Here is a 137,179-nt window from a genome sequence, read left to right as displayed (position 1 = left end):
TAACTTTTTCGAGCAATTTCAACAAGTTCAGCATGTGTAAAATCATCACTCAAAAAGAACATTTTCTCTCCTTTGACATTATAAACCACATAATATCACAGATCTTTCATCACCTAGAAACATTAATAAACATGAATGTTTGTAATCTCATAATTATAACTAATTAATTTACGAATTTCATTTAGAAATTTCAATATTGACACATGAATTAACAATTTTTAAAAGTCATTTTAAATATGAGGTAAATACAATGTTAATTAACATTGACGTACAAAACTTCTAAAGAAGTCTCCTGAGACAAGACTTCTTTTTCGAGGAGACTTCTTTAGAAATCTTTGGCTTAAGTTTTTTTTTTTTTTTTGCAATTACAAATTTACGAAGGAAGACTTCTCAAAAAGTCTTCATTTGCAAAATTTTGACTTATTTTTGTATAAAGAAAATTCTCGATTATACCAGAGAAAACTTCTCTAGAAGTTTTTCCTGATGTAGGTTAGTTTTGCAACTGATCAAAGCTTTGTAGAAATTTAACTTTCTAAAGAACACTTGCAGAGAAGTCTTCTCGGAGTAGACTTCTACTATAACTGTCGCATGAAGTCTACATGTAGCCTTTTATAGAAGTCTGATGTCAAAACCAAAGGTTTGACTAAAATCTCGGAATATAATTAAAGAAGATTTCTCGAGAAGTCTTTTAACTAATATTAAATGTTTAATTCCTTATACTAACCTACGCAGACCTCTTGTCAAACTTCAGAGACTTCATGTGACTGTAAGAAGATTTTTCAAGAAGTATTATGGTAGGAGACTTTACTAGAAGTCTATTTTGGAATAGTCAAATCTATGTAAAACTTCGGTCAATTACAAAACTAAACTGCTTATCAGAGAAGACTTCTGTTTATGTGGTCTCACTTTACCACCATCTGAAATGCGTGAAACTTCGATTGGTGGAAGCCAGTCCATGAAAATTCTCCCTTTTCCTATCTCTAGAAGTCTATTCTTATTTTTTTTTTGTTTTTCTGTTGGTTATAGGGTGCAATTTCCCTTAAAAAAACTTTATGCCTACACTTTATGAGAAAATGATTAGACTCATACACAAGGCTGTCAAGAACATAATCTCTTTTCTTATGTACAGACCTGATCACAAATTGGAGAGCTTGTTAAGATGTTGGTTTGCATAATTCTTTCTCTTCTCATTATAGCTTATCGTAGGTTTTTTATATCTCTCAATCTTTTGTAAATGGTTCCCCACTTTTGATTGATCAATAAAATTGAAATTTCATTAAAAAAAGAACTTTATGTCTAAGTTGTTTAACCTATTTAAATATATTGCTAGTATAGTATATTGGCTGGTAAATTAGGGTACTTAGTTGGGTAAAAAAAACTGATTTAGTATAGTTTAATCCAAAATAAAATTAGTCAGTTTTACATATTTAAATTTATTCATAATTATAGAAAGTATGCCACTGAGTAGAAGTCAGATGGTAGATATATATGGTTGGCATTTCACACAAAATGAGAAATACACGGTTAAATCAGGATATCAGATAGAACGAGTTTATTCAGACAAAGAAAAACCACCAATACTGATTGGACCCACAATTGACGTATTAAAAGCTTTCTGCTGGAAAATACAGTGCCTACCAAAAATAAAACATTTCTTATGGCAATTGGTGTCAGGATGTATATCAGTTAGGAAAAATCTGCGAGCGAGAAGGATACAAGGAGACATATGTTGAGCAAGATGCGGAGCCAATGAAGAATCGATAAACCATGTATTTTTTGAGTGTCCTCCAGCACTTCAGGTTTGGACCCTTTCTACGATACCTTCAAATCCATCCATTTTCCCAACAAATTCCCTCTTTACAAACATGGATCATCTCTTTTGATGATTTCTTCCGTAGATGAATTATCATCGGTTTGCATGGATTCTATGGTACATTTGGAAAGGACGGAATAACAAAGTGTTCAGTAATCTGGACATTGATCCCATGGACACACTTAAATTGGCAGAAACAGAATCTACACTTTGGGCTGAGGCACATATATTGGACACACAGACGACAACACCACACATAGAGGCAGCGACCCTACCCTCAATACCAGGAAGATGGTGTTTCACAGGTGGTTCTTGGAAAGATAATGATATTTTCTCTGGACAAGGTTGGTTCAGTACTCTAGCGGATTTTGATGAGTTGATGGGGGCGAGGAATGTTAGGGCTAGTCTCTCCCCTCTTCATGTGGAGATGGAAGCGCTACTATGGACAATGGAATGTATGAGGAACTTACGACAGTTTCAGGTTCTGCAACGGATTGTTCTCAATTGGTGAAGATGGTTTTGGAACCAGAAGAATGACCAGCTTTTGCAAGCTATTTAGAAGATATCAAGACCTTGAAAGGAAGTTTTTTCAGATCAGAGATCATTTATGTACCAAGGACGCAAAACTCAAAGGCGGATAGCCGCCTAGCACGCAGTGTCAGGAAACAATTGTTTTTCGTCGTTCACATAGATGCAGATCTTCCGGTTTGGCTTACAAAGTCAGTATAAGTTTATGACAAAAAAAAATTATTCACATATTTTAAATAACTATAATCATCTAATATAAATATAATATAAAATAAATCATTAATTTAATTAAGTATCTATGGCTAAAATATAACTAAATTTAAATCAAATTGATTTTTTAATTGTATTGAACTGAACAGAAACATATCACTTTTTCTTTGTTAAACAAGATTGTGGAGGTGATTGGTTGCAATGTAGCAAGTGTATTTAGTTTTAATTTTTATCTATGACAAAATTACCAATATGTTTTATCTAATTTTTAAAAACAAAAACTGGCTATAACAACCTTATTTTCTAAAGTATTATTTTATAAGATGTAGAGAAAAAACTATTATTGTACGAATATCAATTAATTTTTATTTTTTTCTCATTAATTCTTACAACTATATTATATACAGTTATATAAAAAAAATTACAGATAAAATTCTACAGTAGTTTTCTTTACATCGCCCAATTTAGTGGTTTTGTCACACAACACAAGTCCACTTTTTTACCACGACTTTGTTAGTGTGCAAACTGTTTTGGTTATTGTGCTTGTGCAACACTCTCATTAAGTTAGATTATATAAGAGCATGGCCAACACTAAGAAACTTAAGTTGTGTATCTAAGCCATTAATTATTATTATATGTTAACTTTATCAACTAATAAAATTTTAATTTAAAAAAAATTATAACCAATGGAAAAATGTCAAGTGAGTAAATGGAGTTCTAAAGGAGGTTCCAAAGGTTCTCAAAAGAAATATTGTTGCTTAGTATTTTCCTTGTTTTTTATAATATAATAATTATTAGATAATCATCTTTATCAACGGAGATACTATAGGAAAATTATCTATTCTATTAAAAGAAAAAATAGAAAAGGAAGAGAAAGAGTAGAACTCATTTCTCAGAAGAGAAACTGTGAAATCCTAGATACCCAAATCCCACTTGTTCACTTATCGCTAGTCAGATTTTCTGAAAATCTCCAAATTTTATTATTTAACTTAAATTATATTAAATCTATTAGTTTTGTATTTTGAGAACTCTAAAATAGTGCTCTAACCATCACCGTCACTGTATAATGTCAATTATCCCTTGTGTTGTAGCCAAACTCAATGTGTACTTTTCACTACAAGAAAACGTAAGTTTAACGAGGATAATTAACGAGGAAAAATAATCCTCGTAAAAGTACGTTGATTTTGCGAGGAAAGTACGTTGAAAAAGAGAAGCATTGTTATTTCGTCGTAAGGTAACGACAAAACAATTTCGTCGTAAAGACGATGTAAATTGACGTGGCTTTTACGAGGAAACACTATTTCCTCGTAAATACCACGTAAACTTCGCGAGTTCTTTACGACGAAATACTTTACGTGTACTTAACGAGGAAATTTTGAATCCACCAACTTGGTAGGTAGCTCACGTTTTTTTTGGCCATCCAATTAATTTTCGTCGTAATTTCACACGAGGCTATACTTTTCACACATATGAGTATGGTAGACAGCGGACGACCAGTAACTATGGAATATGTGTGAAAGGGGAAATAGATTTCTACGGGATCTTGACGGAGATTATTGAAATCGAATTTCCAGGGATATTGAAGCTAAAATGCGTCCTCTTCAAATGTGAATGGTTCGATTCCGTCGTCAATAGAGGTGTTCGGTCTAACAAATTCGGTGTAGTTGATGTCAACGGTGGACGAAGGTACAACAAATTCGAGCCTTTCATCTTAGCTTCACAAGCAGACCAAGTTAGCTTCCTTCCATACCCTCGAATGAGAGATTCGGGTATAAATTGGTTAGCTGTGATCAAAGTTACACCTCGAGGACGAATTATCAGTGGAGAAGAACCACCATTACAAGAAGAACAGATAAATGAAGTCGAGGAACCTGAACAAGAAATTGATGACATCCTTCTCATTGATCCGCATAATCACGAGTACGAAGATCTTACCGACGATGCCACAGACGAAGCTGTTGAAGACGAGTTTAATGAAAATAATGATGTTTCTAGTGATGACGAGAATGTTGATGTATCCGATTGATGTATTTGATTTTATGTAGTTTTTTTTATGAATAAGATAATGTGGGAGTTTGATTTATGAATAAGGTAATGTGAAAGTTTATTTTAATTATGAATAAGGACTTGTGGTTTGGGGTTTGGAATATATTATAAATAGGGTTTGAGGTGAAAGAATAGATTGAGGTTCAAGGGTAGATGGGTTTGGGGTTTGGAATATATGAAGTAGAAGATAAGGAAGATGGGGTTTGGGGTTTCGGAGTTTAGGGATTTATACGTAATACTCGTTAATTCCTCGTAAGCCAAAATCGTCGTAAGGTTGTCGTAAGGCCACGAGGAGTTTACGACGAAATTAAAAAAATAAAGAAAGCGGGACACGCTAATTCCACGCAAGCCAAAATCGTCGTAAGGTTGTCGTAAGGCCACGAGGAGTTTACGACGAAATTAAAAAAAATAAAGAAAGCAGGGCACGCTAATTCCACGTAAGACTCTCTGAGTGAATGAAAATAAGGAATTGTGGTTTGGAATGAAAATAAAGATAGGGTTTGGAATATATGAAGTAGAAGATATGGGGTTTGGGGTTTGGGGTTTCGGGTTTTAGGGATTTAAATGGAATACTCGTTAATTCCTCGTATGCTAACGTCGAACTTACGACGAATTCCTCGTAAATACCACGTAGGACAGATTCGTCGTAAATACCACGTAGGACAGATTCGTCGTAAATACCACGTAGGAGAGATTCGTCGTAAATACCACGTAGGACAGATTCGTCGTAAATACCACGTAGGAGAGATTCGTCGTAAATACCACGTAAAGTAAATGATGAACGCGGCCCACTTTAATTCCACGTAGGACGGAATCGTCGTAAACACCTCGTAACCAAAATCGTCGTAAACACCTCGTACCGTAAAAACTAAAAAAAAAAAAAAAAAAGAAGAAATATACTGGATTTACATGTGGCAAGACTTCCAGCAATTATATTACTTAAGTCTCACCAACATAAATTCCAATATCTTCTTCTCTTCCTTTTTTTTCAAATTTTTATAATTTGAATAGGATTGGATTTGAGAGTATGAAGTGAGATAGGGTGTGATTTGGGAGTTTGGGTGTGGGTTGAGAAGGAGAGTTACGGGTATATTTATAGGGAAGCTTTCCTCGGTAATTCCACGTAAGCAAAATCGTCGTAACGTCCTCGTACCTAAAAAACACGGGCCTTTGTAATTCCTCGTAACTTCCTCGTATAATAAAACGCGGGCCTTTGTAATCTCTCGCTGTTTCGTCGTAAAAAAAACACGGGCCTCTGTAATTTGTCGTAAAATTACGAGGAATTTGCGACGGAATGTAATCTTATATATACACCCCGAGCGCTCACTCTTTCTTTCCTCTCTACTTCCTCTCCACTTCCTCCCTGTTTCGTTGCAATGGTAAGCCTCTCTAATTCCTCTCTAATTTGGTTAGTTTAGGTAGATTAGGTGGTTAGTATAGGGAATTTAGATAAGTTTACGGATCTTATGTTATTTAGTGTTGATTAGGTGGATAATGTTGGAAAATATACTGTTGACGGAAATTTAAAAAATTATATTTTTTTCTCAGGTTCGAAAAGGTAGACTTACTGCCCATTACAGAGAGATGTTCGGTGAGCCAGGTAGTCACCAACCGACGACTCACATGCCGAGGCGGATGTAACGGTGAGGAGTGATGAATTCTACCGGGCGATTAACGACCCTTAGTTCTTTTTAATTTCGGTTCTTGTATTATGAATTCAAAACTTATTTATATATAAAATATTTTGGTTTTGATTTTTTTAGAATTTTAATTTTATTAATAATTTAAATAATTTTTTTAATTATAATTTTTTTTATTTCTGTAAAATAACGAAACGAAGTAATTTCGTAGCTATTTTGTGACTTCTTTACGTGGAAGCTTAACGAGGTTTTTACGAGGAAATGTTTACAAGGAAATGACGTGGAAAATTCACGTGGTCTTTACGAGGAAAGCTATCAAGGTATTTACGTTTACTTTACGAGTATTTACTTTCGAGTTATTTACGTGGCTTTAACGAGGAATGGCTTTCGAGGTATTTACGAGGAAATTTAGCGACGTCCTTACGTGGAAGCTTTACGTGGTCTTTACGACGAAATATTCTTCTTCGCTTTTACGACGAAATTATTTCCTCGCTACGTTACGACGAATTAGCGAGGATATATGCGTTACGACAAACGTATAACGACGAAACGGGTTTCCTCGCTAATTCCTCGTAACACTGCTTTTACGACGAAATCACGAGGAAAACTGCCCTCGTAAAACTTGTGTTTTCTTGTAGTGTTTAGTTACGTGAGCGTAACTCAATACTTATAGTTTACGTGAATATGATCTCTCCTTGTTGAAATTTATGGAGGTGGCGGCAAATCAACAGTTCCAAGAAACAGAAAATTAGAGACATCCACTGATATTATTCCCTCACACTCATCTTTCTTGTACACTATAAATACTTCTAAACCCTACGCTAAACTTTATCATGATCATCATATTAAATACATATAGAGATTTATATATTCGTGCTACGATTACATAAATCATGGTGATTGCTAAGAACCGCACAGAGCACTACGTAGTATTGGTCCTTGTTCTGATAAATATGGTGGGATCAGTGTTACTAGCCACTGAAGGACGACCGGTCAAGTATAGTTCGACAGCTTTGACCCAGTTAAGAGATTCACCTGTGTACAATGGAAGCGTAATGTCTAAGCTTAAACCAGTTGAGTCATCTGCACAAGATGTTTCTTGGCTAGCCACGGTGAAGCAGTCCGGACCAAGCCCAGGGGTTGGTCATCATCGAGCCAAAGGATACAAGACCTTTGGACGAGTCAGAGACGAATCTGGTCCTAGTCCTGGTGTTGGACACTAAAGAACAAGGCCTACAAATTTAAATTATAAGAATATATATGCAGATATAATAACTTTACCATGTTTTAGTAGCCTTTAAGATGTAACCTTCTTCCAATTTTTATGTTTTTCTCCTTTTACTCTTATCTTGTCTCTATTCTCTACGTAATAATCATATAACCAAGCTTTTATTATGTTTTCTACATATTTCCAAACGACAATTTGACAGAGGTATTCAACACAACGATATGCATTGCGATTTGCCTAAGAGAATTCTTCTTTAGTTTCAAGCAAAATGCAAATATTACAATTGAGCAGAAAATGAGATTTTGGCAAAAAAAATGTGATTTTGAGGTTGTGACAGAAAAAAATGTAATTTGACAGTGTCAACAGGAAAGATATATTTGCAATTTAGTGAGAAAATACGATTAGGCAGTTCTGGAAGAAAATATAAATTTGTAGTTTTGGCATGAAAACGAGGGTTTGCAGTTTTTTTAGGAGAAATACAATTTTTGGTCGGAGGAAAAATATGATTATTTAAATTTTGGGGAAAGTGTGATATTTGTGACAGAAAGTGTGATATTTGTGACAGAAAATGTAATTTTATTATTTTGGCGAAAAAATTTATTTATATCATAATTATTTATTTATCTTAAACTTGGATCTAAATATTTTATTTGGACATGAATGAATTTCTCGTTTGTTATTTTTGACAAGTTCATCATTATTCAGATGCACCAATTAGTTTTATCTGAATGATATATAATTTTTGACTAAAATTTTAAAATGTATTTGGTTGAATCATTTGGATGATGTTCATTTTGTGTCAAAGTGAACATCATCAATTCTCATCTTTGTGAATATTCGGATAGATAAACGAACATACCCTAAGCTGAGTGCTAGAAGGATTCAAACTAAAGATGGAGGAAAGCCATTAAATCCGTACGACCACTTGTTGAGACTGGGGGGCCACTACTGGTCAATAACTGCAAGCTTGCAACGTAGTGTGAGCTATCCTTAAATTTGATGTAGGTAAAACTCTTAATTATTTATGTTCCCAAAGATTTGATAATTTCAGGAAGCCAAATACAGTATGTCTAATCCGTAGTATAAGTAAGAAAATGCATGTAATGATGATATTATATGGTCACTGTATATATTAATATCTTGATATTAATACAACCACATGTTACAACCTTTGAGATTAAAGTTCGTAAATCTTGTGAGTTGTAAGAAAAAAACACCAGCAAAGATGGCAAGCAAAATTTGGAAAATGATGGCAAGCAAAATTTGGATTTGAAAAATTTGGAAAATGACACAAATCTTTCCATTGTGGAAAAAGGCAAAAGTTTTAGGCCCTTTAGATTTTAATTAAAAAAATTTAAAAGATTTTCACACTAAAAAAATTGAAGTTTTACATGAAAACAACAGAAATTAAAAATAAGAAAATACAACAATAGAGAAAATTATCAATGGGCTCGAATAAAAATAGTTCGAATGACCTAACTCACAAAAAGCACAGACCAACAACTTCTGAAACCTTAGAGCTCCACTTGAGACAGAACCCATGCACACACCCGCTCGGAACGAGGATCACCAAGGCCACCATGAAGCTAAAAGGACTGGAAACACCAGAAAGATTGGTACAAGAGCACATCTACAGAACATCTACCTGAAAGAACACAAAACAACAAATCGAAACGGAGCACACTATGAATGGGAAGACTCGTCGAGAGGAGGAAGGAGGTGGTGTTGCTGATCCGATCAGAACCTCATGAGGACACAAACAAGGAAAGAGACATGAAGTCCAAGAGGAAGCATAGACCAATATCTCGTCCTCCAAAGAACTGGATGCATGACCGTCGCTGAAGAGCCACCACCTACTTGAAACCAGAAACATCAAGAACAAACGAGCACTGCCTCATGAAACCATCGAGAGGCCCTTTGAAACTCAAAGATGAAGCGCCGGCCAAAAAATAAAAGGGGAGAGACCCCCTTCGCACCGACACCGGTGAGAGCAGCAAACACGTGAGGAATCGAAATTGGAACTGAAAAGTTTTGTGATTTAGAGAGAGGTTGGAGAGAAACTAGAAAAGATAGAATTTTTACTTAATAAAATTTAGGGCCCCTTATTTATTTAATTCATTACTAGTTGAGTGTTATAAATATCTGCATACATATATTTGGAGTTTGATAAGTCTTATAATTTTTTCTTCATTTTAGTTTGGACTCATCTTATAAACTTCAGTTATAAACACATTCATGATATCTTCCATTTTAGTTGTTTGTAAACATACCAGATATTTTTATGAAGAGACCATTTTTAAAAAAAAATGTTGTTGACAAAAACAAAATTCTTAGTTATTGTAAAAAAATTGTTTTAGGACCCTAAAAATTTTCTCGGGGCAGTGAAGTTTTCTCATCTCCATAAAATAGTACGAACAGAATTAACTATTCATATCTTTGTCATAAGATTTTTTTTTTTTGCGTATAGGTTTTGTAGTAAGCTGGAACACTAGTTATTTTGGTTATTTATTTGTGATAACGCAATGGATCATTATACTACTAATTTCACTTTTCTAATAAAAAACAAGTTTACATTTAAGTTTTTATAAATCTATGAATTATTAATCGTTCGTTATAAGTTACAACGTATACTATTCTTCTTCAGAGATATCTAGAACTTAATGTATTCAACCATGTGGTTATCCAATGTTTAATTAAAGTGTACATGTTGTAAAAAGAACCTTTCCATACTCTCTCTCTCTCAGTCTTATCTTTCTTTCGTAGGCGACCATAAGTCTATTCTTCTTTCGCATGTGTCTTCCTTCCATTATATTCTTATATTCCCGGTTTCTTGATTTCATTGTTCTGGTGATGCTATGTTGAGGTAGTTCTTGGTTGTTTTAGCACCGGTGTTTCATTGGTTTTGTGTTGAATCGTTTCACTGGTTCATCCCTTCATTATAAAGCTTACCTAGCTCCAGTTTTTGGAGTGGGCGATTGCCGAGGTTTATGGAGAGTCTGATGCGCCTCTGATCGTAGATCCGAGCCAGAATAATGCAACCATGGTCGAGCTGAATCAAAGTGATCCTTACCTAGCTGAGCTGGATAATCTGAATAATCAAGAAAGCTGGAATGACATTATCCTAGACGAGCCTAGCTGGACTAACACTCACCTGGACGAGCTGAACAAGTTGGTTCGATCTTCTGAGCTGGTTCGACCACCCGAGCTGGTTTGGTCCCCCGATTTCCAACCATTGACCATGATTGTTTCTTATGTTCAAACAAGTGAAGACTCAAGGCCAAAGGTGTTTTATCAGTCCAAAGACGTTCAGGAAAGATTGGGCCTTATTATTTTCACTCCATCAACAAAATAGACTTCTTTGGGCTGAGAAAATGATCCAAACAAATTCACTTTATTTTGGATGAAGCTAAAATTCGACCAGGTCCTATATCAAAATGTTTCTGATCCATTCTCATCAAGAATACCAAAGGGAAGTCAGCAAGAAAGTCTTAGTCGTGCATGGGAAAAAGAATTCCACAAAAATCATTAATTTCGGTCTTTAGTCAAAGTCTTCATTTCTAGTTTTTATGTTTCTTGTTTTTAGCACAATAATTCTTGTTTTCTACAACCTGTAACCTATATAATCAGGCCTAAGAGCCACGAAATAAATCATTCATTTTCCTTTTTTATTTGAATTTATCTCTTTGTTCTTTGCTTAGAACACTTTTCGTTTCTTGGTGAAATTTTCTCAGAGTAAACAAATATTTCTTTTGTTGGACTTGTGCGTCACATAAAGCAACAATCGAAATCTGGTAGTATCAAGAGACTTTCTGCTCCTCTTGTGTCACCATTCAATCCATCAGTTCTCATTCAAAACGTCTGAGTTCATATCCAAGTCCGGCTGAGTGATCATTCCCTAATTTGGGTGTATCAAGTGGTATCAGAGCCACTCAACCAGTACTATCTATTCATTTTCTCATATTCTATTTTCTAAACACTTCTTCTTCTACTCTCTATTTCAAATCTGGGCCACTACCTTATCTATTGTCATCTAAACAAAAAAAGATCGATTAAAAGAAAAGAAACAAAGTTTGATTTTGGCTATGTGGTGGAAGAGAAATTCTGCTGGCTGAGAAGAAATCTAACCTTGGAGTGGTTAACAGGGATTTCACAAATCAAATCTCTTATCTTTCTATTTTTTGTTAATCCCTTGTTACTTGGAGATTCCATTAGGTTACTTTGATTTGTTCTCTTAGAACATTGAGAAAAGACTTTTGAGTGACCACTAAATTTCTGAGAGAAACACTTGTGTGAATGAGATTAAACACTTGAGAGTGTGAAGATTTTTATCTATTAACCTTTTGTGTTGAGTATTTTCAGGGATAAGATGTTTGGTCTTCACATGAAAAATAGCAAAGCAACATCCCAACGACAAGCTATTTTTCAATCTTCATATGAGAAGCCTAACAAGAGGTGCAGAGAGCAGTTTAAACCATCTAGAGATGAAGCTGATCAAAGGAAGCTTTTCCGCCATTTTGATGTGAGTTTTGTTACAACTTTGAGAAGGAAATGATTAAAGGACTTAAGGACGTCAGCAAGAACCAAATGATGAGCACAACCACATGTACACTTGTAGCTGAACAACCAATATTCATAAGTGAAAAATCCAAAGGTAAATCTGAAAACAACCTTGAAGAGCGAAATTTTTTTTCAGATTCTTTACCCATTTTTAATGAATATGATGAAGAGCTGATGGACAGTTTGATGATTTGTGAGGATACTTGTGATCTTCTTTTTCTTGAATCTGATTTGGTGATTAATAATGAACAGACTATTGCAGAACTAACCTTTTTGCAACCGGAGCATTCGAATAGTCTTATTCTATTTTCACAGGATTTTGAGGAAGAGCCATTCGACTACTCACATCAAGAACCGCTTCTTGGCACAAGGAAACCCTTGGAAGACTCAAGGCCAAAGGTGTTTTATCAGTCCAAAGACGTTCATGAAAGATTGGGTCTTATTATTTTCATTGCATCAACAAAACACACTTCTTTGGGCCGAGAAAATGATCCAAACAAATTCAATTTGTTTTGGATGAAGCTAAAATTTGACCATGTCCTATATCAAAATGTTTCAGATCCATACTCATCATGAATACCAAGGGGGAGTCAGCAAGGAAGTCTTGGTCGTGCATGAGAAAAAAAATTCAACAAAAATCATTAATTTCGGTCTTTAGTCAATGTCTTCATTTCTAGTTTCTATGTTTCTTGTTTTTAGCACAATCATTCTTGTTTTCTACAACTTATAACCTATATAATCAGGCATAAGAGTCACGAAATAAATCATTCATTTTCCCCTTTATTTGAGTTTATCTCTTTGTTCTTTTCTTAGAACGCTTTTCGTTTCTTAGTGAGGTTATCTCCGAGCAAACAAATCTTTCTTTTGTTGGACTTGTGAGTCACATCAAGCAACGATCGAAATCTGGTAGTATCAAGAGACTTTCCACCCCTCTTGTGCCACCATTCAATCCATCAGTTCTCATTCAAACCGTCTGAGTTCATATCCAAGTTCGACTGAGTGATCATTCCATAATTTGGGTGTAACAGACTCCATGTGGCCTGAGGGGTATGTCTTTCCTCAGTGGATCAGTTGACATTGTGCATATCCAGTGCCATGGGTAGGGCGACTTGCTTATGGTATTGTTGCCTTGTTATAGCTTGGCAGGTCATGGTGCTTCTACTAGTTTCAACAAGCTGTGGCCGTTCTATGCCCAATTTTTCTGCATCTCTGTTCAAGGGTGAGTGTGGCTTCCTCAGACTTGCTTTTTCTTGACTGGTTCCTGACGTCTTAGAAGATTGTACAAGTGGTTCTGGAGCAATTTTATCAGGTTTATGTTGTATATCCATTCTTCTACTACATTTTGCGTGTTAAAAGCCGGTGACGGTTACAAGAATCGAAGCATTCATCGAGAGCTAGCCATTCCGAAAACAATATAGGGTCCGACTGGTGACCATTCTGGAAACAAGAGGAACGAATAGGAAAGGAATGTAGAAGAATATAATCGCAGGAATGAAAGGGAATGGTTGTTCCATCCCATATTTAACAAGGAATCAATTTGTTCTTTATTTCTCTACAAAAAAAAAATGGTAGGGAATGAGAAGGAAAAAATTTTCCTTATGAATGGTGATTTTTGTAAGGAATGTTAGGAAATACATTTGTTCCTCGTCGTTCCTTGGTCACCATTCATACCCATAATGATTTTCAGCATCCGAGTAAAAGAAGTGAACCTCATGTCGTGGTGGTCATCGCTGAGGGTTGAGAACGATAGTCAATTTCTAAGAAGTTTAAAATTGGATTAACGTGCCGAGTTTAGGCGAAGCCAGTTTAGTCATAAAATGACTTGAAATTTTTTTGTTCAGGTCGATCTTGTAACCGAAACCGAATTCCCAGGTTGATTTTAATATAATTTCTATAAAAAAACATGTGATTGTCCTCTCTCGGCTTTTTAAAGCACACAATACTTCATATGTATATTAAATTTACGATACACTTGAATTAGTACTTTTTTTTTTTTATAATCCAGGTATCCGGACCTCTCAGTTAGTCTGACTATTCTACTGCGTCCAACCGGAACTGACGAGGAAGGTCCTGTAGGCTAAACGGAAACCATGTTAAATCCGCTGTGGCCGGGACTCGAACTCGTGATGACGGGCACCTCAACCGAGGTTCGTTTACCACCAGATCACGAGGCCCGGTTACTTGAATTAGTACTTATATCATCGATTTGCATCTTCGTCTTATATTTGTTAAAGGATGTGCGTCTTCTATTGCTTTATCGATAATTATGGAGTATCGCAATGGCCTTGCATACTTATATCCCATTACATGCCCTAATATATGTGGTTATAATTAGCTGGCAGTTTAAGCAGATTTGGACCATTCCGTAATTGGCTCCAACCTCTTAAAATAGGGTTTTTATTTAGACTTTTGGGTTAAATCAAACTAGTCCCTCTCACATATAGGCACGCCAAAAGCTCTCACATGTGTGTTTTACATTCAATATCGAAAACTTTTTGACCGGAATTTCTTTTCGTATAAAAACGACAACTAGTGTTTCTCGTAGTGGATGATTGATTTAATATCATAGCCTTTGTTTAAACCTATTTTATTGGATTATAATTACAAGATAAACATGCTTACATTTACATGCATGCACAAACCTCGTCTAGTTTCATCTTTATCACATTAAAACTCGAAAAGAAAAATGAAAACCCCAATGTTAAAAAACAAAAGAAACCTTGGAACTCATCCGACAGTGTCAGTAATTGTTAGGAATTTTGGGAATAATTCATATTTTACTTTGGCATATTTTATGTTTTGGTAAGAAAAAATATGAATAAATTAGTAAAAGACACAAAAGAAGAAGAAAGGAGATGAGCTGGGAAGCACGTGTGAAGGAGAGAGAAGCACGTGCAACAAAGACAGTGCAGGGTTGACTGGAGACCGTAGGGTCGCGAGAAGTGGGAGACGCACAGTCTCCTTCACACGCCTTTTACGACACCGTTTCTCATTTATCACAAAACTACAAATACTCCTCATTTGAAATGAGTGAATAAATTCAGTGTAGTTTATAGTTAGAAAAGGATATACCGAAAAGAAATACTATAGAATAAAAGAAATATCAATAATGGTCCAACCTCTTGTGTAATTGTTGCGTACCTATAGCTTGGGACCAAGCTGGACCCAGTTTTAAACGTTCATGTCCTCGCTGTTCATTAAGATTCTTTGACCTTTGTGACTCATCCAAGTCTCCAGTTAACCAATAAAATAAAATCGTTTTGTAATGTTTGGATTTAATTAACATAATGTTACATAATGCTTGACATAATTTGTAAATTAATCAATACAATCAATCGTATTTGTAATTTTTGGAATTATTTGGCGGAATTTCATACTGCTTGGCATGATTGGTGACCCTAATGACTTTATTTAATTTTCTTCATTTCCCCTTTGTCTTATGAAAAAATTATTCTATCATTCTGCCATTTTTGTAGCTCAATTGACTAAAATTTTGTTTGTGTAAAATGAGTTGGTTAATTATTTGGTTATAAAAATGATAAAAACCATACAAACGTCGTGGGAGCTCTACTAGTGTCAGTCCATATCCTCCCCACTTATTCGATTGGTGTATACCATGTAATTTATTAGGAGTTTGATTAGTCAATTAACGTTAGTTATGCAAACAATGGTATGCAAACGGCAGTACTTTGTTTTTTTTTGTTTCATATTCACTCAGATCGTTTTATTGTTGTTGCATATTTACATGTTACAGCCTGAACATCAAGGATCTATATTTTACATTAAAGGACTCGTCACAACTCACAACCAAGCATCTATTTTCCTATAGAAGAAAAAAACAACTTGGCATGATACTCGAATGCATATTATTTAAATGGACCCAGTCCGTTTATAGATCATGTATAACTCTAAACTAAAAGAAGTAAATGTCATTGTGAAAATCATGAATCTTAGATTATATGCGCATTCATAATTTTATAAAAACATATAATCGTTTATATGTGTAAGACAATATTTCGGTTTCAGTAATTTTCTTTAATCAGGAGATGTAGTTAAATTTGTTATATATTTTTAACTACTTTCTGTTTTCTTTTTCCTTTTATCGCAAGAGAGACGGAGAAAGGCAAAATACAATAATCACGAACTTCTTTAGTTGTTCCCATGCAACCAAGCCAAATGACAGGCAGATACTGTTCTTCTCCTCTTCACTCAGTTTAGTTTAGTTTAAATAAATTAATATTTTTTAAAAAATATAATAAAAATACAAAACAAAATAAATAGAAAGAAAACAGACAATAATACGGTCTAAGTCCATGGATCTTATCCCTCATCCCAAATTTATTTGATTTCGATATTATTGTCTAAGAATATTTGTCTTCATTCGATAACTTATTTATCTCAAAGGATTCTGCAAATTCTTGTACTTGCCGACATTACAATTGTGCACAAGCAAATTAAAGTTCCAACACAATTTACTGTCTGGATTTTTGTTCCTATTACAATTATTTATCATGCATATTGTACGAACCAATCATAGATGTGTATATATATATATGTATATATATATACGTATTTGTTCAGGCTTATCTTGATTAGCTTCTAATTAGTCTACAATGTTGTTTTAAGCTATTGTTTATTTGTTATAATGCAGTGACTAGTTCTAGTTAATTGAAAAAAATCTAATTAGATGTCAATATTGTCAAAGTCTAGACAAAAGTAACTTTTGAATTCTTAATTAAGACCTAAAGATTGACCTATCAGAAAATTTACTGTTTAGCAAGAGAAACAGAAACTGTAAGAACTGAAAACAGGATAATAACTTCCTACGGCGACGTAAACAGTCAAAAAGTTTTTCCATAAAAGACAAAACAGTCAAACTATTTATTTGGTCTTGTAATGATCTATTTTGGTTATATGATTACAGGCTTTGATGTAACAGAAGTAAGTGGGAGCTGTCTTGGTGGGTCCCAGGTTCGTTCCCAGTCTTTCGCATTTTAGTTTGACCAAATTTATTGATTTTATAAATAAAACACAACACACGATCGATATTTATTTTCATATACATATGGTAGATAATAATAAATTCGGTGGTTGTGGCTACTGAATACAAGTATACAAATCTTGACCAAGTGAAAATACAAATACAAACACACAATTATGAGTATAGACATCTATATACGAAAATACATTAACGATTTCGTTTTGTAGTATCGTCATATCAAAACCAAAGACATACTTGGATTTAGATGTCTTAAGCTTCACTTCTAAGATTATGTAATCCATCTCTTTTCAAATAAATAGATTTTTTTCACTTTTTATATCTTATTAATAAAATAAATTTAGTTAGTTTTTTTTAAAGTAAAATAGTTACATTATTCTTAATATTAACAATTTTTAATAAATCAATACTAGTTTTAAAAGCTTATGTGTAGAAACCTATATTTATCCATTAACTAATAAATTCAAAAGTTATTTTTTTACATATTAAAATGGATAAGAACAAAAAATTATCTTTACAAAATAAAATTTTAATTTTAACTTTTGGTAACGAAAAATTTTCCAGCATAAAATGACTTGACAAAAAAAAAACAATTTGCGAATTTTCTCAACTTTGTTCATATGTGTGAAAAACAAATCCAGATATTTAAACGTAAGCCTGTGAGTAGGAGTACAAATGAAATAATTTACGGTGGCTAAATGGTTGAAAATTGTTTAACAAACAAATATAAGAATAATGTTTGAACAACTTATAATAATATTATCAATGCAAAATGCTATTGTTTTCTTTTGTCATCGCAAAATGATATTGGTATTAACGAAGAAATAATAAACAACAAAATCTATACTATTAAAAGGGAAGCACTCTTAAAAAATCTACTTATAAAAAGTTGTTGGACTTTTTTTTTTTTTTTGGTTTTCCTTATATATTATATGTTATCCCTATTTAATCTCACTTTGTTATCAGCAAAATAAATATTATTATTTGGGCTTTGAGCGTTTAATTTAAAAATATAATTTAACTGATACAACCCATTCAGAAAATAAAATTATAAATCCAATTAATTTTTGTTACAGAAAAAAAATTAACCAAATTAACTTAGACCCATTTTTTTACAAAATCCCAAATTCTCAAGACCATTTTATACATAAATACATATAAATGTAACATTATTTAAATTGTATGGATTTATAATAATAAAATATCTGTCACAAACTGATTTTTTTTAAAAAAAAATATATAATAGTTTGATAGAAAATTAAAAAAAAAATAATACTTGCTACACTATTTTGGTAGATTGATAATTAATATATTTATAAATAAACTTAACAATATTTGTTAAAAGAAATTTCTTATACAAGTCAAATGTATATTAATATATCAAAAATTTATAACACAAAAAACAAATTATATTTTTCTCAGTGGGTTAATAACGGTCTTTTTGATTTTCAAATACTTTTACTATATTCATTTTATTATATTCTATCTCACTATATATGAGTTACTAGATTTTACGGTTCGACCACAAGTCTGATTCGGATATGAAAACTCAATAAAAACATTGTACCGAACTGAAATAATAATAATAGAACAGCTTTTAAATATTTTAGATATCTAATAATAAATATAAATTCATTTAATATTTGAGTTTATGATCACCAAAAAAATATCCGCGTTTCTTAAGCGCAGGTCAAAATCTAGTAAGTGATTAAGACTTAACAAAAAAATTATTGGTGCGATTCTATTACTCAACAAAATGTAGACAGTAAATACCATTTAACATCTCAACGTATAAAACAAAATGAAACCATAAGATAGATAATATATTCGACACTGCTTATGTTTTAAATGCTGAGATTGTGTTGACAAGAAAAAAAAATACTGAAATTGTTACTTTTAGAATTTTTACACTTTACAAAAAAAATAAACAAAAACGGAATGTTAATATCATTTTTTATTTAGTAAGCTGTAAAATTTTCTTGATTTAACTTAATATGTTTATTCTGTCAAATCGAGCACACAAAAAAAAATTCAACTCTTTTGTATTTAATTTCTGAAATTTCCTTTCATTGATTTATAGATCTTACTTAATATTTATTACATAAAAATAATATAAACATCAATTTTCATAACAAATTATTGTTGTTTAACAACTGGTATCAAAAATGGACAATTATATTGTCTCCATATTTTATGCGAAGTTCATAACATTTTATAAAAACAACTAATTTTATCAAACCGAATAGATAAAATGTTTAAAATTTAAATTCACCAGATGAGAACTAACCAACAAAGTTATAAAAGCCACACGTGTGGCGCATACCCTGCGCAGATAAGGTCTCCTCCTTCCTTCGTCTTCCTTCTCTCAAATTCCAAAAAAAGAAAAACAAATCCTAAAAGCTCAGAAAAAAAACTTCCAAAAATGCCGGGGAATTTAGAACCGTTGGATCTTGGAATCCAAATACCTTACCATTTCAGATGCCCAATCTCATTGGAGCTTATGACCGATCCAGTAACCGTCTCAACCGGTCAAACTTACGACCGCACAAGCATCGAGTCATGGATCGCCACCGGAAACACCAGTTGCCCCGTCACACGCCTCCCTCTCTCCGACTTTACTCTCATCCCTAACCACACTCTCCGCCGTCTAATCCAAGAATGGTGCGTCGCCAACCGCTCCAGCGGCGTCGAACGGATTCCCACGCCGAAACAGCCGGCGGATCCGATATCCGTACGGTCTCTCCTCAGCCAAGCTTCCGCAATTTCGGGAACTCACGTCTCTGTCCGCTCACGCGCCGCCGCGATTCGTCGTCTCAGGGGATTGGCTAGGGATAGCGAGAAGAATCGCGTTTTGATCGCCGGTCACAACGCGAGGGAGATTCTCGTGAGGATTTTGTTCGCTGACGTGGACGTTGGAGTCGAAACGTCGTCGTCCGAGGTTGTTACCGAGTCGCTCGCGCTTCTGGTTATGTTCCATATGACGGAGGGAGAGTGCGAGTCTATCTCCTCGGATCCGGGTCGGGTCGGGTTTATGACCCGGTTACTGTTCGATTCATCGATTGAGAACCGGGTCAACGCCGCGGCGCTGGTAGAGATGGTGTTGACCGGATCCAAATCTACGGATCTGAAAATGATAATCTCCGGGTCGGGTTCGGTATTCGAAGGCGTGATGGATCTTTTGAGAAGTTCGGTTTCTTCGCGGCGAGCTTTGAAGATCGGAATCAAAGCGCTCTTCGCTCTCTGCCTCGTGAAACAAACGCGCCACCTCGCTATCTCCGCCGGAGCCCCGGGGACTTTAATCGACCGTTTAGCGGCGGACTTCGATAGGTGCGATACGGAGAGGGGTTTAGCGACGGTGGAGCTTCTCTGCCGGCTGCCGGAAGGATGCGCGGCGTTCGGAGAGCACGCTTTGACGGTGCCGCTTCTTGTGAAGACGATTTTGAGAGTGTCGGATAGAGCGACGGAGTATGCGGCGGGAGCGTTGTTGGCTCTGTGCACGGCGGAGGAAAGGTGTAGAGACGAGGCTGCGGCGGCGGGATTGGTGACGCAGTTGCTGCTTCTGGTGCAGAGTGATTGTACGGAGAGAGCGAAGAGGAAAGCTCAGATGCTTCTGAAGCTTCTCAGAGATTCATGGCCGGACGATACTCTTGTGAACTCCGACGAGTTCGGTCGTAGCGAAGTGGCGCCGTTTTGATTTTTTCAGTTTTCTTTTCAAACAAGTAATTTATTATTTTTGTTAGAGATTTTAAAGTAGTCTTAATCATGTAATTAATTTTTAAAACATTTTTTGTTTATCAAAAGTTCTTTTTCTTCTTGATTATCTGTCTTTGCAAGTTTTTTAAGTTGGAAAGGTTGTTGAAAAGCAAATGAAAGCTATAAGACGACCAAAAAGAAGTGGAAGTTATAAGTAACCTTTTATATACTAATCTATTTCCATAACGATAAATATTAAAACCAAGATGAAAAGTATGACTGCAACTCGATATCAAATCATAAAAAAAAATTGAATGATACAATTTATACATAAGGCAATGTCTTGATATGAAATCAAATAAAGAAACTTTGATACTTCTTTTTGTCAACCAAATTTCATTTAAATAAGCCCAATGAACTAAAACCCATTTAGAGAGAAGTAGTGTTGATCGAGTCGTGACCATCTCCATGATAGCATCTTGTAGCTCTACAAGACACGCGTCATAACACACTTCCTTTATGCACGAAGCAGCAATCTCGACCGTTGTGAAGCTTTCATCCTATAGGAAAACTATGTAATCGATCATTTGTCTCTATCACCTCTTCACAACAGCAAAAGGGGCTATGCCTCAACAATGGAAGCTTCGGTGCTCCTTAACTCCAACACCAATTAAACATAATCTCTTCTATCATCATTTTTTCTCTTAACCACTTTTCCTTTTCTAGTGATGAGAAGTGAGCCGCCGTCTCAGATAATTTTAATACACAAAATTTGTTTCCGTTGCACTAAAATTGACAGATTGAACAACACAAAATTGACTTTATAATATATAGTAAATTATTTATTGACAAGACACACACGAAATCTGCTCCGATTTTAGTTTGAAAATCATAACAAAATTAGTCAAAACAAAAAAAGATCTGACAAAATGGTCAAGTTGATCATAAGAAGGAAAATTTTACATGAAGCACACAAAAGAATAAAAAAAAAAGAGTATCATTGCTTTGATATATCTTAGTTCTTACTACTTGTTGATATGGTTTTTAGTAGTTTTCTAGGTTTTTGTAGTCTTTTATCTATGTTTTCGGGTATTATAGGTGTTTGGATGTTATTTGAGACTTTGGTGAAGCTTTACATGGATTTCAAGAAATTTTCGCGATAATTTGAAGCAGTAGGAGCAAATGGCAGTTGAGGATCAATTGATTGAGAATCCTAACATTAATGGATCTATCGATCCGTCTAACCCGAACTCGATCAATGGTACTTATGGATCAATCGATCCGCGAGCGAGAAGTGAAGAGATCTATCAGACAAGAACTGAATCGATTGATCTTATTGTTTGATTGATTGATCTGACGCGTATGAGCTAGACTGGAATTTTCCTTTTCCTTTTTCCTGTTTTGGTTTTGTCCTTTTTCCAAAGTAGCCCATTATCTATAAACACCTCTTAAGACAAAAAATAGAGAATTAAGCTTTACTTTTAAGAAAATTATTATGTTTTTTAGTTGAAGGGAGAAGAGATATTATTTTCTGAACCCCAGTTGCTTCTCTGTATCTAATAATGTTATCTAAATTGATTTGTGTTTCTGCTTTCATGTCTGAGATAGTTTCATTATTAGGTTGAAGGGTTGTTGAAGGGATTTAGATTGAATGTTTAGGGTTGATAGATTGGAGAATTTTCATTAGATTTTTTACATGGAATGTTCTTTATGCTTGATTGGGCCAATTAGTTTATTGATCTTAGGTTGATTAGATACATCAAAAGTTGATTTTATTGCCTGAAACAAATCCTTGTGAGCAAGTGTCCTTAACCAATGAGAGTTGATGTTATTGTGCTATGTGAATATATCAAAACTCAAACTTAATACATGTCTAATCTCATAGGCTCAACGAGAGTTAGTTCTCTAGGTTGCTAAACATTGTAATTGGAGACACATGAATGGAAAGATTATACAACTATGTTTTGAGTTCACAAATGGTTCTTTGTTAACTCCTTGCTAGACATTGTAATTGGAGCCACAAGAGTGGAAATATTATACAAATATGTTTTGAGTTCACGAATGATTTTTCGTTAACTTCCTAAAAAAATACTTGCATTAATAATCTGATTTTCTACAAATTACCAGATGCATAGCGCTTTTTTTTATCGTTTACATAATTTTTTTTATCTATTACATTTTTTGTTTAGTTACAAACCCATCTATGTTTCTTTTAGCTTGATTTGAACTGAGAATTGAAGTATGTATCTAGTCATTTAAATTCTCAAACCCATCTATATTTTACTATGCATTTGCAGTTAGTTTATTGGGTTAAATCTCGAGTGATCATGTTTCAACCTTATTTTATAGGTTTTTGAGATTTATTTTTTAAAGACATTTAAATTTGTTCTCTCTTTTTTTGACCTCACTTTCATCGTTTTAGTATCTTGGACACTGAAGTCTGAAGATACGGGTGTTGTTGATGGATCTTTGACTGCAGAAACAAGATCCAAGCCTCCCAGAGAACATGTAAGAAGGACCATTTCTCCATTTCTATGCCTATGTCAAGATTAAATCATGTATCATTCTCTATTTGTGCCTAATATAAAGCAATCTTTTGATATCATATCAAATAAGAAACACTTTAAGAACTTCTAAGGTTTCCTCACACGCTCATCATTCTTTTGAATTGTTTTTTTCCAATTGATATTTTTTTTGAAGTTACATTTGATTTTTCTCTATTTGTAATCAACATCAGAAGAACAATTGTTTTTACGTTTCAAAATTTCATCGACTAAGAGGTTGATTGGTTTCCCCGCTACCACCCGCAAACGCAGCTTTTGCGGTTGGTAGCGGTTGACAGCGTTTCGAAACAATCATACAAACCGCTACAAATCGCTTCAAACCGCTCCGAACCTCTTAAAATCAAAAGCTAGTTCCAGCTAGCGTTTGCGGTTGCGGGCGGTTGCGGGAGGATAATTTTTTTTCTTTTTTTTTAAAAACCATATCAATAAAAAAATAAAAATATTTAATAAATTTTTTAAAATGGAATTATAAAAATACTAAAATATATCTATTATATTTTAATTAATATTATAAAAATTTTAAATAAAAATATATTCTATAATTTTTAAAATTTAAAACTATAACTTTAAAAATATAATTTACATATTTATTATAATATTATGATTTTTGATATTTTTATAATTATATAAAATGTAAATATTGTTAATTTATTATTTAACCGTTGTTGTATTTGGTAGTTAACCAGTCATAAGTATCCCGCAAACGCACCAATTTCTAACCGCAGAACCAGTCGTACAAATCTCTTAAAACCGCTAGAAACTGCAACCACCCGCATCCGCAAACGCCCGCAGCCGCAACCGCAACCGCTGCGTTTGAACCAGTCAGACCCTAACTTGAGAAGTAAAACTGAAAAGAAAAGATAAAAGTTGTTTCGTTAAAGTTAAAAATACATATAAATATGTATAGCTAAATATTATAAAAAGCAAACATATACGTAACTCTAGAGGATTCATCAGTTCCTTGCAAAGTAGCTGTTGGAGCGTTGTTGTCTGAAAGAGGGAAAGAACATCAACCAACACTTCCTGTGGCGAGAAGCTTGCTTTCTGATGCGTTGAGGATTGATCCGACAAACAGAAAAGCTTGGTATTACTTAGGTCTGGTTCATAAGTACGATGAACGTATAGCTGATGCTACTGATTGCTTCCAATCTATGCTTGAAGAATCTGATCCTATTGAAAGCTTCTCAACCAATCTTTAATATCATTCCACAAACTCATTGCTACAAATATTTAAGACTTATTCTTGGGTTCACTCCCTAGGGTGAACCTCTAGGTTCACCAACTAATAGGATTGTTTTATTTTATATTCGAAATCTTTTAAAAAAGGAAACAAAATATTTTCTCAAGCTATAGTTATATTATATTTTTAAAATAAAAAGGTTAAAATAAATAAATTAAAAAGTAGTAATTAAAAAATATATATTTTTAACATTCTCAGCAAAATACTAAACCCTAAATCCTAATCTCTAATCCCTAAACCCTAAATCCTAAACCCTTGAGTAAACCTTAAACCCTTGGATAAATCCTAAACTTCAAATCAAAAACACTAAACACTCAAGGGTTTAGGGTTTTAAGATTTAGTGTTTTTGATTTAGAGTATGAATTATCCAAGGGTTTGGAGTTTGCCCAATGGTTTATAGGGTTTATGATTTAGGGTTTAGGGATTAGGATTTAGGGTATAGTGTTTTGCTGACAACGATAAAAATATATTTTTTTTAAATTTGTTTTTCTCTAACTATTATTTTTTTCTAATTTTTTTAATCTTTTTATTTTAAAAACATAATATTATCTTGACAATATTTTGTTTCCTTTTCTAAAAGATATCGAATTTGAAATAATGAAATCCTATTGGTTGGTGAACCTAAAGGTTCACCCTAGGGGTGGACCCAAGAATAACTCAATATTTAATATTTTCTTTTGTAACTAAATATTTAATATTTATATGTTCATTTTTACATAGCCTTCGTTGCAATAAGAACTAAGAAGCACTACAAGTGGAGAAACTTTAATGTACCCATTTTTGTTAACACTTTTCCGATAAGAAGATTTACAGTCCAATATTGCTTTCCCACCTACCATCGGTCCTCAAACAACAACAGAGGTCCGTGAAAACACATATGTAAAAACTTATTGCTTATGGGTCCAAGGTGTATTTCTTGACATATAATTATACCACACATTAAAACAATGATACTTTAGAAAGACATTTAGAGTTATTTGTCAAAAGACAGAGTTATTAATTATTAGTCATTTACATCCACATTATCACCATTCTCTGGAGAGAACAAAGCTACAGATGCACTGTCTGGCTGATGTACAAGCTGTTGCAAGGCTATATCTAATCATTCACCAATGATGTGCACACCTTTTATCTTGATCTTTTTCCCAGCCGGGTCTATCAGTTACACAGTTTAAGTCGTGATTGGTATGATTTGATTATATTTTTTAAAACCGAATTAACTGATTATTGACTCAAACCGAACTTAGCCGGTAACCATTTAAAAAAAAAATAGATTGAAATTGAACGTAAACTTAAAATTTTGGTTAAGGTCAACAATTTTGGTTTAGTCAGACCTAAAATATGTGATTTTCTTTGGTGAAGAAGTAAAAATTAAAATAATTACTTGTGTAAGTATTTAACGTTTTAAATATTCAGAAATTCAGACAAAGAGAGAGTAGTAAATGAGAGATAATATCCCACAGTGTGAAGCTATTGTTTTAACTTTTAAATAGAAAAAAGAATGTACTGTTCAGACATGTTTAATCATCTACACAGTAACACAGACATGTACTTATGCATGTAAAAACATGAGGTTTTTTTTTTACCTTTTCAATCATCAACTGAAGTTTCATACCTTCAGATATTGGATGTTGAAAATGGGCTTAATCCTTTTTGAAGGCTTAAAAATTAAAATGTATGACAGAATTGTTAATGGCCCAATCTGACATACCGACCTAATCAATTCCAACCTAAAGATATTATTTAGCAAAAAATACAACCATACACATGAAAATAGTTACATTATCTTTCATTTAATTTAATTCAATGACTACCTCCAAAAAAGATGTCCATTGACTTCTCAAAATTCTTATGAGTCTTCTCATCCTCTATGCTTCAAAAATCTCTCTATATATGTAGTCATAAGCTTATCTAAATACTCACCTCATCATTTCTTCAAAACCAATGGCTTCACTTCTCCTTCTCCTTCTTTCACTCTCACTTGTCAGTTTCACTCTACCTACCGGAGACACCCACATCGCCAAGAGAAAATCCTTTGAAATCATCATTGGAGGCGGTGGCAATCCACCGCCGTCACCTTCACCAGAACCGGAACCTGAACCAGAAGATTGCTCTCCTCCACCTCCTCCTCCTCCATGCCCTCCAGCACCACAACTTCCACCGCCGCAGCGGCAACGTGCACCGCCAAAACCGCCGCCAAAGTCGCGGGGGCAGCCACCGTTGCCGCTAGTTGGCTTTGAGAGCCCACTACTAGAGAAAGTGTTCCCAGTCCTCAAAGCTTTCAAGAAACTAGTTACACGCGATCCAATGCTTATTCTTAAGACTTGGGAAGGCACCGACATTTGCAACAAATACAAATACCTCGGACTTGAATGCGCAATCTTCCCGAATACAACTGATAAGGCACTCGCGAGCATCCAGTTTAACGGTTTTAACTTCGGTGGCGATAAACTCGTGTTACATAACTTCCTCGACAAGCTAGACACAGTCACGATCTTTCACGCAAACTCCAACGACTTCTTAGGCTCTGTGCCTGAAGTCACCAACTTAAAATACTTATTCGAGCTCGACCTAAGCAACAACAAACTCACAGGAGACTTCCCAGCTTCTGTCTTGAAAGCCAAAAATCTCACGTTTCTTGATCTCAGGTTCAATACTTTCTCAGGCTGTGTTCCTCCTCAGGTCTTTAATCTTGATCTCGACGTCTTGTTCATCAACAACAACAATCTTGTTCAGACGCTTCCATCCAATCTTGGCTCCATCACTGCTCTTTATCTCACATTCGCCAACAACAGGTTAGCTTTCAGATTTAAGTTTTTAAGTTTCTTTTATTTTGGTAAATAATCCAGTTGAGTTAATTAGTGGGCATGCAAATGATTTAGATAACACCAAAAGAATTTACGATAAATATCACATAAATAACATTAGTTAAAAAAGTAAAATGAATCATTATTTCAAACTCTTGACTTTGACTCTAAAAATTATCTCTAAAATACTAAATATAAACACTGATCAATAAATCCAAACTCAAATTGAATTTTTTTTTTATAATTTAACTAATGTTATATTTTGGTATATTTTGTGTTATTTTAAAAATAAAATATATTTTATTGTTTTCTTTGGATATTTTTATTAATTGTTGTACCGGTTAATTTCAAGATTGTTTTTGTGTCCCTACTTACAGCTACTATAGTCTGTGTTTTGGTAGGTAGCTAAATTATTTATTTTTATCTTTTTTTTGGTGATGTGACTTAGGTTCACGGGTCCAATTCCCGCCAGCATAGGCAACATCAAGTTCCTACAAGAAGTCCTTTTCTTGAATAACAGTCTAACCGGGTGCTTGCCATACCAAATTGGAAAGCTAAACCGAGCCACCGTTTTTGATGTTGGGTTTAACCAGCTAACCGGTCTAATACCATACTCTTTCGGTTGCTTAGCCAAGATGGAACAACTCAATTTAGCCAGAAACAAATTCTATGGAACAATACCAGAGATTGTATGCGAGCTTTCTTCTCTTAAAAACCTTTCTCTCTCTTATAATTACTTCACTCAGGCCGGTCCAAAATGTAGAGAACTCATCAAGAGAAACATTCTCGACGTTCGTATGAACTGTATACTTGATCTTCCAAACCAGAAAATGGCATCGGAATGTTCTACCTTCTTCATGCAGAGACAGACATGTCCTGATCCCAAATCTATGTATCTGATCCCTTGTGGTAAGAATCCAAACGGCGTCAAACTGGATCAAGAACGATTGGAAGCGAAAGAAGCTCAAGCTTCTTCTCCGGTATCGTACGGGGTACTTAACCCGGACGGGGTTCGGAACCGATAACCTTTTCTATATCATGTTATATATGCTTATAATATATGGTTTGATGTATTTGTGGTTTCCAAGTACAAATGAATAAATGCATTGGTTGTGAAGTTACGGATCATCCCCTAAACATTATATGTATCTTTCATCGTTGTTAAGTCCATTTTCATTTCTGTGAATACCACTTCAAACGTTCCTCTATTTTACAACATTTTAAGCATCTTCTGCATTTGTAGTAAACTTTCTTCTTTTAGTGTATTAGATTCTCATTCTTATGAACCATGCAGTATCTCCGTTAACTTATCCACTCCATATATATAAGAACTTTCAGTACTACCAATCAGTTCTATATCTTAGAATGAGGTCCATTATTATACCTTTGTTTTTTTGTTTCCAACATGTAGAATCTAGACAAAATTCTAATTTTCTATCACTTTTTGAAAAAAGAAGCAGCAATGCATGGTGACAAGTTGGCCCACTAATCTCAATATGTAATTGGAGAAAAAAAAGGACAAAGATGATGCATCAATTATCACAAATCCTCTCAACATCTAACATGTATCTATGTTTTTTTTTTTTTTTGAGCTGCGTAAATGGATTTACTGAAGCTGTGTGGTTTCTTTTTGTGTGAAAATGAGATTGCGATGATACTTCTCTAATATTTGGCAACTAGTGTAAAAAGAAACAAGTTGAACCATGTGTTATTATAAAATAAAGGGCACACCACGTTAATTTTTTTTTGTAAATTACCAAAGCCTTTGTTCATGGAAGTTGCCTCCGATGGCTCAGTCTTGCTTACTATCCACACTCTCCATTGGCCTGCAAATTATATTGTTGATTTTCATTAACTGCAGAATTTACACAACATTCAGATTTAAAGAAAAAAACAAATCAAGAAAACGACCTTGCAAGCTGCAAAATTATCGCAACCGCATATCAAATTGCCGTTTGAAACATCAACAGCTTGCGGAGCTCCTCCACCATCACTTCTCTGAATCAGAGACAAACAAAATGTTACTTAGGGAGTTCATCTAGTGGATAAAATCTTAAATTATCTATTATGGATCTGAGGAACATGGGCTCAATTTCCGTTGGGAGGAGTCTATTCTCTTAAAAAGGGCTAATTTAAAATGGTTAAAGAAAAATACTATTATATACTATAAATACCTTGTAGAAATCGACTGCTATGAAGTTAGGCCATCTTTGTCCTGCGGCTTGGTAACATGCCTTGATGGATTCAAGAAGAGGAGCAGAGTTTTGTCTACATGCTACTACCAAGTCCGGAGCATCTGGAAAATGGTTAACAAGTACAAGAGATTTCGATTTATCGCTCATTGGTGCTGATTGAGCTCTGTTAGGACACGCTCCTACCTTCAATCCTCCATTTCCATCTACGAATATTTTTCAAAACATTAAGATAAATATGTTCATACAGTATGTTATGCATTACATATTCATATAGGGACACTCACATTGGTTCTCAACCATGTACTTCCACTGATATGCGATTCCTTCGGTTGCTTCTTTACTTCTATCGGATGTGAAAACTAGCAACCTTTGGTTTTGTTGTATCATGTCGTCAAGCGTTGGCCAGTCCCCTCCAATTTTGGGCATTCTAGTAACTGGAAACATGAACTTTTGTAGCCCTGCCGCATTAAACACTTTTGTGAGGCCCTTGGGAGATTTCACATAGTCTTCTATAATAATCGTTACGACTTCATCCTTGTTATTCTCCAGAAACCCTTGTATCTCCCTTAGAACGTTAACCGCTGGTTGCTGCCATTGTACACACACACAAACAAATCACAAACGTTTTCGTGTAGAATACGTAGAAGAAAATAACGTATACAAACTTACGAAGGCGGTGAAATTAAAACACGTTTCATCGAAAGAGTGACAAAGCCAGATATCGTTTTCAAAGTCGTACATGTCGAGCATAAACCCTCTTACACCGTTCTGCAATAATAATCATCATAACCACATAAACACTGCTTTAGCCAAATCTTAACTACCAGGTCTTCCACACATTTGGATGATTAATAAGAGATTCACACTTTCCAAGAAAATATTTAAAATGGTTTGTTTACTAAAGTTTGAAACTTTGTAATGAATTTGGAGGGAAGGACTCTTACCGCGAGTTGGCTTGTGACCGAATCTTGTTGATTAGTAGGAGCCAAAATTACAGAACCGGTTTTTGACACTTGCCCCAATCTTGCAAACGAGTTGTGTGTTGTTAACCATGCGTACTTGTTGAAAGGCAATCCCTTCTTTACCTTTTTTATATAAACCAATTGATTTTATCAATATTTAAACGATAATTGGGCCATATAAATGATTATACATTGATAAAAGTGAAGTGTAAACCTTTGAGATGGGGTTGATGGGTTGGGTTCGAGAGCATCTGGGTCTCAAATTATTGTTGGCTAGACATGTTTCACAGTGTAATCCAGCGTCACAGTTGTCGTTTAGTATACATGTTTTTCCTTCCTACGATTCACAACCAAATAAATCAAGAAAAAAAAAATTAACGATTATGTTTTTTTCTTTTTCAAAATCCATTTATCAAATTAAGATCATTACACGACCCATTTCTTAGTTCTTGATGATTAGCAACATGGAGACAAAGATCCTCTGTTTCTTTTGTCGGAACAGAGGACATACACAAAGGGAAGTGTTGTAGATTTGATGAGATTTGCTTACCTGGAGAGCAGAGGAAATCTCAAAAAGGAAAGAGGATTGAATCAGGAGAACGATGAGAAGGAAGACCAACCTTTGCAACATTGTTTCCTTTCACAAAAAGAAATGAAAACCTTAAATTAAAAAAGAAGAGGCAAAGTAGCTACTTCTTCACCACTCTAGTGTTCTTTTGCGTGAAGATTCTTATGAATAGCAAGAAACAAATTAATAAAAGTTGAGAGAACAAAAGGGAAGAATAAGCTGAGCATTTTAAGGATAACAAATAGTAAACGGAAGTGCGCGCGTGTGTCGGTGAAAGACTTTATGATAACAAAAGCTGCAAAGGTGGGTGGTTGGTTTGCGTTTTTTTCTTCCATAGCTTCTTTGTTTGATTTATTATTTGTGAAGAAATATATCTCTCATCTCATGTTCCTGTATTTTATGCGCCATATGTATACCACTGGCCTAGAACTCTCCAGCTGGTGCTAACTCTTTTAAAAAAACATTGTGGGTTTCTTCAGTAGGTCTATATTTCCATATTTGGTTATTGAGTATTGTTTATCACAAGAAATAGTCATACTCATACCACACTGATTTGCTCTTAGCATTTAATTGGGACTAATACGTTTTCCTATAATTGGTTTAATCATAAGAGTGATTTTTTTTTTTAATTTCTATTTTTTGAAAAATAAGTTTCTTCTGCACATTTAAGGCTAGCTAATTGGTGTTCAAAAGAAGAAAAAAGGCTAGCTAATTGTTCGGACTTGAGTTTGGGAAGACATATTCGACAAGGCTTCTAACTAATTGAGGATATTACTAATTTGGTTTAGTTATGGTTATGAATAATGAGCAATGTAAGATCAATTATGAAGTTGAAATGGAGATGCTAAAAGAACAGAATAAAACTTTTAAAATAATAATATAAAATAACTTATTGGTTTTTCTTCTTGCAAATTTTGTAAAAAATTACAATAAATATAGTGGGAAGATGTTTTTGTCAAAAAAAAAATGATAATGGGAAGTTAATGAAATGGGGGCTCGTCTTGACGAAATTAAAAGGCAAATGTTTTCTCGATTAGAAAGTTTGCAACGCAACCACATACCTTATGCTGTACTGGCTCCTGATGGACAATTTACAAAACCATATTTCTAGGATAACCATATATACTATATCCCATCTAGAATCTAGATTATCATTTAACCCCTTACAGTGACAATATACAGTATAAAACTTTTAGTATATGGAATTACAGAATGTAAATGCTAAACATAAGAAGGAATGGATGAAATAAATTGAAGGATATGTATGAAAAGTAGAATAAATTATTGATACATTTCTCACTAAGTTGGTAATGAAGTATTGTTCTTTGAATTTTGTTTATTTTTGTATGAAAACGATGGAATATGACTTCAACCAGTATTTATTTATACATATAAAAAGATGCATACAATAAATCAAAAATCTAACAGAAAATGTATGCAGTTGAGATTCGATATAACAGGGTGTATACACATGTGATGTGAGTGACCCTACCAGTTATGTAAATCATTTGGTTGAAATTGCATTATTTATTTACTTTTAATTTAATTCCATGTATATTTTATTTTTAAAACTAATATTTGCTTTCAAACTTAAATTAGGATAATCTTAATCTATTAAAACTGAAGTACTACCAACTTGAATAAGGGATGAAGAAGGTGGGTTAAGCTGAAATTAAGATATGAATAAATAAAAGATTGGATGATTGAGAGTAAATACTTAATAGTTATAACTCCAACGAATCGGAGAGTTGCAGAAATCAATCGGCAACACCATGGAGAAGTGGAAGAGGCTAAACGATATCAACAGTCATTGGGTGAAGAAGGAGAGTTGGGCTTATGGCTACACCAAAATATTAATAGGCCATACTCAGCCCGTGTAAATTCTATTCTGCGTAAAGGAAAGTATACGTGGCAAATAAAAGCTTTCTTATTGGTTGAAATTAATAATCCTACGTGTACACTTTATATGTTGAACATATTTGGCTTTTAATATTGTAAGATATCACATATTTCATCGAGTTTAGCATATTTTTAACATACCAAAGGAAAACATATTTTTTTTGCAGAAGAATCGCTGTAATACATTTCACATGGCGAGTTTCTTCCTTGAACCAAAGCTGCTCCACTGAAATCTTGCCTCAAGAAGCTGGGAACACCATTTCCTCCCATCTATGTTTCAGATTGGAATAGAAGAAGAGTAAGATGAAGAAATGACTATAAAAAAACAAGTTATATTCAACATCAAACTAGATAACGGTTGAAGAAGAATGGAAGAGAAGGGAGTTTCAGACTCTCAACTTACGTGCTGCTCATGTTTGTATCTAACAGGTCACATAGAACTTTTTAACCGTTCGAAAGAGCATAGCACCAAAACCTAGACCGATGTTTCTTTTTTCTTTTTCTTTTTTTCTCTTTGAACATCAATTAGTGATTAAAACACTTTATGCTTAACATATTCTTCAATCCCGAATTTCAACAACTCTAAATGACTAATTATGAACAACATTACACCCTTAAATAATTAATTCTGAACAATATTTATATAACAAATATCGTGGGCTTATAAGAAAATGAGCATGCTTATAAGTTATAAGAAGGTTCGTACTGATTAGATGAATATGGAAGGCTTGTGTTGTCCTATTTTGTTTTTTCAAACTATTACGTATGTTGTTTAAATTAAGCGCACTATTAATATAAGCATATTTTGAGTTATTGTTATGAAAACAGTCCATAACGCACTTACGAAGGCAGCGTTGTCTGATTTGGGTTTAAGACATGGTATTTTCCAACAGGTACGCATACCTTAATACCTATAATTAAATTTGCCATGATTTCGTAATCAGTAACTAAAAAATATCAATACACTTTTAGAAATTTACTTCCTATAACGAGGGCCTCACTATTATGACTCTTTCAACCATGTTTAGAGTGAGAATTGAGTTTTTCGAGTTGTTCTTATTATACTTTGTCTGAACATTAATCATTCATCGCCATTACATAAAATATCAAAACACATATATACGACTCCACATTAACAACACATACATACTTTTAAATTTTAATATTTAACTAGATTTATTTTGTTATAACAAATTTTGATATAAATTAGTATTTTATGATTTTTTACATTATTATGTTACAAAGTTGAATTATATAAAAAAATTAATTTTTTAAAAATTATATAATTCATGAATTATTTTATTTGGAATTCTGTATAAATCTTATGTAATTCTCTCTTACGCATTGGTATTTTACATGGACCACGAAAAACCAAACCAAAATCAACTCAAAAATACTGGTTCACGTCGGGTCCAGAAAAAATACGTATTTTTTTTGGAAAGGTGGGTCTCTGTTCACGTCTGAGACCTATCCAAAACCGGTTGGGAGCCAAAGTACCCAAAATGTTTGTGTATATTATTTATATTTGTGTATTTTGGATATGTTTTTGGTATACATATATTTTTGAGTTTTTGGTTTGAATTTCAGGTTATAGTTTTTTATTTCGAGTAAAAATTCAAATTTTAAAAATATATTTTTGGGTAGTCAGATACAATTTTGGGTATTTTTTGGTTCCACGGTCAGATTTCAAGTACAATTTTAGGTCTTTTGAGTATTTTCTGATTTTTGGGTATTCGTTTAGATTTTGGATATCTTTTGTGTTTCGAGTATTTTTTATGTTTATCGAGTTATATTTGAGTCTTAAATATCTGAACGGATCTATACCCGTTACATACAAAAAATAATATTTATTTTATAGGTATTTGAATTATGGAGTCGAAACCATCCATATCCGAAAAACCGATCCGAACCCAAATATTTTTTTCAAAATACCTAATTAGGTAACAAAATTCATTGATTTGTTTTATAAAATTTTGGGTGGAAAATACTCTGCAGGTTTGATCAATAATGTTTAATAGGACATGAGTCATTTATATTTTAAAAGTTGATCTCGTAAAGAAATTTTGATCTAATGGAGGAGGATGATATATATGACAATGACCCTACGTATTAAAATTTTGGTGCCATTTATATGTATATATGTTAAATTGAAGGAAGTTGATTTAAGTAAAATAACCATTTGAAAATTTCATATATGTAGTCATGATCTTATTAAAATGGGTGAGATTTATTTAAATCTTAGAAGATATTATTTTGTTGCTATATAATAGAAGATAGTTAATAATATTTAGTTGTATACAAGAGGTTAGACTAAAAAATAAATAGGTGCAACAACTTTGTGTAAGTAAATTTTTTAAGACTCCTTCCCTTTTAATAGTATTGATCAGTAACATAACAAACAATAGCAAAGGCTTTAAGTTTTCAGGTTATAATTACATAATGGTTGTTATACCTTGCCTCTTCGCCTCTCTTCCCTTGACTCTTAAGAAATTCTCAGCCTCACTTGAGAACATACTCATCTGCACGCACCCTAACAAGGTGAAGCAGAGCTTGTTATTAGATGTACCCAAATCCATGGTGAAGAAGCCTCCTCGGGTCAACCGGTTTGAAAGCATCAGACTCAAGTAAAACAAATACTATACAAAACTAAAATAGATCATCTACAATCACTGGAAAGAATTGTAACACACATCACAATCAAATAAATATGACAACACTATAAAATAAATACACTAAATATCGTACCAACTTTACTTAAATAAATAACTCATGAAAGCCAAATCAATAGGAAAAATAATTAACAAAAGTATAAAATATTATTTATTCTTACTTTAGATTTTCTTCAGTGTCAAATTGAAATGGAAATCAAATTGAAAAAAATATAAACCATTACAATTCCATAATTTTTGAATTTTTATTTTTTAATTTAATAATTTTGTGTTCTAGAACAAAAAATCAATGTTAGTGGTCTTTTTTTTTGTAAATTATGTTAGTTGTCTTTTCAACTAAAACCAACAAATTTAATAAAATTTACAACTTGATCTTAGAATAAAAACATATTAGATTTATTATTTTCAGTATAAAGTAAATTTTCAAATATTATATAAAATTAAAATATATTTTAACAGAAAATATTTTTAGTGTAAACTCACTCGTCCGTAGAGCAGACCAACCCCTAATAATGTATAATTAAGGCTGCAACTAGATTGTAAATATTTGGAATGTAATGATGTGGAATGGCCTATTCCATTAATTTCATAAAAAAATTTACCATTTGACATGAATGGAATGAAATACTCATTCCATCAATTCCAAAAGTAAATAGAGAAAATACAAAGAGAATCATTCCATAACAAATTTGATCATGAATGAATGGAATGAATTTCATTCCATTTTTTGTTGTATTTCATTTCTACCATTCTATTTATTTTAAATTCCATAAATTCTATATTTGTTTACCAGTTACACCCTAAATACTTTCCTTGGGAAGGTTTTTTTTTTTCTTTTAAAAATTTCATGGTAATACAGAACATACGCCAGTGGTGCACACTGTCATTTTCTTTTCAGTTTTGAGTTATAAAAAAAACTCTTTATATTGTTCCACAATTTTTTTTTGATAACCGAATATCCTGGTTTCACTGAGGTGGTCCAGACTAGAGACCGAAGCGACTAAAGACTTAGTTTGCGCTGGTTACCATGTGGGTCACCATAAACGGTCTTTAGTTTCGGACAGGGCCGGCTCAAGCATAAGGGCGAGCAGTGCACCCGCCCAGGGCCCAGAGACTAAGGGGCACATAACGGGGCCCAGAGACAAGGGGCACATAATGTGCTGTGGCCTGTGTGCTCACAGTTCACTGGACTGTTCTCGACAGATCACAGTTCTGTTCTTCAAGTACAAAGGAAGGAGACAACAAAATTATTTTAAAAGAATGTTGGGCTTCATGGGCCTTACGATTAGTGCACGTTTAAAAACTGATAAATTTGATCGGTTTAATTTGGACCAATGAATGATTGATGTCGCCTCTTTTTTTTTTTTTTTTGTAACTTGTAAGCTTGGCTTATTATTGAAATAAAACGTCTTACCTAATAAATAAAATAGCCCAAGTTAGTAAAAAAAAGAGGCTCATAGACTAGTTTTTCAAAAATTAGAAATATTGTTTTATTAAAAAGCCAATTTTTTACTAGGACAAAAAAGTCAATTTTTTTTGCCCTGGGGCCTACATAATGTTTGAGCCGGCCCTGGTTTCGGACACTGGGGTTCCACATGTGAATTCTTCAGTGGCCGGAATTCGGATATGGGTGGTGGAACTTACAGGCGCGAGCCTTTTACCACCAGAGCTAGAAGACCCGATTGTTGTTCCACGAATAACACATTGTCATTGTGATTATCGTTCAAAACAGCCAGTTCATTCATATTTGTACCAAATTTTAGAATAATCAAAGTTTCAATGATATCTCCAACAATATCAAACAATAACCATAAATGTTTGAAGCTAGTGAGAACCGTTACAAACATCTGCTTCTAACTATGTTAACTATTTTTTTTTCAAAACTGTTCAGTTTTACCAAAAATATTATACTTTCAAATCATTTGAAAAATTAGGCATGCTATTTTTAACCAAATAGAACTCGCCAAACCGAACCAAAATTTCAGTTAACTCGGTTAGTTTGGTAATGAATTCGGTTCAGTTTGACAGGTATGTAAAAAAAAAAAAAAAATACAATTTTGGTTCGGTTTGGTAATCGGTTACTAGAATAAGATTCTTAACCAAATTTTGAACCGGATTAACCAAAATTTCAAATCAAATTAAATGAAATTACTTGGATTTTTAATCGAAATATAATTATAACCAAAAGTTTTGGTTAATTTTGGTAAAAAATTAATAACTGAATTATCCAAATACCGAATCGAATCGAATTTTCTCGATTCAATTCGAAGATATTTTGGTGGTACCGAACTATCTGAGCCCTTTTTTAACAACTAACTATCTGAACCCTTATGCATAGAAAAATCACACAGAAAAACAATCATGTTTAAAAAAAAAATTTAACAAAATCACATAATAAAAACATACGCAAAATAATCAACCAAAACCGTGTGAAAGTCTGTGAATAGTAGTAGCTTCCCCGTTAGTATTTGAATATTGATATTTTGTAGTCTCGTCTCTCTGCTTTGGCGAGACTTTTGCTTTATATGTTTTGTACTGCTATTCTACTAACCGTATCCCGTTTGTTATGATTTTTTTACTCTTTTTTGGTTTGGTTTCTGAGGATTTTATGTATTTTGTCGGTTTTGGTAACTCATAGGTTGATAGTTTGTGTTTTTCCAAACAGTTTTTTTTTTAACGTCCGATTAATTATGTTATTTCAACAATGAAAAATATTAACTAGACGATTCTACAGCCGATAATTCTACCATCATATGAGAATGCACGTCTGACTGCATCGCTCCGAGCCGTCCTATGAGATCCATGTTCGATGATATGTCATTGCACCATGCTGAAGACCTCTTGTAACCATTTTTCTCCATGATCTGGATAATTTGCATTTTCTGGAGTTTGAACCTCATACCTTCTGGTGTAAAAGTATTAATGAACCTTTAGTCAAACCATTGGACTAAGAGGGCTTCCACATTCCAAACAATTTTAGTTTTGTTTTCCTTAAAACTCTATTTTTATCAATCATGATTTTGAGAAAATGGATTCGCTAAAATATAAGGAAACCAGATTTTGTAATTAACTTACCTATTTTCAAGCAAAAACCAAAAACCATGTTTTCTTGGTTTTTTAACAGAACTTGGGTTATGTATTTTTCTTATTAAAATATTTGTATATTTATGTATTAATATAATAAAGAAAATTAGAGTGATAAATAGTAAGTTCCAAATCACTAAAGTGAAATAAATATTTTACATTTAAAATCTAATATGAAAACATAAAAATTCTTATACCAAGGAACAAAATTCATATAATTATTTTATTTTGAAATTAAAATAAATAATTATAAGAATTTTGGTCCATAATATAATTTTTTTTAATTTTCATATTAGATTTTAGATTTATAATATCTTATTTAACTTTAATGATAATATATAGATAGTTATTTTTTAGTAATGTCACATTTATTAAAATAATTTACTGATAAATCATATTGAAAAACATAATTAGATAAATAAAAAATCTAATTTACAAGAACCAAAGATTTACAGAATAATCAAATAACTAATATCTCAAAATCAAAATCAAAATATTGCCATCAAAAACTAATATCCAAAAAAATATTGCTAATGTATTTTACTTAAGAACCTACCTATTAGTTGTATGTTTTGATTACATAAATTTTATACATTTTTACCATACTTTTAAAAAGTATATTATTGTAATTATGTTAACATATTCATTGTCTATAGTTAAATATACTTTAAAAGTACAGGTATTGATATTTATTTTGTAAAACTGGAATTTAATAATTTTTATTCATTCTTAACAGATAAAATATAATTTTATTTTATTTAATTTGTTTTGAAAGTTTAATTAGTTATCAATTTTTTTAACATTGTAAATTAAAATATCTTTTGGTCATTTTCTTATTTGAGACTATTTTCTGAAAATAAACTAAAAAATATTGTCCTCAGAAATTTTTAATAAAAACTAAAAACTAAAATCTAAATAAACAATCATTACCCCATTCATGTATTCTATATGGTACTAAAGAAAGATAGTTTTTTCAAAAAAAAAAAAAGAGATATTATTAAGAGCTTATTGGCTGAATAGCCATATTTCAGTATGAAATTTGGTGGGTAACACTGATTTTGACATAATTAAATGTCAGATTTTTTGGTCATATTTTCTTCGGTTTTGCCCCTTCACGTAACAAATTGTCAGTTATAATTTCTAAAGTAAACAACGTTGTTGTCTTTTGTGGTACATAATTAACGCATATGATGTAAGAGAATGATGTGACATGAATAGAAAACAATTGTACGCGTTACACAACTTCTGTTAACGTAACAGACAAAGAAATTACCTGAATTACTATGTTATATGGTAAAATAGTATATATATCACGAAATAAACTGAACCCTATCAAATAAGAATTAAATCATACATGGAAATGTAGACTTTAATCTTGTAGCTGCTTTCCTGTGTTTGCATGTACCTTAATCTGCATGACAATATAGTTGAGTGTGTTAAGGTCTACATTTTACCATATCAGATTCCGACATACAATGAATGGAAATTCAGAGAATTTAAGAGTAGTAAAACATCTTACATAATAGGCAATGTGATTTTGTTTTACCGCCGTAACGGTGCCGTCTTACTCACGCCTTTTGTCACCTATCAAGCCTTCGATAATGATCGATTTCTCTACAAACTCAACAAGAATATAATCGGTGGCGTCCTAATCGCTCAAATATGAAGATGAATCTATTGACCTTTCCATATTTTATCATACCACGTCTTTCTTTTAGAATTACTAGTTATTAATTTAGATTATAATTTTTTTGCAGGTTTTACCGGTTGAATGAAATGGTAGGATATCAATATTATAGAAAAGACACAATCTGTATCGTTATATTAGGGAAATTGGCTACTTCATGAATTATGCTTTTTTTTCTTGGTTATACATACATATTTTCCTATTATTTAAAGGGAAATTGCATCCCATAACCAAACAAAAAACTCAAATTAGCTAAGTAACCAAAATCTTCTTCTCTCTCTTCCTTTCCCTTCCTATCTCTCTCATCCCTCTTTCTCAAAATCTAATTTTGGTTTTTTTCTTGGTTATTTCACAAATTCTCCCTATTTAAAAGTTTGATTTAAAAAAAAAAAAAGAAGATATTATTAAAAGGTTGAAAATTTTTTCAAGATGAGCTAGCGAATGAATGGATCCGGAAATGAAAACACCGTGAAACGAGGGGACGAGTGTCTGTGAATAAACTTGTTGTGCATTGACTTTGAAGCAAAACCTGAAATATCGACGAAACATGTATTAATTCACTTTTCTCAACCAACCTTTTTTTATCCAAATCAAAACAACATTTAAACCATTTCCTTCCCTGAAACTACTTTCTTTTTCTTCTCCTAACAGTAACAGAGACTCTCGTTTTCATGGGTGTTTTCTCGAATCTCCGAGGACCCAGAATCGGAGCTACCCACGATGAACTGCCCGTAGCTAATACCTCTTCATCCTCTTCCTCTTCTCCCACTTTATCTATAAAGCGAAAGCTGTCGAGTTTATTACCAATCTGCGTGGCTCTAGTAGTCATCGCCGAGATCTGCTTTCTGGGTCGTCTCGACAAAGTCTCCTTAGTCAACACGTTGACCGATTTCTTCGCCCAGTCTCCCCCGAGTAGACCCGACCAGAACATCGGCTTGATGTCGGAGAGCTGCGAGGAGTGGTTGACGAGACAAGACTCGGTGACTTTCTCTAGAGACTTCAAAAAAGATCCAATCTTTGTCTACGGTGGTCAAAAGGTAAAGCCTTTGTTTGTTTAGAGATTTGTGTCAACAAAGACCGAACACATGTTTCAAGTAGTTTGTCTCTCCAAAATGTCAGGACTTTCAATCGTGTTCCATAGATTGCACATTTGGAGATAGCTCAGGTAGAGCACCAGACGCTTCCTTTGGATTAGGTAATCAACCTGGAAGTCTTAGTATACTCCGTTCCATGGAATCAGCTCAGTACTATCCGGAGAACGATATCTCACAGGCACGACGGTGGGTAAGCACTTTCTTCAGCACATTTTATTTTACATGTTATTAATGGACTGACTTTTTTTTATATATATGTTCTTGTTTGGTTCATCAGGAGTGGTTATGATATTGTGATGACCACTAGTCTTTCATCAGATGTTCCTGTTGGGTATTTTTCATGGGCTGAGTATGATATCATGGCTCCGGTTCAGCCCAAGACCGAGAAGGCTGTAGCTGCTGCTTTTATTTCCAACTGTGGTGCTCCGAATTTTCGACTGAAAGCACTTGAAGCCCTGATGAAGAGTAGCATCAAGATTGATTCTTATGGTGGTTGTCATAGGAACCGTGATGGAGAAGGTATGTATGTAAGGCTAATTGTTCAACTTGAAAGATTTTGATGTGATTTGTTTTTTTTTACAATTGTTGATGTAGTTGACAAGGTTGAAGCTCTTAAGCGTTACAAGTTTAGTTTGGCTTTTGAGAACACTAACGAGGAGGATTATGTCACTGAGAAGTTCTTCCAGTCTCTAGTTGCTGGTATGTTTTAGCTCCCATAAGTATTTAACTAGAGCGTTTAAGCCTGCGGTTTTGAATCGAACCCAACCAAAATTTTCGGTTAGTTTGGTTCAGTTCGACAGGTTTGTAAGAAAAAACTTTGGTTTTAGGTTCGGTAATTGGTTAACTCGATTTTTCAATAAAACAATAATTAACTAAAATTTCGAACCAAAATTATCTGAATTTAACCGAATCTAACCAAAATTTTAACTGAAATATAATCGAAACCAAAAACTTTGGTTAGTTTCAGTAATTTGTTTTAAAACCGCTCTACCCGAATACCAAATCAAACTTTTTCCGGTTCAGTTCGGTGAGATTTTGGTCGAACTAGCCAAATCGAACTATCCGAACCTGCATGCCTATGAACATTATATAAACTAAGCAATTTGTTAAACATTTCCTCTCAGGATCTGTACCTGTGGTTGTTGGTGCTCCGAATATAGATGAATTTGCGCCAGCTTCAGATTCATTCCTTCACATTAAGAGTATGGAAGATGTGGAGCCAGTTGCTAAGAAGATGAAGTATCTCGCTGCTAACCCTGCTGCTTATAATCAGACACTAAGGTCTATTGTCCCCCTTCAATGAGTGTGAATGTGTGGAATAACTTCTTGAAAAACTTCATGCGTCTGTTTTGATTTTAGATGGAAGTATGAGGGTCCTTCAGACTCTTTCAAGGCACTTGTTGACATGGCTGCTGTACATTCTTCCTGTCGTCTCTGCATATTCCTAGCCACAAGGATCCAAGAACAAGAAGAGAAAAGTCCTAGTTTCAAGAAACGACCTTGCAAGTGCACCAGGGGAGGATCAGACACAGTTTATCATGTTTTTGTAAGAGAAAGAGGCCGCTTTGAGATGGAGTCAATCTTTCTGAGGTAAACAAAGTTTACTCTTAACTGCTCACTTGATCAAACACATGATATATGAAACCGTCCTTGTCCAATCCCCAGGGGTAAACATCTGACTCTGGAAGCTCTGGAATCTGCGGTTGTCGCCAAGTTCAAGTCTTTAAAACATGAGCCGGTGTGGAAGAAGGAAAGGCCTCCAAGCTTAAAAGGAGACAACGAGCTTAGAGTACACAGGATTTACCCGCTTGGCCTCACGCAGAGACAAGCTTTGTACAAGTTCAAATTCGAGGGAAACTCCAGTCTAAGTACTCACATTCAACACAACCCTTGTGCTAAATTCGAGGTTGTCTTTGTGTAGTTTCATTACAAACACATAACTGACTGAAACTGCTCCGCAGTCTTGAAAGTTCAATAGAGATTACAAAGCAGGCAGTAATGAAGAAAAATTCAGCAGGTAATCAAAGCAAAATTTAAATTGCGTGTTTAAGAAGAAACCAAACAAAATTTATGAGACGTCGTAGAATGTGAGATGTTTCTCTCTTGTATATTTAAGTTTAGCTCATAATAACAATACGTCGAGCTTAGTAACATGGGCAGCTTGTGATCCGAGTGGAGATATTAAGTTGGTGGGACTTTGGACCAATTTGTGTGGACCTCGTAGTTGCGAGGTTATATGCTAGGCTTGCCCAATTCTAAATTGGCTTTGCCAGTGTCTTCTTCGCTACGAGAGGACCGAGGTTTCAATTTGGACTATCATCTTTTAAAATTGATTTTGTTATCTCACCTACATAGTTCCGAGTTCCGTAATGGTCGATGTTTTTTTTCTCTATCACGAAACTGAGAAGAACATGTTGTGACAGATTTGAAAAGAAATATATCAACAGATTTGATAAACAATAAAAAAATACATAAATTTAATATGGTTCATCTTTAAGGCTACGTTCACTGACGGGTAAGAAAATACTTTATTGACACAGGTAAATTTTTTACAGTACAATTCATACTAGAGTTAAAACCATATAGACAAATGTAGAAGTACTCGACTCGATATCGCCTTGGATCGCACTCGTGTGATCGACTCACTCAGTTTACTATTTCACTTTACTCTCGTTTGTTTGTAGATCGCGACTCTACTCTCTCTCGAAAGAAGCAAGAAGAAAAGAAAAGTAAAAGCGATGACACAGAGCAAGTTCTAGAGTTCCCCAGACCTTGGGTACATCTCCTTCAGGATCGGCACCTGGAATTCACTATCTCTCTGATTCTGTATGATTACAAGAGCTTTTTGGATAACAACAATGGCTACTAGAGCCAACGCCTTATATCAAGAAGATAAGGACGTTAGGTTGTTACACGGGTGTGATCTTCTGCGACGCAGACTCACACTTGCTCTTCTGGTTTGGGCCTTTCTCAATCACCGAAGCCCAACGTTGGCCCAAGCCTGTTCAGACTTCTTGCCAATCTCACAATCTCCACCTTGGAAAGACGACTGAACTGGCGACCTCCGACCAAGCTACCTCTGTGACGTCGTTACCGAGCCACTACCAACTTTGCCGATCCTGGTTTTCCCCGGACTCTTTTGTCCTTACTTCAAATCCTCAACGAACATTCTTTCATCACTCACCACCGTCGTCTTCTCAGTTCCAAAGACAACTGCTTCCTCCGTGAAACGTCAAGCTTCCAGAACGCCTAGCTTAGCTAAGCACCCTTCAAATTTTTCTCCAGGTAAAGTCTTCGTTAACATATCAGCTGGATTCACTGACGTATGTATCTTGATAACTCTGACCTCCCCGTCTGCTATAACTTCTCTGATGAAGTTATACTTCGTCTTGATATGCTTCGTCTTCTCTCTGTACACGAAGTTACTCGCTAGATAGATTGCGCTTTGTGAATCACAGTGGATGTCTACCACATCATCACTGAGCTTCATTTCTTCACAAATACCTTTGAGCCAGAGACCTTCTCTAACTGCGTCTGAAAGAGCCATGTACTCTGCTTCCGTTGTTGATAGAGCTACCACCTTTTGTAGGGATGATCTCCAGCTGACGGTGTTCCCTCCAACAGTGAAGACATAACCGGTAATGGACCTGCTTTTGTCCAGATCAGAAGCATAATCTGAGTCACAATACCCTCTTACCCTCATGTCTTCTCCTTTCCTAAAGGTTAAGTTTACTCCCAACGCTCCTTTAACGTATCTCATAACCCATTTCACAGCTAACCAATGTTCTGTGCCAGGTTTGCTCATGAATCTACAGATGAGACCTACTGCATACGCAAGGTCTGGTCTCGAACCCACCATGGCATACATCAAGCTGCCAACTGCGCTTGAGTAAGGTACGTTCTCCATATCTCTACCTTGTTTTTCTTCATCTGCTTTGGATAGACTCTGTAGCTTGAACTGTGAACCGAGCGGTGTACTGACTGCTCTGCAGTCCATCATACCGAAAGTCTTTAGGACCTTTGATAGATAATCGTTCTGAGATAAGACCAATGTCCCATTTGACCTGTCTCTGTGGATATCCATTCCTAGTATTCTTCTTGCTGCGCCTAGGTCCTTCATCTCAAATTCCTGACTCAACTGATCCTTTAGCCTTTGCACTGTCCTCATCTCTTTGGCCGCTATTAACATGTCGTCTACGTAGAGTAGTAAGTAGACCACATCCTCTATGCTTGTGCCCTTCATATACACACACGGATCATATTCGCTTCTTCTGTAATTTTGCTCCACCATAAACGTATGGAATCTATGGTTCCATTCTCTAGGTGATTGTTTTAATCCGTATAGTGATTTTCTGAGTAAACACACCATCTTCTCTTATCCTTTCTTAACGTATCCTTCAGGCTGCTCCATGTAGACTCGCTCCTTCAAAACCCCGTGTAAGAAAGCCGTCTTCACGTCTAGTTGTTCCAGTTCTAAGTCGTGATGAACTACCGCTGATAGAAGAAGCCTAATTGATACGTGTTTTACTACCGGTGCAAAAACTTCATTGTAGTCAATGCCCTCTATCTGTGCGTATCCCTTAGCCACTAACCTCCCTTTGTATCTTGGAGGTTGATCTGTGCCTGGAACTCCTGGCTTGAGCTTGAAGATCCATCTGTTTCCAATCACCTTGTGATTCTTCGGTCTCTCAACATATTCCCATGTTTCATTTTTATCGAGAGAGGTCATCTCCTCGTCTGCAGCTCCAGTCCACAGCTTCCATTCTTTACTCTTCATCGCATCGTGAAAACTCTTGGGTTCTTCAACTTCAACGTCTTCCGAGCTTGCCAAAGCATATGCTACAAAATCCCCATCTTCGAACATCGACGGTGGTTTGATGGTCCTTCTTACCCTGTCTCTTGCAAGGACATAGTTTCTTAGATCATCTGTCTGACCTAAAGCGCTTGACGTCTCAGAGCCATCTTCTTCCACTGATTCGTGACCCTGAATTTCTTCTTCCTCAGTAGCTCCACCAGAATCTGAAGTCTCCCCTTCACAAATGTCTTCAAGAACGCTTTTGAAAGTAACTTTCTTCTTTGTGAAGCTTTCATTTTGTTCCTTCTTGGAGTTTGATTTTTCTGCTTCCAAGTCCTTGAACAGCTGATCTTCATTGAAAACGACATCCTTGCTGATGACTACCTTCTGTTCATCAATTAACCAGACTCTGTATCCTCTGGTTCCCTGAGCGTAGCCTATAAAGATTCCCTTCGCTGCTCTTGAGTTTGTTTTCTCCTTAACTTGATGTACATATGCCACACAGCCAAAACTTTTCAGGTGACTGTAGTCGGGGCTGCGACCTGACCACCTTTCTTCTGGTATATCAAACTGGATTGAGGCACTCGGTGAACGGTTTATTACGTATACTGCTGTTGAAGCCGCCTCTGCCCAGTAGCTCTCGTCAAGACCCGTCTCATTCAACATAGATCTGACCTTGTCCATGATGGTGCGATTCATTCTCTCGGAGATTCCGTTTTGTTGCGGCGTGTAGGGACACGTTTTGTGCCTCTTGATGCCAGATCCCTTGCATAACTGATCAAACTTCTGGTTGCAGAATTCCAAGCCGTTGTCAGTCCTAATGCACTTAATCTTCCTCCCCGTTTGATTTTCCACGAGCAATTTCCACTCTGCAAAATAATCAAACACTTCAGTCTTAGCTTTTAAGAAATATATCCATACTTTCTTTGAATAATCATCAGTAAAGGTTAAGAAATATTTAGCCCCTGATAAGCTTGAGACTGTGTTTGGTGATCCCCATAGATCTGAATGAATGTAGTCTAGGACTCCTTCTGTTGTGTGTTTAGCCTTTGGAAACTTCTGTTTGTGAGCCTTTCCCATTACACACCCCTCGCAGAAGCCTAGCTCTCCTATCTCTTCCTTCTTCAGATAGCCTTTGCTGACTAGATGCCTCATCGAGCGAATGTTCATATGTGCTAGCCTTGTGTGCCATCTCTTGGTGAAGTCATTGCAGTCTTTTGCTGAATTTGCTTCTGGTCGCCTTATTGTTCCTTGGAGATAGTACAACCCGTTGTTGTACTTCCCAGTTAGAACCTTTCTACCCTCTTTGTAGAAGTGAACCATGTAGCCTTTTCCAGCGTAGCTGCAACCTGATTGTTCTAACTGACCATAGGATATCAAGTTTCTTCCCATCTCTGGCATGTACCGAACATTGCTCAGAGTAACTGACGTTCCATCCTCATTGTCGATGGTAACCTTCCCCATCCCTTTTACTGTGCAATGGGTGTTGTTACCCATCATGACCTTGTTACCTTCGAACTCCACCAGTTCTGTTAACAAGTCTTTCCTCGGGGTAATGTGGAAAGTGCAGCCTGAGTCTAAGACCCATTCCTCGTCTGATACGATCAGACTTGCAGTTAATGCTATCGGGCCCGGAAGATTTGAAGCCACATTTGCGGAATTGTTTGGCTTGAATGACTGTGGGGTGTTCTTCTTCTCGGGACAGTCTCTTTTCCAGTGACTGTCACTGCCACACACCCAGCAAGTCTTATCTGATCTTCCACTATTTTTGCCTCTTAACTTTGATCTGAAACTGCCCTTAGATCTGTTGTTCCACTGCTTGTTGTTTCCTGGGTCATTTCTGGACGATGATCTTCCCCTTGACTCTGTGAAGAGACCTTCTGATTGTTTTCCTCTGGTGTTGACTCCCTTCTGCTTTAGCTCTAATTCTTTTGAGTATGCAGCTGTCATCACCTCATTTACAGTCAGGGTGTCTTTCCCAGTTCCATATTGTAACATATGGACCAGTGGTTCATAGGCAGATGGTAGTCCTGATAGGAGTTGTATAGCCTGATCCTCGTCGGTTATATCAATCTTGATGCTTGCTAGGTCAGCCACCAGCTTCAAGAACTGATCAAAGCTCTCCTCCATAGATTTCTCTTCTTCCATCTTGAAGCAAGAAAACTTCTTCTTAAGGTAGATTCTGTTTGGAAGAGACTTAGTTTGGTAGTCCCTCTCCAATGCTTTCCACATTCCCAGTGCCGTGGTCTCATTCATGATCTTCCTTAGTATCACATCACTCAAGCAGATGCTTAACAGGCTTCGAACTCTTAAGTCCTTCTCTGCCTTCTTTGGATCCTTCTTTACGTCAGCGTCCTCCTCTTGCTTTCCTTTATCCGTTTCTGATGAATCGGTTTCCTCCAGTACTGATAGCAAGCCTTGAATCTCTAGCTGAGCTTGCATCTTGAACTTCCATAACCCAAAGTCTCCTTTTCCATCGAACTTCTCGATCTCAAACTTTCCTCGTGTTGGATCCATCCCGTCCTTGGTGTGATTCTACGTTTCTTGTTACCTGCAGATAACCAAGAGTACAGTACCACAGCCAACAGAGAATATGCAACCGATCTATGAGAATTGAGATTCAATATTCAGATTAAACAGGAGATTAGACTTGAACTTCCCTTTCTTATCGCGATGATCGAAATTTATCGCGATCCGATCCTTGTTGACTCCTCTTCCAAGAGAACCAGTAGGTTCTGAGTAGAGGCTTGATCCTATCTTCCTCGATCGAGAACTCCTTGATCCTCTAACCGGTGCTCTGATACCACTTGTAGAAGTACTCGACTCGATATCGCCTTGGATCGCACTCGTGTGATCGACTCACTCAGTTTACTATCTCACTTTACTCTCGTTTGTTCGTAGATCGCGACTCTACTCTCTCTCGAAAGAAGCAAGAAGAAAAGAAAAGTAAAAGCGATGACACAGAGCAAGTTTTAGAGTTCCCCAGACCTTGGGTACATCTCCTTCAGGATCGGCACCTGGAATTCACTATCTCTCTGATTCTGTATGATTACAAGAGCTTTTTGGATAACAACAATGGCTACTAGAGCCAACGTCTTATATCAAGAAGATAAGGACGTTAGGTTGTTACACGGGTGTGATCCTCTGCGACGCAGACTCACACTTGCTCTTCTGGTTTGGGCCTTTCTCAATCACCGAAGCCCAACGTTGGCCCAAGCCTGTTCAGACTTCTTGCCAATCTCACAACAAACATAACATTCTTTTTTTCTTTTTTTTGAAGCACATACGTTCTTTTTTTTTGGATGTATGTGCTTCATAATTATTTTCCCCGGTCAACCGATTAATATAATGTATGTGCTTCACAACTTTCTAATAAAAAAAGAAAAAAAAATGTATGTGCTTCACAACTTTCATAATTCATACTAGAATGTATGTGCTTCATAACTTTCCAATATTCTCGGTTGACATGGATACGTCGATTCGTAACTTTTGGATCGGGCGATTGACGTCAACTTGCAGATTCAAGACATATTTCAACAAATCTTCATTTTTTACTTGAATCCTCCAAAATTAGATGCACATGAATGCACTTTTTCGTTCTCAAAATATAAATGTAGCAATTTTCTCTTTGCCATTCTGTCAGACCAGATGTCAAATGTCCCGTCAGACCAGATGCTCTTCAGAGTCAGATGCTCTCACTTGGACTAAGTGCTCTTTTGAGCCAGATGTCCCTCAGGGCCAGACTTAACACTTTGAGACATTCAACAACTCAAGAAAATTCTTGAACTTGCTGTGTGAAACTGGCTTAGTAAACATATATGTAAGATTATCGGCTGTTTCTACCTTTTTCACTTAAATCCTCTTCTCATCTCTCAAAAAATGGTATTTTACATCGTGTTTGGTTCTCTCGTGATGAACGTAATTCTTGGCTAAACAAATAACACTCAACCTATCACAGAACACAGTAGCATGATCATGATGAAGACCAAGATCACTGAACAGTCCTCTCACCCATATTCTTTCATTAGCAGCTTCTGTCAGTGCTATATACTCTGACTCAATAGTAGACAAAGTCACAAACGATTGAAAAGTCACTTTTCAGCTCACAATAGAACCACCTCAACCAGTCATAGATTTCATGCTGTCCCCATCTCCTACATAATCAGAATTAGAATAGCATGTAACCAAGTCCGAATTCTTGACCCCATTGACGAGACCAACATCAGATTTACCCTTAAGATATTGGGAATCTTCTTCACAACTATCCATTGCTCCTTTCCTGGCTGAACCATAAACTTGCTCACCACACTTACTGCATGTGCAAGATCTAGTCTTGTACGGACTATACCATACATCATACTTCCTACAATTCTAGCATAAGAAACTCGCGACATATATTCTTTTTCCTCTTCAGATATATCACCATACATGGTAGGATGAAATTTTTTTGGCATATGGAGTATCGATAGGTTTAACATTAAGCATCTCAAATCTTGTCAGAACCTTCTCATTGTAGGTCTTCTGTGATAAACTTGTTTTCCTTCATATCCTTGAAGATCTCAATCCCTAAAATCTTCTTTATTGCATCCAAATTCTTCATCTCAAGCTTAGAACTCAGTAGCTTTTTCAGCTTGTGAACATCACACATCTTATTTGCACCTATCATCATATCATCCACATAAGCACCAAGTAGATATGCGAAACAGCCTCCACATTACTCATGTAAATACAAAAAAAATTGTCTTTTGTTTGGTGAGGACAATAATTGATGGTTATGTCTTGACAAAAGCCTATGAGATTTCACGAAACAAAAAAAAAACAACAACAGTGACTAAACCAATAACGCAACAAAACACTTGTGAAGCACATACATTCTTTTTTCTTTTCTTTTTTGTACCTTAGATCACCCACAATGAGGGTTTCTCTTGTAGTCTCTCAATTACAAAAATCAAAAAAATAGAAAGAAGGATAAAGAACATAGAAAATCAAATGATAATTTTTTTTATTGGAGAAGAAACTCTCTGTCAATAGTGAGAGACCACCCCAAAACATGTGTCAACATATAAATAGCCATATTTCTTTTATATTTAAATTTTAATTGCATAATAAAATTATATTAATATTAAATATATGAAATATCCATTTGAGAGATTATGCCATGATCTTAGGCTCTAAAGAATTGTATTATTATTTTATTTTATTTCTTTTGCTTAAAGATTTCTCTAGAAAATTATTTTATCCAGATCTTTCTTGCCAAAGAGTTTACACCTCATCAATGGTTTATTACTCGCTATATTCCTCATCAAGCTGCCTACAATCCATCCTGCAAATACCAAACACGATTCTCCTTATCTCCTCCCACATAATCGACAACATTGATATAAAACCACATATGACCTTGATATTCTTACCTTACATACAAACATGCAGTTGTTGAATGACATAGTTTCCAGTTTCCACCTCTCATGGTTTCAATTCTTTTGCTAGCTGCTTCGTCTCTTGGTAGCTCCACATCTCCGCCCAAACATTCCAAAACATTCTTAATCTCATGCCTCAACTTTTGAGTTCACTTCTATTCAAGAAAAACATAAATAATGTACATATACAAAGTTAAATAGTTAATGACAGACAAATTAGATTCACCTGAAACTAATGTGGTTCAAGGGGCTGAGAGATTATATCATTTAGAAGAACAAATCAAAACTTAATAATCTATACAAAACAAAAGCAAAAATCTAGGACTTTGGTTCTTTTGGCATCTCTGGTTTGAGTAGAAGAACAAATACAAACTTCAAAGAGAAAAGCAAATCAGAGAGCTGGGATGATGAGTAAAGCATACACGATCAGTGCATGGTATAAAATCTTGAGCTGTCTATGTTCCGCCACTTGAGCTTTTTGTTCCGCCATTTCAGCAGGAGTTGTAGCATTTTGGGTCTCCAAAGCTTCAATCCGTCCATCCTTGTTCCTTAACAGCTACATAATCACGGGATCAGTAAGCAACACTTGCGAAGAAGAAGTAAAGGCGGCTTGACGATCCAGCCTGACTAAACAACTTTTTTGACTTTGGAACAGCCCAAAACAATTATAAAAATATTAATTTCATTTTTTTAAAAAAATTGTCTAAATGAAAATTTAATTTTTTTTATAAATATAATAACTTTTTTAAAAATAAAATAATTTTATATAGTAAATTGTTTATATTAAATAATTTTCAAATAAATTTTAATAAATTTAAAATCGTTTATATATATATATATTGTAAAATTATTTCTACAAAATATATTTTAAGAAATAAAAATTTAAAATCCTTTATATGTATAAAATAAGACAGTTTTAAAATAAACTTAATAATTTTAAATTAAAATGGTTTTTATATCTAATAAAAATCGGTATATAGTATATATATAAAATTAAAATTGTTTATATATATATAACTTGAATTTTTTTTTATAAATTATTAAAAAACTGAAATTTTTTTTTCAAAACTTGAAAAACTTTTTGTAGATTGTAAAAATAGTTTTAAATTTAATAAAACAACAAAATAAATTAACAAACCACAATAATCACAATTCACAACCTAAAACTATCCAAACCAAGAAAATCACAACATAACAATCTAACATATAAATCCTAAAACTATTCATCCTAACATAAATCTAAGATCCAAACCTAAAATTATCAAAATTAACATCCAAAAATAACATAAATCAAATAAGGAAAAGTGAGAGATGACTCACATGATTTTTGGAGGAATTTGGGGATTTGGGGGGGGGGGGGGGGGGTTGGGGGTTGAGAGAAATTAGATTCAAGAAAAACATAAATAATGTACATATACAAAGTTAAATAGCTAATGACAGACAAATTAGATTCACCTGAAACTAATGTGGTTCAAGGGGCTGAGAGATTATATCATTTAGAAGAACAAATCAAAACTTAATAATCTATACAAAACAAAAGCAAAAATCTAGGACTTTGGTTCTTTTGGCATCTCTGGTTTGAGTAGAAGAACAAATACAAACTTCAAAGAGAAAAGCAAATCAGAGAGCTGGGATGATGAGTAAAGCATACACGATCAGTGCATGGTATAAAATCTTGAGCTGTCTATGTTCCGCCACTTGAGCTTTTTGTTCCGCCATTTCAGCAGGAGTTGTAGCATTTTGGGTCTCCAAAGCTTCAATCCGTCCATCAATTTAGAGAAGGAGAATCGGGGGAGAGTTTAGAGAGAGAGAGGCTAAATAAGGGAGAAAAGAAAAATACGGTTTTATCTTGAAATTCAAGTTTATTTATCCTGAAAGATTTTGTGAACTGATAAACTATAAGGGTAAACTAGGTGTTATTTATCGTGATAATGTCACTGATGATACCCTTGAGTTGCGTGTGTGTTCTAGAGGACGTGGAGAAACAGGAATAGTCAAAGTATGCCTACATTTTGAGGGGCGATAACTTCTTCAAACAGGAATGGTCAAAGTATGCCTACACTTTGAGAGGTGATAAATTCTACCCGAAGTACGTTTCGGTTATAGGAGTGACTTCGACGGGTGAAATCATTTTTTCGATGGTTAATTATACATCCAAAAAAAACGTTTTATGTTTTCTACTTTAATCCTGAAAGGAAAACTCTTAAACGTTGTGAAATTCAAGGTTTCAGAGAATACCTTGAAACGTCCACGCCCAACTGTCCTAGGAGAGTAGACCTCTTTGCTGACCATGTAGAGGATCTTAATGTTAACGATCCAAAATTACTCAAGTCAAGCATATATGCTCCATACGTGTATACAGAAGAAGAAGAAGAAGAAGAAGAAGAAGAAGAAGAAGAAACATAAAATGATGAACGTGGTTTTAGTTGTTTTTTTGGTAAAAAAAAGAAGAAGAAGAAAGCAGATGATGAAAGGAAAGAAGAAGATGAAGGAGAAAGATGAAGGTAGGAGAAGGAAACCAAGAAACAAGAGGAGTAGAAGATAGAACCGATCTTTGAAGATAGCAACTTCAGTTATTTACCCTCTTTTATCTATGCGTTTATCCACTTTTAGTAATGTACCCTCTTTATAACTACTTTAATAAATCACGTTTTCTTTTAAATATTGATCTTTCTTTCAGTTTCTAAAATGCTAATGAATATACAAAACAGTGTTGCTAATACTGCAAAGACATGCGGAGTCATACTTTCCTTCTCTGAAATACTTCAACAGGAGAGTAGCCTAAAAGATCCTTTGCTTTTGAGGAATCAAAAGTTCTGCTGCAAGAGAGCAACCCAACTCTAAAAGGTGTTAGCTGTGGTACTTTCATCCCATATCGTCCAAGTAATTTATATGCCAGTTCCACAAGATGTGCTACGGGCATCATCACAACAGCAGGTATCTTTATACTTGGCCTGCAAAATAATAATATAGTATTTATCTGAGACAAGGTAAAAAAATGTTACCAATAGAAAGAAACATCAATTCCAAATGTGTTTTTATATGTACTTGTTAATCTCTTTGGTAAGAATTTTTCGTTATAATCTACCAAAATAAATTTCGGAGAAAACAAAGATTCAAATTAAGAAACCAACTTCTATTAAGTTATCAATATGCATAAAAATTATATGAACTGAGTTCATGGGGAACAAATGAAATATCTAACTAGGACTAACCAGGGGAAGAACCTTTTTGTAGTTTGTTTTAAAGAAAACCTACCTCTCATAGCCAAGTCCTTCTAGAAGCAGTGACATAAACTCCCAAAACTTAATTGGCTCCATGTTGGTAATGAAGTATGCCTCCAAAGCCATCTTATCTCAATTAAGTTACATCATAGTCGAGTCCTTTTTGTAGCTTGTTGCAAAGTCCTAAGTTCTAGAAACGACCTTGCAAGTGCGCACCAGGGGAGGATCACGCACAGTTTATCATGTTTTTGTAAAAGAAAGTTGCCGGTTTGAGATGTGTTGGATGTGATTCAACATTGAGAATCTTTGTAAGAAAGGAGGTTTAATATACTCAGGTGAGTCACGTGAGGAGAGTTAAGTAAAACGACGTCACCGGCTTGGACTTCGTCCCTAACCGGACGTACCCATTAGGCAAAATAGGTTTTATCGTGTGTGTTCTTTGATTCAAGCTCAAGAAGAGGTTCTTGAAGACTATCAGTGGCGATCAAAAAAGACTTTGATTCTCAACAAGATGGAATCATTCTTTCTGAGGTAAAGAAAGTTTACTTAACTGCTCACTTACTTAATCAAACAACATGATATATGGAACCGTTCTTGTCCAATCCCAGGGGTAAACATCTGACTCTATAAGCTCTTGAGTCTGTGGTTCTGGCCAAGTTCAAGTCTTTATAACATGAGCCGGTGTGGAAGAAGGAAAGGCCTCCAAGCTTAAAAGGAGACAACGAGCTTAGAGCGCACAGGATTTACCCGTTTGGCCTCACGCAGAGACAAGCTTTGTACAAGTACTAATATTCAACACAACCCTTGTGCTAAATTTGAGTTTGTCTTCGTGTAGTTTCATTCCTAAACGCATAACTGACAGAAACTGTACGCAGCTTTACGCAGTAATGAAGACGAATCCATCAGATTACTAAAAGCAAAGCTGAAATTCCGTGTTGAAGAAGAAACAAAAGGAAATTTATGAGAAACGACGTCGTTGGGAGTGATCTGTACGGTGTTTATAAATCACCAAAGCCCACATCGGAAGAAACAAAATTTTCCTTGCTGTATATATAAGCTTAGCTCACACTAAGAGTACGTCGAGCTTAGTAACGTGGGCTTGTGATCCTAGTGGAGACAATAAGTTGATGGAACTTTGGACCAGTTTCTATGAAGCGTACCGGTCTCTTGACCCGGGTGTGTGCGGGGTTATATATACTGAGCTCTTGCCCTCTTCTAATACGAGTGTGCATGCCAGTGTCTTCTTCGCGTACAACTTCAATCTAGCTGGTTTCATTGGACCATCATCTTTTAAAAATGCTTTTGTATCACCTGCATGGTTCCGTAATATTCAAGATACATGTTCTAAGGGGTGGGCAACAAAACCAAACCGACCCAACCGAACTCAAACCTATCCAAACCAAAGTATACGTCTAAACCATTTGGTTCAAAATTTTATCAACCCAAATGGTTCAGTTTGGTTTGGTTTTAAACCGAACCAAATCAAAAAACCGAAGTATTTTTTAATTAGATTGAATATATTAATAATATTAAAATTTAATATATTTAACCATTAACGTAAACAAGTAAACATTATTTTATACATTTTATTTTTAAATAAATAGAATAAATACAACTAAAAATATGAATCTTATACATTAACATTAAAACCAAAAATTACCTATGATATTTATACTAAGTTTGAAGATAATAATATAATATTATTGAATTATATATTATATCTATATATATAAAAAATTGTTGGTCTCTCTCCAGGGCAAGACACGTCATCAAATCGTTTCTTCAGAGTGCGACACGTGGCAAAAAATCGATCCGCTGCGTTTCATTAAACGTATGTAATCGTGTGGGGCTTATGTTATATATGGGCTTTGTGTTAACTTATTATAGTACAGCCCGTTTATTTATCTCCACCTAAATGAAACGACGTGTTTTCATTTAGGGTTGGCCCCATCTTCTTCTTCGCCTGTCCAGAGCTCACGAGGATTTGGTTTTTGCAAGCGATCTTTCACCTTCTTCCTCATAGTGCAAAAGGATAACAGTTACCGAATCTATTAAAACCCTCCATTAATCTATCACCCACGATCTGTATTCAATCCGAGTTCTTATTTTGCAAGGCGGTGAATGTTCAGCTATAAAAAGGTAAGCCTTTCCTACTTTCAGAATCATCCTATCGTTCGTTCTAAACTAACCAGTAAACTAATTCTGTGAACTATGGCTTAAGTTTCGTTTTTTTCTCTCGAATTTGCAGACAGGCCTCTCCTGATTTATGAAAAGGATGTCCTCCTCATCTTCCCTTTTCTTTCTTCCCACCACCACTTCAAACATTCAGATTCATCCATAGCGCTTCACCATACTTGCAGAGTTCGTCGAAGGTACATAGAATCTTAATTTAATACGACTGAGCTCCTTAGGTTCTGTATATGAACAACTCATGGCACTGGAAAGCACTTGAAGATTCCCAAAACAAAACTCTCTTTTCACTCTTGATCCATAACTGGTTAGAACTGTTGTCCAGCTTGCTCTCAGTTTCTCATGTGTGTAAATTTACAAAACATAACTCTTTTTTATTCTTAATTAATCTAAAAGAAAGAAAGGAATCTTTGTGATATACAATTGTGATTGATCTTTTGCATGCTAATTTATTTGCATTCATATAGAATTGTTTATGGAGATATGAAAACAGAGTACATGCTTTTGATTTTGGAGTGGCTAGAGTTGAATCTCATAATCCAAAGGATAGATCTACCAAAGGATATGACTAGAGAAACTGGTACTCTCTGATACACAGGCTACGGAGGTAACACACAAACATCATTCTTTTAACATTAAAGCTTGCTTCTTATTATGGTTTCAAAATCTGTAATGCTTACACTTGTGTGGTTAGGTTCTTGATGGTAAGCCATACAATAGAAGATGTGATGTTTGCATCTTTGGGATATGTTTAAGGGAGATTTATTGTTGTGCTATGCCTTTTCCTGATCTCAGCTTTGCTGATGTTTCTTCTGCCGTTGTTCGTCAGGTAATTAAAACTCGATATACATACTTCTTGCATTTTGAAAAAAAAAATCTGGAGGGATGGTTTATCCGACTTATGCTTTGGTTTGATTATCTTTGGTTTACTGGTTTAATTGGTTTTTTGTTTTGTTGGTTTAATAGAAAAACTGAAACGAATTATTAAACCCATTCAAGTTGGAAATAATGTTAAGGTATATTTTCTAAAAATATAATATGCTTTAGTTAATATTGTATTTATGTAATAATGACTCTTAGCTTCGGTTGTGTTGTTTTGTTTGCTAAGATCATTTTAAGCAAAATCTAAAACAAATTTCACTTGGTTTTGATGTTTCAGATTTTAAAACTGAAAAATCAGTTGTTTTACAAACAAATTTCGTTTTGGTTATTCATGGCTTTGTGTATGCCAGTTAATGAGAATCTAAAATTATTTATTTTTGTTTATTTCGTTTAAGCAGAATATGTGACTGAAATACCGAGATGTTTTCCGACAACAGAGTTAGCATGCGGCGATCAATCAATTATAGATAAATTTGGATAGAAAAAAAGAGACCAATTGTTAGAAACCTATCAAAAAAATCACTATCCGAGTTGGAATAACCAGCTTTTGATGTTTGACAATTTATAGAAGTATATGAGAAACAATTATATTTTATCGTTACGACCTTAAAAACAGTATAGCACATGTTACTACTACAAGCAGATAATGAAGTTTGTTTCATAACTTAGCAAAATATATGTTAACCATGGTCTTAGAATATTATTTCAAAGATCAAAATAAATAAAAACAAATTATTTGAACTTCTTTAACAAATAACAAATGTCCCTTATGCAAATCTGCAATTATACCACACACAAAAGACTCATATGAGATACAAGTTCTAACCAAACATGAATGCAACTTTCATACCTTATAGATTAAGAAACAAATTTAAAATATATATTTGCCTTTCTCCTAAGCTATCCACGTGGAAAGTCACTCTCTGACAGACTGACACGTGTCTCTCTTCTGCGAAATGCGACGCATCACTTGAGCTTATCGGTACTGGATTTTATTTTTTTGGCTGGACTTGAGTTTAACTTTTGGCTTATTCTATGAACAATTGACAGGGTTTTTTACTCTTTAATATTGTTGAATGTGTTAATTATTTCTTAATACATAGTACATAAAAAAACACGTTACGATATGGACGTTATATTATCATCAAAGCAATCTTTACCCTATGTACCTCATCCTGTGATAATTTATAAATTAGCAACGAATCTATGAGTTCAACAAAATTGCAATTACCTACGTTAGAATTTTAAGTATATAAACAGTCAACAGTAGTGTGTTGAATATTATATAATTATATTCATATGATTTAAAAGCCTTTACAAATTTTTATTTTTAAACATACACCAAAAAATTTATGAAAGTAAATATCTATTCAGATTCTCAACCACTTCAAATACCACCAACGCCAAAAAATTTTAATCAAGTGCACGAAAACTATAATATATTTAAAACTACAATAAATACATTAGTTAATGAAAACTCCTTTTAAAAAAATATTATGGATGCATACATAAATATTAGAAGAAATGTATAAAAGGAAATAAAAGTAACAATAACTTGAAAAACAAAATGTATAAGACTGAGAATATTTATGATTTGTGGTCTAAGATATATTCAACTTATTGTCCTAATCAAAGTGGAATAAACATTGAATAATAATTTTTTTTAAAATTATGTATATACATAGAAATATTTTTAGTGGTAGGGTATATTTATAATTTCCAATATTTGGCCAAATAAAGAAAAAGGAAACCTGCATGTATATAACCATGAAAAGAAAACTACTTTAAATAACTTAATCAAAACAATAACCACATACAACTAAACCCGATGAACGTCCCAACCTCAAAAGAAAGATGTTATAGGAGCAAAAATCCCAAGACATGACATATAGTTTTGTACTAACAGCTTACCAACCAATTTAATTTACATAGTTCATTCAACAATAATCAAAGCAAGCAAATATTCCCAATCAAAACAAATATTGGTAGCTTCATAGTCTATTTAGTATTCAAATACATTAACATGTACAATATTTAACTAATATGTATATTTTTATATGATACAAATTTATATTAAAAATTTATTCTAACTATTTAAATTGTTTTTAAATTTTCATCCCGCCCGTAAGGGGGGCCGACCCTAGTATTATATATCTTAATGTAATGTTTGACTTTACATTTAAATAAGAAGAAAATATTGATTTAGTGTCCAAATATGATTTGTTTATATTCCTATAAATTATATTTTTGTAACTGATCGCGAAAAAAACTAAAAAATCAACCCGATCGAATAAACAAACACAAACAAAATCATATTAAACCAAACCGAACTAAAACCAAACCTAACACAAACCAATTTCTTTTTGTAGCTTGTTGCAAAGTCCTAAGTTCAAGAAACGACCTTGCAAGTGCATCAGGGAGGATCAGACACAGTTTATCATGTTTTTGTAAAATAAAGAGGCCGGTTTGAGATATGTTGGATGTGATTCAATATTGAGAATCTTTTGGAAGTGGACTGAAGAATGCTCTTGACAAGAAGAAGTCACGAGACTACTAGCTAAAGTGGTGGAAACATTCTGGGTGGAAAAGAAGGGTTCAAAAGAAAGGAGGTGTGAGGAGAGTCAGGTAAAACGACGTCACCGGCTTGGACTTCGTCTCACTCGTTAACAAAACCAGAAGAGAGAGAACGAGAGCCGTCGTCTATGTCCATGAGTTCTTGAGCAATTAAAAAACAGAGATTGAGAGGTTAGAGAGTATAGAAGATGTTCTTCTAAACCGATTGAGCTGTAATCGGTGGTGAGCGAAAGTCTTTGTACAACCACTCCGGAAGTGATTTCCGTTTATCTATGGAACGTACTAACCGGATGCACCCATTAGTTAACACGGCCAACTGGGTTATATTATATCGTGTGTGTTCTTTGATTCAAGCTCAAGAAGAGAGGTTCTTGAAAACTATCAGTGGCAATCAAAAGGGACTTTAAAAGGAGACAAGGAGCTTAGAGTACACAGGATTTACCCGCTTGGCCTCACGTAGAGACAAGCTTTGTACAAGTTCAAATTTGAGGGAAACTCCAGTTTAAGTACTCACATTCAACACAATCGTTGTGCTAAATTCGAGGTTGTCTTCGTGTAGTTTCATTTCAAACGCATCTGACAGAAATTACAAAGCAGGCAGTAATGAGAACGAATTCATCAGGTAATCAAAGAAAAATAAAAAAATTGCGTACTGGAGAAGAAACAAAACATATTTTAGGAGAAAGGACACCGTAGAGAGAGTTATAATGTGAGAAAATGTTTTTAGCCACCAAAGCCCACATCGGTAGAAAGAAAAAAATTCCTTGTTGTATATATAAGGTTTGCTCACAAGCCCACGTGGACTTGTGATCCGAGTGGAGACGATAAGCTGTACCAATTTATTTGGACCCCATAGTATGTGAGGGTATATATTTTGAATAGCCCGATCCCAAATTGGCTGCGCCATTGTCTTCTTTCGCATGAAGAAGAGGGATCAATCAAGCTGGTTTCAACTGGACCATCATCTTTTAAAATTGATTTTGTTATGTTACCTGGGGGTGGGGGTGTCAATTTGGACTGGTCCGGTTAGGTCTAAACCCGCTAAGCCCATAAATATTTGAGTCCAGTCCGGTCCGGATATATTTTAGACCTAAAATTCGAAGTTCAGCCCAGTCTTTATAGGACTCTAAGGCTTTTTGGGCTTTTTTGGGTTTTTCTAAAAATAATTTATCATTATCATTTCTATTGTTTTAATACATATAAATTTTCATTAAAAAAGACATTTTAAAATTTGTTTATTTTAAAATATAAAGTGAATTTAAACTTTTATTCTTTGTCAAAAATATTTTACTTTTTATATGCTTTATTAATATATTATATATAGAACAAGACTTTGGTGAACCTTTAAATTTACATGTCCACTTATTACCAATCAAAATGCCACCTAAATTAGTAATAAAATAGATTAACTTTATTTAAAAAAATCTGAAATAATTGAAAAAAATAATAACACCAATTTTAATGATACTAACGCCACTAACTAAACTCTAAACCCTAAACTCAAATCCTAAACCCTAAACTCTAAACCTAAACTGTAAGCTCTAAACCCAAACCATGTATCCTAAACCCAAATCCTAAACCCTAAACCCAAACTTTAAACCCTAAACTCAAACCCTATATCCTAAACCCATATCATAGACTCTAAACTCAAACCATATATCCAAACCTAATCCCTACACCCTAAACTCAAATCGTAAATCCTGAACCCAAATCCTATATCCTAAAGATTTGGGTTAATGTTGACGTTTTTTCTTTAGGGTTTAAGATTTGGGTTTAGAGTCGAGGTTTGGATTTAGAATCTAGGGTTTGAGTTTAAGGTCTAGGGTTTGGGTTTAGAGTTTACGGTTTGGGTTTAGAGTTTAGGATTTAGGTTTAAGATATAGGGTTTGGGTTTAGGGTTTAGAGTTTGGGTTTAGAATTTAAGGTTTAGGGTTTAGATTTAAAGTTTATAGTTTAGAATTTAAGATTTAGGGTTTAGTTAGTGGCGTTAGCGTTATTAAAATGAGCGTCATTATATTTTTCAATTATTTTAGAGTTGAAAAAAAAAATAATGTATTTTATTACTAATCTATATGGCATTTTGATTGGTAATAAACAGGGGAATAGAAGTGTACTATTTTTTCATATAGATCAGATACTGTCAGATGGAAATGTTCCTTAGAGAAACGTCTTTTCTGATCAGAACTTAGTCTAGTAATATGGTTAACTGACAAAAAAATACAAACTACATTATCCCTTAATATCAACAACTCTTTCGATCAGCATGGTCCTTTTCGATGATTCTTGGGATTATGTTAAGGCCGCCCTAATATATATTTATTTTCTCTGCCGCTTCGCTGTTTCATTTCACGATATATATATGGTAGAGCCGAGGTGTTTCATATGGCTAGGTGTCTCTAGCTAGGTCTTAATATAAATTTTAACATCTCTCTTCTTCGACCAGCCAATTAAACGATCATGATATCAGATTCTATTCCTATTGAGCTCAGCCGCGTCTCTTATTCGCCATCGAAGAGCACGGTGTGTGGAGCATATTCTCTTTGCCTCAGCATCTGAGTCCATAGAGAAGCCTTCATCGTCTCTAGTAGTATCCCCCAAATTTCATATGAAGTTCCCTCCAGAGGGTATGCCTATCTATCATCTTGATGACCGACAATTTGCATATGGCTATGCCTCTGGTTTGATCTATTTCTATGGTATGTGGACCAAAATGATGGCTGAAGATGGAGTTCCTGTGATACGTAACCCAAAAACGGGACGGTATGAGACCTTACCTTATATCTATAGGTACAGAACAACCTAACTCTAAAAAGGTGTTAGCTATGGTACTTTCATCCCATATCGTCCAAGTAATTTATATGCCAGTTCCACAAGATGTGCTACGGGCATCATCACAACAGCAGGTATCTTTATACTTGGCCTGCAAAATTATAATTAGTATTTATCTGAGACGAGGTAAAAAAAGGTTACCAATAGTATACTTCCAAATGTGTTTTTATATGTACTTGTTAATCTCTTTGGTAAGAGTTTTTTTTTATAATCTACCAAAATAAATTTCGGAGAAAACAAAGATTCAAATTAAGAAACCAACTTCTATTAAGTTATCAATATGCATAAAAAATATATGAACTGAGTTTTCATGGGGAACAAATGAAATATCTAACTATGACTAACCAGGGGAATAACATTTTTGTAGCTTGTTTTAAAGAAAACGTACCTCTCATAGCCAACTCCTTCTAGAAGCAGTGACATAAACTCCCAAAACTTAATTGGCTCCATGATGGTAATGAAGTATGCCTCCAAAGCCATGTCATCTCAATTAAGTTACATCATAGCCGAGTCCTTTTTGTAGCTTTGTTGCAAAGTCCTAAGTTCTAGAAACGACCTTGCAAGTGCACTGTGCACCAGGGGAGGATCAGACACAGTTTATCATGTTTTTGTAAGAGAAAGTTGCCGGTTTGGGATGTGTTGGATGTGATTCAACATTTAGAATCTTTGTAAGTGGACTGAAGCATGCATTTGACAAGAAGAAGTCGCGAAACTACTAGCAAGTGGTGGAAACATTCCGGCTGGGAAAGAAGGTTTGAAAGAAAGGAGGTTTAATATACTCAGATGAGTCACGTGAGGAGAGTTAAGTAAAACGACGTCACCGGCTTGGACTTCGTCTCTCTCGTTACCAAAACCAGAAGAGATGTACTCATTAGTTTTTTTTTTTTTTTTTTTTTTTTTTTTGCTAAGAATATGAATTTCATTACTTGAATGAGCTGGTTGTGTGTTACAAAGTGTTAAGGCTGACAGGCAATCACAATGGCAAAAAAGTTAAAAACATTGTGAGAACCCGATTGAAAAACAGAGAACTGATAAAACAGAAAAAAATCAGACGGCTACTCAGTAGCAAGCCACAGCTGCATGAGGCCCTTGAAAGCTTTCCTGTTTCTTCGAGCAAGGATGATATCCTTGAGTTGTCTATCCAGTTTTTTAAACAAGGCCGCCGGTGAAGAGGAGACGTTGTTGTGAAGTCTGCTGTTGCGCTCTGTCCAAATGGTGTAGATGGTTGCTTGACAGGCTAAGCGACGAAGGGTTTGGGGAGTGACCGAGTCCCTATCTCCCATCCAGGTAACAAACGCCAACCAAGTGTGAAAGAAGAATCTCCCATACCCTAGGCGCCTCAAGACTAAGGTCCATAGGTGCTCGCTAACTTCACACCTAAGGAAAAGATGATCTCGGTCTTCCAGTGCTTCATCGCAGAGGCAACATGATTGTTGAACTTGTAAGCCCCACGTTGATAGCCTTGCTCTGGTCGGCAGCCTGTCTAGGTGTGTTATCCAGAAATGAAAAGCATGACGGGGAATAGCTCCTTTGAACCACACATTAGCGGTCCACGGTTGAGTAGGTGCTCTAGGGCGTAATGATTCCCACGTATGCTTAGACGAGAAGTGATCAAGTTCAATATCATTAGCACACCAACAAAATTCATCGTCAGGAGCTGAAGGGTGAGGAAAATAAACCGTGGATAAGTGAATTTGAAATGCAAAAGCCTCATCAGAGCGAGCAGGCCGAAGGTTCCATCCTCCATTTCGTATGACTGAGGCAACAGTGGCATCAGAAGGGATACCAAGTTCCCTAGGTCCATGAGGACCGATGAACTTGATAAGTTGCCCAAAAGGTGTCCAATTATCGTGCCAGAAACTGGTAAATTTGCCATTTCCTATATTGCTTTTTAGTAGTCCGGCAGCAGTGTGGCGGAGTGAGAGGATGGCTTTCCAAGTCCAGGAGGAGAGCGTTGAAGCCTCTATTTCCCAGAAAATACTTTGCTTTATCCTATTAGCTCTGATCCAGTCTGCCCATAAAGAAGAGGAGTTCGAATATAGGTTCCAAATAAGTCTGAGACATAATGTACGGTTCCAGACAGAAAGGTTTCTCAGCCCCAGTCCTCCTTCCTCCTTTGGCAAGCAACATATTTCCCATGAAACCTTAGGGATCCCTCGTTTTGTTATATCTCCAAACCATAGGAAGCTAGAGCAAAGAGATTGAATTTTGACCAAACAACCCTTTGGCAAAATGAAAGCAGAAAACCAGAAATTCAATAGCCCGTAGATGACAGATTTTATCATTTGTAAGCGTCCTGCATAAGACAAAATTCTGGTTGTCCAAGACGTGAAACAATAGCTGATCTTATCAAGGAGAGGTCTGTAGTCTGCTATTTGAAGTCGTCTGTGCATCAGGGGCAGACCTAAGTAGCGGATTGGGAGAGAGCCAAGGTTGAAGCCGAGGCTAGTTAAGCCATGTGTTTCGGATACAGTCAATCCACCCGTGAAGAGATCAGTCTTGGAGCGATTCATCGAGAGACCAGACCATAGAGAAAAGTCATGAAGAGTTTTAGCAATGTTCTCTAGAGATTTCTTCTCACCATCGAAGAAAACCATGATGTCATCGGCAAACGCAAGGTGAGTAACTTGAGGGTTATCAGCTTTAGGATGAAAGCCAATTTTACCAGCTGAGTAATTCTCATTAAGCATACGGCAGAAAACCTCCATGATAAGAACAAAAAGGTAAGGAGACAAAGGGTCCCCTTGTCTCAACCCTCTTGTGCCTTTGAAATACCCGCAAAGATCACCATTGATCGAGATAGAGAACATTGTAGTTGAGATGCATTGACTGATTAGATTGATGAAGTTGACCGGGAAGCCAAGCGCCTGTAAAGTATTGGTAACAAACTTCCAATTGACAGTATCAAAAGCTTTTTGAAGATCAACTTTAAGCATAGCCCTTTTGGATATTGTTTTCCACTTGTATCCTTCAACCAATTCAGTAGCTAGTAAAACATTCTCAGCTAAAGATCTCCCTGGAATAAAAGCTGATTGGGAGTTTGAGATGATGGAAGGGAGGATTTGCTTGAGACGATTCGCGAGAATCTTAGAAACAACCTTGTATAAGGTATTACAACATGATATGGGCCTAAACTCTGAAATCCGCGTGGCGTTAGTCTTTTTGCGAACCAGGGTAATGGCCGTAGAGTTCCACTGCCGCAGGATCCTGCCAGAAGAGAAGAACTCCAACACAGCAGCCGTTAAATCACCACCTACTGCGTTCCAATTTGCTGTAAAAAACTCCACCGGGTACCCATCGGGTCCTGGCGATTTGTTCTTAGGCAGCGAGAAGACAATTTCTTTAATTTCCAGAGCTGTAACAGGAGCAGACAAGATATTGATGGCATCCGCAGAGCATCTATAAGGGACTAAGCCAGCAATTAAATCCGGCGAGGAGGCCGTTTCTAGGACCGGACAACCTAGTAATCCTTGGTAAAAATCAATAATGTGTGCTCGAAGATCCTCTGGGTCATCAATCACTGCATCGTTTGAGTCAAGAAGCATATTAATAAAGTTTTGTGCGGCTCTTGATCTAATAGCTCTGTGAAAGAAGGCTGAATTACTGTCTCCCTCAGCAAGCCATTGTATACGCGAGCGCTGCCGTAAGAAAGACTCCTCCGCTTTGGCAAGCATTATCCACTTTTTATGTGCATTTCTTTCTAGGACAGCAAGAGCTGGCGTTGGCGAAGCAAGAAGGGCTTGCTGGCATGCTTGAAGTTCCAGGAAAGACTCTGTTACTCGTTTCTCCAGCTCTGAGAAATTCTCTCTGCTAAAAGATCTTATTATACTCTTTATCTCTTTGAGCTTCTTAGAAATGAGAAACATTTTTGAGCCTGCGAAAGATAGTGAGCTCCAACAAGACTCAAGGATCTCAGCAAACTCCGGGTGACTGTTTAGCATTGTGAAAAACTTGAACGGTTTCTTCTGCTTTGGCTTATAAGCATCCAGGTAGAGGCAGCAAGGGCTGTGATCGGAGATTCCCGGATCACCAAACACTCCCACTGATTCTGGAAAACATAGAAGCCATTGATCATTGACGAGGATGCGGTCAAGCTTTTTAGTAACTGGGGAGGTATCACTATTATTTGACCATGTCATAGTGTTCCCAAAGAAAGGAAGATCAGATAGGTAGCAAGTATCCACACATCCTTTGAATTCTCTCATTCCACCTGTTGACAAATAGGTGCTTCCATTAGAGTGATCTTCTGCAGATAAGATTTCATTATAATCTCCAAGACATGCCCAAGGAGAGTTAGTAGATAAGACAGAATGAGACACAAGCTCCAGATCAGACCATAAGCTTTTTCTCTCATTTCTGAAATTTGACCCGTAAACCAGCGACACAACAAGCTCCGTAGAAACAGACGGAAGCTTCACAGCGCAGGTACTCATTAGTTAACACGGCTAAAACTGGGTTATATCGTGTGTGTTCTTTGGTTCAAGCTCAAGAAGAGGTTCTTGAAGACTATCAATGGCGATCAAAAGGGACTTTGATTCTCAGCAAGATGGAATCAATCTTTATGTTTACTTAACTGCTCACTTACTTAATCAAACAACATGATATATGGAACCGTTCTTGTCCAATCCCAGGGGTAAACATCTGACTCTATAAGCTCTTGAGTCTGTGGTTCTGGCCAAGTTCAAGTCTTTATAACATGAGCCGGTGTGGAAGAAGGAAAGGCCTCCAAGCTTAAAAGGAGACAACGAGCTTAGAGCGCACAGGATTTACCCGTTTGGCCTCACGCAGAGACAAGCTTTGTACAAGTACTAATATTCAACACAACCCTTGTGCTAAATTTGAGTTTGTCTTCGTGTAGTTTCATTCCTAAACGCATAACTGACAGAAACTGTACGCAGCTTTACGCAGTAATGAAGACGAATCCATCAGATTACTAAAAGCAAAGCTGAAATTCCGTGTTGAAGAAGAAACAAAAGGAAATTTATGAGAAACGACGTCGTTGGGAGTGATCTGTACGTTGTTTATAAATCACCAAAGCCCACATCGGAAGAAACAAAATTTTCCTTGCTGTATATATAAGCTTAGCTCACACTAAGAGTACGTCGAGCTTAGTAACGTGGGCTTGTGATCCTAGTGGAGACAATAAGTTGATGGAACTTTGGACCAGTTTCTATGAAGCGTACCGGTCTCTTGACCCGGGTGTGTGCGGGGTTATATATACTGAGCTCTTGCCCTCTTCTAATACGAGTGTGCATGCCAGTGTCTTCTTCGCGTACAACTTCAATCTAGCTGGTTTCATTGGACCATCATCTTTTAAAAATGCTTTTGTATCACCTGCATGGTTCCGTAATATTCAAGATACATGTTCTAAGGGGTGGACAACAAAACCAAACCGACCCAACCGAACTCAAACCTACCTAAACCAAAGTATACGTCTAAACCATTTGGTTCAAAATTTTATCAACCCAAATGGTTCAGTTTGGTTTGGTTTTAAACCGAACCAAGTCAAAAAACCGAAGTATTTTTTAATTAGATTAAATATATTAATAATATTAAAATTTAATATATTTAACCATTAACCTAAACAAGTAAACATAATTTTATACATTTTATTTTTAAATAAATATAATAAATACAACTAAAAATATGAATCTTATACATTAACATCAAAACCGAAAATTACCTATGATATTTATACTAAGTTTGAAGATAATAATATAATATTATTGAATTATATATTATATATCTTAATTTAATGTCTGACTTTACATTTAAATATGAAGAAAATATTGATTTAGTGTCCAAATATGATTTGTTTATATTCCTATAAATTATATTTTTGTAACTGATCGCGAAAAAAACTAAAAAATCAACCCGACTGAATAAACAAACACAAACAAAATCATATTAAACCAAACCGAACTAAAACCAAACCTTACACAAACCAATTTCTTTTTGTAGCTTGTTGCAAAGTCCTAAGTTCAAGAAACGACCTTGCAAGTGCATCAGGGAGGATCAGACACAGTTTATCATGTTTTTGTAAAATAAAGAGGCCGGTTTGAGATATGTTGGATGTGATTCAATATTGAGAATCTTTTGGAAGTGGACTGAAGAATGCTCTTGACAAGAACTAGCTAAAGTGGTGGAAACATTCTGGGTGGAAAAGAAGGTTTCAAAAGAAAGGAGGTGTGAGGAGAGTCAGGTAAAACGACGTCACCGGCTTGGACTTCGTCTCACTCGTTAACAAAACCAGAAGAGAGAGAACGAGGGATCAATCAAGCTGGTATATATTCTGGGTAGCCCGATCCCAAATTGGCTGCGCCATTGTCTTCTTTCGCATGAAGAAGAGGGATCAATCAAGCTGGTTTCAACTGGACCATCACCTTTTAAAATTGATTTTGTTATGTTACCTGGGGGTGTCAATTCGGGCTGTTCCGGTCAGGTCTAAACCCGCTAAGCCCGTAAATATTTGAGTCCAGTCTGGTCCGGAAATATTTTAGACCTAGAATTCGAAGTTCAGCCCAGTATTTATAGGACTCTAAGGCTTTTTGGGTTTTTTTGGGTTTTTTCTAAAAATAATTTGTCATCATCATTTCTATCGTTTTAATACATGTAAATTTTTCATTAAAAAAGACATTTTATAATTTGTTTATTTAAAATATAAAGTGAATTTAAACTTTTATTCTTTGTCAAAAATATTTTACTTTTTGTATGCTTTAAAAACATATTATATATAGAACAAGAGTTGGATGAACCTTTAAATTTACATGTCCACTTATTACCAATCAAAAGGCTACCTAAATTAATAATAAAATAGATTAATTTTATTTAAAAATATCTGAAATAATTGAAAAAAATAATAACGCCAATTTTAATGATGCTAACGCCACTAGCTAAACTCTAAACCCTAAACCCAAATTCTAAACCCTAAACTCTAAACCCAAACTGTAAACCCTAAACCCAAACTATATCCTAAACTCAAATCCTAAACCCTAAACCCAAACCTTAAACCCTAAACTCAAACTCTATATCCTAAACCCAGATCATAGACTCTAAACTTAAATCATATATCCAAACCTAATCCCTACACCCTAAACTCAAATCGTAAACCCTGAACCCAAATCCTATATCCTAAAAATTTGGGTTAATGTTGACGTTTTTTCTTTAGGGTTTAAGATTTGGGTTTAGAGTCGAGGTTTGGATTTAGAATCTAGGGTTTGAGTTTAAGGTCTAGGGTTTGGGTTTAGAGTTTACGGTTTGAGTTTAGAGTTTAGGATTTAGGTTTAAGATATAGGGTTTGGGTTTAGGGTTTAGAGTTTGGGTTTAGAATTTAGGTTTAGGGTTTAGATTTAAAGTTTATAGTTTAGAATTTAAGATTTAGGGTTTTGTTAGTGGCGTTAGCGTTATTAAAATGAGAGTCATTATATTTTTCAATTATTTTAGAGTTGAAAAAAAAAAATAATGTATTTTATTACTAATCTATATGGCATTTTGATTGGTAATAAGCAGGGGAATAGAAATGTACTATTTTTTCATATAGATCAGATACTGTCAGATGGAAATGTTCCTTAGAGAAACGTCTTTTCTGATAAGAACTTAGTCTAGTAATATGGTTAACTAACAAAAAAATACAAACTACATTATTCCTTAATATCAACAACTCTTTCGATCAGCATGGTCCTTTTCGATGATTCTTGGGATTATGTTAAGGCCGCCCTAATATATATTTATTTTCTCTGCCGCTTCGCTGTTTCATTTCACGATATATATATGGTAGAGCCGAGGTGTTTCATATGGCTAGGTGTCTCTAGCTAGGTCTTAATATAAATTTTAACATCTCTCTTCTTCGACCAGCCAATTAAACGATCATGATATCAGATTCTATTCCTATTGAGCTCAGCCGCGTCTCTTATTCGCCATCGAAGAGCACGGTGTGTGGAGCATATTCTCTTTGCCTCAGCATCTGAGTCCATAGAGAAGCCTTCATCGTCTCTAGTAGTATCCCCCAAATTTCATATGAAGTTCCCTCCAGAGGGTATGCCTATCTATCATCTTGATGACCGACAATTTGCATATGGCTATGCCTCTGGTTTGATCTATTTCTATGGTATGTGGACCAAAATGAAGGCTGAAGAGATTGTTTTTATAATCTACCAAAATAAATTTCGGAGAAAACAAAGATTCAAATTAAGAAACCAACTTCTATTAAGTTATCAATATGCATAAAAAATATATGAACTGAGTTTTCATGGGGAACAAATGAAATATCTAACTATGACTAACCAGGGGAAGAACATTTTTGTAGCTTGTTTTAAAGAAAACGTACCTCTCATAGCCAACTCCTTCTAGAAGCCGTGACATAAACTCCCAAAACTTAATTGGCTCCATGATGGTAATGAAGTATGCCTCCAAAGCCATGTCATCTCAATTAAGTTACATCATAGCCGAGTCCTTTTTGTAGCTTTGTTGCAAAGTCCTAAGTTCTAGAAACGACCTTGCAAGTGCACCAGGGGAGGATCAGACACAGTTTATCATGTTTTTGTAAGAGAAAGTTGCCGGTTTGGGATGTGTTGGATGTGACTCAACATTTAGAATCTTTGTAAGTGGACTGAAGCATGCATTTGACAAGAAGAAGTCGCGAAACTACTAGCAAGTGGTGGAAACATTCCGGCTGGGAAAGAAAGTTTGAAAGAAAGGAGGTTTAATATACTCAGATGAGTCACGTGAGGAGAGTTAAGTAAAACGACGTCACCGGCTTGGACTTCGTCTCTCTCGTTACCAAAACCAGAAGAGATGTACTCATTAGTTAACACGGCTAAAACTGGGTTATATCGTGTATGTTCTTTGGTTCAAGCTCAAGAAGAGGTTCTTGAAGACTATCAATGGCGATCAAAAGGGACTTTGATTCTCAGCAAGATGGAATCAATCTTTCTGACGTAAAGAAAGTTTACTTAACTGCTCACTTACTTAATCAAACAACATGATATATGGAACCGTTCTTGTCCAATCCCAGGGGTAAACATCTGACTCTATAAGCTCTTGAGTCTGTGGTTCTGGCCAAGTTCAAGTCTTTATAACATGAGCCGGTGTGGAAGAAAGAAAGGCCTCCAAGCTTAAAAGGAGACAACGAGCTTAGAGCGCACAGGATTTACCCGTTTGGCCTCACGCAGAGACAAGCTTTGTACAAGTACTAACATTCAACACAACCCTTGTGCTAAATTTGAGTTTGTCTTCGTGTAGTTTCATTCCTAAACGCATAACTGACAGAAACTGTACGCAGCTTTACGCAGTAAGTGAAGACGAATCCATCAGGTTACTAAAAAGCAAAGCTGAAATTCCGTGTTGAAGAAGAAACAAAAGGAAATTTATGAGAAACGACGTCGTTGGGAGTGATATGTTGTTTATAAATCACCAAAGCCCACATCGGAAGAAACAAAATTTTCCTTGCTGTATATATAAGTTTAGCTCACACTAAGAGTACGTCGAGCTTAGTAACGTGGGCTTGTGATCCTAGTGGAGACAATAAGTTGATGGAACTTTGGACCAGTTTCTATGAAGCGATCCGGTCTCTTGACCCGGGTGTGTGCGGGGTTATATATACTGAGCTCTTGCCCTCTTCTAATACGAGTGTGCATGCCAGTGTCTTCTTCGCGTACAACTTCAATCTAGCTGGTTTCATTGGACCATCATCTTTTTGTAGCGTGGACAATAATTTAAAAACGAAAAATATATGTATATATAATATGATTTCATAAAAAAAGGAAAGTTCACAAAATAGTAATATTCCATTTAAAAGATAACTTTAAGTAACAAAAAAATATATACTTTTGAAGTAATAAAATACTTTTTTAATCTACATCTTCTTTGATGAAAAAATATATTTGTATATAATATGATTTCATAAAAAAGAAAAAAGTTCACACAAATGATCTTGATATTACAAAAAGAATTATTTTTCTTTTAAAACATAAATTTACACAATACAAATATATATTTTCAAAGTAACTGAATTTTATATATATATATATATATATATATATCTATATATTTTCTTAGATGATTACACAAAATAATTAAGTAACATAAACATATATAGGTTTAATTGAAAAAAACATATTTTATTATTATTATTATTGAAATGTTTTTTATGTTTTTTCATATATTTAGTTTACTATAATATCTTAAAATTATGGGAAAATAAATAAATTTTATTTTACTTATATAATTTATAAAATAAAATCACATTTTTACTGCATATTTTAAGAGATATTGAAAAAACTAAAAATAAATTTTAGCAATAAACATATTAACAAATGAACATATTAGCAACTAATCCAACGTATATCTAAAATCATAGATGTAACTACAATAAAAATGTATAATTTATTAGCAACTAACCCAACTTATATATAAAATCATCACTACTATATAAAAGAGACTAATTTATAGCTCAATTAGAGGTGTCACATAGGATGAAATATTCCAATCCAATCATACATCTACCTCATTACGAATTTAACAACCCTATTAATAATATTAATGCTAATCATTTGGCCCAACACTAGCATAACCCAATAACTTTTAAACAAATTTTTGAAATCTGTTTTGATAACAAAATTATCCTTCTTCTTTAGATTTCATGGATTCAAATTTATAATGTGTCTTAATAATCAATAAGACCATTAAATATAGATCCATGGATATAGATTAAAAATGTTTATGTTTGGAATTATATACCGTGTAACACGCATGTATCACAGCCACCGACGAAGCAAACAATTGTTTTTTAAAAGCACTATTATTAAAAAAATATGTATGAACTTTACAATAAATAATACATATATGAACCGGAAAATCTATAGTGGTAAAAATCCCTATTTGTTTTACTAATTCAAGTCAATACTATTAAGTTAGGAACATGTCCGGTTATCTCTTATATACTAAAGCACAAGTCACATGACCAACAAAATTTTGACACATGGAATAAATTAAATATTTACAAAAAAAAAATCTAAAAGCAGAAAAAAAGAAAAACTTAAATGCCCTACATAAATCGTTAATATTTAGAGTTTCTAATATTTATCCCACTACTTCATGATCACAAACACGATTTCAAGACTGTTACTTTTACTGTGGAGGAAGTTTAATTCACGAAGCTATAAATTTATGTCTATTTGCCTTCAATGTAATTTCCTATAATTTTGCAATGGTTCCACTTACTCTTCCTGTAATAAAGTTAAGATATCAAACTCCTATGTGCAGTTTTGCTTCATTGTAACCTGTTAAGGGTGAAAAATTTCGTGAAACAATGGATATGGTGGTTGGTGGATCTAAGTTGATGGAGATTCTACCAGTTCAAAGAAACTTCACTTTAAGATCTGGCAAAAAATGAAAAAGATGGAGAAGGAAGCTAGAAAGCAGACGTAAATATGGTACAGTAGCAGTAACGATTTTGATACTTTTTTCTGTATAGATTAATGTTTCAAATATTGAGTGAGAAAGTTGGTTTTGATAAGGTTATAGGAACTTCAAGGGTTGAAAAGATGCAATGCCAGTACTGCCATCGAAACATTGATCAAATTTCAAGAGAGAAGTAACAGAGGTACATGTATGTATTTTTTTTTGATCAAAAGCTACATGTATGTATTTCTGTCAAATTAGTGTTCGATTATTCATTAATACATATAATTCTGTAACTATGCTTTCACATCACCATCTCAGTACGAGTATTAACTAGATGTTAGATGCTTTAGTGATGAGTATGTGAGTTTATCCGTTATGTCATATATAATTAAAAGATAGCATACACTAAGTACTAACTATCTTCTGTTCTTAAAATAAAGAGTCTGATAACTTCCACTTTTACGTAATGATATTTATCTCTTGATTTGCTTTCATAAAATTGTGTCTCTGTTACATAATCTTTTACTGTTTGTGGATTTTAAATATTGTTTTTGTTTGCAATTAGAATACTAAATCTAATAAGAAAAATAAACCATAAGTTACAGGTTAAGAACTAAGAAAAAGGAAGAACACGACATAAGACATAAAACTTAACAATTTACCGAAAAAAGAAGAACAAGACTTTAAAAGTGAAAAGTTTCGAACTAATATATTATTCGTGAGCTAATTAAGATCAATGTAAAATTTAAAACAAAGCTAACTAAATTTTATATGTTTGTAGTTATTTATGATAAATATGTTTATGGTTTATTTAAGTATATACTCATCTCTTTCAGTCTTTCTGATAAACTTTTAAAAGGTTATAGATAATTTTATTTTAAATATACAAAAAAATTAAGAATTTTTTGTACGGGACCGAGCACTAGTATTCTATATATTTTGTAACCCCTGCAAATATATATTTTTATATTAGTATAAAATATGCCAACAAATTTAACTCTTATCTAATGCATAAAAATATAAAGATGATGTTGTGAGATTAAGAATGTACACACAAAATTTCAAATAAAAAAATTAACAAATTATATAATTTTTTTAAAAATATTTTATATAATAACTTAATAATATAAATCATACTCAAAAATACTATTCGTATCACATTTTTGTTAACCGAAAAAACTCCTGCTTTCGAAGCGCATATCAAAATGTAGACTAATATAGCTCCTAATATTTATTTAAAAATTAAATTTCTCAAAAAAAAATGATTAAAGACAGCTATCAAGTCTGTTTAAAAAATATAGTAATTTGTTCGTGCACCAGAATCTTGGTTATGCAATTCAAAACCTATTATGTTGTTTTATTATTTTTCTCCTTAAAACAGAGACAAAGAGTAATGAACAAAGACAAATTATGAACTCTTATTATCGGATTGTTTGTTTCTTTTCTTTTTTTTCTCTCGCTTCAATTTGATGACTGTAGCTAATTATTTCAATTCACACAAGACTTTCAAATTTTAAACGTATCACATTAAATATAAAAAATTTCAACAGATTATAATACCTAAATGTTCTTCGATAGACAATAATATCAGAAAGGCAAGTAGCACATCTCCTGCCACAATCACCGACTGCACTGGAAGTTCAAAAAAATCTTTTGTCTCATTAATACAAATCAACAAAATATACGAATAAATTCAGTAACATTCCACATTTCAAGATCTCTCTCTTTCGCTGACTCATTTTCTAATTCTTTCTTTCATCAAATGGTCGTTTTCCTCAACACGATGGTCAAATCAAACCACAATGATCCTCCACCTGCTGGAGGTAAATCAAAATTACGACTTTACTGTGCATTTATAGACTTCTCGAACACATACGAACTCAATCACTCCTCTCTGGAATCCAAGAAATCATTTGTCCAAAATCCGGACAGAACATCTTAACTATTAAGTGCAAAATCAAGCGTAGAGATAGCTTGATTTGGTAGGTTATATTACGAAAGTAACACAACAAAACCTTAGTATTAAATTTTCGATCAATTTATCTGGTTTTTTAGTTCATAAGTTTTTTTTCAAGGGGGCCCTTTTTCAATGTAATTCATAAAATTTCCAATTAGTTTATTAATGGAAGACTTAAACACACTTTTAAAAGATTATTTCCAAATTCAAAACACCATAATGCTAAACAATATCTCAATTACGAAGTACTTTTACATATTTTTAATTTTCAACACATTAATTTAATTTATATTACTACAGAAAACTACTATACACAACCAAAAACATCAACTCCCCTCTACTTTTACATCTCTATCGATTGACTTCCAACTTCATTCGTATACAAAAATGAACAATCAATCTTAAAAAACTCAATGTCATATATTCCTTCTTGTAATTATTTTAAATCTATTTTAACAACAACCAGAAACAGCCACAACTATGGTCATACACAAATTTTAACTTCACCCAATATCCGCGCGTAGCGCGGACACGATCCTAGTAGATGTAACTACAATAAGAATGTATAATTTATTTATTTTGTTTATATAATAATAATTTATTTATTTTGCTTATATAATAATAATTTATTTATTTTGTTTATTTTATAAATTTAAATTATATGATGACTTAAAACATATTAACAAATGATAAATAAAATATTAACTCACTGTTACAATTTAGATCTTTTGTAAAGCTTATATATATGCATGAGACTTTAGAATATTATCATTATATTAATTTATGTAATTTGGAATCAGACATTTTAGATTATATTTTTTTTTATTTCATTCTAATCACAATATATCTTAAATTATACCTAATCTTAATAAAATATACTTATGTATTTAAGACAACAACCAACCTAAAATGCAAATAAGAAAATTAATCAAAAATTAATATATTTACAAAAAATAAATTTTATAGTTGAATTCAAATAAATAGACAGAATCCAATATATCCAAATGACAACTAAATTGACTGTAAAAACAACAAAACCAATTAGATAAATATTTAATTAAAGTAATATGATATAATTAATATAAATTATACATACAAATTATAAATTAATTTAAAATTTAAAATAAATATCAATCCCTTTCTTATTAAAGGAGGAACATTCATAGAAATAAACCTTGGCTTCATGTGTTTATTACATGAGTGTCATTTCATATGTGTCATCACCTTATGCACTCTCACTAACTTTTAAAAAAAACCCTTTGTAAACTAGAATATACTATATGATTACAATCCGATTTGAAAAAAAAAAACGGGAATTTATGACATGCAGAATATTAACTCTTTTGTAAAAGGCAACAAAATAAGTTCGACATCTATCAAATCGTTTTATGAACATTTTTGTTTACGTTAATTATAATGCAACATTTTATGAATATTTTTAAACTAATATCAAATCGTATTATAATGCAACGTTTTATGAACATTTTTGAAACCGAGTCAACATTTTATGAACATTTTTATGCAATATTTTATGAACATTTTTAAACTAATATCAAATTTCTTTATAATGCAACTAAAGAAACGGGAATAATTTTATGAACAATTTTATGCTTATTTTAGGAACACGTATTATAATCGAACGTTTTATGAACATTTTTGTCAACGTTAATTATAATGCAATATTAACTCTTTAGTAAAAGGTAACATTTTTGTCAACGTCACATTTCTTTTCAATAATAGTCATAATATCATTGTATTCACCCTTTTTTTTTATTGTTTTGTGGAGTTGAAATATTTGATTGATTATTAGTTGAGTCATGATTGATTGAATAACAGAATATAATCATAATATTAGTTTCTTATATAACAAAATGTGAATAAAATAATTATTTGAAAACATGGCAAAATTGATGGGAATTGATATTCTAATCAATTCATAATCTTTATTTGGGTATTGATATTCTAATGTTTGACACTAAACCGATTTCAATTGGTATATGGTTTGGCTTTGTTATGGTTATGTTCCATTCTGCCTTGGATTTGAAATATCTAAAGTGACGCCATAAAACCTACGTTCTAAATGGGATACCGTATAATTTCAAATATAAAAACTGATACACTTACTATTTGGTCAAATATCATATTGAATATTTTTTCTCATATTATGTTCGAAAATATAGTACTTACCGATTTCTGAAAGCGAGATTGCGTGTAGTTAATATGTGTGATCAATCCCATTTATGCTCACAAACCAATCAAAATAATGTCTGATTTGTATTCATATTCCTGATTAATTTTCGGAAACAACTTCCGTTATTTTAAATATGATTTTTCCTTATATGTTCACTCCATTTAATATCCGCATATATGATTTATTTTCAAAAGCTTGAATACATATTACAGTCACAAGATTGAATCTAATTGACTGAAATTCAAATTTATAGGAAACTTAAATCTTCGTATATGCCTAATATGGTAACAAATAATTAATTTCTCAGTCACATTATACACTTTCCATTTACTTATTCCGTGTAGTTTTATTTGTCTAATACTATAAATATATGGCTACATATAAAACATCGACTCATATTAAACTCATAGCTACCTCTTTTTCAACCAAACAAAATCTCAAAAACAAAGAACTTTCAAACAAACTAGATAATATATTGTACTAATTGAGAATAAACAGATTTATGGAATCGATATTCCTTTCATATATTGCTGAACTTTTTTTCTTTTTTAAGGTCGTCTGAAGCATGTCACCAACATCGATGGATTTTTCAAAATCATTTTTGAACTCAAAGATGTTCCAAAAATCAATGAGTTCAAAAAAAGGTATATCCCATGAATTTATTTAGTGAATTTGTTTAGTAGTTATGTTTAGTTTGCTAAACTAATTTTCAGTTTCTTCTTGTTATAGAATTGCAAATCAGGAGTTTTGAAGATCCTTCTTACGGCATTTTGGTTTTTTCAGATTTTAATTTATTTCTTTATAATTTGAGATCGTTAGTACTTTTACTTTTCTTTGCCTATGTTTTTATAATATTTTAATCATAATTTATTATGATCGTAATAATTCTTTTTCTTATTTTATGTTTTGTCTTAAATTCATAATAAATTAATATAAGTTATTGCACACTATTATATCTTTGTTACCTTCAAATGTATATAATTTACAGATAACCACTTAAACAATCTTTAAAATCAAAAGAAAACAAGTTTACAACTTATATACATGCACAATTTATAGATTTAATATATGAAAATTAATTTTAGATCACTCACTCCGCGCAGAGCGCGGGTATCACCTAGTTAATTATTATAGTACAGTTATTTTAAAAATATTTATGTCTGTGCATGAGCACGGAAAAATCACCTAGTATATTAATAGATTTCAGGTAGGATTTGTTATCATCACCTGATCCGGAAAATTTGCAACCAAAATCGTTTAATGTTAATAAAATGGAAAATTCACAAATATTTCAGATAAAGTGAATGTGCATATTTTTATAATTCAACTCGAATCAAAGCCATATCAAACACAATCTTTTTTTTGGGGTAATATCACACAATTTTTTCAACCCTATTGATCATATTGCTACATAATATAACTCCCCATTACTTTTAGTAATTTCTACAATAAAACTGTTGAAAATATATATTTATAACTAACTATGTTACATGGAAACGGAATTGGGTATGTAGAAGCGAAAGCGTATAGAGGCGTAAAAGCGAGATTTAAAAAAAAAATGAAGCATATACGTATTGGAAGTGTATATTCACTAATATAATTACATTAATTGTCTTTCTATATTTTACTCAGTTTAACAATTTTCAGTAATTATATTATTTTAATAATACATCATATCATTAATTATATTATCATAGTAATAATAATGCAGATTTTTATTTATTAGTTAATTAAAACAAATATATACACTGTCCTTTTGGTACTGTTTGTAAGTATGAATATCAGTATAAATAAAAATTATTTGGAAACATGGATAGCAGTTAAAAAAATATAGTTCAGTGTTTCATCAACTTATTGTCTCCACTCAGATCACAAGTCCATAAATGCGGTATTATATATTATGGTTTGTCCAATTCTAAATTGAGTGGGTCAGTGTCTTCGGCGCAACAGATAGACCATTCACTGTGGTTTCCATTGGACCGTCCTCTTCTAAAATTGATTGTGTGTGATTTGGAAGCTCACCAAATCTGGGATTTACTCTGTAAAAACTGGATATGCCTTGGCCATGGAATCAATGGAGTACACGAAAGCGGCACAAGCTCTCGAGCCCAGCATAACTGCCTTACAAGCGAGAGTATGGACACTCAAGACTACCAAAAAGATTAAGCACTTCATCTGGCAAGCGATCTCTAACTGTGTACCAGTATGTAGCTCGCTCTCCGATCGTCACTGCGGCACGGATCGAGCATGTCCAAGATGCGGCGCGGAGGAAGAGACTTGCAACCATTTGCTCTTCGAGTGTCCACCCTCCGTCCAAGCCTGGGACCTTGCGGACATGCCGCATTCTCCAGGAATATTCCCGAGCGACTCAATATATAGTAACCTGAACCATGTCCTATAGCGCGGAAAGGAATATGCGATCCCGAATACTATCAGTGCGACTGTCCCATGGATAATATGGTACATATGGAAAGCTCACAACGACAAGGCTTTCAACGGCAAGGACATCTCCCCGCTAGAGACCATCCAAATTGCCCAAGCAGAAGCCGAAAGTTGGCGCACAGCTCAGATCATCGATCAACCCCAAGAAGGCGCAGACGGTGAAGCCCCCCAGAACCTCCACCTCAAAACCCTGGTCCTAAATGCTTGATTGACGCTTCCTGGCACAAGGAAGATGAATTTTTTGGTGGGGGAATGGTCCTAACGACCGAGGATGGGATGACGACTTACGGTTCTTTCGCCAGTAACCGAGTCTTAACCCCCCTACATGCAGAGTTCCAAACTCTACTGTGAGCCATGAAATCCTCCATTCAGTTGGACCATAATTCCATGACCTTCAAGACAGACTACCTCCAGCTAGTCAATCTCCTTGAAGAAGACGACGAAGACAAATGGCCATCTTTGTTGGCTGAATTTGATGAGTTTCATCTTATTTGTTCTATGTTTACTTTTTGCTCCATATCTTTTACTCCTCGCTCACTAAACTTCCGAGCCGATCGCCTTGCAAAAGGAGCTCGCTCTCGAAGTCTCTCTTTTTCCCATACAAACACTCAGCTCCCAAGCTAGTTGGCTTATGAGGCCAACCTCTTAGTAGTCACTTAATAAAATATGCAGCTTTTGATGTCTCAAAAAAAAAGTTCCGTAATGATCAATGTTTTCTTATGTGTCATGAAACTGAGAAGGAGCATATAACCTGAGTTCTTGATTTATGTTTTAAAAGTTTCAAGTATTCGTGAACGGAACTTCGATTAGTTGCTAGATCTTGGTTTTGTGTTGGGGTTGATAATACTTCTGCTTCTCCATATTGGATCACTAGGGCTTACGAGATTCACACACGGTTTGGAACTCCGGTCAAAATAATTAAACTTTTTAGCAAGACTAAAAAGGAAGTTAAAAATTTTAACGCGCCAGGTAGGGGTCGAACCTACGGCCTTCTGCTTAGGAAACAGACGCTCTATCCACTGAGCTACAGGCGCTTGGTTGATATATATGAACTAGTAAATTTAAGGCATACATATAATACACCAACACTCTCTTTTACTTGCTCATAATTTTTAGATGGAGGAAAATTGCGTGGCGCGGTATTTATATGTAGGGGTTTAATTTGACCATATAATATGTGCGAGGTTTTAAAATAATCTAGAAATAACAAAATTAAATAAATACTTTAGAAAAAGAAGACAATCATTTAAATGCATTTTACGTTATAATTAACTAGCAAGTATTAGTCGAAAACGTTTCAATTGTTTTTCAAACATATCAAAATTTTCTTCTAAATTAAGAGTTTTTCTAAAATAAGTCGATTTCCTTTATTCCTATACTTCTTTCTACAAAGTGTATTTTATTTTTGGGCGTTAGGTTAAGACAAACCGGGTTTCCGAAACAAGTGTCGTGTATAATTTGCAGACGTGTCACAAGAGAACACTTAGACTTAGGTGGGGCTTATCTATTAGTAATACAAAAGTGGGGCCACTCTTGTTCGACTTTCGAGGTTCAATCTTCATTCCATCAATCTTCTTCTTTCTTCTACCTATGCTCTGCTACGACTTTTAATACCTTAACCAAATCGAAGCTCCCTCGAAATCAATGGAGATCAAACCTGGTTTATCCGCTCTCGTCACTGGCGGCGCCTCCGGCATCGGTTAGATTTCATTTCCCGATTTCTTTAGTTTTATCTGATTCTTGATATATCCTGTATTTTTTTTGTCTATTTGGAAAATAACTTTTGTTAAATGGTTTAGATCTTTTTTTTTTTTCGAGAATGAAATGGTTTTGATTTTCTACGATGGAGTTGTTATCCTTAGATTTATTCGTACGAATCCGTTGTTGGTGACGTGTGTGTACTTTTTTTATAAAAAAATTGCCTTTAGCTTTTATACTGTACGAATATTAGTTTCAGAGCATATCTACTAGTTTTGTTCTGTTGGGAAACTGTTGCATGCAAAAAAAAAAAGTAATAAAAAAGTAAATAATACGAGTGTTGTGTTCTTTTTTGTGTGATGTTGAAATATGTGTAGGTCGAGCTCTCTGCTTGGCTCTTGCAGAGAAAGGTGTTTTTGTAACCGTTGTTGATTTCTCTGAGGAGAAAGGGAAAGAGACGACTTCTCTTGTTCAAAAGGCCAATGCTCCATTCCATCCCGGTTTAAACTCTCCCTCTGCTATCTTTGTCAAATGTGATGTCACTAATAGAGGTCAGTCTCTCTCTCTCTCTGATAATGAGTAACAAAAACTCTTGTGTTAGTGTGTTGTATTTAATACTCTACAACATGTGAAATCAGGAGATCTCATTGCTGCTTTTGACAAGCACTTGGCAACATTTGGAACACTGGACATCTGCATAAACAATGCTGGGATTGCTAATCCTGCAAGATTTGATAAAGATGACAGTGATGGATCTAGATCATGGAGACACACTATAAATGTGGATCTGGTTGCTGTAGTTGAATCCACACAACTTGCAGTAAGTCTTCACTTCTTTTACCTCTTCAGTCAGTAAACTTCATACTATTACCACAAAAGTCTTACCACTCTTTCTGTGTAGATCAAAGCTATGAAAGGCAAACAAAAGCCTGGAGTTATCATTAACATGGGCTCAGCTGCTGGTCTTTATCCAATGTCCTTTGATCCTATCTACTCTGCTGCCAAAGGTTTGCTTGTCTGCTTATTATTTCTTCTCATATGTTCATCGTTGTATTTATTTTTTCTGGCTATTCCATTTCTACAGGCGGTGTTGTATTATTTACTAGATCATTAGCACATTTGAAGCGTCAAGGGGTCCGAATCAATGTGCTTTGCCCTGAAGTAAGCATAATGTCTCTAATGTCTCTCAAAATGTTTTGTTAAAGCTCTATTGAGCTGTTTAAATATGTATGATAAAGAAGCTTGGTCAGCTACATGGAAGTTGGGTGTCATGAGTAGGCCAGATGGGTTTAGATTTTTCATTTGACAAAATAGCTTACTGTTGCCTGAAGTTTTGGTTCTTGCACTTCTGTTGTGCAGTTTATCCAGACGGACTTAGCTGAAGCTATTGGTGCTTCCTTCCTTCAGGCAATAGGCGGTTACATGCCCATGGACATGCTTATTAAAGGTGTGTACGCATATCTGATTATACTTAACACTTAGATAACCTAAGGATCCGTGTGTCTCTGTTGGACATTTCATACTGAAGAAACTAGAATATGGTTGATTGGTACAGAATGAATTGGAACACATGAATACTATTTTTAGTGATTGTTAATCTTTTTAAATCTCTAGGTGCTTTTGAGCTTATAACCGACGAGAGTAAAGCCGGTGCATGTTTATGGATTAGCAACCGCAGGGGCTTGGAGTATTGGCCGACTCCAATGGAACAGGCAAAGTACTTGGTTGGTTCAGGTTCCCGCAAAAAAACTTCCTTTAAAGTAACTTCAACAATTGAAATTCCCCAAAGCTTCGAGAAGATGTAAGTTAATATGTGAGACCAGAACATGTTGTATGTTGTATTTCTATCTGCATATTGATGTCTTACTCTGTCTCTCTTTCAGAATTGTTCACGCCTTGTCTCATAATTTCCGCAATGCTACCCGCATAGTCCGGACACCACTACAGTTACCCATTGGACCACACCAAGTTCTTCTCAAAATCATCTATGCTGGTGTTAACGCAAGTGATGTAAGTTCCTTATATTCTGCTTTGTATCTAGTTTATAGCTTATCCCAGAACTCATAACATGAGAGTATATCAGTCTAAGAAATATGATTGGTTCTTATGAGTAGGTAAACTTCAGCTCAGGTCGTTACTTTAGCGGTGGCTCGCCCAAGCTTCCCTTTGATGCTGGATTTGAGGTAAATAATATTGAATTCAACTTCTCCAGGCTTTTTTTTTGGTGGATCATGTTCAAAACTCTTTAAGTTGTTTCGCTTAATTTGTCAGGGAGTTGGACTAATTGCAGCGGTGGGAGAATCTGTTAAGAATTTAGAAGTTGGGACTCCAGCTGCTGTTATGACATTTGGAGCATATGCTGAATACATGATAGTATGAGAGTTCCTAAACCTTTAGAGATTTGTTTCAAAGGCTTCAATGGTAATGCGATCCTGTATTAATTTGGTGATTTAGGTTTCTGCTAAGCACGTGCTTCCTGTTCCAAGGCCAGATCCAGAAGTTGTTGCCATGCTTACTTCAGGATTAACTGCTTTAACCGCCCTTGAAAAGGTACTGACGTGAGCTATGTTAACTATCTGCTTTAATCGAGTTATATATTTTTATCTTGCATCATTCAAAACGTAATGGATATGCTGTCTGAAAATTTTCATTGGCTTGTGGGATTCACAGGCAGGACAAATGAAATCAGATGAAACAGTACTTGTGACTGCTGCTGCTGGAGGGACTGGGCAATTTGCAGTCCAGGTATATACACAAGTCTGAAGTTGAATCTCTGATGGTTTATGTTCTGTAGCTAACATATAGGTTTTGTGAGATTCTCTATGCAGCTTGCAAAGTTAGCCGGAAATAAGGTGATTGCTACTTGTGGAGGATCAGAGAAGGCCAAGCTATTAAAAGAGCTTGGGGTGGACCGAGTCATTGATTATAAAGCCGAGGATATTAAGACGGTAGGTTTGTAATGTATTAGTATATGTGGTTACTAGAGGATTATATTATTCATGCTGTGATATAATCTTCATAGGTCCTGAAAAAGGAGTTTCCAAAGGGTGTGGATATCATATATGAATCAGTCGGTGGTAAAATGTTTGATCTGTGCTTGAATGCTCTTGCTGTTTACGGACGACTCATAGTGATTGGAATGATCTCTCAGGTTCCCTACCATTTTCACTTCCTTATACATCAGTTCTTGTGTTTTATTTAAGATTTGAGATTGGTAAAGTAGTATATATTATAAATTGGTATCTCTTGTCAGTATCAAGGGGAGAAGGGATGGCAGCCAGCTAACTATCCAGGGCTGTGTGAGAAAATTCTTGCTAAAAGCCAAACCGTGGTATGTTATCAGCTCTGGTCTCTACCTTTTTTTGTCACATTCAGTTCTAGTGTTTTCTTGACACTGTTGTTTCAAATTAAACTGCTACACCTAGAATGTTGATTTAAGGAACTTATTATGTTGGTCACTTGAACTGATTTGTTCCAAATGAATGTTGTTTTCAGGCTGGTTTCTTTCTGGTGCAATATAGCCAACTCTGGAAACAAAATCTTGACAAGTTATTCAATCTTTACTCCCTCGGAAAGCTTAAGGTAATATATAAAGCGTAAGCGTCTTACCTTTCCTTTGTTTACATATAGTTTTGTTCACCAAATCGCCTTCTTGTTGTCACCTTTGGTAGGTTGGGATTGATCAGAAAAAGTTTATAGGTCTAAACACTGTTTCAGACGCTGTTGAGTATCTGCATTCGGGTAAAAGCACCGGAAAGGTAAATAGTAAATCCTCTTTCTACCAACAGAAAAGTTAGAAGAACATAAAAGCTTAGGAACCTAGGTTTTCTTGGGGCCTAATGAACATGGAAATATACAAATTTTTATAAGGTCACATGGTTCAAGAAGCCATTTCCATATTGATTCGTAAAAGTCATTTGGAAGTTTCTCACGTTTGAAGTTAGGCAATTTATTATTCCCAAATTTGCGCAGGTTGTCGTTTGCATGGATCCTACATTTGAGCAGACAACGTCAAGGCTGTAAACGAAAACATGGAAAAATTCAAATCCAGTTTGAGATTCAGTAGTAGCTACAAAGTTGTTAAGCGTTACATTTAAGTGTGGGGAATAAGTTCTTTGATCTCATGTAGACTCTCCCGTTAATAAGCTTTCAACTCGATGGTCGTACGTTTGAGAGCATTATATATAGCAAATTTGATTCTCTTCCGTCTTTTAGATGATGATGGTGATTTACCTGATTGGTTCCCTGAGCCTGCTAAAAGCTCTATATAACCTACAAAGTTGTATTCTTCCACCTTTCATAAGTTGTAACACATTATATAAAACACAAGAATATAAATGGAATGGAATCCTTGTAAATGTGCTTTGTCCTAAAGTAAGAATACTCTCTCGCAATATATATAACGTTGGGATATGCATTTATCAATAGATCCTTACTTGAATTTTTGTTTTTATATGTTTTCACCAACCGAAATAAAATGTTTGTTACAACATCAATAATGGAAACTCTAATATGAATCTCAAACGTCTTTTGTCTCATTTTTTCTCATCACAAGCCAGATTATTACTTAATATATATTGATATTCAGGCATCAAAATAGCTAAGCCGGAAATGCAGAATAAATTAGGGGTAGCAATAAAATAATAAAATAATTAAACACAGCCAAATAAAATGTTAACAGCTTAAATTACAAAGCACCAGTGGTCTAGTGGTAGAATAGTACCCTGCCACGGTACAGACCCGGGTTCGATTCCCGGCTGGTGCATTTTGTTTTTTTTGGCACACACAATTTGTATAAAGCGTACATGTGGTCCAAGTTTAACTTCTTCAGTAAAGATTTGGATAAGGTACTGTTGCCGACACATAAGCAAAATCATTACCGGAGAAGATATTCCGGTAGCCATGCTCCGAAGAATAGCTCTTTCATATCCGCTTCGTTCGCATCCTCTCTTCATTCGCCACTTCCATCGCTATTACCAGCCGCTGTCACCTTCCCAAACCGCCGTCATCCTCTCCGGCCGCCACTACCTCCGCCTGCTATCCACTCCGACCAACACTACTCTACGTTGTATTTCTTCACAAACTTCATCAGATCTCGTCTCCGAGCATCCTCCATTCGTCAGGATTTACAAAGACGGTCGCGTCGAGCGTCTCGCCGGCACCGAAACCATCCCAGCATCTCTAACCCCACAAAACGGCGTCGTTTCGAAGGACGTCGTGTACTCACCGGATCATAACCTCTCCGTCCGTCTCTTCCTCCCTCATAGACCCACCGAACTCGTCACCGGTAACAACAACAAACTCCCGCTGCTTATCTACATCCACGGCGGAGCCTGGCTCATCGGCTCCCCGTTCTCCCCCATTTACCACAATTTCCTCACTGAAGTCGTCAAAACCGCGAACTGCTTAGCCGTGTCGGTTCAGTACCGCCTCGCGCCGGAGAATCCAATCCCGGCGGCGTACGAGGATTCGTGGTCTGCGATACAGTGGATCATCTCTCACTCAAACGAGTCTGGTCCTGTGGAATGGATCAACAAACACGCTGACTTCAACAGAGTTTTCCTCGCCGGAGACAGCGCCGGCGGCAACATGGCTCATCACATGGCCGTTAGAGCCGGCAAGGAGAAGCTTAACGCGAGGATCAAAGGGACTGCGATCGTGCATCCAGCTTTTTGGGGGAAAGAACCGATCGACGAGCTTGATGTGCAAGACGGAGAGGCGAGGAGGCGAGTTGCTGAAGTTTGGGAGAAGCTGGTTAGTCCGGGTAGTGTAGATGGGGCGGACGACCCGTGGTTTAATGTAGTCGGATCCGGGTCGGATTTTTCAGGGTTGGGGTGTGAGAAGGTTTTGGTTGCGGTGGCTGGGAGAGATGTGTTTGTGCGGCAAGGTTTGGGGTACGCGGAGAAGCTGAAGAAGAGTGGGTGGAGAGGAGATGTTGAGGTGATGGAGGAGGAAGATGAAGATCATTGCTTTCATCTCTTAAACCCTTGTTCTGAAAATGCTCCCAGATTCATGACCAGGTTTGTCGAGTTTATTACCGGGTGATAGAGTAGTAGATCGTGAATAAAACTGTTTCTCGACCTCATGTCTTAAAGATTGAAAAAGTCAACTCTTCAATCTTTAAGTTTGTTATGCGACCACGTTTAAGAAATAAAATACATGAGTTACTACTATTGCGAAATTGGATAAATTCATCGCCAGGTTGATAACATTAGCATGCTATTTGTTTAAAATTTGCAAAAGAACTCGAGTATCTTCGAAGTTTGGTACCAAGGCCATTCACCTAATTAATCAAAACAGTAGGATTAGTTGGTGCAAATACCTTTTCTGACCACATGAGACTTGCATTCCAATTTTAGTTGCCGTAGCAAATTGAGCAACAGACTTTCGATTCCACTCTTGAATAGACAAGACGCATGTCTGTTACCTAATAAAGATTACACAGCAAAGCCTAAACTGTCACTGAACAAGAATAATAAGCCTCAAAATGTTTTATGTCAGGCGAAGAAAAAAAAAAGCAAAATGTACTAACATATCAATCCAATTACATATTGTAAAGTGATCAAACGGTTGAAGTATTTACTAACAAGATGCATATTTCCATACGACCCACTAAGATCCAGAAGATGTCTACAAGAGAGACATAAAGATAAAGACAAAACTAGCTTCCAAGTTGAAACCAGCTCAGCATTATATCATTCCTAAGGCAAATCCAGTAGCAGAGATTACTAAACAGTTAAGCGCAAGAGCAAAGGAGTAATCAATCACCTTAAGAGGTAGAGGATGGAGCAGTAGAGTCAGCAATGGAGGCCGAGGAAGTTGATGCAGAAGCAGCAATAGCAGCGGCTGCGGCTTGAGGAGAATAGATGCGAGCTTTCTTGATAATCTCAGCAACAACCCAATGCTTATCCTTGCTCAACGGCCTCGAAGGATCTAACTTCACCTACACAACAAACCAAACCAAAGCTTCCAATTTTTTTAGCCTTTCTTCTTGAGAATCAACAGAGATCGGAGAGAAGATGAGCAGTGAAAATGATGGATCTTTTGGCCCAATTTGTTGCGGTGATAAAATTAAAAAAGAGATGGTCGAATTGGAGCCGGCTTATTGGGTCATAGTGGGCTCGGGAGGCACCGGCCCGTAATCCTTCCACCGTCGAAAGCGGGAGGTGGACGCTGCTCTGTGAAACCAGCCTCACGCGGTCTCCTCCGCTCTAAGAGTGTTCGAACCACAAGCCTTCGCTCGAGTCCGAACACTCAGCTCCCGACTTGGAACGGGCAGGCCAGTAGAGAGCCTTTCCGGGTCCGGCCCAAAGAGATCGGCCCAATGTCCCATCACCTTATTGTCTCCACTTGGATTACAAGCCCGCGTTACCAAGCTCGACGTGCAGTGTGAGTGACCTAAACTTATATATAGAACAAGTAAACGTTTGTTTTCCCCGATGTGGGACTTTACTAGCTAAAAAACATTTCAGTTTCTACGACAGCGTTTTGCTCGTATCTTCAGTTGCAGTCTGAATTATTAATCTTTGACTTAATTATTCATTCATCCTCAACTCTTACTTTATCTTCAAACGGTAACAAAACCTGTAATAACCTTCAGAGTTCAGAGTTTGTGAAGTTGCCACTGGGGGATTTGAAAATCCTGAAAACATTTTGATATATTAATTGATGATATTACCACTGAGGTTGCGATAAATAACAGTGATGGAGAACCAATTCATCTCTACCTTATGTCACTGTCTTCTCCCTCTAGCTATTTAATTCTTAAGACTTGGACCGTTTTTGTCAGTTTTGCGTTTGAGATATATATTTTGGCTAGATTTTCATGTAAGCATTGCTTCAACAGATTGTTCAAAGCTTCAGATTCAGGAGGCATTTCTGGCAAATGGAATGTAACTTGATGTTCCTGAGGATGGATGATCCCACTTCTTGTTGTGATTTGCTCATGTCTATGAAATTTAGTTGCAATCTCTGTTGTTGATGATCTAATTGTAAGACCAGATGTAGAACGGTCTGATTGTTTGTGTTGGTGCAGCAACCAGTGATGGATCCATGAGAGAAGATATTGACTTCTCTTTATAAGCAAAATCATTAGACAGACGCAATCAACTGGTCATGCATTTAATCCTAATGATGAAGTTGATCATTAGGCTTCAGAAACTGTGTTATTATGTAGTTAGAGAGATCATATACTTTGACGAACAAAACAGTATCCATTCCACCCTATATATTATAACTTTACTGTGTAGAATCGGTAACCTTCAAACAAAATTTACAAGCAAATCAATTCTGAAGTTTCAATAGCTTCTCTCTCTCTCTTCCCATACAATCAGTAGAAACATGTGTAGAATGCTCTCTCAAGTCTCAAGTGTGTTCCTTGATAATTATATACCTTTCTGTACAGCTTTACTGGTCTGTCTTCAGACTAATCAACTGAAGTCTTAATTAGCTCGGGAACTTGATCCAGCAAACGATTCATGTCATCAGGGAACTCGTTCTTGGCTCTGTTGGTTATTCCCATGTCTTTTATGTTGCGAGACGAGACATAGAAAGTTTTTGTGTTGACTAGTTTAGTAATGCTTTTGTTTAAATGGGAGTTCAGTGGCTATGTGTTCTCTTTAAAGCTGTAATGATAATGCCTCAGGCTTAACATTAATACGCTTGTGGAACGCTAGTTACATCTGTAGCTGTTCAGAATGAAAGGCAATGATTCTCAAGTGATTCACTTGTCATAATGGTGCTCTAACTACTAACCTTTGTTGAATCTGTGGTCTTCTGGTAGCCTCAGGAACTCTTGTGATAGCATAAGACATACCCCTACGCTTTCAGGAGCAACGAAATCTATTTCCACTTTTAAAAAACAGTTTGAATAACATTTGATAAAAACAGCTTGCTTCACCGTCCACGGCTCTATATCAACAGAGAAACCCATATAGTAGATAAGTTTTTGAATAAGGGAACTGTACTGTTGTTAGGTTGTAAAGCTTGTTCAGATTTAACGTCCATGAAAACTTTCTTTTCAGGCGTATTAGGATTCTTAGAGTTAAGAAGATGGTTTCTGGAGTGCTAACCACAGTAAAAAGATTGAGATTTTGCTGAGAAAAGAACTACTACTTTGTTAACATGAGACTAAAGGTACATGGAATCTTGATCTACAAACTAATCAAGAGAAAGTACTTACTAAACCTTAATCAACAGATAGCTACAGACAAAAGTTAATCATCAGACAACAACATACTAAAACTTAATGAACAGACACTAAACTGAAGTGGGTCGATTTCTTCAACCTCAAGACTTTGTTCAGAGTTTTCTTAAACTGTGTGGTCTTTGTCGGGAAAAACCTCAACTTCAGAGGCTTTTTGTCTGAAACAGCAACAACATCCGCCGTTGGTTTCTTGTTGGAACTTGTTCGTCTGATTCTTAACTTGAACAGCTTCAACAGAAACGAGTTACTTGTCTTCTTCTCTTCTCCTTCAACTAGTGGACGAGGCAAGAAGGGATGAAGCAACAACTCACACACGCTTCCTCTCTCCTCAGGATTCCTTGAGAAACACGTTTCAATAAAAGCCTTTGCATCGGAAGGTAAACTCTCAGGGATCTCAGGAGCTTTACCACAACGAAGACGAGACGCTAGAAGATCGAGATTAACTCCTTCCCAAGGAATCACGCCCTACCGTGTACATCTCCAGCACCAAACACCCCACCGACCACAAACCTATTCCTTTGTTGGCGAAGCCGTCACGCACAGACTCAGGCGGCATGTAGATAGGAGTCCCCACCCACGGGAACTCGCTTTCCCAGAATTTAGGAACCTCTCCCACCTCTAACGTGTTGCCGAAGTCAGAAATCTTGAGCTCGTATGAATCTTGTCTCGAAGGGAAGACAAGTAAGTTGTCTGGTTTGATGTCGCAGTGAACATAACCATGGTCGTGTATCGAGACCAAACCTTCGAGAATCATCCGCGTGAAATCTTTAACCAACGCTTCCGGCAACTTTCTGTCGGCGTAATGGTCCATGAAAGCGCTTAAACTACCTTCGGAAGCGTACTCGAGTTGAAGCTTGTGGACTTTGTTACCGTGATTGCTGAGACCTTGTTGGAGAGAGTCACCGAAACATGTAACGATCCTGGGACATCCCCTGAGTTGGAGAAGAACGTGTAACTCTCTTTGGAGAGTGTCGTAGTCTTCGTGGAAAGAGTTCTTGACGGCGGAGAGAAAGGAAGAGCCGTCGTCGGGATTGGTGTAGCGGACAAGATTAACGAAACCGTAAGCGCCTTTTCCAAGAAATTTGATGAATTCTTCGTTTGACTGCATCTTTTCAATCTATCCGAGTAGGGTTTCGAAAAAGAATCGCTCTGAAAAGAAATTGCAAAAGCTTTTTAGGGTTTTGAAACTGAAACACAATGGAGAAAACAAAACGTAAAGGAAATTGTGGAAGAGAAAGTGAAGCGAATGAGGAGATGTGAGAGTCTTTTATAGATTTGGGTTCAGTTAAGTCGGTGACTTATTTGAACAAATAATTTCCTTTTCTGAGATACTCAAAAAATTGAAATTCGAAGCGCCGAGGAAATTAAAAAAGGAAAACCTGAGCGCGTTTGCTCTTTCTTTTATATTGGCCAATTAAAATTTAATCATAACAATAACTGGAATACTATTTAAATATAATGTTTCCATGCAATTGTAGTTTGTCAACTAAAAGTTCAAATCTTATATATTAAAACAGAAGTCACAACTTCACTTCATGTGTGATTTTTCTTATTTTGGACCATTCCTAGAAAATATCATATTTTACATAAGTTCATTATTATATCTTTTAATATCTTTATTTTTTTATTTGAAATACAAATGAATATATTTAAAATGTTCTAACAAAATCTTTTTAAAATCTTCTTAGAATCTTTTTAAATTTACTTTCAAAAATTAGTTAGTTTTAATTTAAATTATCATAAAATATATTAGAAATTAAAATTGAATATAGTTTTGGTTTATAAACGAAAATTTAAATAAAATGAAATTAATTAATTTCACAAATACATTTACTAATAATTTTTAGGGGAAATTACATGTTTACCACTTTCATGCTACCACTTTTCATTTTTATCATCACTAATGAGACATTTTCAAAAATACCTTCTTCATTAAGTGACAAAAGACTCTTATGTCCTTGTTATTTATATATATAATAAAGTATTATTTAATAAAAAATAAAAAATAAAAAATAAAAAATAAAAAATAAAAAATAAAAAATAAAAAATAAAAAATAAAAAATAAATAAAAAATAAAAAATAAAAAATAAATTTTTTTTTTTTTATTTTTCGAAATAAACTTTTTCAAATTCGAATTTTTTTATAAAACTTTTTTTTCAAATTTTTTTTTCGAATTTTTTTTTTAATTTTTTTCAAATTTCTTTTTGAAAAACGAAAATTATGTTTAAAACTATTTTTTTAATTTTTTTTATATTTTTTAAGTATTTATATATTTATTAGAATCATAAATTTCACATTCCAAAAACCCTACCCCACCCCTCAACTCTAAACCCTAAGTCTAGATTAGTTAACCCTAAGGGTATAATTGTATTTTACCCTTCATTAAAAGTGAGGGTAAAAGTGGTTAGTGTAAACATGAAAAGTGGTACTATGAATGTGGTATTTGTGGCAATTTCCCTAATTTTTAAGGATTCTGTTAGAAATAAATATTTATTTTAATTTTATTTTTTTCAAATTTGTTTTCTAATAAAATAAAAATCATGATTTTTTGATGAGTGATATTTTTATTTGGACCATCATTTAAATTTTATATTAAATGTATATCACTAATGCTAATATACATGATATTTTTAACTACTTTAATCGTAATATCTTTTATATCTTTTAATTTTTTTTTAAAAATCTAAAAAATCTCTTGAAAAAGATTATAATAAGATCTTAATTGTCATAAATTGAATATAAATATTTTCAACTAATTTTGTAATTAGTAATGAAATGTTACTAAAAGAATAAAATTATATCATATTTTATCAATTTTATAATAATATCTATCATTTTAAAATAAAAATGTTATACTAATCAAAATATGATAAAATTATTTTAAATTGATAAGTTAACATATTTTATTTTCATAAATATAAAATATTTATGCTAAAAATATAATATGTTGGTAGAACGGGTTAATATTAGTAAACTATATAATACATGTATAAAAATTTAACTTATCTTAAACTTTTTTAATATACAGTAATTTATTATATAAATTAATAAACATTAAAAAATTACTAAAAAAATCTAGCGATTTGAATTATGGATTATGGTTATAATAAATTAAATACAAAATTGTTTTCATATATGTTGTTTCATGCATTAAAAATTTTAGTTTAGTAATCAAACGCAAATTCAATAAGACAAATATATAATAAGCAACATATATATGTGATGATTTTAATTTACAGCATGAAAACTATAAAATTATTATATTTGGCATAATTATACAAACATTTAAATATGTGAGTAACATTAAAAATATATAATAATTATGTAAAACAAATATCTATATATATAAATGTAAAAATATATACCCGCACGGTTGTGCGGGTGGAAATCTAGTTTTATTTAAATGGAAAATTATGTGACCGAAAAAACTAAAATTATGTATTTTACAAATTTATAAACACAAAACAGAATGTTTTTAAACTTCCTGATTAAAAAGAGTAATTTAGGTGAATATACATACAATATCATTAGATCGTTAGGATTTTAGCTTATACCGTCATACAATTATAATTATATACTAGAGCTTCACCCGCGCATCCGCGCAGGTGTTAGTTTTTTGATAAATTTTTTGATAAATGAATATTTATTTGTATAAGTGATAATATATATTTTAAAATTTACCCGTTTAATTTTTTTTTAATATGACATTTATAAACACAATAATTTTATAGTTTATATTGAGTAGTTTTATTTTATCATGTAAACCCTTAATTATATCATGGGAAATTGCCACAAATACCACATTCATAGTACCACTTTTCATGTTTACACTAACCACTTTTACCCTCACTTTTAATGAAGGGTAAAATATAATTATACCCTTAGGGTTAACTAATCTAGACTTAGGGTTTAGAGTTGAGGGGTGGGGTAGGGTTTTTGGAATGTGAAATTTATGATTCTAATAAATATATAAATACTTAAAAATATAAAAAAAAATAGTTTCAAACATAATTTTCGTTTTTCAAAAAGAAATTTGAAAAAAATTAAAAAAAAAATTCGAAAAAAAAAATTTGAAAAAAAAGTTTTATAAAAAAATTCGAATTTGAAAAAGTATATTTCGAAAAATAAAAAAAAAATTAATTTTTTTTTATTTTTTATTTTTTATTTTTTATTTTTTATTTTTTATTTTTTATTTTTTATTTTTTATTTGTTATTTTTTATTTTTTATTTTTTATTTTTTATTTTTTATTTTTTATTTTTTATTTTTTATTTTTTATTTTTTATTTTTTATTTTTTATTTTTTATTTTTTTATTTTTATTTTTTATTTTTTATTTTTTATTTTTTATTTTTTTTTTTATTTTTTATTTTTTATTTTTTATTTAAATAATACTTTATTATATATATAAATAACAAGGACATAAGAGTCTTTTGTCACTTAATGAATAAGGTATTTTTGAAAATGTCTCATTAGTGATGGTAAAAATGAAAAGTGGTAGCATGAAAGTGGTAAACATGTAATTTTCCCTTATATCATCCATTTATTTAGAATACGACCTGTAAAATCACACAAATGTATTTTTATTTTTTATGGATCAAAATTTTATGATTATATATAATGAAATTATTGTATAAACTGTTTTTATGGATCAAAATTTTATGATTATGTATAATGAAATTGTTGTATACTATTTATTATGTATATGTGGAATTAGTAAAATAATTACCGTATAATGTATGTAATTACGAAATGTATATATGGAATTAATTATTTTCAAATACACATATGTATAATAAAAAGGAAAAGACAAAAAATATTAAAAGTTAGGTTTATTAATTATTGTTGCCATGATTTTTTAGTTAGAATTTGATTTTGGAAATACATTAATTGATGAGAAAAGACAAAAATCCTAAAAGATAGGTTAATTAATAACTTCAGTGGCATGCCATTGTAAATATAGTGGAAAACTAAGGGATAATCTAATTTTATACTCCTATTTTAATAGATTAGATATATATATATTGTATCCAATGTTTAACTTTGATAAGAATGTATATTCGCTTTGTTTACATGGTGTCCAAGCAAAACTTTTGACTATGCATTCTTAAACATTTATCTTTCTAACTAAAAAAACTAGTTTCTCTCTCTTTTTTTTGTTTGGCCAATTTGGCTAGAAAACCATGAAAGCAAAGATAATTAGGCATCAATGCAAAAAAAATATTATTTGAGGTTGATTGTTTTGGGTTTTTAGATTGTTTTTGGTTTTTGTTTTTTCAAAAACCATTTTGCATCCAATCAAGATTTTGAAAAAATGGATTCCCTAAAATGTAAGAAAACTAGTTTTTGGAAATAACTGATTTCTTAACATAAAAATCAAAAACCAAAATTTCATGGTTTTCTCTAAATTCAGGTTGGTTAATTACTATACACAAATAATGTTTAGTAAGAATCATTTGCTAACTATTGGTACTTTCTACTAAAATTTGTGGTATATTTTTTTAGTAATTTTTTATTTTGTTTAAAAAAATTAACTTATAAGTTAATTTAAAAATAAAAAATAACAGATCAAAAAATCATTAATCAGATTTTTTTAAAACCAAAAAGATAATAAAGTTTTAAATTCAGAATTCAAAATATTTATAACTTTATTCAGTTTCCCAAAATTCTAAAAATATATTTATATTTTATTTAGCATGTTTGAATATTAAACTAACTGTCAATTGTATACTGTTTAATATGTGTGAAATTATATAGTAATTTTAAAATCTAATTATTGATATTTTTATAATATTTGATTATTGAAGATTTTAAAATATAACTATTTAATTTTGTTTAAATTTAAATAATGTACTGTGTTTTTGAACTGCATGAATTATGTATTGTGATATATGAATTGTGGTTCATCTATTTAGTTTGCATTATTTTCTCTTTTAAATTGCATTATTTTCTTTTAAAATAATTTATTAAATAAATAAATGTATTTTAAATGGTAATATTTTGTGTTATTTGTTGTTTTCACAATAAGTAATATTTTAGTATTAACAAAAATATATTTTATTATTAATTTTTATTTCAACTTCAAAATAATATATAAGAAAATTAAAAACTAAAAAATCATCATCTGAAGCTTTTTAGAAACTAAAACTACAACAAAATCAAAAAATTTAAAATAAATATTTTTATAACTTTTAAAAAGAGAAACCAAAATATAAAATATACTGCAACATCAAAAGTCGAAAACTAAAAACCAAAAACAAAAAGTAAAAATCTAAAAACTATCTAAACAATCGTCACCTTAGGTGATCGGTTAAAAGCACCAAAGCAAAGTTACCCCCTTGTCCTCTAGCGATGTCCGTGTAAAGTAGATATTCCTTGCCTGAGTTATGCCATGTCAGGCTAAAGTGACGTTTTGTGTTACACATATTTTCACTTGTTTTTTTTTTCGATCAAAATTTTCACCTCCAGTTCAGATTCAGAAATCATAAAATGATAATCAAATAAAATTACGATTATTTTTTCATGTTTTCATATCAGATTTTAGGTCAAAATTTGGGTATGTTTAAGGTATTAAATTATTTTCAAGTATTTTTTTTGGATTTCTCAAAATTACTCAAAATTGTTATATATATATATATATATATTAACTTTCGTATAATCTTTCTATCGTGTATATCAACTGCAATTGCTCTTTTTGTTTTATATCATTTTTACTCCCTAAAATTATAGCTTATTTCTGTTTAACTTTTACTAATTCGGATATGTATTACACCATTGTTATGCCTTTGTATTTATAATTCGATAATCTATAGCAACAATTACTTCAATGTTCCAACCGGAAGAAAACATAATAAATAATTAATTGAGATAAACGCTTTCCTTTCTGCATTAAAACGAAAACATGGTTTATTGATGGTTCGATTGTTGAAGCAACATAGAATGCAACTAAATTTATGAATATTTTATTTAGTAAAAGTAACAATATTTTCTTTACTTTAAATGAAAATCCATTCTGTAATTTTTTTAAAATAATTAAAATGAACGTTAAATGATTTTTTTTCTTTCTTAATTGTAATAGTAAAATATTTGTTTGAAAAGAAATTTTGATTTTATGTATTTATTATGTAAAATTCAGAAAATTATATTGTTTATTAAAATATTATGGATTTTAATTGACTGAAATCATTATATATATCTATCTATCTATACTATTATTATTTGCGAAGTAAATTTTTGGAATCGAGCTCTCACGTTAAAAGTTAGAGTGGTTAATAACGTTTATACCCTTAATGAATAAAATGTATAACTAAATTAAAAATAAAAACGAAAATTTAATTTATTTGATTAGATAATTTAATAAAATTAATATTAGTAAGAATTATCCAAAATCTTAAAATATAATTTAAAAAAGAGATAATTTATGTATATATTGTATTGTTATCTGAAAAAGTATTTTAGTAAAAAGTTAAAAACATGAATTATATAACTAAATATTAATAAAATAAAATTCTTAACTATATAATTAAAAATAGAATATTGAATTATTCAAAATCTAAAAATATAATAAAAATAATAATTTATATATATATATATTGTATTGTTATCTTAAAAAGTTAAAAACATAAATTACATAACTAAATATTAATCAAATAAAGTTTTTAATTATATAATTAAAAATATAATATTAAGTTATATTAAAATTTATTTTAGTATAATGAATATAGTGTACAAAAAAAATTTCAAAAATTATGAAAATATTTAAACCCGCATCGCGGGCAAAACACCTAGGAGGATAATCTAACATATACTAAAAGGGTTATATGAGGAGTAGTGAGTGTGTCCACGTAGGACAATTAAATCGGCCAATAGGAAAACAGCTCTCCGCCACGTCACCTCTGCTTGTAACAAAGCAATATCACGGTTTTGGTGAACCCGATTTCACAAACCCTAATCCCACAATTGAATCGTAGATCGATTCCCTTTCACTCGCTTCATCTTCTCCGTTTCTCCTTTTCGCGATCTTCATCACCACTGACAATCAAACTTTCTCTTTACTCTCATCTTTAATGTCTTTCGTTTCACCTCCCTCTCCATCTATTTCTTATAAACCTTTTCACCATTTCCTGGTTCCAATCAAAATCCAGAGAATCCTCTCAGGAAGCCAAATCCGCATGAAATTGAATGGCAAATCCCCACCGATCAGACATACCGGCTAAACCGGTGTCTCCTCCACCAACTCTGTCTCCGGCGATTCAGACTCCTCTGAGAAACACAAAGTCAACTTTTTGATTTCTATGGAGCCAAGTTGATATTATTGATGGTGGCTATCGTTGGAGAAAATATGGCCAAAAAGCGGTCAAGAACAACATGTTCCCCAGGTTCTTATTCCTTCATCCCCTTATTAGCTTAGTTACTCCTCCCTTTTCATTTATATATACTGTAGTACTGGACACATATGCTTGTGCTAATCTCGAACCAAGATCGAGTCTATATTGATTGTAACTTGCAGACTTCAAACTATTGTCTCAGATGATCTTTATAATCCCCAAAAAGCTTAAAGCGGGCAATGGAGTGGACCTTGAAACAGCAAATGGAACGGGAGTCGAGGGAGAGGTTGCCGGAGAAGGGGGAGGAGAGGGTGAGGAGAGCGGAGGCGTGGATGGTGGGGGCGTTGAAGTCGAGGTAGAGGGAGAGGGAGACGTGAGTGGTGAGAGGGTGGGAGGAGTCGGTGAAGGAGTGTGGATCAATGGGTGCCATTGCTCTGAAGCTGGAGAGTTTTTGACTTTTACGATTCGGTTTTGAGAAGTGAAGTGATGAAAGTATGTAAAGCGGGAGAAAATAAAAATTAAGAAATGTTTCTCTTTTTGCTGGCTCCTTCAAGAGACGCCTCGCCGGCGTCGCTACTGCGCCTCCCTGCGGTGCGTCGTCTCTGGTTTCGTCGGGGAGATGTTTGAAGAGGAAGATTGGTTGCATTGACGTTTCCACTCAGACTGGTAGGAAGAATAAGATTGACGATGACTATGTTTTTGGTCCGAACATCGGGAAAGGGAAGTTCGGGTCGGTTAGGATCTGTAGGTCGAAGAGTAATGGGATTGACTTTGCTTGTAAGACTCTGAAGAAAGGGGAGGAGACTGTTCACAGGGAGGTTGAGATTATGCAGCATTTGTCTGGTCATCCTCGGGTTGTCACGTTGCACGCTGTGTATGAAGAGTCTGATTGTTTCCATCTTGTGATGGAGCTGTGTTCTGGGGGACGTTTGATTGATCAGATGGTTAAGGAAGGGAGGTACTCTGAGCAGAGAGCAGCTAATATATTCAAGGACCTAATGCTGGTTATCAATTATTGTCACGAGATGGGGGTTGTGCATAGAGATATCAAACCTGAGAACATTCTTCTCACAGCTGCTGGGAAGATTCAGCTTGCTGATTTTGGCCTCGCCATGAGAATTGCAAAAGGTAATTGTATGATTCCTTAGTAATATTGAGCTGTGAAGGTTTTACTTATCTGCTTGTTCAATGGCACAGGTCAGACATTGTCTGGATTGGCGGGAAGTCCTGCTTATGTGGCACCTGAAGTTCTCTCTGAAAGTTATTCAGAGAAAGTCGACGTTTGGAGTGCAGGAGTCCTCTTATATGCTCTCTTGTCCGGTGTGCTCCCGTTTAAGGGAGACTCTTTGGATGCTATTTTCGAAGCAATCAAGAAAGTGAAGCTTGATCTCAACTCTGGAGTGTGGGAGTCTGTGTCCAAACCAGCTCGTGATCTATTGTCAACAATGGTAACAAGGGACGAATCTGCTAGGATCACTGCAGATGAAGTGCTAAGTAAGCCTTTCAATCTCTTCCAGCTGCTTAACTTGCAGCATGGGCTTTTAATCTTTTGTTTGTCCTTTTTTTTTTGGAATGCTTACCATTAGCTTCACTTGTGTGTTTCAGGGCATCCATGGATACTTTTTTACACTGACCGGACGCTCAAGACAATGTGTATCAAGTCGAAGCACAAGGGTCAATCAGGATCTCCTCCCGGCCTTCAACTTCGCAGTCCGATAAAGAAAACCGACGTAAACAGAGCTAACAGAGAGAAGAAGACAACATATGATGATTCACCGACTGATTCATTCTCCAACACAGGGGAGGAGGAAGAAGATGAAAGCGGTGTGGTCGATGTGCTTGTGGTTGCAATCTCCAACGTGAGGATCTCAGAACCAAAGAGAAGCAGACTCTGTAGTCCCACGAACAGCCCCATTGAGCAGCAACACTCTTCTAACTTGACCACGACTACTAATACACTCTGTCGAGCCTTCTGACAAAACCAGTTTCACACACTCGTCCAAGTCTCCAAGTCACACGGGTTTGTCCCTGATATGATGATCTTAGTGACTCATTATATCTCATATAAATTGTAATAGCTCTCTCTAATAGTTTGGATATGATCTGATTCTGGTTTTTCCTTCTACGTTTTCTGACTTTGTTGTACAGATCTTCGTGTAAATAGAACACGCCATAAGTGTTTGATCCGTTTTTTGTATCGGAATTATCTTTTGACATTTCGTTAACCGTGGCGGCAACAATCAATGAGTTTCTTTCGTGTTCAACTCAGTCACTTATATTTTCATAGTGCATATGTTCAAAAAGAATTATTATAATCTCTTCAGCTCTTCTATTAATCTGAAATAAGAGTTGGCAACTAAGAAAGAATCGTCCGAAGGCTCATGATATTGACTTGTTCTTTTTCGGGACGCAGAGTCAGCGCGAGCGACCAGAATTTAACAAACAAAACTTAAAATAATACTAGAAGATAGAACATGAAATTCTATATGAAAACTACGAAAAATGTGTGTATATTGAGTTTAATCGGTGGATCAAAACACATAAGAATAACCTGCCCTGATATTGTATTAATCAGATGATCTTTATAATCCCCAAAAAGCTTAAAGCGGGCAATGGAGTGGACTTTGAAACAGCAAATGGGCGACACAATTTCAAAAATAAGGTTATTTTTCTTCTTCTTCAATAGATTTTAAGTTCAAAAAGTTTAACAGGAACTCATAAATACCAAATCAAATTTTATTTACAGAAATTTTCAGATCCGGCTACCGTCACTAAATGGAAAGATGAAAGAATGGTAAGATTTTATTGCTGACTTCATTACTATTGCCGATTGTTTCTGTTCCCTCAGAAAGCTTTTTATACTGAAGAAACACCGTTTCAAGTACTCCATGGTCATACTGGAGATGTCTTGGACTTGGCATGGTCAGACTCAAATGTGAGTTTTAGGTCTTTTCTTTGTTTGTTTTTTTTTTTTGAGATTTCTTGATCCATTTTTCGTATGAATTGGGTATTGGTTTTTGCAGTTGCTTCTTTCAGCTTCTAAAGACAAGACAGTTCGGCTATGGAGAGTTGGTTGTGATGAGTGTCTTCATATCTTCCATCATAACAACTACAGTAACTTTTTGAACTCTTAACTCAGTCAAAAAGAATCATGTCGGGTATGAGAGTGACTCATACCAGACATGAGGAGGAAAAAGACTTATGTTCAGCTCAATCCTCTGTGCTTGTGTGACATATACGTTTATATATGTATATGTATGAGGAGGAAAAAGAGCAATATTATTAATAGTCAAGGACTGAGATTGAAGTTGGCCTTTCCACAGCATGGACTCATGTTTCAGCAACTTCATGAAGACAATGCTCATCACTTACCTTCTCATACCTCCAGTGGCGGATCCACGTTAAGAGATGGGGTGTCAGATGACACCCATTAAATTTGAAGAAATATGTGCTTTGTATAAATGAACAATGGAATTCATCTAGCTCTTCTGGTAAAATACCCTTACTGACACCCCTAAACCCAGGTTCAAACTCCACTATTGACACTTTTATATTTTTTTTCATGGTTTGACCCACCTAAAATTAGATCCTAGGTCCGCCACTGCATACCTCTCCCCCTTCTTGCCCTCCTCATCTCTTCTATGGAAAGTCTCTCTCTCTCTCTCTCTCTTTCTCTCTGTGTATATACACACAATTACACATGTATATAACAGTATGAAAAGGGTTTAAGACTACCAAATCATGATTTGAAGTGTTAAACCTTTTTTTTGGTGTAGGAGGAGGAGGAAACTACATGATCAACAGATCAATGACGGTCACGGGAGTATCAGACCACCACCATCTAACTCAAAGAAGCCCGACCACGACGAAGACAATCTATCAGATGATGGGTCCCATATGATGTTAGGAGGGACGAAGAAGAGGCTGAATTTAGAGCAAGTTAGGGCATTAGAGAAAATCTTCGAGCTAGGGAACAAGTTGGAGTCTGAGAGGAAGATGCAGCTAGGTAAGGCCTTAGGGTTGCAGCCTAGGCAGATTGCAAATTGGTTTCAGAACAGGAAAGCTAGGTTGAAGACAAAGCAGCTTGAAAGAGACTATGATACTCTGAAGAAACAGTTCGATGTTTTGAAATCGGATAATGATTCTCTTCTAGCACACAATAAGAAACTCCATGATGGGTTCCATAGATGTCAAAGCTCGAATCTGGGGTTTATCAGAACAGAGGGCCGTCGCTTGGACCGATGCTCATGACTCCATTTCAGCAAGTTACCAACACAATGGAAATGTAATTTCTTTTCAGTTTTGCTCTGTTTTGGAGATTACAAAGTTCGCAGCTTTGCTCTGTTTTTAAAATCGCAGCTTTGCTCTGTTTTTTATACAGCCTTCTAATTTTTTACGCTTCAGAAAAAACAAGATATTTATCGATACTGATCAGAGTTTAACCATTTCTTTCTTGCACAACTCTGTTGGAGAGTGGTTGGAACAGATGGGGCAGCAAGAAATATTTTTTTTGTTGGATCCATCGCTTTTCAGGATGTAACACACAAGGTCTCTGCCCTTAAAGTTTTTCCTAACAGGGGCGACATGGCAAGACTTAAGGAGATTCAAGAAGCTGTCTTACAAATGAGCGCACCAAAGGCTCTGGTAATAACTAGACATATAATTATTTTTTTCTTCCCATCCTCTGCTCATGCTTTTCTAGATGCATCACATGATGAGTTTTTGAACTCTTTGGTAGAGAAATGAACTGATTCACAAACTGAGAAGTGAAAGAATGTCGTATCATGGAGATGAATCAAGCTGGAACCGATCATGGGTGGCAATTAAAAAGGTAACAATCTCTTAAGAGTTTGTTGTGTGTAAGAAAGGAACCAAGTACTTTACTGTTCTTCTGAACATCAACATGTAGCTCTGGGCTTCAAAGTGGAACGTGAGAGCTTACGTCAGTAGAAAACTAGAGTTGACCCATGATGACGTCTGCATGTCGGTGCTGGTTCAAGAATCATGTGGTGATTATGCTTTCGTCATTCACAGAAACAATCCTGTCATTGGTGATCCTTCAGAAATACACACAAGAGGTAAATTAAAAGATCTTGCTTCCTTTTTATGCTTTTCTGAGTAAAATAATCAAGAACTTGCGTTTCTCAGATTGTGAAGGGTTTGGGAGAGACCTTGGTTGGAGGATATCCAGGACGAGAAATGAGCTTTATCACCAAGAAAACAAACCTCAACTCGCCAACCGTGAGAAACAAAAAACAGATAGTGTTTGCATGTTAACTCCAGTAAGTATTTGAGCTGTGCAGGTGATCAGTAGTTACCCAAGTAAGAGGATAGTTCTGTACTCTAAACCCTCTATCATGTTCTTAGCAGGAATGTTGTCAAAGTCTGTACACATTAATACCAAATAATTGTTTTCCCCCTAAGTAATAGACAACCTATAAAAACCATTGTTTTCCTTAATGTTTTTTTTTTGGATTTTTGTTTCTCTTAATTGTTGGACTAAACATATATCAATAAGTCATGTTCCTAATTTAATAGAATAGATTTTTTTTAAACAAAATTAGGTTCAACCTTTTTGAAGTTAGAAACTTTTTTTCAACAATTTTATTTTTCATGCATACTTCTATACTTCTAGAAGGATTAGTTTCTTACTAACACTTAAAAAAAATGTTAGTCACTAATTGAGTAATACAAATCCAAAAGATAGAATTAATAAATAAGTTAGGAAATCAAAATTTAAAATGATTTTGAGTTTAAACCTGATTTTTTCTGCTGTAATAATATTTTGAATAATATAATATGTGTGTTTTTATTATTGCTTATATTTTACACTTTCCCGGGCTACGCCCGATTTTATTTCTATAAATTGTTAGTTGTTTTCAGATATTGAGTTATTTATATTGGAATATTTAATTATATATGGAAAACAATGACAAATAAAAAGTATTTAAATAAAATTTAAATTATTAGAATAATTTATTATCATGTTTCCAGGATAAGATTTCAGTTCAATGCATGAGTTTGAGGAAAAACTCTCGACAACAAATAAGATCATCATCAACAAACCACAACTAATAAAAAAACATCCCATCATCTTCCAACCTATCTATGTATTCCAAAGTCAATCTTGCTATTTAACCAAACTAATATAACAAAAATATTAAATAACAATATGACATAGAAAAACTACATACAACATTCAAATAACATAAATCAATGCATCGAACTCCACTTATACTCAATCTTACACTTCTAATACTTTAAAACATGTTTATTCTTTATATTTTTTAGTCCACACAACAAAATCAAAAGTAACATATCAAACACAATTTTCCGCGCGTAGCGCGGACAAAGGATCTAGTGTATTTCTAAAGGTGAATCTCATTAATAAAATAAAAGAAAGAAAACGTTGAAAATAGGATTATGGTTTTTGGCTCAGTAAAAAACCCCAATGGTATTAAACAAAAAGTGATGGTCCAAATGGAACCAGCTTATTGGGCCATAGTGGAATCGTTTGATATTCTTATTCATCTCTGTTATAATCAAATTATATAACTGTGGGCAGGCTCCGAGCTTTCTGATGTTGAGTGTCATGTTCTGTGTATATCACTTACCAATAGTTTTGTGTCATATTAAGTGAATGAGCAACCAAGTTTTAACTCCTATAATATATATCAGTCAATCTTTACTGAAGATGGGCAGTACGCAAGATTGAGTTTTGTACAACTTGATCAGTTGACTGGAAGAAAAACCGGAGGGAATTAGTTTATCCCTTTACATCCTCTGTGTGGGCTAGGGATGACCCATGTTGCAAAATTATTGCGTGGAAGACCTTCTTTAAGTTGGTAACTTATCATATCTTGCTTGAGAGTTTGCTTTAATTTGTTGCAGTAGGTACTCTAGAGTTTTCTTAAGTCCTCAACAAACATAGTTCAGGTTTTCAACTTAAGCCTCATGTCCTCTTAACTCGTTGTTAATTTCTTGTAGTTGATCAGTCTCCTTATACATTCACTGTACCAGAAACGAAAGTTTTTTTTGTGTGTGTATACAGGCCCGTTTCAAACATAAAATGGGCTATGTGCTACATAAATTTTGAAACCTATTTTTTCATACAAATATTTTTTTTTTAAATGGAGCCCTAAACTAAGCTGAAAAATTTCAAAAAATGAAATGGATCCTGTGCAAATGCACCTCCAGCACTGGGCCAGAGCCGGGCCTGTGTGTATATCTATTGAATATCTCTTCTGTCTACTGATTTTGGCCCTCTTAATGCAGAAATTCTCGCTTGCTCTCTGTGCTCGTCCTATCAGCAGATGTTGTTTTTCGTTAAAGCTAGACTTTAAATTACTCACTAACTGAAAACTGGTCTTCTTAATTTTAGCTTGGAACTTTAGTTTCTGAATTTTTTAAAGGACGAAGCACTGTAGATAGTAGAATTTTAACTGCAACTTGATAGAGGAACCGTGCGATTGTTGAAATTATTTCTTATTTTCAATGAAAGTTGTAGTTTGATACTTTTCATTTGGTTTTGTCTTGTCTTGCTGCAGATGAATTGAAGTGCTGCCAGAGGTTCGATTTACAGATAAACAACGGTTTAAACAAGACAGAGTGGTCAAGGAATTGCTTCTGCAATGATGGATGCAATGTTGAACGTTGATGGATGGATATCTGAACAGATGGGTGGTCTCATGTTGGAGCTTTTTATAATTCTTAAAGTATTATTTGTATATTACTTAAATTTACTAATATTAAAAAAGTTTTGCATGGTTTACTATTTTTGTTCTAATTGTTAGTGTATGTATTTATCCGAATAACGTTGAAGGAATTTTCAAATCAATTTTTTTTTATTTGCCCAATTTAGCACTTGGATCATCATCAACTGTCATGAGTTGATGTCAACCCTAAAAATTCGGTCGAATCAGAAACGTTGGATCTAACTTTGAGGATGTAACTGGGTCCCACGTTCCCACCACTTCTCTTTCAGACCTTAAACCCTCCGAATCTACACAACACTCTCTCTTCTCTCTCTCTCTCCGCCTCCATTATCCTCTAAAGACCAAATCTAATCCTCTCTCTCTCTCCCCTCGCTTCCACCATTAACAGAGAAGCTCCACAACAAGCTTTTCTCCATTACACCGAGAGAGAAAGAGGTTTTGAATTCCAGCAGAGGTGGTGAGTGAGTACTCCAGATCGGATCAGGATTCTTCAAAGATGCAGACGACAAACAACGGTCCAGATTCGTCATCAGCCGGAACAACGCCGCCACCGTTGCAGCAACCGACTCCTCCTCCGCAGCAACAGCACTGGCAAAACCAGCAACAATGGATGGCGGCGATGCAGTACCCAATGGCGATGATGCAGCAGCAGCAGCATATGATGATGTATCCTCACCAATACGCACCGTACACCCAAGGTCACTATCAGCATCCTCCTCAGTTTCACTACGCTCCTTATCACCAGCAGCAGCAGCAGCAGCGTGGTGGATCTGGTGGAGATGATGTGAAGACTCTCTGGGTTGGTGATCTTCTTCATTGGATGGACGAGACTTATCTCCACACATGTTTCTCTCACACCAACGAGGTTATTACCATTCTTCATGAATCTTTCTTTTTTGGTTCGGACAACGAAAGTGATAGATGTAACATCCGTTTACAGATCTTGAGATTTGGAGATAAGTCAATTTAGTAATGATTTTGATTAAAAAAAAATTAAAACAACTTTGTAGACCTATGTTTATGTAAATTATTTCCTGAAATTTGGGATTTATATGCCAATGTTTCACTTGACTATGTCCAAATCAGGCCATGCATTCCTTGTCATGAACTCAATGTAAAATTTAGAAACTTTTTTGTATGCTTTTAGATGTAATAAGTGACCATTGTGTGATTGCGTAGAAGCCAAAAGGTTGACATTTATGGTAATTGGACAAGTACGTTGACTTTAAAAAGAACAACATTTAAAGTTCATTTTCGTAGGGCAATAAAAGTACATTTGCCACCTTTTAACATGTCACGAGACCGTTTCTCAACTGGTCGTCCTTTTCATTAATCAGACCAGTGTTCTGTTTAGCTATTAAAGTTGTTTTTTTTTCTCTTTCCTTTTTTAGCTTATGGTTTTTTGTTTTGTTATTAATGCAGGTTTCTTCTGTTAAAGTGATAAGAAACAAGCAAACGAATCAGTCAGAAGGGTATGGTTTTGTGGAGTTTCTTTCGCGTTCGGCAGCTGAGGAAGTCCTTCAGAGCTACAGCGGTGTAACCATGCCCAACGCAGACCAACCCTTCCGTCTAAACTGGGCGTCTTTCAGCACTGGTGAAAAGAGAGCCTCAGAAAACGGTGGTCCTGACCTGTCGATATTCGTGGGAGACTTGGCTCCAGACGTGACTGATGCTCTACTGCTCGAGACTTTTGCTGGGTATCAATCTGTCAAAGGTGCAAAGGTCGTGATTGATTCCAACACTGGACGTTCCAAAGGTTACGGCTTTGTCAGGTTTGGTGATGAGAGCGAGCGGTCAAGGGCGTTGACTGAGATGAATGGTGCTTTCTGCTCAAGCAGGCAGATGCGTGTTGGTATTGCAACTCCTAAAAGAGCATCTGCTTATGGCCAACAAAATGGTTCACAAGGTAAGTGATGGTTTAATCTTTATGACTAAAATGTTTTCTCTCTGTTTTGTGTTTTTTTTTTTTACAATTTTTAGTTATTTGTATTAAGCATTTACTTGAGTAGTAAGTTGTCTTAATGTTTTTAACTTAGCATTTGAAGTGATATGTATATTTTTATAATTAGCTCTGACATTAGCTGGTGGACATGGAGCGAATGGTTCAGCGTCTGATGGAGATTCAAATAACTCAACAGTGAGTTCTCTTAGCTGATTCCTCTGCTAACAACAATACACACCTCACTGCTCATTGTCTTTTTATCACATTGCAGATATTTGTTGGCGGCATTGATGCTGATGTTACTGAAGAAGACCTCATGCAGCCTTTCTCCCAGTTTGGGGAGGTTGTTTCGGTGAAGATTCCAGTAGGAAAAGGATGCGGTTTTGTCCAATTTGGTAACAGGTACGAACATGAACTGTGCTTGTCAGCTTGCTCATCTGGTAGCGTGGGACTTTGCAAAGTGATGTGCCACTGGTTTTGACAGGAAGAGTGCTGAAGAAGCCATTGAGAATTTGAACGGGACAGTCATCGGGAAAAACACTGTCCGGCTTTCTTGGGGACGAAGCCCAAACAGACAGGTACATGAAAGCTTAAGTTGGATTAGTGTGTTTTGTCTTAATGGAGCCTTACATGCAGTTTTATTAGTATGGTCTATGTCAAAACTTAGTTTTAGATTACATTGGTGTCTTTGTTTTTCTTGTCTCCATGTGGTGGATAAAGTTGTAGAAATCGTTGAAGCCAAAATCAATGGTTGACAATGGATAGTAGGTGTTTTGCGGGCCATAATAATGTAGTGGAACTAACACATTCCTGTGTTATTTGTTGAATATTTTGATTGACAAATCAAATGCATGCCTCCTTGGCCCACTTGTCATCTCCCTGAACTTTATCTAATCTCAACAGTTGTTGATCGTCCTGTGTTTTTAGGACTTTACAGCTATCCAGATATATAATGAAGCTAGTAGAAAACCACGTCATTATACTGTCTTATATAATATTGTTGTTGTCTTAGTTTCATGTCTTAAGTTGTTGTAATCAATGAACTAATTAACTTAATCTCTAAAATGAATGTCCAATACTTATCAACCCTTTCTGGGAATTTGCATCCATTACTGATTTTCAACTTTGGTAATCTCTTAAAATGACAGTGGAGAGGTGAAGCGGGACACCAGTGGAACGGAGGATACTCAAGAGGACAAGGTTACAGCAACGGATATGCTAATCAAGACTCAAACATGTATGCTACTGCAGCGGCTGCTGTCCCTGGAGCTTCTTGAAAGTGTTGGTTATGTCTCTATCAACAAAAGACCCTCGTGAGTCCTGGACTTAGGGGCATTGGTTTCTAAAACAATCCATTGGAATGTCAGAGGGATCCGATGATTAGTTGTTGGTTCAGGGGTTAGCTCGCAACAACAAAACTAAAAACTTCTAAAGTCCAAAGAGGGTTTAGTATCCTGGATTTGAATTTTGCTTATCTTGCTGTCTCAGTCTCTGCCAACATTTTCTTAAACTTGAATTTCATTCTCAGTTTCTTTTAAGTTTTATTCGTCATGTTGCATTGCTTTGATAGTTATTTTTTCAAGAAATTTATAGTAGAGAGTTAATAGGTTTGTGTACAACAAAGAGAAATTGATTCATTTGGAACAACAGTTAAAACTAAAAGAAGACAAAGACCAATCCTCAGAAAAAGATTCACTAGAGTTTTTGAATAACCGCCACAATGTGATCACTGATCACTCTGAGAGCATCAAGCAAAAGTTTTTCTCAGCTTCTCTAGCCTTCAATCTGCGAGCATCAAGCAATAATTTCATCAAAAGGGTCTATTTTAAAGACTGAGCAATGGTCTGGTTGTAATCATCATATCTCTAAGCACTGTCAAGTATCCAATCTGCCACAGCAAAATCTCAATACTACGTCAAATTATCTATAAGCACTCTTCTTGAGTCTTCTCACACATATCAGTAAGCTTCTTGTCGACACATTCTTTGTGACGTTTACCAAGCTCATGATATTACAGTTACAGAACTTGTTCCCTTGTCTTACCAATACTACAGCAAACACCCACAAAAAGAGATAACAGCTAAGTCTAAGAGGTGAACATGTGTTTTTGAAAAAGACCTAAGATTTGTAGTAAGTCAAAAAGGATTCGTAAAACGTATAAATAAAGCAAAGATGCAAAAAGCTATGCACATCTTGATTTACATCAGTCATGGCTGTCTATAGGGGAGATGAAGAAGCAAGCCAATAAGTTCAAAAGCGCAGCTATCTTGTTTAATAAGAAATCCAGACAGAGCCAACTGAGAAATCATATAGAGATTAAAAGCTAGAGAAGAACAGGAAAAAAAAAGAAGAACCGGTTAGGTTCGGTAATTAATTAATTTGCATCACTCGAACCAATTTGGGTAAGTAAATAAATTAGGGTTAACCGAACCGGTATGGTTTTGTGTTAGTTGGAAAAAGGGAAACATTGTAAGTTAATTCATGTTTAATTACTGATTAGTAGTGAAAAAGGAAATAGTCTAAGTTAATGACTGATTAGCGGATAAGTTAATTACAACAACAAAACCTATATATATATATACCGACCCGATAGATAGAGAGTGCTTACTTGCTAACTTACTTAGCACTCGACTTTGTCTAGTTTCTTCGCTCTGTAATATTGAAAACTAGGGTTTCGTTTTCTTCGACAATGGTGAAAAGAGGAGGAACGAAGAGGAAGGCAGAGATAAAGAAGATTACAGATAAAAGCTCAAAGGCTGTAACTTTCACGAAGAGAAGAGATGGTCTCTTCAGTAAGGCCGCACAGCTCTGTCTTCTCGGCGACGCTCAGATCGCTATCTTAGCAACTCCCTCTTCTTCCAATTCCAACGTCTCTTTCTTCTCCTTCGGACACTCCTCGGTGGATTCGGTTGTCTCTGCGTATCTCTCCGGTCAAAGGCCCGCTCCTCCTCCTGTTCCGGAAGACAGCAAAGAGATGCGGGAGGACATCGCTGTTTGCATGGCTCGTAAGGAACTCGGTCTCGGCTACTGGTGGGAGGACGAGAAGCTTCTTGCGAGTAAGAGCCGGGATGAAATCATGGAAGCGATGGAGTCCATGCACATACTGTGGAAGGCTGCCGAGAGGTTGCGTGAGGATGAAGCTATTGATTTTGATCAAAGAGAAGGTTCGCTTGAGAAGATGGAGGACATGAGTAATGATCAAACAACGCTGATCAGTACAGAGGATGATCAGATCATCGCTGTTTGTGACAGTTTCTTCAACAACAACAACAACAACAACGCTGCTTTATCAGCAACTCCTCCTGGTGAGGATGATCATCATCATCAGATTGAGGCTGTTTCTGAAAATTATTGCAGCAACAACATGAAGGCTCTGTTATCACCTGCTGCTGCTGCTGCAGGAGGAGGATTGAATGATCAAAACCTGCTTGATCTTGATCTAGCTAATCTTGATTTGGATACAATTTTTGAAGGTTTGGCCGACCTTGATGCTGAGTTTGTGGCTTCTTTTCTCATGTGATGATGAGTCAATGATTACTAGGTACTGACTAGTTCGTATGTTATATTTGAGGAGAGTCCTGTTTGATCTTGGATCAGTTTTTCTTTTTACATCAGATAAGAGAAAACTGATGCAACTCAAACAGGTTCAGCTTCGGTAATGATAACTGATAAGAGATTCAGTTGTATTATTCTTTTTAGTTCAGTTCAGTATTTGTATTTTTGTTGTCCATAATCATATGATTCTTTTTTCAATAAAATCTTTCTTTACACAGTGGATGACTACTTTTTTTACACTTTTCACTGTCGTGTTTGTTTATATTCTTCTGATTATTGTGTTTGGACAGATCACATCTTCAGCTGCAAAACATTTCTCATCTTTTCTGCTTAATTATTGATCTCTCTCGCTTCTTCAGTTACAAGAAGTTATAGACCAGCTCAAACAAGCTGAGCAGTGAGCTTTCCATTGTATTACTCAATCTTTACAAAACTGATGCTCTATGAACAAAGGCTGGATCCACTCTTAGCTCATAACCAACTCAAATGATTACTAAAGATTCTCTGCTACATTTGTCACTAGTCACTACTAAAGCATCAATAATAACAATCTAAACAATTGCAGAACATCTTCACTACACACACTTCAAATTTTAGACAATAAGTTGAGAGGGGCCAGTTGAGTTTGGTGTCTTCTTGAAGATCTTAAACCTATCCCATTTGTACACCAACCGTGAAATTGACTTGGATGCAATCTTATTACTCTATATGTGTTGGATCCCTCAGGTAATTACATGTTCAAGTGCAAACATATAAAACATAGTTTTGTGTCACAGAGTGTTTCCAGAGTTAATAAGAAGCCAATAACAGATAAAGGTCAAAGATCTATGTACCTCAGACAACAACAACAACTTGAATGGAATCACTTGTGCAGTGTTTCAGTTCTAAGCCTTGAATTCACTTGGTGAAAATTATAGACCAGCTCAAACAAGCTGAGAGTGTTTCAGTGTTTCACTGTGGCTTTGAATTCACTTGGTGAAGATATTTTAAAGCTATTATCTAGTGATGATGATGATTCTGGAGTCACTTCTTCTGAGTATATTTTAAAGCCTGCTTGCATCTACAGTATGTGTATTGATTCCCTTACCAAAGATTAGTTCTTTTTTCTTTTTATATTGCTACTTAAGTGGGATACATGCCCTGAATATGAAACAAGTGTTGAAGGCTCCTCATTAGGATCTTCTGAAATGCATGGACATGGCCGAGACATGACATCATTCATTGCGTGCGTTTGTTTGCTTCTTTCATTGAGGAGATTTTGTCATAGGTGGTTCTAACTGAGTTATCGGTTCTAACTAAATGAAACTCATAATGACTCCGAGATGATGGTAAGCTGTTTCTTACCTACATTTGTGACTTGCAATTTTGCAAACAGTATCTATAGCGTCACTGGATTTACATTGTGATTAAGTATCGTGATAAAGCTATAAGCCAATCTACTCATTTGTTCAGGATGATAAAAACTTGACAAGAGGGTTTTGGTGTTTTTTTTGGAGTTCTTTTCTGTATAGATATCATCATGTGTCTGTGTGTATGTGCAAATATTCATTTGAGTCCTTGTAGAGTGTCTGAATCTCTCAAGTGCTCATTGATATCTACTTTTGCTTGTTCTTCAGAATTTCCAGATGAAGTAGACATACATCAGCCGCAAGAAAACGTTTTACAAAAGTACAGGGGTCTCAAATCCTTCAGAACCTCTTCATAGGATACAAACGTAGTTAGGTAACACTGATCTTGATGTGACGCTCACTGCTTTCCCTCTACTGTTGCTAATTTTTATTATTTGTTGGAAAATGCAGGAGTCTCCTACTCAGGCAGGAGTCAGGACTATGTCATATTTTTTGCTTTTGATAATGTCGCTAGAACCCAAAAAGCTTGTTCTTAAGCAAGCCGTGAAATTATATGTGATGATATAATATGCTTTGGTTACAAATCATTCATTAGTATGTGATGATATAATATGTATTTTGTTCTTCTTAACCTCCTATATTTTTATAATGTGTTTATGCTATTTCTTTATAAAGTGTTTATAGTGACTTTATACTATGTGTTTGTTCGTCAAAGATACTCATAAATTTTCAAAGATACCGCTAAAAGGTAAACACATGCATGCGTGGTATCATAATTAAATCTTAGATCCAACGCTTACTTGTACACTTCTAAGCCCTATGCGCATGTACAATATAAACGACCGACGACGAGATGGGCCACTGATTAGTACAGAAAGCATAACGTATTGTGCCTTTATTCAGAAAAAAAGGTAGAATCAATTGATATATCTTCACGCTACTGGCCACACATACATACGTTCCGTACTCTAGAGGAGACACTATTAACACTTCCATTTCGTAGTAGGAACACCGACTCGATCAGTTTTGTATTGATGAAAAGTAACTCATGACTCCTTGTAAAACAATACTAGATCTTGACCTACACAACCTTGCTGCTGGTAATTATTTCAACTTTTATAAGCATGCATACATACATATTTGTTTTACATGATTAGTGATATAAAATTTTATAGTTCACATGCAGTAATTTGATTTATTTTTTTAAATTATCGGTGGTATTTTTCTTATTAATTTTAACTTATATTTACGGAAAATGACACTTAATTTAACATTAACTTAGATATTTCATTGAGAGTATACTTGTATTTTAAATTATGGTCATATATCTATGTTAACCTATATGTAGGTTTTGGTTATACATACATGTTATATCGAATTATTTGTATGATTTAAATATTTGACTCAATAACCTATACTACATAAAACTGTTGTTTCATTTAAATTATTGAACCAAAAATGGTAGTGTATCGTCTTTGTCATTTTAAATCTGCATTTTTCTACATTATTTTTGTTTTATTGAGGTTTATTATATTGTCTATTGGTTATCTAGATTTTAATATTTTGGTTGTATTACTTCATAACTCTTGGATTATTTTTGCAATCTTTCATCTATGATACATCACGTCTAATATATTAATTTAGGGTCATATTTTTTATCTACCATACAAAAGTCTATGTTAGGCCATTAATTAGAAATTGAACTAATTATCCTAAATTGATGCATATAGGATATTTTCAAACAGAAACATTATATACATCTAAACAATAACATTCTTAAAAAAGCCAAATACATTGCCATTATGAAATTATTTTTTGTATCATATTTAGTCTAGACCAAACTATATATATATATATATATTTCAGTAACTAATTTCGAAATTGAATAGTATATCCCAATTCTTTTTCAAATTATCATAAAATTATATACATAAAAATTGATATTAAATATATATCTTTATAACTTATTTTATATTTTAAATGTTATTTTAAAAACAAACATATATCCACACGTATGTGCGGATTCAAATCTAGTTATACAATTAACATTTATACATGCCATTACATTTTATGATGAACTGATTGAAAATAAATATATTCATATGAAACATTTTTTTAATCATTTCTCAGCCATTTAAGTTAATGACATAAATTAGTACAATACATATTGCATTTTTAAAACTGCACAAGATAAAATAGTACAAAATAATGGCATTAATGAATAATATATAAACTTAATCTATATAGAAATAAGATTGATTACATTTATGTTCACAAATTATTCATATACTCCTATTATAAAATATAAATTAAACCGATCACTATATTTAATAACACAAATCGATTGTACTATCAGAATATCATTTGTAAACCGATTGTTCATATTGATAGCACATTTTTAATCATGTGGTACAAATTTTTAAATTGAAAATCATATCTGTTAGGGATCCAAGATTAAATTGAAAAATGTTATATTAAATTTATATCGTAAATTTAATACAAAATTATACATGATTTTAATTATATTTACAAAATTATTTAGATATTTAAAAGGTTTGTTTTAGTGAAAATGGAATATATATTTTTATTTTTAAAAAAATATGAAATAAATTAAATATTATAAGGGTTTGTTTTAGTGAAAAATGAAAAATATATTTTTATTTTAAATAGACACGAAATTAATTAAATAATTAAAATAAAAAGTTTGTTTTTAGCGAAAATAATAAATTTATATTGTAAAAAAAGATACGAAAAAATTTTATTCTGATGCAAATAATTTAATTATTTATACAAAAATTCATTTAAACAACTTTTTATGGGGTAGTCCAAATAAAAAAATTACATATGAAATAAATCATGTCTATCTTAATAGATAAGATGATTGAAGAATAAAGAAAAGTGATAGTGGGAGGATTATTATAGGCTAATGGATAGATTATTGCATGAAATGATTTATATATGTATTAGTTTAGTGAGACTGAATGTTCAAAATCAAAATCAAATAATTTCGTTCGCATTTTATATCTTGCGTTATAAAGCATAATCTTTCAGATTTGATGTGTGACCCGATGAAATAAAAGTAAGAAGGGGCACAAACCAAATACTTGCCTTTTTTTATATACTTCATACTTTAGTTTGTTGGAGTAATGTAAATTTGGATTTATACTTAGTTTGTTAAAATGATTACTTACACTTTTAAATAATTGTTAAAAATGGCAAAATTACAAATACTTGAACAATTCTACTATTTGTTACTTGTTAACCACTTGCAAATTATTTGATAATTATTTAATAATTTTCTTCTTTATTTTAGCTGCTTAAATTTTGCACATGAATTTAAGAAAAACTTAGTTTGGTAAAACTCGAAGCTAAACAAGAAACCCATTTGCTTAAAAGAACATCTTCATCCATCAATTTTCAGTAATGTAAATGTTAGTAAGAAAAGTAATGGGAAAAGTAAAGCATTAAATCAAAAGAAAGAATGTGAAATCGTATACCATCCTAAACGGCGCCACTAGCAATCCCAACACTTTTTGATCTTAAATTCCGATGTTAACTACTCTCAGAATCTCAGACAATTCTTTCAATCTTGCACGTTTTCTCTTTAATAAATGTCAGATAATTAACGCGTCCTTTTTCCCATTTTTATTTTTATTATATAAAGTCATTTTCTTCCCCGCCCCCGTAGAATAGCACCAATCCGTTAAACAAACTGAGGCCAAAATAGTAACTTCGTTCATCTAAAAAATCCTTTCTCTCTCTACTCTCTACCTCTCACTTCTTCCTTCACTCATCACTCGACTCCTTTTAAAATCTCTCTGCATTCTTGTCTCCCTCTCTCTCTCTCCTAAGCCTTTCCGCCTTCTCTCTCCTTTCCCCGGCTTCTCTGTTTACTTTTAGGGTTTTTCGATTTGTTCAAAACCAGAGTCCATGGAAATGGAGAAGAAGCAAGGATTTTTCTCAGCGCTCAGAGACGAAGTCATCAGAAGCTTTACTCCTTCTCGCTCCAGACCACGTTCTCGTTCCGCGAGCCCGTCCCGCTCAAACTCGCACATGAAGGCTCTTCTCTGGGGCAGGAAGAAGCTACTCGCAAGCTCCGGCTGCAGCCGCACCGCCGCCGGAGGATATCACCTAGCTTCGCAGCCGGAGCCGTTAATCGGAAGATCGGAGAGCCTAAGACCTGTGATCGAAGGACCCGATCCAGATAACGACGAAACTCAAACGGATTCGAAACGAATCGGGTCGGGTCTAGGTCACTGGGTCAAAGGCCAAATGTCACGTGCTCCCTCCGTGGCTTCAACGAGGTCCGACTTAAGGCTCCTCCTCGGTGTATTAGGAGCTCCTCTCGCACCTATTAAACTCTCTTCCTCCGTCAGAGACTCTCACATCGTTAAGTCTCTCAACATTACTTTCCGGTTTGTTCCGGTTTAGTACTGGATCGATTCCGAATTTTTTTAAAAAAATTAGGATTTGATGATTGGTTTGATTCTTTCAGGAAACTTCAACTGCACAGTACATTCTGCAACAGTACACGGCGGCTTCAGGCGGCCAGAAGCTACAAAGCTCCGTCAAAAACGCTTATGCTAATGGTAAGGTCAAGATGATAACCTCAGAGCTCGAAACTCCGACGAGAACCGTTCGGAATCGAAACCCGACAAAGCCTGAAACAGGAGGTTTTGTCCTCTGGCAGATGAATCCCGACATGTGGTACGTTGAGCTCTCTGTCGGTAGTAGTAAAGTTCGTGCTGGTTGTAATGGGAAGCTTGTTTGGAGACACACTCCTTGGCTTGGTTCTCACACTGCTAATGGACCAGTCAGGCCACTTCGTCGTGCACTTCAGGTTAAAATTGTAAACTGTAAATGAGCTTTTGTAATGAAACCTTTGTTGATGTTATGTTGAATGATTGATTAGGGACTTGATCCGAGAACCACTGCTGCTATCTTTGCTGAGTCGAAATGTGTGGGAGAGAAGAAAGTGAACGGTGAAGATTGTTTCATTCTGAAGCTGTGTACTGACCCTGGAACACTGAAGGCGAGGAGTGAGGGACCAGCGGAGATTGTGAGACACATTCTTTTCGGTTACTTCAGCCAAAGGACAGGTCTTTTGGTTCAGTTCGAGGATTCTCAGCTGACCCGGATCCAGTCCAACAGTGGTGATGCTGTTTACTGGGAGACCACGATCAACTCGTCTCTGGAGGATTATAGACAAGTGGAAGGGATCATGATTGCTCACTCTGGACGCTCTGTTGTTACCCTTTTTAGATTTGGGGAAGTCGCGATGAGCCACACTAGGACAAAGATGGAGGAAAGATGGACCATTGAAGAGGTTGCTTTCAATGTTCCTGGTCTGTCTCCGGACTGCTTTATCCCACCGGCTGATCTTAGGTCTAGTTCTCTACTAACCGAGGCGTGCGAGTACTCGGATCGAGAAGAGAAAGGGAAAAGCTCGATCATGTTGGCAGCTCATAGAGCTAAAGTTGCAGCATTGGAGAAAGGAAACTTAGGCAATGACCACCCGGTATGGCAGATTGATGTCTGAGTAACAAGACCTCACGCCTTGAAATGAAACTTACTAACCCCTTTTGTTTTAGCTGCTCAAAAATTAGGTGTTTGATTAACTACTATTGTTTTCGTTGGATTGTTGTTTGTGTTTGTTATTTTTTTTCTGTCACCTTCAATGTTTTTGAGTAAGGAGGTGATAGGATTGATTGGTCTTTGATTTGCAAAAAAAAAAAAAGGGTAGTAGCACGAGAAGGAGAATTGCTGCTTACATGTTGAATTTGATTTCAATGGAAAATTTCACTGTTAAGTTATTTTGTTTAAACCGAACTAAACAGGTACATCTTGTTTGAATTCGAAATCATATTAGGTTGAAATGTTGTTGAGACATGAAATTGATGTGATAGAAAGACATTCTTAATGTATGTACTGTTAACTTTAGTGGTTAGAGATCGAGTTATGTTAGGTACCAAATACCAGTAGAGAAAGTGATAGTTATTAGGAAACATAAATGGGATTTTATGAAAGGAAGTGAAAGATGCTGGTTATTGAGAAAAGGGGTCCGTTCTTCTGCTTTTATAACATAAAAGTATGCTTTTGGCACAACTCTGTCTTCTCTTTTCTCCTTAAAGCTTTCTTTTAAAGTTTTTTAAAGTGATTGCATCTTTATAACATATACATGAATGCATAATAACATATACATGAATCATGAATGCATAATAACGACGTCTTTGTGGATACAACATAGCTTAAACGTTTCTGGACTGAGGCAAATATAATATTTGCTTTCACCTCATAGCTTGACTAAAATTTGGGATCATGATTTGGAAAAAGTCTTTGATATCCAACAAGACATTATTAAGAGAGATTACAGTGAACATAACCGTTAACAAACACAAACATGTGGCAGAAAAAAACAATCAAATGCCCGACAAAACTGGAAGATCTGTCTAGATTCTATTTACTGGTTTCTATATCATTTAGCTATGGCTCTACGGCAACAAGGGCAATCTCCACAAGCTATAAGCCAAGGGTTTAAGCACGATGAATGGAAACTGTGGGTACATGGCAAGGATATAAGCATGTCACCGTTAGTGAAACTCTCTAAACATATGCTGCAATCTCTCCTCTCGGTTTCAACACCGGCTGAGCTAAAAGTTAGCCGGTGTAAACCATTAATGGCACCTTGTGTGAGACCATGTGGCTTTTTGTTACATTCATAAGACACTTGAACCCCATCTGTGGAATGAAATGAGGATTCCATCTGTACAGACCTGTTGGTAGTCAAAGAAACGCCTCTCAATCTTTGGACAAGTCTTGCCCTTGCGAGAAGAACAGATCCAGGAAGCCTCTCGGATCCATTTAGGTTTCCTAAACTGTTACTTTCACTTTCCAAATACTGTGGAGTGCCTTGAACGTCACGAGCAGGTCTACGTTCCTTGGGACAAAAGAATAAAAAAGGGCTAACTTCAGTTTTTGAATAAACAAATAAGACTACTGAGATTATTACTTCAGAGGAAAACGCTAACCGGAAGGCCAAGATGGTGACAGAAGCGTTGGAGACGCGGCCGGGGAGAATCACAGCCGTCGGAATCGTGACGGTGATTATGATGATGGATTCCGTGACGGCGATGATGATGGTGTCGATACAGAGAAGGGTCTGATTCTAAATCCGGGTCGGATCTGCCCGGACGCGATCTTCGAGTAGAGAAGAGTTCTGATGCGCTCGTCATGCACCGTTCACCTAATGTTCGTTAAATCTCGAAGAAATGCAGAGACACGGCGAAGATAAGGATTAGGGAGGAAGAGAGGAGGGAAGTTGCGAGGAAAAGTAAAAGGAAACTGCAGTGAAAAAGGTTGATATGCACGATGACGTCATCTCACTCGCTGTTGTCGGAAAGGCATCTTTTTTGAACATCAAATCCATTGTCGTGTTATAATTACTGTGCTAGGAAGCCCGAAGGTTTGGGCCTATACAAAGGAAGCCCAATAGTTAGGGCTTATTTGCTAGAACAACTAAAACTGAGGGGCCTTAAAAGATACAAAAAATTGATTAAAAATAACAAGTTGAGCTTATGCATTTGCATTCACCCTCGTGACTTCCCGTAAGTCTTCTAAAATATAATGTGTTGAAGTCTTCTGACGGAATCTTTTCCCATATCATTTTAAATATAATAATTCAAAAATAATCGTACATTTGTTAAACAGTACGATGACAAATGAAACCAGTATATTGTTTAACGGTTTGGAGTGGCTGTTATGTTAAGAAATTTTACTCGAAAGGTTTATTTTTTGAATCATAAATTAAGGGGTTTCTATCCGAATGAAACATAAATATGATAAAGTGGAATAAAAAATTCCGGTAAACTATTCTAACAAAAGAAAAAAAACAGATGAGTAAGTTCTAAACTATTGACGGAATCTACATTATACATAGTGATGGAGAGGAGATTAATGTAGAATTGAATATTAAATAATAAATTAACGGATTTTAAAATTAATAATTCAAAAATAATGATACATTTGTTAAACAATACAATAACAAATGAAACCAGTGTATTGTTAAACGGTTTGGAGGGTTTATTTGTTGAATCATAAATTAAGAGGTTTCTATCCAAATGAAACATACTCTAGGGGCTTTTACATTAAAAATCCTTAAAAGTGTCTATAAAGTTCCTTTATTGTCGTCTTCCTTTCTTTCTCCTCCGGTACATATATTATTTTTTGAAAACTAAAACTAAGATGTTGTCTTTTCCGGGAAATGTTTTATGTTCCTTCTGTTCACACAAACACCACCATGGCACTGCATCTACATGTTAAAGATGGAAGAAGAAGGCGTGAAAAACATGATGAAGTGGAGACCCGCTTGGCCTAAAACAATCGTCAAAGGCGATCACATATTTGAGTTGATGAAGCAACTTCGCCTGCCTAATCAGTTAAATTTCAAGTCACGAGCTAATCATTGTGTCTCAAACAACTGCGATGATGACTGGTAACAATTAAGTAATGAGTGAATCATCATGGTATATTATTTGATCCATCATGCGTGTTTTCTTTTTTTCTTTTCCAAAAATATTATCATGTAGTTGTGTGTTTGTATCAAAATAAGAATGCTTACTTGTGGTGTAAGTTTTTATTATTATATGATTGTGTTGTGATTTTAATTTTTAGTTGTTGTTATTTTACCCAGAAAAAACTATTGTTTTGTTAATATCTATGAAAGTATGTAATATAACTTTCTTCAAATAATTTATGTGAGGTCAAATATAGATTTATAAGGTTTTTTGAATTCCTCAAATTATATCCTAGTCATCAACATTCAGAAAATTTAATATTTATTATTAAAAATTATTTAGTTTTATAAATGCGGAGCAAACAAAATGCTAATAACATAAATATGATAAAATGGAATAAAACAAAATTCTACTGAACTGTTCTGAGAAAAGAAAAAAAAAACAGATTAGCAAGTTCTAAATAATAGATTGAATCTACATTATTCATAGTGATGGAGAAGAGATTAGTGTATTATTAAAAATTAAAATAATTAATAAATGAATTTTAACTATAATAATTAAAAAATAATCGTAGATTTGTTAAACAATACAATAACAAATGAAACTAGTGTCTTGTTAAACTATTTGGACGAGCTGTTATGTCAAGAAAAATTATTTGGAGAGTTAATTTGTTGAATGATAAATTAAGGGGTTTCTATCCAAATGAAACACTCTAGAGCTTTTACATTATAAATCCTAAACAATGTCTATGTAATTCATTTATTGCCGTCTTCTTTTCCTTCTCCTCCGGTACATATCTTATTTTTCTGAAAACTAAAACTAAAGATGTTGTCTTTTATGGGACATTTTTCATGTTCCTTCTATTCACACAAACACCGCCATAGCACTGCATCTACATGTTGAAGATGGAAGAGGAAGGCGTGAAAAACATGACGAAGTCGAGAACCGCTTGACCTAAAACAGTCGTCAAATGCGATCACATATTTGAGTTGATGGAGCAACGTAACCTGCCTAAACAGTTAGATTTCATGTCACGAGCTAATCATTGTGGCTCCGACAACTGTGATGGTGACTGGTAACAATTAAGTAACGAGTGAATCATCATGGTCCATTATTTGATCCATCATGTTTGTTTTCCTTTTTTCTTTTCCAAAAATATCATCATGGCGTTATGTGTTTGTATCAAAATAATAATGCACCTTGGTTTTTATTATTACGTACTTTTGTTATGATTTTAGTTTGTAATTGTTGTTATTTTACCCAGAAAAAAACTATTGTTTTGTTAATATCTATGAAAATATGTAATTTAAATTTTGTCAAATAATTTCTTTGGGGTCAAATATAGATTTATAAGGTTTTTTGAATGGCTCAGATTATATCCTAGCCATCAGCATTCAGAAACTTTAATATTTATTTTTAGAAATTATTTAGTTTTATAAATGCGGACCAAAATAAATGTTCACAACATAAATATGATAAAGTGGAATAAAAAAATTTCGGTGAACTATTCTAACAAAAAATATAGATGAGTAAGTTCTAAATATTGATGGAATCTACATTATGCATACTGATGGGGAGGAGATTAATGTAGAATTGAATATTAAAAGAATAAATTAATGGATTTTAAAAATAATAATTCAAGAATAGTGATACATTTGTTAAAGAGTACAATAACAAATGAAACCAGTGTATTGTTAAACGGTTTGGAGGGTTTATTTCTTGAATCATAAATTAAGAGGTTTCTATCCAAATGAAACATACTCTAGGGGCTTTTACATTAAAAATCCTTAAAAGTGTCTATAAAGTTCCTTTATTGTCGTCTTCCTTTCTTTCTCCTCCGGTACATATATTATTTTTTGAAAACTAAAACTAAGATGTTGTCTTTTCCGGGAAATGTTTTATGTTCCTTCTGTTCACACAAACACCACCATGGCACTGCATCTACATGTTAAAGATGGAAGAAGAAGGCGTGAAAAACATGATGAAGTGGAGACCCGCTTGGCCTAAAACAATCGTCAAAGGCGATCACATATTTGAGTTGATGAAGCAACTTCGCCTGCCTAATCAGTTAAATTTCAAGTCACGAGCTAATCATTGTGTCTCAGACAACTGCGATGGTGACTGGTAACAATTAAGTAATGAGTGAATCATCATGGTATATTATTTGATCCATCATGCGTGTTTTCTTTTTTTCTTTTCCAAAAATATTATCATGTAGTTGTGTGTTTGTATCAAAATAAGAATGCTTACTTGTGGTGTAAGTTTTTATTATTATGTGATTGTGTTGTGATTTTAATTTTTAGTTGTTGTTATTTTACCCAGAAAAAACTATTGTTTTGTTAATATCTATGAAAGTATGTAATATAACTTTCTTCAAATAATTTATGTGAGGTCAAATATAGATTTATAAGGTTTTTTGAATTCCTCAAATTATATCCTAGTCATCAACATTCAGAAAATTTAATATTTATTATTAAAAATTATTTAGTTTTATAAATGCGGAGCAAACAAAATGCTAATAACATAAATATGATAAAATGGAATAAAACAAAATTCTACTGAATTGTTCTGAGAAAAGAAAAAAAAACAGATTAGCAAGTTCTAAACAATAGATTGAATCTACATTATTCATAGTGATGGAGAAGAGATTAGTGTATTATTAAAAATTAAAATAATTAATAAATGAATTTTAACTATAATAATTAAAAAATAATCGTAGATTTGTTAAACAATACAATAACAAATGAAACTAGTGTCTTGTTAAACTATTTGGACGAGCTGTTATGTCAAGAAAAATTATTTGGAGAGTTAATTTGTTGAATGATAAATTAAGGGGTTTCTATCCAAATGAAACACTCTAGAGCTTTTACATTATAAATCCTAAACAATGTCTATGTAATTCATTTATTGCCGTCTTCTTTTCCTTCTCCTCCGGTACATATCTTATTTTTCTGAAAACTAAAACTAAAGATGTTGTCTTTTATGGGACATTTTTCATGTTCCTTCTATTCACACAAACACCGCCATAGCACTGCATCTACATGTTGAAGATGGAAGAGGAAGGCGTGAAAAACATGACGAAGTCGAGAACCGCTTGACCTAAAACAGTCGTCAAATGCGATCACATATTTGAGTTGATGGAGCAACGTAACCTGCCTAAACAGTTAGATTTCATGTCACGAGCTAATCATTGTGGCTCCGACAACTGTGATGGTGACTGGTAACAATTAAGTAACGAGTGAATCATCATGGTCCATTATTTGATCCATCATGTTTGTTTTCCTTTTTTCTTTTCCAAAAATATCATCATGGCGTTATGTGTTTGTATCAAAATAATAATGCACCTTGGTTTTTATTATTACGTACTTTTGTTATGATTTTAGTTTGTAATTGTTGTTATTTTACCCAGAAAAAAACTATTGTTTTGTTAATATCTATGAAAATATGTAATTTAAATTTTGTCAAATAATTTCTTTGGGGTCAAATATAGATTTATAAGGTTTTTTGAATGGCTCAGATTATATCCTAGCCATCAGCATTCAGAAACTTTAATATTTATTTTTAGAAATTATTTAGTTTTATAAAGGCGGACCAAAATAAATGTTCACAACATAAATATGATAAAGTGGAATAAAAAAATTTCGGTGAACTATTCTAACAAAAAATATAGATGAGTAAATTCTAAATATTGATGGAATCTACATTATACATACTGATGGGGATGAGATTAATGTAGAATTGAATATTAAAATAATAAATTAATGGATTTTAAAAATAATAATTCAAGAATAGTGATACATTTGTTAAAGAGTACAATAACAAATGAAACCAGTGTATTGTAAACGGTTTGGAGGGTTTATTTCTTGAATCATAAATTAAGAGGTTTCTATCCAAATGAAACATACTCTAGGGGCTTTTACATTAAAAATCCTTAAAAGTGTCTACAAAGTTTCTTTATTGTCGTCTTCCTTTCTTTCTCCTCCGGTACATATATTATTTTTTGAAAACTAAAACTAAGATGTTGTCTTTTCCGGGAAATGTTTTATGTTCAACACCATCATGGCACTACATCTACATGTTGAAGATGGAAGAAGAAGGCTTGAAAAACATGATGAAGTGGAGACCCGCTTGGCCTAAAACAATCGTCAAAGGCGATCACATATTTGAGTTGATGAAGCAATTTCGCCTGCCTAATCAGTTAAATTTCAAGTCACGAGCAAATCATTGTGTCTCAGACAACTGCGATGGTGACTGGTAACAATTAAGTAATGAGTGAATCATCATGGTATATTATTTGATCCATCATGTGTTTTCTTTTTTCTTTTCCAAAAATATCATCATGTAGTTATGTGTTTGTATCAAAATAAGAATGCTAACTTTTGGTGTAAGTTTTTATTATTATGTGATTGTGTTGTGATTTTAGTTTGTAATTGTTGTTATTTTACCCAGAAAAAGCTTTTGTTTTGTTAATATCTATGGAAGTATGTAATATAACTTTCTTCAAATAATTTTTGTGAGGTCGAATATAGATTTATAAGGGTTTTTTGAATTCCTCAAATTATATCCTAGTCATCAACATTCAGAAAATTTAATATTTATTATTAGAAATTATTTAGCTTTATAAATGCGCAGCAAACAAAATGTTCATAACATAAATATGATAAAATAGAATAAAACAAAATTCCAATGAACTGTTCTAAGAAAAGAAACAAAAACCAGATTAGCAAGTTCTAAACAATAGATGGAATCTACATTATTCATAGTGATGGAGAAGAGATTAGTGAAGAATTGAAAATTAAAACAATTAATAAATGGATTTTAATTATAATAATTCAAAATAATAGTACATTTGTTAAACAGTACAATAACAAATGAAACTAGTGTATTGTTAAACTATTTGGATGAGATGTTATGTTAAGAAAAATTTATTTGGAGAGTTTATTAATTGAATCATAAATTAAAGGGTTTCTATCCAAATGAAACATACTCTAGGGGCTTTTACATTAAAAATCCTTAAAACTATCTATAAAGTTATTTTATTGTCGTTTCTTTCCTTCTCCTCCGGTATAAAGATTATTTTCTGAAAACTAAAACTATAGATGTTGTGTTTACTGAGAATGTTTTTGTTCCTTATGTTCACACAAACACCGCCATGGTACTTTGAGTTGATCCTTTTGACCTAAAACAGTCGTAAAAGGCGATTACATATTTGAGTTGATGAAGCAACGTCTTATGCATAAAGTTAGATTTCATGTCACGAGCTAATCATTGTGTCTCAAACAACTGCGATGGTGATTGGTAACAATTAAGTAACGTGTGAATCGATCATGGTCCATTATTTGATCCATCATGTGTATTTTCTTTTTCTTTTCCAAGAATATCATCACGTCGTTATGTGTTTGTATCAAAATAAAAATGCACCTTGTGGTGTAAGTTTTTGTTATTATGTGATTGTGTTGTGATTTTAAACTCTTGAGTAAACCCTGAACCCTTGGGGTTTAGGATTTACTCAAGGATTCAAGGTTTAGGGTTAAGCATTTAAGGTTTACTATTTTTTTTTAATTTTAGTTTTAATGTTTATGATTTACCCAAGGGTTTAGGTTTTACACGTGGGTTTAGGGTTTATGATTTAGGGTTTTGGGTTTAGTATTTTGATAACGGTGTTAACACTATTAAAAATTTTTTTTTTGGTAATTACAAATATATTTTTTATTTATTTTAAGAACATAATATAGCTTGACAAAAAAAATTTTTTTAAAGATATTGAATCTTAAATAACTAAATCATATTGGTTGATGAACATACAGATTCACCCTTTAGGGTGAATCCAAGAAAAAATCATATTTAAATGATTATTCATATGAAAATACGTTAAACCACATTGCCAACAAATACAAACTTCTTAGAAAATGGCCATTAACTGTTATTCATGTCTTAGAATATGGTCATTGTTTTTCGTATCTTAGTTTTAAAATTTTTGTTAACTCTTACAAACTCTTTCTCATTTATGGAATATATTTGGCACAAAAATATGAATTAGCTACTCAGACTCTAGATTAATATGAAAAACGTGTTTTGTTTGTGATTTGCAATATAACTAACTTAAGTTTATGATTCCATTTATTTTAATTTATCCGTTGGTTTAACTAATTACAAACGATGGACAAAAATATGAATTAGCTACTCAGAATATCGAGGTGTCGAATAAGTATGGTAGTTTGGAGGAAGCTATGAATATGGAAGAATCGACGATGGATAAAGTGTCAGGTGAGGGGAACAAGGAGAACCAGGACATGAATATCCAGCTTAAGAAGGGGAAGGGAGTCTTGTTAGATAAGGAAGCTTTAATTTTTAGAGGGAAAGCGACTGAACTAACTATCTCGAAGGGGGTGAGCAAGGAGAGAGGGGTTGGAAACAAGAAAATGACGGAGGGAGGAAGAGGAAGGCCCAAGAAGTTAAATAATAGGCCCGTCAGAGGTTTGGTATTTGGCCCAACGAAAGGAGAAATTAGCCTTTCAGAGTCGGGGAAAAGATTGAGGGTGGAGAATATTGATGCTGGAAGATCCACTGGAGAGTTCCGGGAAAGCTTGGTGGAGGCCAGAGCTGTAACTGAGCCGTTGAAATTGATAGATGAAGAATTGGAGAATCCAATGGAGAGTATCATCAGCGAGATGGCTCGAAGAGAGACTGATGCACAGCCGCACTCGCAAGGAGATGGAAGCATCTTGTCTCTTGCATGACAGATTGCCCCGGTAGTTCGTGTTTACCTTAACGCAGAAACAATGATAAATTGCTTATTTTGGAATTGCCGGGGGGCGAATAAACCCAACTTCAGAAGATCTATTAGATACATTTTGAAGAAGTTCAATACGGATTTTCTGGCATTATTCGAGACTCATGCGAGTGGAGATAGAGCGACGAGAATATGTCACAGTTTGGGGTTTGATAACTCTTTTCGGATAGACGCTATTGGTCAAAGTGGAGGTATTTGGCTTTTGTGGAGGGATCAAGTTGGAGAGATTACGATTTTGGAATCGTCAGATCAGTATGTGCACGCTAAGGTGGAAATTGGGACGGAGGTTATGCACCTCGTTGCAGTTTATGCTGCACCTACAGTCAGTCGCAGGAGTGGACTTTGGGGGCAGTTGAAACGGGTGCTGGAGAACATCGACGAGCCGGTGATGGTTGGTGGAGATTTTAATACTATCTTGAGGCTAGATGAGAGGACCGGGGGAAATGGTAGACTCTCACCAGATTCACTGGCCTTTGGAGATTGGATAAATGAGTTAGCTTTGGTGGATATGGGTTTTCGAGGAAACACGTTTACATGGAGAAGAGGGAAAGAGACGCAGAACTTTGTGGCAAAGCGTCTGGATAGAGTTTTCTGCAATGCTCAGGCGAGAGTAAGATGGCAGGAGGCAGTAGTGTCCCATCTTCCGTTTCTAGCATCAGATCATGCACCAGTCTATGTGCAGCTGGAACCAGAGAAGAGAGGAGATCCGAGGAGAAGACCTTTTAGATTTGAGGCTGCGTGGCTTAAGCATGAAGGCTTTAAAGAGCTCCTCGCAGCATCCTGGAACGGGGACATAAGCACACCGGCTGCATTGGTATCTCTGAAGGAGAAACTTAAGAAATGGAATAAGGAGATTTTTGGTAATGTGATGAAGCGTAAAGAGAAGCTTCTAGGGGAGATCAAGGATATACAGGAGAAACTGGAACAGAATCCAAGAGATGATCTTCTGTTGAGGGAGTCTGTTCTTCAAAAAGAACTTGATGTTGCCTTGGAGCAAGAGGAGGTGTTATGGTATCAGAAGTCGCGGGAGAAATGGGTAGTCCTGGGAGATCGGAACACTAAGTACTATCATACGAGTACAATTGTCAGGCGCAAGAGGAACAGAATAGAGATGCTGAGAGATGAGGATGGTCGCTGGATAGACCAATCGGAGGAACTAGAGAAGCTGGCCATAAGTTATTATAAGAGGCTGTACTCAACGGAGGATCTGAATCTTGACACGAGGAAGCTTCCCCAACAAGGCTTTACTGGTTTTACTAGAGAAGAAGTGCAGATCTTGGATGAACCTTTCTCGGAGGTGGAGATTGAAGCTTCAGTTAAATCCATGGGAAAGTTTAAGGCTCCAGGGCCAGATGGATTTCAACCTGTGTTCTATCAGGACTCATGGGAGGTAGTAGGGGCGTCAGTAACTCGCTTTGGGCTGGAGTTCTTTGAGTCTGGGGTTCTTACGGAAGGCATGAATGATGCGCTGGTGGTGCTGATACCGAAAGTCCTTAAACCCGAAAGGATTATGCAGTTCAGACCGATTAGCTTGTGCAATGTTTTGTTCAAGATCATAACAAAGACAATGGTGTTGAGACTGAAGAAGCTCATGTCAAAGCTCATTGGCCCATCACAAGCTAGCTTTATACCTGGCCGGCTGAGCTCGGATAACATTGTTATTGTCCAGGAAGCTGTACATTCTATGAGGAGGAAAAAAGGACGAAGAGGATGGATGCTCCTAAAGCTGGATCTTGAGAAAGCATACGACCGTATCAGATGGGATTTTCTGGAAGATACTCTTAACGCAGCGAGACTACCTCCAGTTTGGATAAAGTGGATTATGGAATGTGTGACAAATCCTGGTATGAGCTTATTGTGGAATGGAGAAAGAACGGAAGCGTTTAAACCTCAACGGGGACTGCGTCAGGGTGATCCCTTGTCGCCGTACTTGTTTGTGTTATGTATGGAGAGATTGTGTCACCAGATCGAATTTGCGGTGGCTAAGGAAGACTGGAAACCTATCAAGTTGTCGAGGGGTGGACCGGCCTTGTCACATATATGTTTTGCGGATGATCTGATCTTATTTGCGGAGGCCTCAGTATCGCAAGTTCGAGTAATTCGTAAGGTCTTGGAGAATTTTTGTGAAGCTTCTGGGCAGAAGGTGAGTCTAGAAAAATCAGTCATCTTCTTCTCTGAGAATGTCCATAGAGATCTAGCAACTTTGATCAGTAATGAGAGTGGTATTAAGGGTACTAAAGAGCTAGGAAAATACTTGGGAATGCCGGTGTTGCAGAAAAAGATTAATAAGGAGACTTTTGGTGAGGTGGTGGAGAAAGTTTCTTCCAAGCTGGCTGGTTGGAAGAGAAAATTCTTGAGTTTAGCGGGAAGAATAACACTCACTAAGTCTGTCATCTCATCTATCCCAGTTCATACTATGAGCACGATCGCTCTGCCAGCATCAACGCTAGGTCAACTGGACAAAATTGCGCGATCCTTCATATGGGGAAGTAGTGAAGGGAATCGGAAACAACACTTGATTGCTTGGGAGAAAATTTGTACACCAAAGAGAGAAGGTGGGCTCGGTATCAGAAAAGCGAAAGAAATGAATGTCGCCCTTCTAGGAAAACTTGGATGGAGACTGTTGAATACACATGATGCGCTATGGGTTAGGATCCTGCAGAAGAAGTTTCGCGTAGGTGAGCTGTATGATCCATGTTGGATGGTAAGTAGGGGGAATTGGTCACCGACTTGGAGGAGCTTGATACTGGGGATCCGAGAGGTGGTTGTTCCGGGAACATGTTGGATTCTGGGGGATGGGCGACGGGTCCGGTTTTGGAGGGATAACTGGCTGCTGGATCAACCTTTATATGAGTTAAGCACAGCTGATATACCAGAGGAAATTATCGAGGCAAAGGCTCGGGACCTATGGCAACATGGAACAGGGTGGTTAACACAGCTAATGGAGCCGTACATGTCAACACATAATAGCCTGAGACTGGCTTCAGTAGTGATTGATGAGGTTACGGGTGCGCGTGATAGAATGTCGTGGAGCGGAAGTAATGATGGTCAATTCTCAGTCAAGTCAGCTTACACTTTCTTGACGAAAAATGTAGTACCACGACAGAATATGGAAGCTCTATATCGCAGGGTGTGGAGGGTTGCGGTTCCAGAACGTACCCGAGTCTTTCTATGGCTGGTGTCTCACCAAGTCATCATGACGAATATGGAACGGAAGCGGAGGCACTTGAGTGATAGCAGTGTCTGCCTGTTGTGTAAAAACGGAGATGAAACAATCCTACATGTGCTGAGAGACTGCCCGGCAGCTGCAGGTTTGTGGCTTAGAATTGTTACCCCTAGTAGGAGACAGCGTTTCTTTGAATTACCTCTACTAGAATGGCTGTATGAGAACCTTGCGAGTGATAGCTCAGTTAGTGGAGACCAGTGGCCAACGCTATTTGCTCTTACGGTGTGGTGGTGTTGGAAGTGGCGTTGTGGGTATGTGTTTGGTGAAGTAGGGAAGTGTCGGGACAGAGTAGAATTTGTGAGAGACAAGGCCAAGGAAGTACTAGCTGCATATAAGAATTTGCGGGTTCACTCTCCTGGTGGGTTAAGGGTAGAGAAGCAAATTGCGTGGCATCGACCTGAAAGTAATTGGGTTAAGTTGAACACGGACGGAGCAGCTAGAGGGAACCCGGGGCTGGCCACTGCAGGTGGGGTGGTGCGTGATGAATATGGTACGTGGAGAGGGGGATTTGCGATTAATATTGGCATTTGCTCAGCTCCTTTGGCGGAATTGTGGGGAGTGTACTATGGTTTATGCATAGCATGGGATCGGGGCTTTCGACGAGTGGAGGTGGAAGTGGACTCGGAGTGTGTGGTGGGCTTTCTTCAGACAGGGATTCAAGATTCTCATCCTCTGTCCTTCCTAGTACGTTTGTGCTATGGCTTCATATCAAGAGACTGGTTAGTCAAATTTTCTCACGTGTATAGGGAGGCTAATCATCTAGCAGATGGGTTAGCTAACTATGCGTTTTCTTTACCGTTTGGTTTGCATTACTTTGAAGTGATTCCAGAGCCTGTTGCTCATGTGTTTTTAGATGATTGTAATGGTGTGTCAAGAACTAGGCAAATTTGCCTGTGATTGGGTTTTATTGTTTTTGAATAAATAGTAGGAGACATTGTCTCCTGCATCCTACCAAAAAAAAAAAAAAACTAATTACAAACGATGATGACAATCAAGGAGGCATGCAGTTGTCGGTTGATAGTCAAGTCTACAAGACTATCGAGCGCATGCTCTCGGAGAGAAAGAGAGAGAGAGAAAGAGTTATAGTTCAGTTTGTTTGTTTGTTTTTTTTTACTTTTTCTAAAAGTTTACTATAGTATAAACCAGTTTTATTATTAAATAAGACACTTTGTTATAAGTTTGACTATGTACAATAGTTTCAATACACAACACCCTCTACATCATCTTTTTTTTTTCCACACCATCTTTTTTCTCTTACTTAATAATTCAACACCCACTCATTTGTTATACTCTACAATGATTTGTTTAATAAAATTCAACACCTTACCCTACTATTCTTATTTTCACTTTTTTATTTTGTTCTATGTTTTTTTGTGATTACATATTAATAATAATTATTGGTTGAGATTGAATTACTAAATAAATGATCAAATAACTTTGTTTGTTTTATTTTATAATTTTAATAAAAATAAATTATTAAATTAGCACACAATACAAATAATAAAACACACATAACATAATTAGTACAATAATTATCTTATTCCAAACATCCGCTTTACAGCATACGCTTTGCGTTGTCGTAAGCGCTAATCTATTTTTCCAATTTTTGGTTCATGTTGTTGTAATGATTCCTGCAAGAAACTCAACCACGTGGAGGATTAAATGAGAAATGTTCATTACCATACTCATCAATTTTACCACAAAACGATTTCCTCTTCTGGTTTCTGCCAACAATTTTGTTTGTTCCATATTTAATTAACCCACTCAGTAGCACCAAATTTTGCTCAGTGGTCCATTTGACGATTTTTCGGATAGCATGGGTTGAACTGTCAGCACCAGGAGTGGCTTCACTACCACCATTTATACCACAAAGAGTTATTTGTCTAGAAAATTGAGGAAATTCATTTGCTCCAACATCCGAAGCAATTTCATTACCCGTCGGAGTAGTAGAATAAGCAGGTGGGTGAGATGAATACGACATCGCCGAACTGTAATATGGATGATATTTTGGAATAGCTGACGGCATGAAAAACTTGGTGAAAAACCATAATTTGGTGTGTTTGTGGGTTGGTTGGAAGATTGATTTTGAAATGGATAGTTTTTGGGATTTGGATAGTTGAAAGGATAGCTAGAAGAATTCTGGTTATTATTAGAAGAGTTTTTGTTGAGATCTATTTCCTCAATGAAAATAGGATTATATAGAAACGAAAATTTATGAGAGGCTAAAAATAATTTTTTTTCTGTGTCCAAATCTAATGAAACAAGTCTCTAGTTATAGAGTATGAAAAATAAAAAATTTTGATATTTTTTTTTAAAATACATAATTTAATATACAATAATTGAATCAAATAATGTAGAAGGAGATAAAAAATCAACACAGCTAGCCAATTCAAAAAAATAATGACCGACAAACACTTTTGTCTCAACCAATGGCAGAAGCCCATTTCTGAAGTCTCTTTCCTCTCCAACCAGATTCAACACTTAGCTTTTTAAACGAGTTGAAGGTCAATTCAGTTTCAACACATCATTAAACATCCTCGTTGCAACATGTCAACTATTGAATTTATAAATTTAATACACCATTGTAAGTAATTTTATATCAATCATATATACCCTTGTATATATGATACAATATACATAATGTTCGTGCATATACTAAGGATGCAGAACAATTTGACGGATAAACTTGCGTTTGGTAGTTCAATACCCTCAGATTAGTTATCCAAATTAGTTTACATTTTTTTTTTTAGTTTCATGTTGACAAAAAAAAACATAGAGTTGGTGTAGAAAACTTAAACTAAACCTAATAAAATATGTGTTAAATAAAAAATTCTAACAATAGCATACATTTTAATGATGAGAGCATCTTGGTTTATCCCTTACGGACCGAAGATTATGAATGAAGTTGAAAAAACAAAGAGTTTGAATGCAACGCAGAAGAATAGCAGAACCAAAAGTGATGCAGTTCTATCTGCAATTATTCTCCATTCACACATGCAGATCATTTTATGTGTTAAGAAAATTATACTACTTGAAAGGAAGAAAAGAGGTCGGGAAAAACACACACGTCCAATGAGCAATTTTGTTTTTAATTTTGCTTTTACCTATAAATACTACACTATACACAACTTTATTTCTTTCCTTATTAATATATAGTTTTTTGTCATCATTGTTAATTGTATAGATTATTTCATTAAATTCATTAACTTTTAAACCAAACATAAATCACTTTAAAAGTATAATTTAACATTTTTATTTCTCATTCTTATGTAACAATTTATTGTTAGATGAATTTATTTATAGAAATAATGTATAAAATATATATTTTCTTATATATATTATATTTTATAAATATAATTATACAAAACAAAATATATGTAGTTTGTATATTCATAAAGTTTCATAAAATCACTTTATATTTTTATAGAATAAAATATATTGTCTTATGTATATATATTGTTCATTCATATATA

At 34.7% G+C, this 137,179-nt stretch overlaps 13 protein-coding genes, 2 long non-coding RNA genes, 2 other non-coding genes and 1 pseudogene across 22 annotated transcripts; 14 read left to right on the top strand and 4 right to left on the bottom strand.

Annotated features, from left to right (window-relative positions):
* The first annotated feature begins 6,848 nt into the window (after positions 1–6,848).
* BNAA08G02550D (precursor of CEP16) lies at positions 6,849–9,116 on the top strand. The gene has a single exon (XM_048737563.1). It carries the CDS (start codon positions 7,131–7,133, stop codon positions 7,458–7,460), a length of 330 nt encoding a protein of 109 aa, XP_048593520.1. The 5' UTR covers positions 6,849–7,130; the 3' UTR covers positions 7,461–9,116.
* A 10,238-nt stretch (positions 9,117–19,354) lies between these two features.
* On the top strand, positions 19,355–20,838 carry LOC106439068 (U-box domain-containing protein 26). Its single transcript, XM_013880415.3, has one exon. It carries the CDS (start codon positions 19,444–19,446, stop codon positions 20,713–20,715), a length of 1,272 nt encoding a protein of 423 aa, XP_013735869.2. The 5' UTR covers positions 19,355–19,443; the 3' UTR covers positions 20,716–20,838.
* A 5,454-nt stretch (positions 20,839–26,292) lies between these two features.
* LOC106439065 (uncharacterized protein At4g06744) lies at positions 26,293–28,511 on the top strand. The gene is made up of 2 exons (XM_013880412.3): positions 26,293–27,313; positions 27,774–28,511. Exons 1-2 carry the CDS (start codon positions 26,463–26,465, stop codon positions 28,348–28,350), a joined length of 1,428 nt encoding a protein of 475 aa, XP_013735866.2. The 5' UTR covers positions 26,293–26,462; the 3' UTR covers positions 28,351–28,511.
* Positions 28,512–28,971: 460 nt separating this feature from the next.
* LOC106439066 (PI-PLC X domain-containing protein At5g67130-like) lies at positions 28,972–31,429 on the bottom strand. 2 transcript variants are annotated; one of them, XM_048737562.1, is made up of 8 exons: positions 31,033–31,429; positions 30,697–30,819; positions 30,465–30,605; positions 30,190–30,288; positions 29,805–30,108; positions 29,500–29,723; positions 29,237–29,323; positions 28,972–29,151 (listed from the first exon to the last, which is right to left on the bottom strand). In XM_048737562.1, exons 1-8 carry the CDS (start codon positions 31,111–31,113, stop codon positions 29,131–29,133), a joined length of 1,080 nt encoding a protein of 359 aa, XP_048593519.1. In that variant the 5' UTR covers positions 31,114–31,429; the 3' UTR covers positions 28,972–29,130. The 2 variants fall into 2 exon arrangements, with proteins under 2 accessions (XP_048593519.1, XP_048593518.1); XM_048737561.1 differs by lacking the exon at positions 28,972–29,151 and having other exon boundaries at positions 29,207–29,323.
* A 9,395-nt stretch (positions 31,430–40,824) lies between these two features.
* LOC106439064 (putative fucosyltransferase-like protein) lies at positions 40,825–43,504 on the top strand. 2 transcript variants are annotated; one of them, XM_048737560.1, is made up of 8 exons: positions 40,825–40,938; positions 41,041–41,426; positions 41,509–41,669; positions 41,761–42,002; positions 42,078–42,182; positions 42,608–42,764; positions 42,843–43,073; positions 43,149–43,504. In XM_048737560.1, the coding sequence occupies exons 2-8, from the start codon at positions 41,061–41,063 to the stop codon at positions 43,402–43,404; spliced, it is 1,518 nt and encodes a 505-aa protein (XP_048593517.1). In that variant the 5' UTR covers positions 40,825–40,938; positions 41,041–41,060; the 3' UTR covers positions 43,405–43,504. The 2 variants fall into 2 exon arrangements, with proteins under 2 accessions (XP_048593517.1, XP_013735864.2); XM_013880410.3 differs by having other exon boundaries at positions 40,829–41,426.
* An 11,816-nt stretch (positions 43,505–55,320) lies between these two features.
* On the top strand, positions 55,321–64,826 carry LOC106348050. 3 transcript variants are annotated; one of them, XR_007315304.1, is made up of 4 exons: positions 55,321–57,058; positions 57,168–57,716; positions 57,804–57,938; positions 60,361–64,826. It is a non-coding gene; the product is annotated as an uncharacterized LOC106348050 (long non-coding RNA). The 3 variants fall into 3 exon arrangements; XR_002652770.2 differs by lacking the exon at positions 60,361–64,826 and adding an exon at positions 58,390–58,592; XR_007315303.1 differs by lacking the exon at positions 60,361–64,826 and adding an exon at positions 58,076–58,466.
* Positions 64,827–82,348: 17,522 nt separating this feature from the next.
* Positions 82,349–82,421, bottom strand: TRNAR-CCU. The gene has a single exon. It is a non-coding gene; the product is annotated as a tRNA-Arg (tRNA).
* A 430-nt stretch (positions 82,422–82,851) lies between these two features.
* On the top strand, positions 82,852–87,443 carry LOC106439063 (prostaglandin reductase-3). Its single transcript, XM_013880409.3, has 18 exons — positions 82,852–83,086; positions 83,463–83,636; positions 83,724–83,905; positions 83,987–84,092; positions 84,170–84,246; positions 84,445–84,532; positions 84,700–84,886; positions 84,969–85,095; positions 85,200–85,268; positions 85,357–85,458; positions 85,540–85,635; positions 85,756–85,830; positions 85,914–86,033; positions 86,108–86,236; positions 86,339–86,416; positions 86,581–86,667; positions 86,757–86,843; positions 87,058–87,443. Exons 1-18 carry the CDS (start codon positions 83,032–83,034, stop codon positions 87,106–87,108), a joined length of 1,890 nt encoding a protein of 629 aa, XP_013735863.2. The 5' UTR covers positions 82,852–83,031; the 3' UTR covers positions 87,109–87,443.
* Positions 87,444–87,779: 336 nt separating this feature from the next.
* TRNAG-GCC lies at positions 87,780–87,850 on the top strand. The gene has a single exon. It is a non-coding gene; the product is annotated as a tRNA-Gly (tRNA).
* A 59-nt stretch (positions 87,851–87,909) lies between these two features.
* Positions 87,910–89,258, top strand: LOC106439062 (probable carboxylesterase 4, mitochondrial). The gene has a single exon (XM_013880408.3). It carries the CDS (start codon positions 87,988–87,990, stop codon positions 89,128–89,130), a length of 1,143 nt encoding a protein of 380 aa, XP_013735862.1. The 5' UTR covers positions 87,910–87,987; the 3' UTR covers positions 89,131–89,258.
* Positions 89,259–91,275: 2,017 nt separating this feature from the next.
* On the bottom strand, positions 91,276–93,943 carry LOC106442109 (annotated as a pseudogene).
* A 6,872-nt stretch (positions 93,944–100,815) lies between these two features.
* On the top strand, positions 100,816–102,803 carry LOC125577437 (serine/threonine-protein kinase PEPKR2-like). Its single transcript, XM_048738951.1, has 3 exons — positions 100,816–101,081; positions 101,137–101,741; positions 101,811–102,803. The coding sequence occupies exons 1-3, from the start codon at positions 100,816–100,818 to the stop codon at positions 102,197–102,199; spliced, it is 1,260 nt and encodes a 419-aa protein (XP_048594908.1). The 3' UTR covers positions 102,200–102,803.
* LOC125576985 (serine/threonine-protein kinase PEPKR2-like) lies at positions 102,207–102,803 on the top strand. Its single transcript, XM_048737559.1, has one exon. The coding sequence runs from the start codon at positions 102,263–102,265 to the stop codon at positions 102,587–102,589; it is 327 nt and encodes a 108-aa protein (XP_048593516.1). The 5' UTR covers positions 102,207–102,262; the 3' UTR covers positions 102,590–102,803.
* Positions 102,804–103,185: 382 nt separating this feature from the next.
* Positions 103,186–103,753, top strand: LOC125576984. 2 transcript variants are annotated; one of them, XR_007315302.1, is made up of 4 exons: positions 103,186–103,275; positions 103,360–103,407; positions 103,481–103,548; positions 103,637–103,753. It is a non-coding gene; the product is annotated as an uncharacterized LOC125576984 (long non-coding RNA). The 2 variants fall into 2 exon arrangements; XR_007315301.1 differs by having other exon boundaries at positions 103,360–103,548.
* A 4,870-nt stretch (positions 103,754–108,623) lies between these two features.
* Positions 108,624–111,874, top strand: LOC106439061 (polyadenylate-binding protein RBP47A-like). The gene is made up of 6 exons (XM_022716483.2): positions 108,624–109,193; positions 109,751–110,234; positions 110,398–110,465; positions 110,542–110,672; positions 110,755–110,848; positions 111,419–111,874. Exons 1-6 carry the CDS (start codon positions 108,825–108,827, stop codon positions 111,545–111,547), a joined length of 1,275 nt encoding a protein of 424 aa, XP_022572204.2. The 5' UTR covers positions 108,624–108,824; the 3' UTR covers positions 111,548–111,874.
* Positions 111,875–112,505: 631 nt separating this feature from the next.
* LOC106442108 (agamous-like MADS-box protein AGL97) lies at positions 112,506–116,369 on the top strand. Its single transcript, XM_048737558.1, has one exon. It carries the CDS (start codon positions 112,960–112,962, stop codon positions 113,788–113,790), a length of 831 nt encoding a protein of 276 aa, XP_048593515.1. The 5' UTR covers positions 112,506–112,959; the 3' UTR covers positions 113,791–116,369.
* A 2,511-nt stretch (positions 116,370–118,880) lies between these two features.
* On the top strand, positions 118,881–120,983 carry LOC106439060. Its single transcript, XM_013880405.3, has 3 exons — positions 118,881–119,563; positions 119,670–120,014; positions 120,087–120,983. The coding sequence occupies exons 1-3, from the start codon at positions 119,105–119,107 to the stop codon at positions 120,711–120,713; spliced, it is 1,431 nt and encodes a 476-aa protein (XP_013735859.2). The 5' UTR covers positions 118,881–119,104; the 3' UTR covers positions 120,714–120,983.
* Positions 120,984–121,496: 513 nt separating this feature from the next.
* LOC106443900 (probable E3 ubiquitin-protein ligase RHY1A) lies at positions 121,497–122,569 on the bottom strand. The gene is made up of 2 exons (XM_013885451.3): positions 122,203–122,569; positions 121,497–122,111 (listed from the first exon to the last, which is right to left on the bottom strand). Exons 1-2 carry the CDS (start codon positions 122,404–122,406, stop codon positions 121,650–121,652), a joined length of 666 nt encoding a protein of 221 aa, XP_013740905.2. The 5' UTR covers positions 122,407–122,569; the 3' UTR covers positions 121,497–121,649.
* Positions 122,570–137,179: the final 14,610 nt, after the last annotated feature.

Source organism: Brassica napus, chromosome A8 (assembly GCF_020379485.1).
Source record: "Brassica napus cultivar Da-Ae chromosome A8, Da-Ae, whole genome shotgun sequence".
NCBI lineage: Eukaryota > Viridiplantae > Streptophyta > Magnoliopsida > Brassicales > Brassicaceae > Brassica > Brassica napus.
The sequence above is the reverse complement of the archived record's forward strand: the minus strand, read 5'-3'. Positions and strand labels throughout refer to the sequence as shown.

Coding starts and splice junctions, on each gene's coding strand:
- LOC106439061 (XM_022716483.2), top strand. CDS start 108,825: ATGCAGACGACAAACAACGGTCCAGATTCGTCATCAGCCGGAACAACG. Junction 109,194..109,750: donor GTTTCTCTCACACCAACGAG/GTTATTACCATT, acceptor TTATTAATGCAG/GTTTCTTCTGTTAAAGTGAT. Junction 110,849..111,418: donor GACGAAGCCCAAACAGACAG/GTACATGAAAGC, acceptor TTAAAATGACAG/TGGAGAGGTGAAGCGGGACA.
- LOC125576985 (XM_048737559.1), top strand. CDS start 102,263: ATGTGTATCAAGTCGAAGCACAAGGGTCAATCAGGATCTCCTCCCGGC.
- LOC106439062 (XM_013880408.3), top strand. CDS start 87,988: ATGCTCCGAAGAATAGCTCTTTCATATCCGCTTCGTTCGCATCCTCTC.
- LOC106439060 (XM_013880405.3), top strand. CDS start 119,105: ATGGAAATGGAGAAGAAGCAAGGATTTTTCTCAGCGCTCAGAGACGAA. Junction 119,564..119,669: donor CCGTCAGAGACTCTCACATC/GTTAAGTCTCTC, acceptor TGATTCTTTCAG/GAAACTTCAACTGCACAGTA. Junction 120,015..120,086: donor CACTTCGTCGTGCACTTCAG/GTTAAAATTGTA, acceptor ATGATTGATTAG/GGACTTGATCCGAGAACCAC.
- LOC106439068 (XM_013880415.3), top strand. CDS start 19,444: ATGCCGGGGAATTTAGAACCGTTGGATCTTGGAATCCAAATACCTTAC.
- LOC106439066 (XM_048737561.1), bottom strand. CDS start 31,113: ATGTTGCAAAGGTTGGTCTTCCTTCTCATCGTTCTCCTGATTCAATCC. Junction 30,109..30,189: donor GTTTTAATTTCACCGCCTTC/GTAAGTTTGTAT, acceptor GTACAATGGCAG/CAACCAGCGGTTAACGTTCT. Junction 29,324..29,499: donor TAGCAGTCGATTTCTACAAG/GTATTTATAGTA, acceptor TCTCTGATTCAG/AGAAGTGATGGTGGAGGAGC.
- BNAA08G02550D (XM_048737563.1), top strand. CDS start 7,131: ATGGTGATTGCTAAGAACCGCACAGAGCACTACGTAGTATTGGTCCTT.
- LOC106442108 (XM_048737558.1), top strand. CDS start 112,960: ATGGTGAAAAGAGGAGGAACGAAGAGGAAGGCAGAGATAAAGAAGATT.
- LOC125577437 (XM_048738951.1), top strand. CDS start 100,816: ATGATCTTTATAATCCCCAAAAAGCTTAAAGCGGGCAATGGAGTGGAC. Junction 101,082..101,136: donor TTTTTGACTTTTACGATTCG/GTTTTGAGAAGT, acceptor ATAAAAATTAAG/AAATGTTTCTCTTTTTGCTG. Junction 101,742..101,810: donor CGCCATGAGAATTGCAAAAG/GTAATTGTATGA, acceptor TCAATGGCACAG/GTCAGACATTGTCTGGATTG.
- LOC106439065 (XM_013880412.3), top strand. CDS start 26,463: ATGGCTTCACTTCTCCTTCTCCTTCTTTCACTCTCACTTGTCAGTTTC. Junction 27,314..27,773: donor CTCACATTCGCCAACAACAG/GTTAGCTTTCAG, acceptor GATGTGACTTAG/GTTCACGGGTCCAATTCCCG.
- LOC106439064 (XM_048737560.1), top strand. CDS start 41,061: ATGGGTGTTTTCTCGAATCTCCGAGGACCCAGAATCGGAGCTACCCAC. Junction 41,670..41,760: donor GATATCTCACAGGCACGACG/GTGGGTAAGCAC, acceptor TTGGTTCATCAG/GAGTGGTTATGATATTGTGA. Junction 43,074..43,148: donor ATGGAGTCAATCTTTCTGAG/GTAAACAAAGTT, acceptor TCCAATCCCCAG/GGGTAAACATCTGACTCTGG.
- LOC106439063 (XM_013880409.3), top strand. CDS start 83,032: ATGGAGATCAAACCTGGTTTATCCGCTCTCGTCACTGGCGGCGCCTCC. Junction 85,269..85,356: donor CCTTTGATGCTGGATTTGAG/GTAAATAATATT, acceptor TTAATTTGTCAG/GGAGTTGGACTAATTGCAGC. Junction 85,636..85,755: donor CTTTAACCGCCCTTGAAAAG/GTACTGACGTGA, acceptor TGGGATTCACAG/GCAGGACAAATGAAATCAGA.
- LOC106443900 (XM_013885451.3), bottom strand. CDS start 122,406: ATGACGAGCGCATCAGAACTCTTCTCTACTCGAAGATCGCGTCCGGGC. Junction 122,112..122,202: donor GTCACCATCTTGGCCTTCCG/GTTAGCGTTTTC, acceptor TTTTGTCCCAAG/GAACGTAGACCTGCTCGTGA.